The sequence below is a fragment of the Ovis aries genome, chromosome 1, assembly GCF_016772045.2.
Source record: "Ovis aries strain OAR_USU_Benz2616 breed Rambouillet chromosome 1, ARS-UI_Ramb_v3.0, whole genome shotgun sequence".
Lineage (NCBI taxonomy): Eukaryota > Metazoa > Chordata > Mammalia > Artiodactyla > Bovidae > Ovis > Ovis aries.
The window spans coordinates 275918699-276062877 of NC_056054.1; the positions used below are offsets into that span (position 1 = coordinate 275918699).

Here is a 144179-nt window from a genome sequence, read left to right on the forward strand (position 1 = left end):
ACCATAATAGTTAATTAACTAACCCAACATGTATTTATTGTGTACCTGGCAGGAACTTTCTACAACTACAGAACAAGAGCAATAAACATTTTTAAGTGTCTATTATGTGTCAGTCTTGCTTCTAAGCACTTTATGTCATTAATTCAGAGAAACAAGATCCCTATATATGAAACCACACGCAGTTATGAGCTTTTAAGATTAAGAACTAAAGTTACATTAACATCACTACTCTCCTAGAAAATTTTTGTCTGGAAAGATGAATTTGAAAATAAACATTGTTTCAGGAACCTGTTTCTGAGGGGAAAAAAATCTACTTTTTTTTCCAGAATAATAGCAAGTAAGCTAGGTCTCATCAGGGATATAAGAACCCTTTCTCAGGATAATATTGGACTATGCTATCGAATAGCTGCCTGCACTTCATATGCTTTCCCCCTGCACCCCAGTGTCCACTGCAGCACTATTTACAACAGCCAGGACATGGAGATGACCCAACTGTCCTCAGACAGACGAGTGGATAAAGAAGATATGGTATCTGTACGTTTATACACAGTGGAGTAGTAGTATTCAGCCATAAAAAGGAATGAAATAATGCCATTGGCAGCGACAAGGATTGACGTAGAGATTATCATACTAAGTAAAGGCAGACAAAGAAAGAAAAATACTGTGCTATTGTTTATATTTGGAATCCAAAAAAAAAAGAGATGCAAATGAATTTATTTACAAAATAGAAACAGACCCACAGACATAGAAGATAAGCTTGTAGTTACTAAGTGGGAAAGGGAGGGGAAGGATGAATTAGGAGGTTGTGATTAGCATATATACACTATTATATATCAAACAGATAACCAGGGGCTACTGTGTAGCACAGGGAACTCTACTCACTATTCTGTAAGGTAAGGCAAGGTGAAGTTGCTTGGTCGCGTCCGATTCTTTGCGACCCCATAGACTTCTCCGTCCATGGGATTCTCCAGGCAAGAATCTGGAGTGGATTGCCATTTCCTTCTCCAGGGGATCTTCCCGACCCAGGTATCGAACCTGGGTCTCCCGCATTGGAGGCAGACACTTTGACCTTAATAACCTATAATGGAAAAGAATCTGGAAAAGAATGTGTGTAACTGAATCACTTCTCTGAATACCTGAAAGGGACATGGCATTGCAGAGCAACTGAACTTCAATTAAAAGAAAGAGGGAAAAATGAAACAAAGCGCTTGCCCACTGGGTGTACCCGTCCCGAACCATTCTGCCACAAATCTCCTCAATTCCAATCAAGATACCTGTATTGAAATACTTGTCTGAAACCAAACCCCCAATTTTAAAATTCCCTGCTCTTCACTCCGCCCTCCTGAGTTGCTTCTAAGACCTTGTCAAGGCCCTGGGTTCCTTTGCCGCAGGAATACATGCTCTGGGCTTTGCTTGATCAGCCGCCGATAACGATGGTCAACAGTTAATGCCAGTCTTCGGGGAAGTGGGAGATAGATCTTAAACAAGCACATAACATAGTTTAGCCTACCGATAAGAGCAATGAAAGAAAATAAGACAAGGGGCGAGGAATACAGGATGGTTAGGAGGCAGGGGCTACTTTAGGTCAGGGGCTCAGGAGGGCTTCTTTGGGGCCATGACATTTGAGCAGAGACCTGTGGGAAGTGAGCAGATTCGGGGAAGAGATGCTTTAGCTGAAAGAAACAGGAGTGCCAGGTCATGGGGTCGTGAGTGGATTGAGGGTGAGCATTAGGAGGAGACTGCGGAAGCCTAAGTGAAAGGGGATGGTTGTGTAACTCGAATGCTTTCAGTGAAAGTGCTGGTTGGGTTTGGGGTATGCTTTGACCTCCGAGCTTGGCTTGGGGGGCTTTCTTTGCTTGAACTCTGGTGGATGGCAGCACTGGAGTGAGACCAGGAGACCACAGGGGCACGGGGGAGAGGGAAGACCAGGGACTCTGGTTTGGACACGTTAACCCTGTGATGAGACAGACAGGAGCAGGAGGGACTAGAGGCTGGGCTGGCGCTGGATGAGCTCATTCCTTGAACTCTTTCGTGGCTTGACTGATGGCAAAGGACCTGCTTCAGGTCCTCCTACCTTCCCTCTTTCTTCGTCCATCCCCCATATCCTCTTTTCCTAATCATTCCTGGTAGGAGGGATGTGGCATTTGCATATGCTCAAGCCAGAATGAATGCGCAAGGTAATCTACATATTCTAGAGTTTCACCGAAGGCAAATGTACGGTGGGGGACAGGATTATCTAATTAGTGGTATATTGTGGAAAGGGCTATCGTTCCACTTTTTAAAACAGGTACAATTTTGGATTCACTAGTGGGTTGTGAAATCAACTTAGTGGGAGGTGAAATCAATTTAGTGGTCACAAACAGCATTTGAAAGAATGAAATAGAACAGAGAATAAAAGAGTGCAGCACACTTAATCAGGGTAAATATTATGTGAATGTTTGCTACATCCACACATGTGTATATCCTGGCAACTGTGTAAAGCGTACTTTTTTTTTTTTACAATGAATTGTAAAAGACTCTGAAAGTCACTGTTTAGGTGAGGGTGTTGCTAGTATTGCTTCTCAGATGGATAGCTGCAACTTCAAGGCCTAATGTTATATTTATAGTTAGGGCCAAGCCACATAACCCATGGTGCTTTATTTTCCCTATTTATAAAATGGGAATAATATTTTTTCCCTGTGTTTAAGCCTGGATTCTTCAGGTGGCAAGCGAGAAGAAGCCCAGCTCACACCAGCTTAAGTTAAAGGAGAGAAGGTTTTATTGAAGAATTCTGGGTCATCTCATAGAGTTTGAAGTGAGAGTTTGAGGAGGAAATGGGCAGCTTTGGAACCTGGAACTAAACTGGGGCTCTATTCTTTAACTTTATTTTGTCGAAGTGTATTTGATTTCCAAAGTTGTGTTAATTTCTGCAGTAAGTGCTGTGATTCACTCATACACACACACACACACATATATTCTTTTTCACAATCATTTATCACAGGATACTGAATAAAGTTCCCCGTGCTACACGGTGGGACCTTGCTTATCCATCCTGTATATGAGTTTGCATCTGCTGACCCCAGGCTCCCCATCCATCTGTCCCCCTCACCTTTGGCCCCTTGGCAACCACAACTCTGTCCTCTGTGTTTGTGCGTCTGTCTCATGCTGCTGCTGCTGCTGAGTCGCTTCAGTCGTGTCCGACTCTGTGCGACCCCATAGACGGCAGCCCACCAGGCTCTGCCGTCCCTGGGATTCTCCAGGCAGGAACACTGGAGTTTGTGTCATAGCTTGGATCCCACGTGTAGGTGATACCATCTGATACTTGTCTCTGTCTGACTTGGGATGATAATCTCCAGGTCACTCCATGTTGCTGCAAATGACCTCGATTCTTTCCATTTCATGGCTAAGCAATGTCCATCGGATGCATGCGCACCGTCCTCTTCATCTATTTCGTCTGGCGATGGGCGTTCAGTTGCTTCTATGTCCTGGCTGCTGTGCATGGCGCTGCTGTGAATGCGTGAGTGCGTGCATCTCTTTGAATCTAGTTTTGTCCCGATTTGCTCAGGAGAAGGGCTTCCCAGGAGGCACTGGTGGTAAAGAACCCGCCTGCCAATGCAGGAGACGTAAGGGGCACGGGTTCCATCCCCAGGTCGGGAAGGTCCCCTGGAGGGGGAAACGGCAGCCTGGGCCGGTCCTGGTGCCTGGAGAATCCTGCGGACAGAGGGGCCTGGTGGGCCTCAGTTCACGGGGTCTCGAGAGTCGGACACGACTGAGAGCGTGCACGCGCGTGTCAGGGGTGGGACTGCTGGATCGCAGTTGCTGCTGCACACGTGTGTACTTGCCCAGTCACTTCGGTTGTGCCCAACTCTTTGTGACCCCCTGGGCTAAAGCACACGGGCTCCTCTGTCCTCGACCGCATCCTGGAGTTCGCTCAGATCCATGTCCATCGAGTCAGTGATGCCATCTAACCATCTCATCCTCTGCTGCCCCCTTCTCCCTTTGCCTTCAATCTTGCCCAGAATCAGGGTCTTTTCCAATGAGTCAGGTCAAGAACACTGGAGTTGGCAGCCAATCCCTTCTCCAGGGGATCTTCTCAACCCAGGGATCAAACCCAGGTATCTTGTCTGAACCACATGGGAAGCCTAAGAATACTGGAGTGGGTAGCCTACCCCTTCTGCAAGGGGTCTTCCTGACCCAGGAATTGAACTGTGGTCTCCTGCACAGCAGGGGCAGTCTTTAGCAGCAGAGCTCCCAGGGAAGCCTCCCAGGGAGCAAGCGTCTTTTAATTTCACGGCTGCAGTCACTGTCTGCAGTGACTTTGGAGCCCCCAAAATTAAACCTGCCACTGTCTCCACTTTCTCCCCTTCTATTTGCCATGAAGCAATGGGGCCAGATGCTGTGATTTAGTGTTTTGAATGTTGAGTTTTAAGCCAGCTTTTTCACTCTCCTCTTTCACATTCATTCTCTTAAATTCCTCTTTACTTTCTGCCATTAGAGTGGTGTCATCTGTATATCTGAGGCTGTTCATATTTATCCCAGCAATCTTGATTCCAGCTTGTGCTTCATCCAGCCTGGCTTTTAGCATGATGTATACTGCGCGTAAGCTAAATAAGCAGGGTGACAATATACAGCCTTGAAATACTCCTTTCCCAGTGTTGAACCAACCAATCGTTCCATGTCTGGTTCTACCTGCTGCTTAGCCTGCACACGGGCCTCTCAGCAGACAGGTAAGGTGGTCTGGCACTCCCATCTCTTCAATAATTTTCCAGTTTATTGTGTCCTACACTGTCAAAGGCTTTAGCGTAATCAGTGAAACAGATGTTTTCCTGGAAGTCCTTTGCTTTCTCCATGAACTAAGGAGTGCTGGCAATTTGATCTCTGGCTTCTCTGCCTTTTCTAAACCCAGCATGTCCATCTGGACATTTTCAGTTCATGTACTGCTGAAGCCTAGTTTGAGGATTTTGAGCAAACCTTGCAAGCATGTGAAATGAGCATAACTGTATGGCAGTTTCAACATTCCTTGGCATTGCCCTTCTTGGGATCTGAATGAAAACTGACCTTTTCCAGTCATTTGGGCACTGTTGATTTTTCTCCAATTTTGCTGACATATTGAGTGCAGCACTTAATTTTTCTTCTTATTTGTTGAATATTTATTGTTGTTAAATCCACATTACACCAGCACAATAACCCAAAGTAGTAAGAGAGTACTCACTGTTTTTATAAAAACAGGAAAGGTGGCAAAACAACGCTGCTTAATCCCAGACCCACAAATCAGCAGAACGTCACACTCGGGAAAATTTGGCGAGTACGAGAAGACATCAGTCGCAATTCTACAAGAGAGGTCGGTCCAGAAGAGCCTTATGTGCCAGTCTGCCCAGGCTGTGGGCACCGGCGCTCACACTGGGCACGCAGAACTTGCTTGGTGTGTCCAGAAGGAAGGGGAGAGCTGTGTATGTGAAGCAGTGAAATGGGCTGCACGGGGGCACACAGGTTCAAAATCATTAAAAAATACGACATATCGAGTAACTGAGCTAAGAGAGTTTGACATCTTCATCATAAATAATGAAAGATAAATGTGTTTTGCAAAAGGAATACAGTGCAGCACTTTAACAGCCTCATATTTTAGGATTTTTTTAAAAAGCTCAACTGGAATTCCGTCACCTCCACTCTCTTTGTAGTAACGCTTCCTAAGGCCCCCTTGACTCCACATTCCTTGACACCACATTGCTCTAGGTGAATAATTACACCGTCATGGTTATCCAGGTCCTTAAGATCTTTATTGTATACTTCTTCTGTGTATTCTTACCACCTCTTCTTAATCTCCTCTGCCTTTTAGTTCCTTACTGCTTCTGTCCTTCATCATGCCCATCCTTGCATGAAACGGTCCCTTCAAATCTCCAGTTTTCTCTGGGAGAATAGGAAGTCAATACATTTACCTGGGTCCCCGAGTTGGAAACACGTGAACATACTTGATGCTGGGAAAGATTGAGGGCTGGAGGAGAAGGGGACAGAGGATGAGACGGTTGGATGGCATCATTGACTCGATGGACATGAGTTTGAGCAAGCTCCGGGAGTTGGTGATGGACAGGGAGGCCTGGCGTGCTGCGGTCCATGGGGTTGCAAAGAGTAGGACACGACTGAGCGGCTGAACTGAGCTGAAACGCTCTCGGTCCCTGCTTTTGCGTGCCACCCGCATGGCGGAAGCGCCACCCGCATGGCGGAAGCGCATCACCCGTCAGTGCCAGTTGTGTCGTGTGCTGTAGGTCTTCCTGGAGCTGCTCAGCTTCGGCTTCTCTGCATGAGTCCTTGGGGCACAGGCTGGATCATATGGCAGCTCTATTTTCAGCTTTTGAGGAACCTCTGTACTGTTTTCCTGCACCAATTTACATTTCCACCAGCAGTGTAGGAGGGCTCTCTGGAGTTCCGTCCTGCTAGGACTCTCTCTGTGTCCAGCTTGTCCTTACTCAGCCTCATTCTTTCCCATCGCAGACAGCTGCCTCCACATGATCACAAATTACGAGGACCACTAACCTTGGGTTCCTGTTCGAGCTCTGAACCGAACAGACAAGAGGACTCCTTTGCTAGCACCAATTAGAAGATCTCAAGGAAAAGCTCTGATTGGTCCATTTTGGGTCACATGTCCACCCTGAACCATTATCCTGATGTGGAGAATGAGGACTTAGACTTGCCAGGTGGGAGTCTGTGGACCACTGCCTGGGCCTGTGCTTATGCTTTTAGAAGAAGTCGAGGAAAGGTATGGGAGGAAGACAGCAAGAACTGCTACGCCTTTTATATGCCCCTGGAATATTCTGAGAATTAATAAAATGTAGATCATGAGAGGTTCTGAACTTGTAATTTACCTTGAGGAATAACTTAAATGTCTTCACAGTAAGCTAGCATCTGTGGAACAAATTCTTGGGCTCATTAAAAGAAGCAAGAAGTGATGGATTCTCCGGGAGGTGCCTTGTGGACCACCCCACCCTCTGCTTGATGAGCAGAGTGCCTTCCCAAGGTCCTGTGCGTGTCATTGCCAGCTCAGTTGGGTCTGTGCCGAGTTTTGTGATTTATTAAGCAAACTGGTTGGAGCAATGCTACACAGGAAAGACCAAGAAACACTCTGGGACACAATAGTTCCTCAAAAGATCGTGAGGACTAGGCTTTGCTCTTTCCAGGATTTCAAATTCTTCACATTTATGAGAAGCTTCATACTTAGGAAATGGTAGTATTGGTAGCAGTGAGGAAATCTATTTGCTAATGAAAATCTAAGTGAGAGATGATGAAGCTAAACAGCATCAGATTCGGTTAGTTTCCCTATGTGATTGACTGAGGGACCACTTATGCAAAAGTTTCTTTACGCAAATCCCATTCTGTTCTTAGAATATCACCTCACTCCCGCCAAATCGTTTAAACATCTTATGCTGCTCCAGAGAACGTCCTGGCTTCCCAAATATTTCCTTGTCAATCTCCTGTAATACATTCTGTCACACTGGGCCCTCCTGGGAACGAAATAGGTTTCCTTTAAAATTTTATGAGATCAACTCCCCTAGATCCAGTGGCCGGTCCGAGAACGGGATTATTAACACAGAATAAGTAACAGGCAACTGAATTAGAGGACTGTAATACCATTGAGAGTCTCTAGATTTTTAAATTAATTTAATGCTTATGAAAGCTATAAGACTGAGCCCAGGAGAATGAAGCGGGCTTCTTTCCTTTGATGAGTAGATACAACTGTATCAGAGGCTCGACTGAAACTTGGCAAGGCCTGACAAGGTGATTTCTGCTTCCGTGGTCTTTGTGGGGTTGGATAGGTTTGTTTTTTACCTCTTTTTTATTTTTCAGAATGGGAGACTTGGGGCTTTGGGGTCAAAGAAACCTGGGTTAGATTCCCAGTTGTCTTTTGCTTGTGATGTGATTTAAGTAGGGTCATCAGATAATGAACGTCAAGTTAAATTTGAGTTTCAGATAAGATTTCAGCATTTCCTAAGTTATGTCCCAAGTAATGTTTTCCTGATATTTTAATGCATTTGGGCAGCCTACGTTTTTTTTTTTTTTGCTGAATGTGTCTCCTCTAGGTTGAAAGCAAGTCAGTCTAACCTCTCTCTGTCACAGTGTCCTCAACTCTAATATGGAACTAGTAACACTCATCCTATAGGGATGCCGAAGGCTGGAAAAACGCAAGGTATTTATTGTATAAATCCTTGTATTTGACAAGTGTTTATGGACCACCTACTACATGGGGAAGGAAAGCCAATAAGAATCCATGCTTGTGAAGTTTATGTGCTTTTGTGGGGGAGATACATGATAATGAATAGAAATATTGTGTCAAACGGGGATGTATGTGCTTCAGAGACAAAAGCAGTGAGACAGGGCAGCAATCAATGGTGGGGATTTGGGATTTTCAGTGGGCTGCTCAGAGGAGAAGGCTTCACAGGGAAAGGAATATTTGACTAAATGCTGGAAGGAAAGAATGGAAACCTGGAGGGGACCCCCTTCCCCCAGGCAGAGGTCAGCAAAGGTACCGGTCCTGAGGCTGCAGGTGTCTGGAGTGTTGGAGGACCAGCAGGGATGCCAGCGGGGCTGCAGAGGAGTGAGGCAGGAAGAGAGGGGAGGTTCACAGGTGCCCGATGCCTGGCGCAGGCTGGTGCTCCTTGCCCCTGCTGTAGGGCTCTCTGGATCCCGTTAGATGCCAGTTGAAGATCAAAGAGCCCTCTGGAGCCTCCTAAGTTTTGCAAAGCTAGATGTTTCTCTGCTTCTTCAATCATAAAGTGGCGTGAGGATAGTAAGGACATCCCTTACAGAGCTGTCAAAGGAGTCGGCAGAGGGAAGACGAGTGAGAGGTGTGGGCGGCAGAAACTGTCGCCCTCGAGGAGTGTTAGTACTCAGAACAGCACCAACCCGTCAGCTCTTCCCGTTTTCCTCCCCATAAGGGGGTAGGCATGACTCGGTAATTTCTATAGCTGGATATACTTTGCCGCCTTTAGCTGGTTGACTCAGAACTCTCAACTGATGAATCTAAGGCTGTGAGTTTTGGTGGCCATTATGGCCAATTAGCGACAGTCTGTGCCCAACGGCAAGGTACAGAGTGAGCCCCACTTTCCAGGAAGGGCCGCCCAGTGGGTGGTGGTCCACCCGGCCTGAGGGAGACTTGCTGGGAGCTTCAGAGGCAAGATTAAGAGCAAGGGGGCAAGGCTGGGGGCAGGGAGGAGGCAGGCCTTGGAGAAGGCCCCAGAGAGGGCGGGCTTTGTAGAATCGAAGGCCAGCAATAATTAGGCGACGGCAGGGGTTAGTGCAGAGTTTGTGGGCAAGTCTCAAAGGAGCAGTTTGGTCCTGACGATGACTTATCGTGAGGAGGTCAGGAGCTCGGGCAAGGACAGTGGGCAAAGGGGTGACAAGCCAAACCTTGGATCCCAGATGCAGTACACAGCTGACAAAGGAAACTGGAGGGCAGCAATCCCTAGTCTAGTTTTTCAATTTGTATGGCTGGAAACCACGTCTTTCAGAATCACTTGGAGAGTTAAAATGCAGATTGCTAGGCCCCTCTGATTCAGAGTCAGTGGGGTGGGGCTTGAGAATCTTGATAGTTTCTAATCTTAGGTTTTCCCAGTAGCACAGGGAGGCATATGGGATCTTGCTTTCCAATCAAGGATCGAATCCATGCAGTGGAGGAGTCTTAGCCACCGGACCACCACAGAAGCTCCCTCTCTCCTGTTTTAACTGATGGTTGTTCAGCAGTTAGTTGTGATTTGGGTGTGTTCTTGAGAGGTGAGCTCTGGGTTCTGCTGTTCTGCCATCCTGCTGCAGAGCACACGAGAATCTTCAGCTAAAAATGACCCTGATGGCGAGCATTTGCAGTCTAATTTGGGACCTGTAGGTGGAGGTGAGTGTGTTCTCCTGGTTTGGTGAGTCATGAAGGAGATTCTAAATCAGACTATCTCTGTTGGATATTTTAATGCCAATTACCTCCTTACATCTCCGTGTAGATCCCTCATTTTTTCCTATGTATTAATCTTGATTTCTCTAAATGAAAATTGTCTGATCAGGAACTACATCTTTCACTTCCTTGTGTCCTGAGTAATACCCAACTTAGTGCTGGGCATGTGGGACTTCAATAACTATCTCTGACTTCAAGAATTAATTATATAGCCCTCCTTACTTTTAACTTACCTGTGAACAACAGTTTTGCAAATGTGCTGATGGTCTTAAAGAACTGATAGGATAGCCTGTAGTTGCATCTGCATAAAGCTTTTCTCATGATTTGTAAAATGCCTTATTGCAATGGCTCTCTACCTTGGATGCATAACAGTATGTTTTCAAACTCTGATTCCAGGCCCTACCCAAGAGCAATTATTAAGAATCTCTGGGGGTAGGACTCAGTCTTTACTGGAGAGGGAAGAGGAAGCATTAACAGAAGCTGGGAGCTTGGAGAAGGAGCTTCTGCAGGGCAAGGACAGAGCTTAGGAGGCAGCACCCAGACCTCTGCTGGAGGAAGGGCAGATTGGCGCTCTGAGATCCAGGAGGGGAAGGGTGAGGAAACCACCATCCATGCACCTGGGAAGGCATGGTTGGTGTCCATGCCTTCAAAGAGCAAGAACCAGCTGGGGCTCAGACCAGGAAGGGGGCTGAGGACCCCCAGCCTGGGTGCAGTTAGTCCTGCTGATAAAAGGGGGCGATTAGGGTGAGGTCACGAAGCCAAGGGAATGAGGAGGCTGGGGCCCCAGCGGTCCTCTGCCACTGGAGTGATGCAGACTGGAGCTGGGAGCAGGAAGGCTGAGCCCCCTTCCTCTTCTCTTCAACCTGTAAAGTGGTGGACTGCTTGGCAAGGGGGATCTAGAAATACGCTTTGTAGACTGCTAGCCCCAGTGAGGAGAAGGCAATGGCACCCCACTCCAGTACTCTTGCCTGGAAAATCCCATGGACGGAGACTGTAGGCTGCAGTCCATGGGGTCGCCGAGAGTTGGACTGGACGGAGCGACTTCCCTTTCACTTTCCACTTTCATGCATTGGAGAAGGAAATGGCAACCCACTCCAGTGTCTTGCCTGGAGAATCCCAGGGATGGGGGAGCCTGGGGGGCTGCCGTCTATGGGGTTGCACAGAGTTGGACACGACTGAAGTGGCTTAGCAGCAGCAGCAGCCCCAGTGAACGGTGCCTCATAGACAGAGGTGAAAGAATGACCTCACTGCTGATAGAAAGTGACGAGGGGCCAGCGCGCCCAGCCAGGGAAGGAGGAAGGGAGGCCTGGAGCCCAGGCGGTCTTGCTTTGGCGGGCATGCTGACCTCGACCCTGCACCAGGGGCTTCACCTTTCCTCCCCTGGGCTGTGTGGACCTGGTCTTTTTTTAGGAGCCAAGAGAGAGGGAAACTAGCGTCTTGTTCTGGGTGGGGTATCTGCCGACTCACTGTCTGGGTGGGAGAAACACACAGGGACAGGCGGTGAGGAGCAAGGAGGAGCAGCCCAGAGCTCCCAGTTCCCTAGAGATGCTGAAGGCGGGCTGTCATGCCGTCAGCTCCAGACTGGGGAATCTGGAGGGTGGGTGAGCCTGGGGACGGCTGGGTTTTCAGTGCGGGGGAGGATGGATGAGATTGTGGGTGGCTGGATTTTCAGGGTGAGGCATGTGTCAGAATGTGCCCACTGGGAGTCGGTCATAAATACAGTTGTATACTTCCAAGGAACCCCCAGAGGAGGGGGCGGAAGCAGTTAGGGCAGATTCCCTCCTTGGTGGGGCAGATGGAGACCCCTAAGTGTCTCCTTGAGTCAGATCAGGCAACTAACCCAGAAACAGCCCAGGCTGGAGGGGTGTTCTTGTAAGAGGGTAGGGCTTCTGGTGGAAAGAGAAGAGAGCAAGTTGCCAGAGCAGTCACCTTCAGAGGAAACCTCCTTCTCTTCCACATTCCCCCGGGAATACCGGAAGCATGAGCAGGGGGGAGGAGGAGGAGTGGCAGAGAGTGAGGCAGTGCTCCTCTCAGTCCTCCTGATGCTCTGTGCTGGGGAGCACTGGCTGCTGACCGTGGGTGGGTGGGGGCCGGGTGGAGAGCCGCTGTAAGCCCCCAGGAACAGCCGGCTTCCGTCCAGGAAGGGTGGTCCTGGGGGCAGTTACAGCTATAACGGGCAGCCTGGGAGTGCGGAACTCGGGAGCTGGGGAGGGGTGCACAGGCCCCATCCAGGGGCGGTGCGGGCCCCTGGGCAGGATTCGACAGGTCATGTGCTTGACCACATTGTCATTGTGCAGGTCACCAAACTGGTTTGACCATTTTCACTGAAAAAGCATTCCCTGGCATTGCTGAGTATGACTGGGCAATGCCATTTTACAGGCGTGCCACCATTTGCTTTTTTCCCTTTTTCACATTGTTTATTTAACCATTATGCTTGTCACTCTTACTATTCTGTGCTTCTCTTGGGTACTTTTTTAAAAAAACTATTTGTATAACGTATATAACATACAACTATTTGTTTCCCTAGTAGCTCAGACGGTAAGGAATGTGCTTGCTATGCAGGAGACCCAGGGTTGATCCCTGGGTCGGGAAGATTCCCTGCAGAAGGGGATGGCAACCTCCTGCAGTATTCTTGGAGAATTCCATGGACAGAGCTGCCTGGCAGGCCGTCGTCCGTGGAGTCACAAAGCTACGACTGAGCAACTGGCACTTATAAGTTTCATGGCTGATTAACACTGCTGCGTCAGCGTTCTTAAAGAGGTCATTATATAGCTTCCTTGTGATAGAAAGAAATAAAAATGCTTTAGTTTTCTTTCCTTCTGAGCAGCACTCCCCTTTGATTATTCTGAAGCCTCAAAAGAAGCAGAGGAAAAATTCTAACTGTGGGACTGAATCAGTGCAGTCCTTTAGTGGACTGCCCCTCCTCAGCTTGCTCCTTTTAGAAACACGTGTAATATTTAAATATGTATTTGCTTCGCTGCACTGGGCCTTCACGGGGGCACTTGCGGCATGTGGGATCCAGTTCCCTGACCAGCGGTCTAGTCCAGGTCCCTTGTTTTGGGCGTGACAAGTCTTAGTCTGGACAACAAGGGAACTCCCAATGTGCTCCTCGTATGTGGCCAGTGGACTCATCCTTAGGTTTGACCTAGAGGTCAGGGAAACCGTCAAGAAGCATGAGGTCCCTCCGTAACCTTTTGTCACTTTTGCCAATTTTATTACATGTGAGACCTGTTTTAAAATCATCCCAGTTTTCGATTGTTGTAGACTATGTGTAGATAATGCATATAATTCCACCTAAAGCAGAGTAGATGTGTTGGCCTCCTGAGGCTGCTCTAGCAAGTTACTACAGCGTGGTGGCTTAAAACAAAAGAGACACATTCGTTCACAGTTCTGGAGACGAGAAGCCTGAAATCAAGCTGCCGGTCAACCACCTTTGGCTCTAGTGGAGAATCCTCCCTTGCATTTCCAGCTCTGGCGGCTCCAGGAGACCCTTGGTGTGGGACTGCTAGGCTCTAATCTCTGGCCGCAACTTCACCTGCCTCCTCCTCCTTCCAGCTGTCTCTTCCTTGTGTGTCCACCTGGATAAAACAGGATGATCACCTTCTCATGATCCTTAACTTCATTATGTCTGCAAAGATCTTTTTCCAAATCAGGTGACATGCCAGGTTCCAGGGCTCAGATTGCGAAGCATCATTTCAGGGGCCGTTACTCCACCTGCTACAACAGGTTTGTTGATCTTCTTACACACCTTAAAGCAGGCGACCTTTGGCGTGTGAAATTTGTCTCAATCATGAGCTCCTTTGTACCGAGCACTGTCTCTGTGCCGTACGCGGTACAAACTCTTTGAACTTATTGCTTTGCAATAATCCTCATAGCAATTCTATGGGATGGCTTCTCATAATTCTGTGAGAGTATTTTCATCACCCAGGTGAGAAAGCTGTGGTTCAGAGACGTTAAGTGATTTGTGCAGGGCCACAGAGCTTCTGCAATGCTGAGAGGTCCAGAAAAGATTGAGTCTATCTGCTTTGAGTTTGGGCTTTAAACAATTATGCTGAGGGGGGTGGATAAACATACTTCAAGGGTCTTAAAAGCTTCAATTTAGAAACACTTTTTTTCCCTCTTCAAGCCCTTAAAAATTGCTGGTCAGCAAGTAATGTTAACCCACAGTCATCTCGTGGTAATCCATGGTTATCTCATGATTATCTGTGTATCTTGACCCAAAATTCAAGGCATGTATTAATAGCACAACCCAGTAAAGGAGTGTCTTTGAAAAGGAAAGAAATATTATGCCTCTAGAAAACAAGCAGTGTTGGCGCCTCCTTTCCAAAAAATTCTAAAATTTAAGGAAGCACTAAAAGCTAAGTTTTGCAAAGCAACAGCGAATTTCCCAAATTTCCCTCAATGTATGTAACGATTTGAGAGTCTGGGTCGTAGTAACATAGAAAACAGCAGCCCTTTAATTGAGCATTTCCTTGAAATTGTCAGTTCTGATTTTATTTTTCTTTCTCAATTTAGAGCAAGATCCAAGGATTTTGAATTAGCTTTGGCAAGTGAGCAGGCAAGGAGAAAAATGCCCTCTATAGCCTGCTATAGTGAATATAGCAGTTGACTGTGATTTGGGAGAACAGTTTGCAGCCTGACTTGAGTCCAAATAACTAGTGTGACTCCTTCCTAAAAGTTTAGTTCATTTATTTATTTATTTTTCCTGAGCCTCAGTTTTCCTGTTAAAAATAGGCCGGAAACGTAGAGATTGTCACCGAGTGAAGTAAGTCAGACAGAATGAGGCGAGTTCTATGCTGTTGCTTCCGTTGCTGTTTAGTCCCCTAAGTCGTGGCTGGCTCTTTGCGACCCTGTGGACTGCAGCCCCCCAGCCTCCTCCGTCCATGGGATTCCCCAGGCAAGAACACTGCAGTGGGTTGCCATTTCCTTCTCCAGGGGATCTTCCCGACCCAGGAATCGAACCCACGTCTCCTGCTTTGGCAAGCAGTTCTTTACTGCTGAGCCGCCACAGAAGCGCAGGGCTTATACGCAGAATCTAAAAAGAAATGATGCCAATCAACTTGCTTACAAAACAGAAACAGACTCACAGGCTTGGAGAAGGAGCTTATGGTTATGACGGCAGGGGTGGGGTTAGTTAAGAAATTTGAAATTGACATGTGCACGCTGCTGTATTTAAAATGGATAACCAACAAGGACCTACTGTATAGCACAAAGATCCCTGCTCAATATTATGTAACAACCTAAATGGGAAAAGAATTTGAAAAAGAACAGACATATGTCGATAAAGAAGGCTGAGCACCGAAGAATGGATGCTTTGAGCTGTGGTGTTGGAGAAGACTCTTGAGAATCCCTTGGATTGCAAGGAGATCCAACTAGCCCATCCTAAAGGAGATCAGTCCTGGGTGCTCCTTGGATGGACTGATGCTGAGGCTGAAAGTTGGATACTTTGGCCACCTCATGCAAAGAGTTGACTCATTGGAAAAGACCTTGATGCTGGGAGGGATTGGGGGCAGGAGGAGAAGGGGACAACAGAGGATGAGATGGTTGAATGGCATCACTGACTCGATGGACATGAGTTGGAGTAAACTCCGGGAGTTGGTGATGGACAGGGAGGTGTCGTGTGCTGCAGTCCCTGGGGTTGCAAGCAGCTGGACACGACTGAGCGACTGAACTGAACTGAGATATATATGTGTAACTGAAACACTTTGCTGTACATCGGAAACTACCACAACATTGTTAATAAACTATAGTCTGATACAAAATAAAAAGTAAAAAAATGGGCTGGAGCTGACCATTTCTTTAGTCTTTGATGATTTACTAAAAGCCTGAACTCTCTTCTCAGAAAAATGCACACACACAACTTTCTATGTGATGAAAGATCCATAAGCTTCTTGTAGCCCATTTAGGAATCTCCTAGGTGTCTGGGCACCCTGAGTTATTCTGGAATAGGACATCCCTAATGTCCCCAGTTGGAGAAGGGCATGGCAACCCACTCCAGAATTCTTGCCTGGAGAATCCCATGGACAGAGGAGCCTGGTGGGCTACAGTCTATGAGGTCACAGTCAGACATGACTGAAGCAGCTTACCAAGGGCACACACGCAATGTTTCCAATAAGCTAGGGTAATTCCTTGCATCACCCTAATCTGTTAGAAAGATAGAACTGTGTGTGTCATTATGAAACAAAGATCCTTCAATAAACAGAGAAAGAGGGGAGGCCATGTAGGAGCTGGTGGAAATGCCTCATTTTAACATAGAGGAAAACAGGAGTTTTGAAAGTGCTCTTGGGTTTTGGAGCCCCTGTGAAAACCTCTCAAGAGAACGGCACAGATTGAAGGGTTTTGACTTTTGAAAGATTCTGAGTTTGGAGCTTTCATCAAATTACATTTTCCATCTGACGCCAGGGAGGCGATGGTGGTTTTGTCACAGCCAGAGCCCAAGTGGAACGGCTGCTGGCGGTTCCAAGGAGTCAGAAAGAGTTCACGCGCTGAGGGATGGTGCCCCGTGCAAAGGAAGCTGTGCGGCTCTCCCGGGATGGTTTGCGCGCGAGCTGGTGCTTGAGGATGCTCAGTGGGTACCAGGGAGACGCCCGGGAGGGAAGCTTTCCGCCACAGACGTGACCAGTTGTTGGAGCTTCTATGTCAGGGAGTTACCGCTTTTCTTTCTAAATCAGTTCTCCTATTAAAGGCCTTCTGCTTTGCAAGTCTGCCTTTCCCCACAACCAAGGAGCTGCAGGAAATAATTTACTTTTGTGGCCTTTTGATTCGCTAGGGTTTGGTGGTTGGCGCTGCAGCCCACACGCAGGGCCCATGCAGCAAGGATGAGCTTCTGCACTGCTTGTCCTCAGTTGCCTGTTGGAGGTAACTGACCTACCAGTGAGGTCAGGTCACCAGCGCGGGTCTGTGGGCCGGCTTTTCCTTGAGGAATCCTGAAGCTTACTGCAATAGTGACTGTCGTCAGCCTGGTTTCAGCACCTGTGGCTGCCGGTGTGTGTGTGCGCATGAGATTCAAGAGGCTAAGACTAGGGGAAACCAAGACCCCAGGCCGCACGGCCAGAGTACAGAGGACTGAGTGTTCTCGTCAGCCCAGATCTCACCCTCCTGCCTTGGTTTGGATGATGGCCTCCAGCAGAACTTTCTGTGGCGATGGCAGTATTCTTTGTTAGCACTGTCCAGTATGGGGGCCCCTAGCCACACGTCGCTATTAAGTCCTTGGCAGTGGCTAATATGACAGAAAGCTGAAAATTTTCAATTCAATTTAATGAATTTAAATTTAAGTGACCTCACATGACCAGTGGCTACTGTAGTGGACAGCGCAACTTCAGATTGTCCCTTCTGATTTCATTTTCAAGGAATATTCTCCAAATGGGAGACACTGTGCCTTGAATCACTGTCATCCTTTTGATAGGCAAACCTAATGATCAGCTTAGAATGAAAAAAGCCTTATTAGCTTGTCGGTATAAATAAAGATGTGCTTCATTACTGCCTGCTTGGTGGCTTGGTTTCTCGGGGATATTTGCCCCTGTTTACATGCACACTTTCCACACACATGTCAAGACGGTCTCCTAATGGGTGGCCCTTGTTCCTTACGTGTCCCTGCAATTTCTGCCTAGGTGGTACCTGCCAAACCGTCCTTTTTCTACCCTTAGAGTTTTTGTTCTTATTCCATTCACTTCAAAATATCATTACCATTGCAAACAAGGAAAATGTGTTTATCAGAAACTGCAAACTCCTTTAGGGCCTCATAGGATTAATCACGGTTATAAAGTTTTATTAAACACAATTTTTGTTTAATGACAAGCTCCACCAGTCCTTCCCATCCCAAACCAATCCTGTCCTAAGGGTGAATTGCGCTCAGCAGATTGTCTTCAACAGACTCTTCAAGACAATCCCGATTACTTTGTCATGCACAGAGAGATTTTTCTTCCTGGATAATTTGAACTTCCTTAAAAATCACATCTGTTTCATACTTTATTTATTTGTAATTTAAATCCTTAAATTGAATCTTTCATTACTAACATCTGGGCTTGAAATGCAGCCCACTTGAAAAAATACAAATTTTATTTTATTTGGAGTTACCCCCCTTCACTCGGTAGCTCTGGTACAAACATTCTCTGGCCAGAGGCAAAACAGCCGGGTATCTTAAAGCTGTGATGCTGTACCACGTGTGACGGGGCTCACTTGATTGTCCCTGAAGTGACTGGCAATTTGCCCAGAATTAGACTGAATGCACGTAATAAGCTGTAGAATTTCCACAATATTGACAATTAGATATCTCTATACAGCAGCAGCTGTGTATTGTTCTCATGGTATGGTCCCCTCAAAGCACCTCCTAAAAAGAAAAAAAAAAAACCTGGCAGAAGGTTGCAGGCAGCAGCAAGGTAATATACATTGTATGAAATATCTCAAATTCAGATTAATCGGGATGTTTCTATTAGTACAGTTTTCTGCAATGGAAATCATGGCTGAAACAGAATGCTTTGGAATAGGAGTTTATAACACCGCATCTGTATCGGGTAATTGCTATATTTTTAGCGTGTTCCTGAGGAAGATACCTTGCTCATTTCCATTCACTGCGAAAGGGAGGGGATTGTGCCACCGGCACTCCGAGAGCATCTCGAGTCCTGGAGAGCAGGTAGTGACCCGATGGCCATGTTGAGATGCTCTTAACCCTTTTCTGAAACGGCTTTGGTCATCTAAAATAACCTTCACTCTCCCCTGAATGGAAATTAGCCCCAAGAAATCATCTTGTTCATGGACAGTTTTGATGAAAAAGAGCGTAACTTGGAATGAGCCATTTTTGCACTCCTAATATGCAGGGAGCCATTTGGAGAAACAGGGAACCTTTTCTCCATGTTTCACCACTTGTCAGGTATCTCTCCGCCAGCCCATTTGTTCCGTGGTTGCAGAGAATAGGGGAGAACGCGAAGGAACTGGACGGACAGCTGCCCCCTGTCTAGCAGCCGCTGCCCGCAGTCCTGGGATTTGAATATTATTTTAAACCTCACGATTGAAGTTTGCATTATGAATGGCTAATCTTTGATATTTTGCCCAGCGGATCTGGGGCAGGCTGTTGTTGTCTGGAGCCAGACTCGGCAAACTTTGGATTTTGTTGTCTCCTTGCAATAGAAATGGACGTTTTCAAAGAAAGCTGCTGTTTTTAGAAAAATACCATAAAATCTTGGGAACAACAAGATACCATGTTTTCTATTGCAGATCTTAATTTATCAAGCTAATCACCAACAAAATGTAGCTAAATTGCTGATAGCCCTAAGACAGATTAATTCAGGAGCAAGGCACTGTTGGGTTCCTTGAAGGTTAGCAGTGGTGTTTTGGTAGCACAGTGAAGAACTCTTTCTTATCTCAGATTACACTGTATCCTTCTTTTCGAAAAGTCTACATTATTTAGAATGCATCGGTGTTCAGTCCAACACATACGTTTACTTCCCCATTAATGCTAGAGGAGAAAAGAGAAATCAAATTTCTTTTTTTTTTTTTTAAGTTAAAGTATAGCTGATTTACAATGTTTTGCTAATTTCTGTTGCACAGCAAAGTGATTCAGCCATACGTATACATGCATTCTTTTTCATATTCTCTTCCACGATGGTTTATCACAAGCTATTCAATACAGTGCCCCATGGTCTACGGTAGCGGCTTGTTGCCGACCCATCCTATATATAAGAGTTTGCATCTGCTAATCCCCAGACTAAATTTCTTATTAGCAAAGGGAACCTATTTTGAAATTTGTAATGTCTGTCTTGTAACCCAGTTTAAAATTCCGGCGCTACACCTCCCCACTCGCCGTCTCTCTTTCAAAAGTCTTTGCTATTTACACTTTTCTTCCTTCCCCTTCCCTGGGTCCAGTCGTAGACGCTCACTCGCTAATGCCTGGCTTTTGTATTCAGAAAGCCTCAGGGAATAGGCTGGGGGCCCCTTCTAGGGCCCGGGGGCTCTGAACACTCCCGTTTTGGCTCTGCCGTCTATGGGGTTGCACAGAGTCGGACACAACTGAAGCGACTTAGCAGCAGCAGCAGCAGCAGCAGCTAACCAGCTGGGTGACTTCAGGCGAGCTGTCCCTGTCTCTCCAGCCTTCAGTCCCTCCCAAGATGAACACAGCATCAGCAGCCCTCGATGATCCAGGAGGTATAGTGGATCAGGTGATCCAGTAAAAGGCACTGTGGACCCCCGTAGGCTTCAGGGCGGGAGCCTTTTTTTTTATCAGGAGTGGGAAAGGTGCTTTCTCGCACCTGCTTGCCCCAGCCTTACCCCTGTGTCCTTCACCACGCAGGAGCTGAATCAGAGCCGAATGAGGTCAGGTCGTGAGGCGTGTTCCCGGGAACTGAGGACAGGGCTGAGATGGCATGAAACGGTACCGCGTGGGCCTTTCTGTTGCCAGCCACAGAACATTCAGTCCCTTTGGTGCCCAGTGTACTCCAATAAAGGAGGTTAAAGGGCCAGTACATTAATTGACTGCAGTCCTAAGTCCCTTTTATAACCTGTGTTATCAGCATAAGTACAAGTGTGGTGTAGTAAGGAATATCATTATGAAACAGATTTCCTGGGAGAGGAATTAGCTGGCTCGGGTGGGCCCCTCTCCTGTAATGAACATACTTCCCTGTTTATGAATACAGTTATAGATGTACTCTTAACAATTCTGCCAGGGGAAAAAAAAAAGGCTGTGTTGGATATCTTGAGCTGCATGGAGCGTTTTCTCCAACTGGTTCTTGAAGGGTTAATTTGCAGTTTACTATTGAATACCATAAAATGAGCTGTAAATAATGTAATGATACGTATTGTTAAGCTACATATACTTTACCAGGTGCTAGGACACCCACTCCTCACTTAGATATAATCTGGGGCAGTCAACAAACACAGATGTATTTTAACAAAGAGAGAGACAGAGATGAAGACAGAAAGAACAAGAACAAAAAATTAAAACATATGTAAGATAATTTAACCAAGATAGAGATCCAGGTAAAACTTGGCCTATTTTTTTTTTCCCTCGGAGTAGCTTCCCTGTACTGGGTGAAATACAACAGCATTTTGGCTTGTTTTTGGAACACAGACGAGCCAAACACGTGGGAAACACCTTGACAGGCCTTTTGTATAACTACAAGGAAACTGATAATCCTAAATAAATTACTCGGGAAAAATATGAATCTTTGAATACTAGTAATTATAATGGTTATTTTTCACTTTTGTAGCACCTGCAAATGATGTATATATAACAAAGCTTCAAAAAGCTCTAATTAACTTTTTATTTTTTTCCATTTACTGGCTTTAACCAGTTTGCATTAATTGGCAATTTATATCTATATATTTTTACCAAATATTTCTATTACTTTTGAGAGGCTGGAAATCACACATGATTGAATTTATTTTCACTGAGTTTGCTTTTCATTTTTGTCAGCCACTTGCTCTAAACCTCTCCCAGCCGGCCGCGCTTGTCAAGAGGGTGTGGAGGGAAGTGGAAATCTCCAGGTTGATCTGGGAGGCGGGAGAAGCCAGCACTTGCTTCTCTGGTGCAGTGACATGGCTTCTAATAGTGCCAGTCAGAATTCCTAACTGCTCCTACCAAATGCGTGAGGGCTCTGCTTGGAAGACCTCCAGGCTCAGCTTTCCGACAGATTACTCTGGGCGATTCCGGGCATGAGATGAGTCTGACCGCCATGAAGATGCCGCTTTGTTCCGCTCTGGGGCTTGGGGCAAGTCAGACCCGGATGAAGCGGAGCTTGGAGAGGGTCTTCACGTGGACATCAGATTAAAAACCTCCCGGTTTGCAATCCTGATTATGCTGAGGTTACCCAGCTGCTGCCTCTTCGGGTGGCGCGACCAGGGGAAGAGATGGTCTGAGACTGTCTGCAGGCTCGACCTGTGCCCGGGAAGGAGAAAATATTCCCAGTGTACCAGGAAATCTGGAGGCAGGAGGGAGCAGCCCCTGCTTCAACTTTTTCTCGCTCTCCCTCCCTTTCTTTTCTCCTTTCGTGCTGACTTTTTTGTTGAAGTATGGCTGATTTACAGCGTTGTGTCAGTCACACATACACAGCAAAGCGATTCAGTTATACATGTGCACACCTGTTTTCAGACTTTTCTCCATGATAGTTTATTACAAGATGTGGGATCTCGCTCCCTGTGCTGTGGAGTAGGTCCTTGTTTATTTCACGGGCAGCTGCATGTCTGCTAGTCCCGGACTCCTAGCTTATCCCTCCGCCTACCCCTCTGCTTTCCCCTTTGGTAACAGAAGCTCATGTTCTGCCTCTGTGAACCGGTTTTCGTTTTTTAAATAAGTTTGTATGGTTGTGCTCTGTTTTAAGGAACCTCTGGTTTCCTCTAGATGCCTGTGCCACCTACATGGAAGTGGATACGGGTGGAAGGCTTTGCTAAATGTCTGAGAAGGCTCTCGGGTACCAGGGAGGAAGGCAGAGGACTGGCTTGGAGTTGGATAGTGAACTGGGAAGAGGTGAAGACGCATGGGTATGTCAGGAAATCTAGAGTGGGAAGAATCAGTGCAGGGATGTGTGTGTGTGTGTTACTCTTTTTTAAAAAATAGCATTTTTAAGCTACTGTCCACGTGGAAGTGGAAGCTGCTGGCACATCTAGGCTGGCGTCCAGTGCCCCGCCGCCCAGGGCCCCGCATCCCTGGCTGACCGCGGGCCGGGCCAGAGTGAACGCTGCCTGAAAGTAAGCCCTGGGCCGGTCGGGACGCAGAGGCGCAGCGGCCGCACGGCCATCTGCAGGACATCAAAGCTGCTGCCTGATGGTGCTCGGCTGCCAAAGCTTCTAAAGGGTTTGGCGCCGGCCTGGAAATCGGAGGCAAACTGTCCATCTGCCGCCTGGCCCTGGCGACAGCTGACTGTTTTGCAGGCTGCAAGATGGGCCGGCCGAAGCCAGTCGGCCCCCGTCCCTGATCGCACAAGGTTTGTCCGGCCCGCTCAGCCAGACGCACACGCTAGTGAGCGCAGTTTCCTTTTGCTTGGGACGTGAGGCAGTGAACGCCAGGGCTGGGGCCGGGCTGAGAACCCAGCCGGGGCGCGCGGCTGCGTCTGCGGAGAAAGCAGATTGGCAATGTTCAAAGCATATTGGGGCATAGCAGTAGCCTCAAAACCCCAATATGGGTGAGGACAGCTGACCAGATGTCTTGACTGACAGTTTTTAACAAGTTTCAAGGGTACCCCTGCAGGACATAAATGTTCAGTCTACATCTGTATGAATCTTTCCTGTCCCACCCCCTCCCCGCTTCAACTAAGTGTGCGGAGCTGTAGCTCCCAGCTCCAGCGACACTGACACGCTTGGTCAAGTTCAGGCGGGGTCTTCCTGCCCAGGAAATGCCTCAACTCCACGCGAAGGGAATGACCGCTGCGGGCAGAGAGGGCCAGTGAAGGCGCAGCCCTGGGGTAGACCTGGGCGCTTCTCTTGCAAGCCGGCCCTTGGAGGGCAGGCAAGGATTTTTGGAACTGGCCACTGATTCCTTCACTGCCTTCTGCAACGAGGTTTTCCAGGCACTCCGGCAGTTCAGGGGCGCCTGGCCAAGTCAGGGTTTGCTTCCGGCTGAGCTGGTGGGAGCTGCTGTAGTCAGAAGGCCAGGCAGCCTGTGGTCATCCCTGAGACGGAGGGTGGGCAGGGCTTAGGCAGAGGGAGAAAACTCTTCATTTGAATCTCTCAAGTTACAGCCTTGTAGGCATGGGAGATAACATTGGATTTTTTTCAAAGTTTGAAAATCACAAGGAAAAAGCTGTGGTTTTAATATTTGGAGTCTCCAGAGTTCTGGCTAAATTCTGGACTGTTTAGGGGTAATGGCATCTGTAACCAGAAATGATTCTTTAGATTTCATTTGTTGCAAAAGACATATTTTATTTTATTTTGTAATTTAAAGTTGGCAAAAGATTGAAAAGCTGAGAAAGGTTGAAGGCAAAAGGAGAAGGGGTCGGCAGAGGATGACATGGACATCACTGACTCAACGATCATGAGTTTGAGCAAACTCTGGGAGATAGTGGAGGACAAAGGAGCCTGGTGTGCTGCAGTCCATTTGGTCACAAAGAGTTGGAGGCAACTTAGTGACTAAATAACAGCAACACATTTAAAGTTGACTCAAGGTTAATTCCAAGCCCTGGGTTGACTTCCAAGAAGCTGTCGTATGGATTAACTGCAGCATCTCCTTTAAGAGCAAATTAGGCACATAGCTTGCTACAGGATGCCTTTGTCAGGCTTAGTTTGAATAGCTAGTTAGCTCTCTGTCTGCATCTGTGTGATCAATGCAGAAGATGATGCTGATCTGCAAATCACCTGGGGCTGATGGCCAGGGTCTGCAGGTTTCTTTGCCCCAAACTTTCTCTTCCTTAATGATCAGCATTCAAATGTGTTGAAATAAAATGCTCACATCCAACTAAAATGCGCAAGATAGTAATGTTAGGCTCCTCCTGGAGCATTGTGGACCTGTGTTACATTCAGAATGGAAGTTCGAGATTATCTGAGCCGAGATTCTTTTTGTATCAATGGCAGAGTTTGATGGAGGAAAAGATGAAGTGATGTATTCAAAGAAACACTGTCCCTGTGTGTTTCCCTCTCAGCCTGAATGAGACTAACTCATCAATTGGATTTGTTCTCTTTAGCAGAGCAGGACATAACCACGCACCTAATTAATACTTTATTTTGATTAAAAAATAGCAAGGATAACGCTTTTGGACTAAGTTAGAGATATTACAATAAAAAAAATCTTGACCAGGGGAGAATGAAAAAATTTTCCCAATTCAGTTTTATCCATTTTCTATTTGCAAGGCTAGTTCAAAGTCCAAGCGCTGAGACAAAACACTGAGCTTTGTCAAAAGCAGTTGGGAGCTGGCACAGACTGTGGAGGGCTCAGCTCAGAGATCCTGGTGGCAGTCTCCTACCTGGAGAAGCTGGGAGGCAGACCAGCCTCCACCAAGCACGCGAGCCCCCCTGCTCTCCTCCAGAGTCCTTCAGTCAGGATGACTTTGCTGATGTGAGCTTGGGGTTCAAAGGTGCATGACAAAGGTTTATGCGTTGGAGGCAGAAACACACTCTTTCCTTGTCAGAGTAGGCACAGCCAGTTCTGTTCCAGAGATAGTTAAAAATAATGCCAGGTGCGGCATAAAGAAAAGTTTCTAACAGATACTGTGCCGTTATACTTGCTTTTGTAAATGAAAGTCTTTCTTTGTTCCCTACATCTTGCTGAAACCACTTTTATGTTGGCCGATGAAAGGAGAAAGCACCCTGGCTCAAACCTCCCGAAAGAACACGTTGTGTGAAGGTGGAGTCTGGTATCCAGGGCCCAGTGCTTTACATCCCTTCTTTCCGCTTGACATGCACTTTGCTTTCTTGTTGTTTTTCAAAGATGGACGGATGTTGTAGAAACTCTTTTTTTTACCAGATGATGCCAAATTACATGATGGTTTTGATTCCATCCCAATGTGGTAGGTTCATAAAAACCATTAGGCGCAGTCACTGCATTTATTTAGTCTGCTTGAGTGATCTGAAAAAAGTAGTCACAAGCATGCTAAAGATATGATTTCAGAAATCACAAATTAAAATTCGGGAATGTGAAAACTGAGGGCAAACTGCTTCAGCGCAGTTTGTAAGGGCAGACTCAGACACTGCAAGTCCTCTTCATACCTCGTGGATAAACGCCAATTCTTTTCCAGCGTCAAAATGAGCAAAACATGCCTTTAAAATCTCTCATTATCTCCTCCTTAATCTGCCGAAGACCTCCAGAGATGCTGTACAAGGGAATAGTAAGTCCTGTTATTTCTTTAGCAAGATTATTTCTTGACCCTTGACTTTATTTATCCAGGATATCCAGGTGGAAACAACGGTTTTGTTGATGGGTTTGTTGGGCAAGACCTGGCTCCTACCTCTAGAACATCTGGTTTGTAGAACGTGGCCAATTAGCTGCCTTAGAAAAGAACATGAAGATAGATTGAGAAGCTACGAGGAGGGAAGCAAAGGTTTAAGTGTACATGTTGTTTCCATCCACGTGCACCTGGGCCCTTCCCCCCATGGATGTGCTCAGGCCTGGCATCTGTCTGTTTTCTGGATTTCTCTGGATCTACATGACGATAAATAGCTGGAAAGAAAGTAGAGAATTTGGCCAACCATCCAGGTGTTCTGACTGAATGTTCCAGAATGTCAACAAATGTTTATGGAGTGGCTCTTACAAATAAGGCTGCATGCTAAAGGCACTGGGAGACACCAAGGTGAGCACAATACATTTTTTTATTCTTAAGAAATCCAGAACAGAGTCAGGTTTTATGCAGAATCCAATAGAGCTCAGTTCATCCCAGGAATGTTTAGTAAATCTGATGGGTGTGAGTAGAGGAAAGTTATGGTTTGATAGGCGATATGCCGATAGGTCATGCCCACGAATCAGACAAGGTAGCTTGTTTAGCCAGTTTCTTTAAAGAACAGGATCTTTGCATGGGAAAAGTGGATGATAAATTCCAGCACGTGTCTGTAACTTTGCAGACTGCCCCATTTCTAGGGCTGGGCAGGACTGGAGTTTGTTCTAATGGAGCAGCGTTTGGAGTGTGTATCATAGATTGTATTATGTTTGGGGACCTGTGTAATTAATCATCCCTTGCCAGGGCTAGGGGAAACTATTCTTTTGGGGAAACTATTAATGATTATGTTGGGATAACAGGAGTAAACTGGGATGTCCTGAGCAAATGAGCTGTGTGATCACTCTAGTTACGGCTGAGATAACCGTAGAACGATGCTTTCTCAGAATACCCGGGAGGAGTGGGGAAGCTCTCCTGATGTCACTAGCGTGCCATCTCCAGACCCATGGTTGCTGAATTGAACCGATGCTGAGATGCGCCTTCAGGGGTCGTGTCCGCAGCGTTAGCTGCTATGCCTTGTTTGGAACGTGGCCCTCCTTAGGTACCTTTCCAGTAACTCTAATTGCCAGTGTGCTCAAAAGCACACACCCAAGCCTTCCGAGGTGGCGCTAGTAGTAAAAAACTCGCCTGCCAATGCAGGAGGCATAAGAGATGTGGGTTTCATCCCTGGGTTGGGAAGCTCCCCTGGAGTAGGAAATGGCAACCTACTCCAGTATTTTGCCTGGAAAATTCCATGGACAGAGGAGCCTGGTGGGCTACAGTCCATGAGGTTGCAGAGTTGGATACAACTGAACACAAATAACCGCAGCAAGATACCCAGCTGAAGATTAAGTCTGACAGTGATTTGAATCACCTATTGTTAATCCAGAGTTACTAGCCTAATTTACTTTCAAAGTTAAATGCAATGGATCATATATTCTGTTTACTACAAAAGGGCACCTGGGATAAAGTTTTGAAATATTTCAAGTTGTAACATAAAAAGACAGCTAAGGAGTACCTCTTTCATTTTTTTTTAAAGTTAGATTTAAGCTATTTTATTAACAATATAATAGCATAGCCATTTTACTTGGTTTGCAAATTTTGCAATGAAAGTGTTTTAGGAATCAGAGTGATTTCTTTTTTGAGCTTTTTATTTCTCTCATGAATTATATTGAACTTAGCAAAACATGCTGTTTGGCACATAGTAAGAACCCAGTAACTTAATAAACAAATAAATGAATTTGTTAAAAGAAAGTAAAAATCAGTCATCTCATTTACTTTCCAACTTATTTGTGGACTTCCACAATTCTATAAGAAATTGTCCCCTAGCAGAAATTTCAGTTTTGTGTTTGAGCCATTTTTAAGTCACTGACATACATCACGATGTTGGTGTGCATTCCTGCGTGTGTGAGAGACAGTGTACGTGAGTGTGTATGTGTGTAATTAACTCTTTGCTGAAGCCTAAAGCATAGATGTTACCAGAGAACAGTGTTTAAAATTCAACACTTTTTACACTTCTCATAGGAATTCTATTTGTGGCTTATAGCTCCAGATCTGTGGGTGAATCCATCTTACTGTCATCTCTCTGCCTTTTATGGGCAGCAGTTATAACTATATAAATGGTTCTACCTGTAGAGCCTAGCACAGCTCAGACAGAAGTCAGCAACACAGTGGTTATTTTTAAACAACAGTGACAATGAAGAAGGACAATCTCCATCTGGGTGTATTTTATAAATAGAAGCTTAAGGAAGGGGACCTAGAATTTTGGACTGTATTTTCATCTAAAACATTGAAAGCAATATAAAAGGCAGATTGCTTAGTCCATGAAAATTTTTATGCTAACTTGATATTTTCTAGGAACTCTCATTTAATAAATCCATCTATCTTTTGCCTTGAATGTAAGATAAAAACAGAGATGCTATACAAAATCTCAGTCAAGTGAGAAAAAAAAAAATCCACAGACTGTGTTTGGAAGAAATCGTGAGGAGTGGCTGAACTGTGGAGGGTGTACACTGTTCGCATTTTATGCTTTAACCCAAACTAAATTAATAGTTCACTTGGGTTTTGGAAAGATTGCTCCTGGACCAGCAGTGTATTTCTGAATGACATAAATATAAGAAAATTAGAAATTAACTTTAAATGGATTTAGGCATCTTACATAAATGAGAGCCACCCTTACACAAATTACGAAATCTATTCAGAGTAATTTATCAAGCAGTTATATGTTGGTTTGCTGTGTTGAAATTTCAGAAAATTTAATAACAACATACTTTCTGGAAATTGCATTAGCATAGACCATTAATAAGCTAGACCTATGGTGCTCTTGTGGGAGTATAACATTGTCATTAGCAATGCACAGTGAAGTGGGAGCTGGTTATCACTTAAGCATATCTATGGCGGTGCAGAAAGACACAGTTTTCTGAGAGCTCTCAGGATCATCTGAAATAAGCACTTAGAAAATTGTTCTCTGGTATTTGTTCTGTGGTATTTAGTGGTTAACACGAGCCAACAGTGGTGAGATAAGTAGTCCCAAATGAAAAGGATATATGGGGAACCAATTGTCGAATTTTACATCCAGAAGAGCTCTTATCATTTAACTAGGCCAAACTCCAGAGATACAGGTTCAGAGAGGTCAAGTGATTTGCTCAAAGCCACACAGCTCATTGCTGGCAGAGCCAGGATGCAAACCCAGGGTCTCCAGACTCTCAGCCAGAATGCTCTGCTCCCTGTATCACATAGAGACTGTAAAAGGCTGGGTTAACACTGCTCGTAAATAAGCAGGGGTCTGGCAGCCGATGGATAAATTTGGCTGGTGCAAACAATGAAGCAGAATAGCTACAAAACTGCAAAAAGTGTGAAAAATGTATTTTATCTTTGATTTGGGTTTTTGGAAAAGAGACTTCTAGACGGTCAAATTCAAATCGCTGCTTTGGAAAAGGTTGCTCTGCTTTTAGAGAACCATGAGACAATGATTCAGAGAGTGAACTGTGTTCAGAACCTATTGTCAGCATCCAACCGGTGGCAGAAGTATTTGCCGCAGCCCTCCTCTTCCTGGCCCCTCAAGATAATTAGGAGTCGTATTACCTAAAGTGCAAGGAGAGAGGTCGCTTGGGCCAAAACCCAAGCCATTTTTATTGTACTTGGGGATTTTCCAATTGTTTTAGAAGCATCAAACTTGGAAAACAAAAACAGCTTATCATTAAAAATTCAACCCAGGTGCACTCGGAAGCCACCTCTTCTTGGCCAAGGGAAGGCGGTGTACGTGGAGACTTCTTGCTGCCTTCCCAGTTAATGAGGGGTTTTCACCCTCTTTGCCCTTTTGACCTTGGTGGCGCCTTTGCTGGTCTCTTTTGTGGTGCTGTTTTAGAAATACAGTCCTCCTTTTTCCTGTATTTGCAATTACAGTGGTCTGGCAGAGCATTAAGGAGGTTGGGTCATCAGATAGCCACCAGCTTAAGGCCTCAACTGCAGCTGTTAACAGTTTTGTTGGAAACCCAAGGATCCTTTCAAGGGTAGGAGAGCCTCCAACATGGCAGCCATAGCCGCAAGAAATTCAGAAAGAGAAGTGACTCGGTTTGGAGTGTTCTGCAGTGGCAAGTGAGAAAACAGACGCCTTCCTTCCTTCCCACAGCTCCCGTGTCACTTTCCACCCTTCTTTCTTTGTTATTATTGCTGCATGGATTTCAGCATTACTCTCTCTGCCACATTTCGTGACGCTGCAAAAACACGGTTCAGAAAAGCTGAACTTCTAATTGTGGCGAGAAAGAAGTTAGCTTAATTATGCTCAGGGAGCAGAAAAGATGGGTTTTGTTTCCCTCCCTAAGTCCTTCCTTCCTAATCACAATTTAGCACCCTCTCCCCAGCATTGCTATGTACGAACTTCATGCTGCTAGACAAATAAATTCTTTGGAAAAACGCACATTTTTATTTGGAAATAATGCCATCCCTTTGTTAGATTTGCAGCAATCCTATTTTGCCTCTACTGTTTTTAAGTTGAAAATGAAAAATTATATAGAAGATGCTTGTGTGTCGTATTGTGCTGAATGGTATGTAGGTCAGCATGCTGCAGCGCCACAGATAAGGGACCGGGAACAAGTGTTCTATGTACTTACAAGCAAATATCAGTCATAATAGAGGAAGACGGATCTACAAGAGCGTTTTGGCTTTGGAAATGTTTCTTGTCATTAGCATTTAAAAAAAGCTATGAGATTCAGGCCTATCAGTGCCGATTCACAGCAAACCCTGGCTCTTCCAGGTTGTTATCTGTTCCGCACAGAGGTACAGCTGGTTAGCAAATGGATTTGCAGATTTTTTTTTTTTTTTTTGCAGGGATGAGTAAAAAGGCAAAGAATCAGGTACTTACAACCCATTCAGAATGTAACAATTTTGTTTGTGTTATAAACCAAACCTTCTGTTTTTTGCAAACTGCATTATTTTTAGAAACAGAACCAAGAAAAAAAAAAACCTAGCTGATTTAAAAAAAAATCTTTATTCATATTCCAATATCCCTAAGGGTTCTAATATCCATGAAGCAATACCAGCAAAGAGAGCAATAAGAACAGCAGACTCCAATGATTCAGTTTACAGTGTGGCTTTATTGTGTTAGCAGTCATGTTGAAAGGCAATACCTAATATTTTTTAATTTTTTATTCCTTTCCCTCTACTCTGGATGTAAAGGGGGAGAAGACGCTGGGTAAAGGGGTGTGTGTGTGTGTGTGTGTGTGTGTGTGTGTGTGTGTGTGTGTGAAGGGGAGAGAGAGAGAGGATGACTATTAATATTACTGAGTCCTCATTTGGAAGGATAAGGATAATGCATTTTAACATTTATGTAAACTGATATCAATGATCAGAAAGGACACCATAATGCAAAAAATAACAGTTTTTTTCTGAAAAGATGTTTTATGGAAGATATAGTTGATTGAGCTCCTTGGGGAAAAGACAGTTACTGGGATGAGAAAGCAGCAGGGTGTTTCTGTCTCCTGGGTCTGGTGATACTCAAGTCCTTGGCTTTTATTAGATGGGTGCTTGGGGAGTTTCTCAATGAAGATTTGGTTCAGGGACCACATTTCATGGCATGTATGCATCTAGATGTTTGCTGAATATTTTCCGTAAAGAGGCTGAGCTGTGATGGGTGTTGGACTTGGCATGCCAAAAACGCATCACCCCCAGATCAAGCCCGGTGGGTGAATGGCCACAAAAGATGAGGTGTGCGATCAGGAAATCTACGAGGGTGCTGATGTCCGAGTCACCGTTCAGGCAGAGACTGCTGCCATTAGACCCCCTTTGGTGTTCTCTCCTATAATGGGAAGGTGCTGGAATCCTGAGCAGTGAGTCAGGATAAGCCAACTCCTTTGTCATCATCTGAGACTTAGATCAAAGACTGGAATAAAGCAGGGGTGGGTGGCGGAGATGATGAACAAATAAAGAGAAATTAAGAAGTGGATTGGATATTCTGGAAACATTTGACAAATGAAGCACTATTGAAGTACAACACGAAGTACTTTTGATTACAGTGCTTTATTAGGAAACAGTCAGCCACTTCACTTTTAAATCAAGCTTTCTTGAGTTGGTTTATTCCTCTGTCGGGCAGGGCAAATATTCAATACGTTTGTCTTCAGTTAAGTCACTGTACCCTCTCTGGTTGGTTCCCTTTGGTGGAGTAGGACTTTTCTGCTTTCCCATTTTATTTTATTATCCTGGGTGCTCCTTTCAGGGAGGTCCAGGAATAGAACTGCATTTCTGTGTAACTCATTTCTTTGCAACCATGTGTAGTTTTATTTTATGCATTTTAAACACATTATTCTGAGAAGAGGCCCATGGGCTTTCTTAGGAGTCTGTGGCCCAAGACAGTTTAAAGAAACAGACTTGAAACAGAGTTCCGTTTCATCCGTTCAGTCGCTCAGTTGTGTCCGACTCTTTGCGACCCCATGAATCGCAGCACACCAGGCCTCCCTGTCCATCACCAACTCCTAGAGTTCACTCAAACTCACATGCATCGAGTCGGTGATGCCATCCAACCATCTCATCCTCTGTCGTCCCCTTCTCCTCCTGTCCCCAATCCCTCCCAGCATCAGGGTTTTTTCCAATGAGTCACCTCTTCCATGAGGTGGCCAAAGTATTCGAGTTTCAGACTCAGCATCAGTCCTTCCAGTGAACACCCAGGACTGGTCTCATTTAGGATGGACTGGTTGAATCTCCTTGCAGTCCAAGGGACTCTCAACAGTCTTCTCCAACACCACAGTTCAAAAGCATCAATTCTTTAGCACTCAGCTTTCTTCACAGTCCAACTCTCACATCCATACATGACCACAGGAAAACCATAGCCTTGACTAGACGGACCTTTGTTGGCAAAGTAATGTCTCTGCTTTTGAATGTGCTATCTAGGTTGGTCATAACTCTCCTTCCAAGGAGTAAGCGTCCTTTAATTTCATGGCTGCAATCACCATCTGCAGTGATTTTGGAGCCCCTCAAAAATAAAGTCTGACACTGTTTCCATTGTTTTCCCATCTATTTGCCATGAAGTGATGGGACCAGATGCCATGATCTTCGTTTTCTGAATGTTGAGCTTTAAGCCAACTTTTTCACTCTCCTCTTTCACTTTCATCAAGAGGCTTTTGAAACAGAGTCAGTTCAGTTCAGTTCAGTTCAGTTGCTCAGTCATGTCCGACTCTTTGTGACCCCATGAATAACAGCATGCCAGGCCTCCCTGTCCATCACCAACTCCTGGAGTTCACCCAAACTCACGTGCATTGAGTCTGTGATGCCATCCAGCCATCTCATCCTCTGTCACCATCTTCTCCTCCTGCCCCTAATCCCTCTCAGCATCAGAGTCTTTTCCAATGAGTCAACTCTTCACATGAGGTGGCCAAAGTTCTGGATTTTCAGCTTTAGCATCACTCCTTCCAAAGAACACCCAGGACTGATCTCTCTTAGAATGGACTGGTTGGATCTCCTTGCAGTCCAAGGGACTCTCAAGAGTCTTGCTGGAAGAAGCACAAGCTGGAATCAAGATTTCCAGGAGAAATATCAATAACCTCAGATATGCAGATGACACCACCCTTATGGCAGAAAGTGAAGAGGAAATAAAAAGCCTCTTGATGAAAGTGAAAGAGGAGAGTGAAAAAGTTGGCTTAAAGCTCAACATTCAGAAAACGAAGATCATGGCATCTGGTCTCATCACTTCATGGCAAATAGATGGGAAAACAATGGAAACAGTGTCAGACTTTATTTTTGGGGGCTCCAAAATCACTGCAGATGGTGTTTGCAGCCATGAAATTAAAGGACGCTTACTCCTTGGAAGGAAAGTTATGACCAACCTAGATAGCACATTCAAAAGCAGAGACATTACTTTGCCAACAAAGGTCCGTCTAGTCAAGGCTATGGTTTTCCAGTGGTCATGTATGGATGTGAGAGTTGGACTGTAAGGAAGGCTGAGCACCGAAGAATTGATGCTTTTGAACTGTGGTGCTGAAACAGAGTAGAGCACTGAACAAAAACACCCAAATCCGAAACATGTGTCAGGTACTCATACAGAGTGAGTACCTGAATCAAGGGTCAGGTGCTAATTTCTTGATGCTTTTCTCACGTCCTCTGAAGATCAGGAAGGTCTCAAAAGCTGAGGGACTGCTTGGCGGCCAGTGTATCAGCAGGGATGTCCTTTGGGAATAAAGAAGTGAAGTGCTTACCCTTCACATCCACGCATCGCCTTTCACGAAGCCTTCCTTCTCTCCCTCTCTTCCTCCCCTCTTTTCTCCCCTTCCTCTGTTCTTTCCTTTGAACCATCCTGACTTCCGCTAAAATTCCCATAGACTCAAGAGAACGAAGACTGCTTTGTGGCCTTCACAATATGTGACACTGGGTGGGAGGGAAATGCACATTTGCTGGATGAACGAGCGAATGAATGAACCTATTTGCATGAAAGGAAATGATCCTTTTGCTGGAGATGTCCGGGGTGGCCAGGCAAAGGCTTAAAAGAGACAATGAGGTGTCAATCAAAGCTAGAGATGAAATGGTAGAGAAAAACATTCCGCCTACAAGATAACACAGATATGAGAGCTTTCTGTCAGAGACTGATCTGATGCATGAACAGCATCCGTACATAGAAGGCTTAGGCAGGAAGAACAGTCTCCCTGGACATTCCCCAGGCCCACCCTCTGGGTCATGATGGGGACTCTCTACGGTGGGTCAGTCAGTACCCTTATCGCCACTAATCTCCTCTTTAAAAACGTTAGAAATTATTCCATGCATAAAAAAATAATGGTAAGATAAACATCCACTGCCAGGAGTGGGATATTGTAAATGCCATTTCGCCCGTTCTAAATCCACACTTCACCTTCCCCGTCGGAAGGAATGCAATCAGTGTTCTGATTTTGGTTTACCATTCCTTTGCCTTTTTGCAATAGCTCTGTTACGAAGATGTTTATCGAGGGTAGAGTCTTTAGATTTTTTTAAGAAAAGGCCTCATGTTATCTATTTTATGTATTTTTTATGTGATTTGATTTTTCTACTAAACTATGTATCTGAAATTCACCCGTGTTGATGTGTGGAGCAGTAGGTTAGCACGTTTTCAGTGTGGTGTAGTAATCTATTATGTGAGTTACCTCAGTTTATCGTATAGTTGCCTGTTGATAGCACCTTGATATGTTTCTGTCTCTTGGTATCCCAATACACGGTGCCATAAGCACTCTTGGGGCCAAACATTAGGCAAATAAAGAAATACATTTGATTTATTAAGATACATATATCTATATATATAAGTTTGAGATTCTTTTTTAAAAAATTTCTTTATTTATTTTTGCTTAATCTTTTATTTTAGAAAATTTCAAACACTCTCAAGAGTAGAAAAGGATGGACAAAATAGTATAAAGAGCCTCTACATATCACTCAACACCAATAGCTATTCCTCACAGGCCTGATCTGTGCCTTCTCTTAATCTGGTTTTAAATCAAGCTATATAGATAGATAGGTATCACGCTATGTAGGTAGATAGATAACCATATATTGAGATATACTAGTCTTCCCTGGTGGCTCAGATGGTAAAGCGCCTGCCTGCAATGCAAGAGACCTGGTTCGATCCCTGGGTCGGGAAGATCTCCTGGAGAAGGCAATGGCACCCCACTCCAGTACTCTTGCCTGGAAAATCCCACGGACGGAGGAGCCTGGCAGGCTGCAGTCCATGGGGTTGCAAAGAGTCGGACACGACTGAGCGACTTCACTTTCACTTTCACTTTGAGATATACTATTGAAAGCCCTTTCACTGCTTTCACCGTATGGCCACTAGGCATGATTATAACTCAGGGACACTTTGATGAATACTTAAAATGACCTCCAGAAAAAAGTCGCGTTTATACGTCTTACAAATTCTTGTTGAGGAAGTAACCCACACCTTACCACTACACCCCTCCCCAGGGCTCAATACTAGGATAATTTTCACTTTTTAAAAACTACTTCTTTGGGATTATTTTCTCAGTACTAAAAAAGCACAATTATTTTATCAATACTGTGAACAATACGAAGTTCTTTGGTGGATACTTTAAATACTGGTTGCAATTGTAAGTGATGCTTCCTTTTTATTTTATTAAAATTCACTTCAATTTATTTATTTTTTATTTGAAGGGTAATTGCTTTACAGAACCTTGCTCTTTGCTGTCAAACCTCAACATGAATCAGCCACAGGCAGACACATATCCCCTCCCTCTTGACCCTGCCTCCCACCTCCCTCCCCACCCACCCCTCTAGGTTGACACAGGGCCCCTGTTTGAGTTTCCTGAGACCTACAGCAAATTCCCATTGGCTATCTATTTACATATGGTAATGTAAGTTTCCACGTTGCTCTTTCCATACATCTCACCCTCTCCTCCCCTCTCTCCGTGTCCGTAAGTCTATTCTCTAGGTCTGTTTCTCAAATTGTTGCCCTGTAAATAAGTTCTTCAGTATCATTTTTCTAGATTCCGTTCATATGCATTGGAATACGGTATTTATCTTTCTCTTTCTGACTTACTTCACTATAGATTCACATATGTTCTAGGTTCATCGACTTCATTAGAGCTGATTCAAACGTGTTCTTTTTATGGCTGAGTAATATGTACCACAACTTCCCTATCCGTTCATCTGCCAGTGGACATCTAGATTGCTTTCATGTTCTAGCTACTCTGAATAGTGCTGCAGTGAACAGTGGGATACATGTGTCTTTTTCAATTTTGGTTTCCTCAGGATATATGCCTCGGAGTGGGATTGCTGGGTCATATGGTGATTTTATTCCTAGTTTTTTTAGCATGAGTGTGGTGGTTGTGATGGCGAATGAGTGCGGCCGAGAGGAGCTACCCCACGTCCAAGGTAAAGAGCAGTGGCTACACTTTGCTGGAACAGCCGTGAAGAGATAACCGAGTAAGATGGTAGGCCCTGAGAGAGGGCTTGAGGGCAGACAGACTGAAACGACAATCACAGACAACTAGCCAATCTGATCACATGGACCACAGCTTGTCTAACTCAATGAAACTAAGACATGCTGTGTGGGGCCACCCAAGACAGACAGGTCACGGTGGAGAGGTCTGACAGAATGTGGTCCACTGGAGAAGGGGATGGCAAACCACTTCAGTATTCTTGCCTCGAAAACCCCATGAACAGTATGAAAAGGCAAAAAGATAGGGCACTGAAAGAGGAACTCTCCAGGTCAGTAGGTGCCCAATATGCTACTGGAGATCAGTGGAGAAATAACTCTAGAAAGAATGAAGGGATGGAGCCAAAGCAAAAACAACACCCAGTTGTGGATGTGACTGCTGATAGAAGCAAGGTCCAATGCTGTAAAGAGCAATATTGCATAGGAACCTGGAATGTTAGGTCCATGAATCAAGGCCAATTGGAAGTGGTCAAACAGGAGATGGCAAGAGTGAACATCGACATTCTAGGAATCAGCGAACTAAGATGGACTGGAATGGGTGAATTTAACCCAGATGACCATTATATCTACTACTGCGGGCAGGAATCCCTTAGAAGAAATGGAGTAGCCATCATGGTCAACAAAAGAGTCCGAAATGCAGTACTTGGATGCAATCTCAAAAATGACAGAATGATCTCTGTTCGTTTCCAAGGCAAACCATTCAATATCACGGTGAGTGAGTGAGTGAGTGAAGTCACTCAGTCGTGTCCGACTCTTTGCGACTCCATGGACTCTAGCCTACCAGGTTCCTTGGTCCATAAAATTCTCCAGGCAAGAATACTGAAGTGGGTTGCCATTTCCTTATCCGGGGGATCTTCCCGACCCAGGGATTGAACCCAGGTCTCCTGCATTGTAGGCAGACACTTTACTATCTGAGCTACCAGGGAAGCCCCAATATCACGGGAATCCAAGTCTATGCCCCGACCAGTAATGCTGAAGAAGCTGAAGTTGAACGGCTCTATGAAGACCAACAAGACCTTCTAGAACTAACATCCAAAAAAGATGTCCTTTTCATTATAGGGGACTGGAATGCAAAAGTAGGAAGTCAAGAAACACCTGGAGTAACAGGCAAATTTGGCCTTGGAATGCAGAATGAAGCAGGGCAAAGGCTAACAGAGTTCTGCCAAGAGAATGCACTGGTCATAGCAAACACCCTCTTCCAACAACACAAGAGAAGACTCTACACATGGACATCACCAGATGGTCAACACTGAAATCAGATTGATTATAGCCTTTGCAGCCAAAGATGGAGAAGCTCTATACAGTCAGCAAAAACAAGACTGGGAGCGGACTGTGGCTCAGATCATGAACTCCTTATGCCAAATTCAGACTGAAATTGAAGAAAGTGGGGAAAACCACTAGACCATGCAGGTATGACCTAAATCAAATCCCTTATGACTATACAGTGGAAGTGAGAAATAGACTTAAGGGACTAGATCTGATAGACAGATTGCCTGATGAACTATAGGTGGAGGTTCGTAACATTGTACAGGAGACAGGGAGAAAGACTATCCCCAAGAAAAAGGAATTTCCATACCATCTTCCATAGTGGTTGTATCAATTTACATTCCCACCGAGAGTGTAAGAGCACTCCCTTTCCCCCACGCCCTCTCCAGCACTTATTATTTGTAGACTTGTTGATGATGGCCATGCCAACCGGTGTGAGGTGAGATCTCATTGTGGTTTTGATTTGCATTCCTCAAATAAAGAGTGATGTTGAGCATCTTTGCATGTGTTTGTTGTCATCTGTATGTCTTTGGAGAAATGTCTGTTTAGGTCTTTTTCCAACTTTTTGGTTGGGTTGTTTGTTTTTCTGGTATGAGTTGTATGAGCTGCTTGCATATTTTGGAAATTAATCCTCTGTCAGTTGTTTCATTTGCTATTATTTTCTCCCATTCTGAGGGTTGCCTTTTTACCTTCCTTGTAGTTTCCTTTGCTATGCAAAAGCTTTTAAGGTTAATCAGGTTCCACTTGTTTACTTTTGTTTTTATTTCCCTAACTCCAGGAGTGGACCACAGAAGATCTTGCTTTGATTTACGTCATCAAGTGTTCTGCCTGTTTTCCTCTAAGAGTTTTATAGTTTCTGGTCTTACATTTAGGTCTTTAATCCAATTTGAGTTTATTTGAGTATGATGTTAGGAAGTGTTCTAATTTTGATCTTTTACATGAAGCTGTTCAGTTTTCCCAGCACCATTTATTGAAGAGGCTGTCTTTGCCCCATTGTATGTTCTTGCCTCCTTTGTCAAAAATAAGGACACATTGGTCTATATTTCCTCTTTTGAGCCAGTACCATACTTTCTTGACGACTGTAGTTTGTAGCATAATCTGAAGTCAGGAAGGTTGATTCCTCCAGCTCCATTTTTCTTTCTCAAGACTGCTTTGGCTATTCTGGGTCTTTTATGTTTCCATATGAATGTGATTTTTTTTGCTTTATTTCTGTGAAAGGAGAAGGAAATGGCAACCTACTCCAGTACTCTTGCCTGGAAAATTCCATGGATGGAGGAGCCTGGTAGGCTACAGTCCATGGGGTTGTGAAGAGTCAGACACGACTGAGTGGCTTCACTTTCACTTTTCACTTTCATGCATTGGAGAAGGAAATGGCAACCCACTCCAGTATTCTTGCCTGGAGAATCCCAGGGACAGAGAGCCTGGTGGGCTGCCATCTATGGGGCTGCACAGAGTCGGTCACATACAGAGTTGGACACAGCAGCAGCAGCAGCAGTTTTGTGGATAATGCCATTGTTAATCTGATAGGGATCACACTGAATCTGTAGACTGCATTTGGTAGTATAGTCATTTTCACAATATTGATTCTTCCTACCCAGGAACATGGGATATCTCTCCATCTGTTTATGTCATCCTTGATTTCTTTCATCAGTGTCTTATAATTTTCTGTGTACAGTTCTCTTGTCTCCATAGGTAAGTTTATTCCTAGATGTTTAATTCTTTTTGTTGCAGTGGTGAATGGGATTGATTCCTTAATTTCTCTTTCTGAGATTTCATTGTTAGTATATAGACATGCAAGTCATTTCTGTGTATTGATATTGTACCCTGTGACTTTGTTAAATTCACTGATTAGCTCTAGTAATTTTCTGATACTATCTTTAGGGTTTTCTATGTACAGTATCATGTCATCTGCAAACAGTGAGAGTTTTACTTCTTCTTTTCCCATCTGGATTTCTTTTATTTCCTTTTCTTCTCTGATTACTGCAGTTAGGACTTCCAGAACTATGTGGAATAATGGTGAAAGTGGACACCCTTGTCTTGTTCCTGATCTTAGGGGGGACGTTTTCAATTTTTCACCGTTGAGAATAATGCTTGCTGTAGGCTTGTCATATATGGCCTTTACTATGTTGAGGTAAGTTCCTTCTGTGCTCATTTTTTGAAGAGTTTTAATCATAAATGGGTGCTGAATTTTGTCAACAGTTTTTTCTGCATCTACTGAGTTTATCATATGGTTTTATCTTTCAAATTGTTGATATGGTATATGACATTGATTGATTTGTGTATATTGAAGAATCCTTGCATCCTTTGAATAAATCCAGCTTGATCAGGGTGTATGAGCTTTTTGATGTGTTGCTGAATTCTGTTTGCTAAGATTTTGTTGAGGATTTTTGCATCTATTTTCATCAGTGATACTGGCCTGAAGTTTTCTTTTTTTTGTGTTTTCCTTGTCAGGTTTTGGGATTGGGTGATGGTGGCCTCGTAGAATGAGTTTGGAAGTGTTCCTTCCTCTGCAATTTTATGAAAGAATTTTAGAAAGATAGGGATTAGCTCCTCTCTAAATGTTTGATAGAATTCTCCTGTGAAGGCATCTGGTCCTTGGGCTTTTGTGTTTTTTTGGAGATTTTTAAAGATGGAGAAGCTCTATACAGTCAGCAAAACAAGACCAGGAGCTGACTGTGGCTCAGATCATGAACTCCTTATGGTAAAATTCAGACTTAAATTGAAGAAAGTAGGGAAAACCACTAGACCATTCAGGTATGACCTAAATCAAAGCCTTTACAATTATATAGTGGAAGTGAGAAATAGATTTAAGGGACTAGATCTGATAGAGTGCCTGATGAACTATGGATTGAGGTTTGTGACTTTGTCCAGAAGACAGGGATCAAGACCATCCCCAAGAAAAAGAAATGCAAAAAGTCAAAACGGCTGAGTGAGCAGGCCTTAAAAATAGCTGTGAAAAGAAGAGAAGATAAAAGCAAAGGAGAAAAGGAAAGATATATCCATCTGAATGCAGAATTCCAAAGAATAGCAAGGAAAGATAAGAAAGCCTTCCTCAGTGATCAGTGCAAAGAAATAGAGGGAAACAACAGAATGGGAAAGACTAGAGATCTTCAAAAAAATTAGAGATACCAAGGGAACATTCCATGCAAAGATGGACTCAATAAAGGACAGAAGTGGTATGGACCTAACAGAAGCAGAAGATAATAAGAAGAGGCGGCAAGAATACACAGAACCGTACAAAAATGATCTTCACAACCCAGATAATTATGATGGTGTGATCACTCACCTAGAGCCAGACATCCTGGAATGTGAAGTCAGGTGGGCCTTAGAAAGCATCAGTACAAACAAAGCTAGTGGAGGTGATGGAATTCCAGTTGAGCTATTTCAAATCCTAAAAGATGACGTTGTGACAGTATTGGACTCCAGATGCCAGCAAATATGGAAAACTCAGCAGTGGCCACAGGACTGGAAAAGGTCAGTTTTCATTCCAATCCCAAAGAAGGGCAATGCCAAAGAATGCTCAAACTATTGCACAGTTGCACTCATCTCACATGCTAGTAAAGTAAGGCTCAAAATTCTCCAAGTCAAGCTTCAACAATACGTGAACCATGAACTTCCAGATGTTCAATCTGGTTTTAGAAAAGGCAGAGGAACCAGAGATCAAATTGTCAACACCTGTTGGATCATCAAAAAAGCAAGAGAGTTCCAGAAAAACATCTATTTCTGCTTTATTGACTATGCCAAAACCTTTGACTGTGTGGATCACAATAAACTTTGGAAAATTCTGAAAGAGATGGAAATACAGACCACCTGACCTGCCTCTTCAGAAGTCTATATGCAGGTCAGGAAACAACAGTTAGAACTGGACATGGAAGAGCAGAATGGTTCCAAATTGGGAAAGGAGTACATCAAGGCTGTATATTGTCACCCTGCTTATTTAACTTATATGCAGAGTTCAGTTCAGTTCAGTCGCTCAGTCGTGTCCGACTTTTTGTGACCCCATGAACCACAGCCGCCAGGCCTCCCTGTCTATCTCCAACTCCCAGAGTCTACCCAAACCCATGTTCATTGAGTCAGTGATGCCATCCAACCATCTCATCCGCTGTCATCTCCTTCTCCTCCTGCCCTCAATCTTTCCTGGCATCAGGGTCTTTTCAAATGAGTCAGCTCTTTGCATCAGCTCTTTGCAAAGTATTGGGTTTCAGCTTCAGCATCAGTCCTTCCAATGAACACCCAGGACTGATCTCCTTTAGGATGGACTGGTTGGATCTCCTTGCAGAGTACACGATGAGAAATGCTGGAATGGATGAAGTACACGCTTGAATCAAGATTGCTGGGAGAAATATCAATAACCTCAGATATACAGATGACACCACCCTTATGGCAGAAAGTAAAGAAGAACTAAAAAGCCTCTTGATGAAAGTGAAAGAGGAGAGTGAAAAAGTTGCTTAAAGCTCAACATTCAGTAAACTAAGATCATGGCATCCAGTCCCATCACTTCATGGCAAATAAATGTGGAAACAGTGGAAACAGTGTCAGACTTTATTTTTCTGGGCTCCAAAATCACTGCAGATGATGATTGCAGCCATGAGATTAAAAGACGCTTACTCCTTGGAAGAAAAGTTATGACCAGTCTTGACAGCATATTCAAAAGCAGAGACATGACTTTGCCAACAAAGGTCCATCTAGTCAAGGCTATGTTTTTTCCAGTGGTCATGTATGGATGTGAGAGTTGGACTGTGAAGAAAGCTGAGCATCGAAGAATTGATGCTTTTGAACTTTGGAGTGGAGAAGACTCTTGAGAGTCCCTTGGACTGAAAGCAGGTCCAACAAGTCCATCCTAAGGGAGACAAGTCCTGAATGTCCATTGGAAAGACTGATATTGATGCTGAAACTCCAATATTTTGGCCACCTGTTGAGAAGAGCTGACTCATTTGAAAAGACCCTGATGCTGGGAAAGATTGAAGCAGGAGTCGAAGGGGACAACAGGAGATGAGATGGTTGGATGGCATCACCACCTCTATGGACTTGAATCTGGGTAAACTCCAGAAGTTGGTGATGGACAGGGAGGCCTGGCATGGTGTCACAAAGAGTTGGACACACCTGAATGACTGAACTGAATTGACTGATGTTCCTATTGCCATTTCCTTAATTGTTTGGGGTTGATTTTGTAAATCTTTTTCTCCTTTTTTATTTCTTGACTATATAATTCCCTTTAACATTTGTTGTAAAGCTGGTTTGGTGGTACTAAATTCTCTTAACTTTTGTTTGTCTGAAAAGCATTTTATGTCAGCTTTAATTTTGAATGAGATCCTTGTCGGGTAGAGTAATCTTGGTCGTAGATTTTCCCCTTTCATTACTTAAAATATGTCCTGCCATTCCCTTGTGGCCTACAGAGTTTACACTGAAAGATCAGCTGGTAAACGTATGGAGTTTCCCTTGTATGTTCTTTGTTGCTTTTCCCTGCTGCTTTTAATATTCTTTCTTTTTGTTTAGTCTTTGTTAGTTTGATTAGTATGTGTCTTGGTCTGATTCTCCTTGGATTTATCCCGTATGGGACTCTTTGTACCTCTTGGACTTGATTGACTATTTCCTTTTCCATGTTGGGGAAATTTTCAGCTATAATCTCGTCAAAAAAGGGTTTTTTCATAACCCTTTCTTTTTCTCTTCTTCTGGGACCCCTATAACTCGAATGTTGGCGTGTTTGGCATTGTCCCACAGGTCTCTGAGCCTATCCTCAGATCTTTTCATGCTTTTTCCTTGATTCTGCTCTTCAGAAGTCATTTCCACCATTTTATCTTCCAGGTCACTGATCCGTTCTTCTGCTTCAGATATTCTGCTGTTGATCCCTTCCAGAGTATTTTTAATTTCAGTAATTGTGTTGCTTGTCTCTGTATGTTTATTCTTTAATTCTTCTAGGTCTTTGTCAATTGATTCTTACATTTCCTCCATCTGTTTTCAAGGGTTTTGATCATCTTTACTATCACTATTCTGAATTCTTTTTCAGGGGGTTTGCCTATTTCCTCTCCATTTATTTGGACTCTGTGTTTCTAGCTGGTTCCTTCATTTGCGTCATATTTCTCTGCCCTTTCATTTTTTTTTTAAACTTATTGTGTTTGAGGTCTCCTTTTCCCAGGCTTCAAGGTTGAATTCTTTCTTCTGTTTGGTTTCTGCGCTCCTAAGGTTGGTGCAGCGGTTTGTGTAAGCTTCATATAGGGTGAGATTCCCTGGCGGCTCAGATGGTAAAGCGTCTGCCTGAAGTGCAGGAGACCCGGGTTCGATCCCTGGGTTGGGAAGATCCTCTGGAGAAGGAAATGGCAACCCACTCCAGTACTCTTGCCTAGAAAATTCCATGGACTGAGGAGCCTGGTGAGCCACAGACCATGGGGTCACAAAGAGTCGGACACGCCTGAGCGACTTCACTTTCACTTTTTCGCTTTTTAGTTAGTTTGTTTTCCTCTGATGGGCAGCACTGAGTGAGGTGGTGATCCTGTCTGCTGATGACTGGTCTGTGTTTTTGTTTTGTTTGCTGTTTAGATGAGGCATCCTGCACAGGGGGCTGCTGATGGTTGGGGATGCCCGGTCTTGTACTCACGTGGTTTCCTTTGGGTAAGTTCTAACTGTCTGACACTCCCTAGGGTTAGTGCTCTGGGAGTCCAGGGTCTTGGAGTTAGTGCTCCCACTCCAAAAGCTCAGGACTTGACATCCAGTTCAGTGGGTTTTGTAAGACATCAGAAACTTGTATTCTAGGGTACTTGTTAGATTCCTTTCCTTGAAGTTCTCTGAAGATTAAATGCATTTGCAAGAAGCCTTTCTAAAAACATATGAATAAAACCATAACTGTCTCCTTTCAGAGAGAATGGGCCTCCTTTCTGGGTGCTGGTATCCTCTGCCAGCGTTCAGAAGTTGTTTTGCGGAAGTTGCTCAACATTCAAATGATATTTTGATGAATTTGTGGGGGAGAAAATGGTCTCCCTGTCCTGTTCCTCCTCCATCTTCAAGTTTGAGATTCTTTTTCTAAAAAATGTTTATTTTTTGAGTATGTCGGATCTTAGTTGCTGCGTTCTTTCACTGAGGCGCATAGACCCTCTAGTGTGGCTCGCAGCCTCGTTAGTTGCAGTGTGCAGGCTTAGTTGCTCCACGGCACAAGTGATCTTTGTTCCCTTCCTAGGGAGTGAACCTGAATCTCCTGCATTACCAGGCAAATTCTTAATCTCTGGACCACCAGTGAAGTCTCAAGGTATATTCTTATTGCAGAAAAATAACAATGAGAGTGATCAATAAAATCCTTTCAAACAGATCAGGAATTAAATGAGGAACAATGCAAAATTTCTGACTTTGAAAGAGAGTTTGTACATGTATTTTAAATGGATGATGGCAATTATTATGATTTATCAAATTATTATGGTTTTTAGATACCTTTGGATACATTTACAAGCGATGTAAAAATCTCAGTGTTTCTAATATGTCAGAAACTACATCTTCTGGGACTTTTCAAGTTGATTAGAAAAGTTTATAGATGACTTAAAACTGCAAGAAAGGACTCAATCAAAAAAAAAAAAAATTGACCTTAGAAGAGCAAATACTTTTAAAGAGCTCTTAGAAATGGGATTGCTGGGTATGGTTTATGTTCATGTTCAGCTTTTCAAGGTAAAGTCAGTTGTCTCCCCAGATGGTTGTCCTGATTTGCACTTCCATTGGCGAATGAAGTTTTGTTGGTTTGTTGCTCCCGACTCTTGTCAGCAACATTTGATGTCGTCAGACTTTAGAATTTTTGCCCATGCGTGTGTAAAATGGTCTCTGACAGGGATTCTGGCACGTGGCTCCCTCATTACACTGGAGCGTTTCCTCATATGGTCCTTTGGCCAATTGTGTCTCCTTTTCTGTGAAATGGGCTTCCCTGGTAAAGAATATGCCTGCAATGCAGGAGACCCGGGCTTGATCCTGGAGTTTGGAAGATCCTCTGGAGAAGGAGATGGCCACCCATGCCAGTGTTCTTTCCTGGGGAATTCCGTGGACAGAGGAACATGGTGGGCTACAGTCCATGGGGTCACAAAGTCGAACATGACCGTGAAACTAACACATGCTTTATGACATATCCGTCTACGCCCATCCCAGAGAACTTTCTCCTCACTGTTCCCTGTAGTCCCCCAGCTTCCCATCCTCCTTCTTACTAGTTGGGGTCTAATAGCAATAGTTCTGGAGAAGGCAGTGGCACCGCACTCCAGTAGTCTTGCCTGGAGAATCCCAGGGACAGAGGGGAGCCTGGTGGGCTGCCGCTCTCGCCCAGAGTTGAGTGACTTCACTTTCAGCATTGGCATGCCTAGTTCTGCCCAGTGTGCCACGAGAGGAGCATTGACGAGTCAGCACGTGTCTCTCGAGCTGTCCCCTCCCGAGGCAGTGATCACAGGGATGCATTGAGTGAAAACCACTTGCATGACTGACTCACTACATGGCGGACAGCAGTCCCAGAGAGTCGTTTGACCTTCAGTAGACCATCTGTCAGCAGGAAGTAAACTTCCGCAGGGTTCATTCCCCTATTTGTTGGCTTCTTTGTTGTTTCAGCATATCTAACATATTCTGACTAATATCATTTGTTTGGTTTAACATTTGTACTCTTTAGTCATTGATAAGAATTCTTTATGTGTTCTCAACACTGACGCTTTTCTATGTCATAGATAATACAACTATCCCCTTCCAGCTTGTGGGTTATATTTTTATTCTCCTTATGGTATCAATTGATGAACAGGAATCCTTTTTTTAAAAGAAGATAGAATCAAACTTACTAAATTTTTACCTTATCGTTTGTGATTTTTATGTTAAAAAAATCCTACCCAACACTAAATTCATTTAGAAGGCATATTTCTCCTCAAAAGCTTTTCGTTTTTTACTTTTAACTTTTATTCATCTTTGATTTTTTTTTTTTTTGGTCTAAATCAAAAGTACGGATCTTATTTTATTTCGTTTTCCTTTATGGTTGCACGCTCAGTTGCTTTAGTCATGTCCTACTTTTTGTCACTAAGGACTGTAGCCCGCCAGGCTCCTCTGTCCATGGGAGTCTCCAGGCAGGAATACTGGAGTGGGTTGCCATGCCCTCCTCCAGGGGAGCTTCCCAACCCAGGGACTGAACCAACATCTTGTGCATCTCCTGACTTGCAGGCATATTCTTTACCACTGAGCCACCGAGGGAGGCTTCATTATGAATAGCCGAAATTTATTGTGTATTTCTTCTTTGATACGCAGTGCCACCTCTTCATAAATCAATTTACCACTTACACTGGGGTTTGATTAGGGCTCTCTAACTGCTCATTTGGCTTAATATGTCTATCTCTGTGCCTAAGCTCTACTAAAATGTTGCTGTTCAGTCACTAAGTTGTGTCTGACTCTTTGGGACCCCACAGATTGCAGCGTACCAAGCTCCTCTGTCCTCCGCTATCTCCTGGAGTTTGCTCAAATTCTTGTTCATTGAGTTGGTGAAGCTATCTAACCATCTCATCCTCTGCACTCCCTTCTTTTGCCTTCAATCTTTCCCAGCATCAGGGTCTTTTCTAATGAGTTGGCTCAGTGCACCATGTGGCCAAAGTATTGGAGCTTCAGCTTCAGCATCGCGTCCTTCTAATGAATATTCAGGGTTGATTTTCTTTAGGCTGGACTGGTTGGATCTCCTTGCCGCCCAAGGGACTCTCAGCACCACATGGCGAGAGCATCAGTTCTTCAGCACTCAGCCTTCCTTATGGTCCAGCTCTCAGTTCCATGCATGGCTACTGGGAAAACCATAGCTTTGACCATACGGACCTTTGTCAGCAAAGCGGTGCCTCTGCTCTTCAGAATGCTGTCCAGGTTTATCGTATCTTTCCTTCCAAGCACAAGCATCGTTTAATGTCGTGGCTGCAGTCATGCTCTGCAGTAATTTTGGAGCCCAAGAAAATAAAATCTGTCACTGCTTCCACTTTTCCCCCTTCTTTCTTGTGTGATGTGATGGGACCAGATGCCAAGATCTTCATTTTTTGAATGTTGAGGTTCAAGCTAGCTTTTTCACTCTTCTCTTTGGTTCCTCTTCACTTCCTGCTGTGAGGGTGGTGAGATTGTTGATATCTCTCATGGCGTCTTGATTCCAGCTTGTAATTTATCCAGCCTGGCATGTACCATGATGCCCTCTGCACATAAGTTAAATTAAGCAGGTGACGACATAAAGCCTTGTTGTACTCCTTTCCCAATTTTGAACCAGTCCTTGTTCCATGGCTGGTTCTAACTGTTGGTTCTTGTCCCACATACAGATTTCTCAGGAGGCAGGTAAGGTGGTCTGGAATGCCCATCTCTTGAAGAATTTTCCACAGTTTCTTGTGATCCACACAGTCAAAGGCTTTAGCATAATCAATGAAGCAGAAGTAGGTATTTTTCCAGAACTCCCTTGCTTTCTCTATGATCCAGTGAATGCTGGCAATTTGATCTCAGGTTCCTCTTCCTTTTCTCATTACTTCTTATTTGTTTTTTTTAAACTAATGTGTATTGAAAGGGTGGAAGATGGGCCCCCTGAAGAAAGCTGTGGCCAAAGGGAAAAGCAAGCGCTGTCAGACATGAAGCCTGAGCTGCAGTGGGGGGAATCGCCCTCGTCTCTCTCCCTGGCCCCCACCCCCTGCCGGCGCTATTCATGGAGAAGCAGCTCCTTGCAGTCAGGTACCTGGGTGACAGGGCGGCGCAGCGAAGGACAGAGAACTGGGGATGGACAGAGATTAACCAGCCCGGGGCTCTCGATGATTATTACCTCATCTATTATTTCGCTAAGTAGTGTGAGAATGGTTACCATCTAATTCTCCCCTTCCTCCTGTATTCATTACCCGGAACTTTTCTGTAAGGAAGGCTGTCCTTTTATTTTATTTTTTTTGTTTGATGACTCTGGAAATATGTGTCTGTAAATGCAGAATAAATGTTTGACTTTCAGTGGATTTATTGCTGTTCAGATAATTAGTCAATGTCTTACCAACTTTCAATGGTGATATGAAATTTTATCAATATCAATATTATCTATGGAGTTTTATATGTTCGATATATTTTAGCAATGTTTGTGTCATCATTCTTTATAATGCTCAAATTGTTGCATCTTAGCCCAGTGGGAATTCTCTTAAGTTGTTTCCTGTGTCCTTTTAAGATGGCTCCATTATTCTTTTACAACTTTCTTCCTTTTTGGCACAAAAGCTATTCTAACCTTATCTTGTACATACCCTACCCCAGAGCTATCAAGAGTAGTTTCTCCAAAAGCCTTTATTCCTTCTTTGCCAAATAAGGCCTTTTTAAAAGCCTTAGTTTTGAGTGCTATGTTGGGTCACCATCGCTTCCAGGGCTTTAAAGTGGACAGAACTAGGAAACGTGAAATTTTGTAAGAGAAAGAATATTATGAGGATTTTCTAACTCAGACTTCAGTTTATAAAGTTTGAACTCAACTTTGATTGTTTACTTTTTCTTTTACTTCCCAAAGTTTGGTTCATAAGGGCACAACTATTTGCTTTATCCTATAATATAATATTAATGCTTCCAAAATAATAATACTAATTCTTCAGTTCAGTTCATTTCAGTCGCTCAGTTGTGTCTGACTCTTTGTGACCTCATGAATCGCAGCATGCCAGGCCTCCCTGTCCATCACCATCTCCTGGAGTTCACTCAGACTCACATCCATCGAGTCAGTGATGCCATCCAGCCATCTCATCCTCGGTCGTCCCCTTCTCCTCCTGCCCCCAACCCCTCCCAGCATCAGGGTCTTTTCCGACGAGTCAACTCTTTGCATGAGGTGGTCAAAGTACTGGAGCTTCAGCTTTAGCATCATTCCCTCCAAAGAAATCCCAGGGCTGATCTCCTTCAGAATGGGCTGGTTGGATCTCCTTGCAGTCCAAGGGACTCTCAAGAGTCTTCTCCAACACCACAGTTCAAAAGCATCAATTCTTCGGCGCTCAGCCTTCTTCACAGTCCAACTCTCACATCCATACATGACCACTGGAAAAACCATAGCCTTGGCTAGACAGACCTTTGTTGGCAAAATAATGTCTCTGCTTTTGAATATACTATCTAAGTTGGTCATATCTTTTCTTCCAACGAGTAAGCGTCTTTTAATTTCATGGCTGCAATCACCATCTACAGTGATTTTGGAGCCCCAAAAAATAAAGTCTGACACTGTTTCCACTGTTTCCCCATCTATTTCCTATGAAGTGATGGGACCAGATGCCATGATCTTCGTTTTCTGAATGTTGAGCTTTAAGCCAACTTTTTCACTCTTCTCTTTTACTTTCATCAAGAGGCTTTTTAGTTCCTCTTCACTTTCTGCCATAAGGGTGGTGTCATCTGCATATCTGTTATTGATATCTCTCCCAGCAATCTTGATTCCAGCTTGCACTTCTTCCAGCCCAGCATTTCTCATGATATACTCTGCATAGAAGTTAAATAAACAGGGTGACAATGTACAGCCTTGATGTACTCCTTTTCCTATTTGGAACCAGTCTGTTGTTCCATGTCCATTTCTAACTGTTGTTTCCTGACCTGCATATAGATTTCTGAAGAGGCAGGTCAGGTGGTCTGTATTTCCATCTCTTTCAGAATTTTCCACAGTTTATTGTGATCCACATAGTCAAAGGCTTTGGCATAGTCAATAAAGCAGAAATAGATGTTTCTCTGGAACTCTCTTGCTTTTTTGATGATCCAGCAAGTGTTGGCAATTTGATCTCTGGTTCCTCTGCCTTTTCTAAAACCAGATTGAACATCTGGAAGTTCATGGTTCACGTATTGCTGAAGCCTGGCTTGGAGAATTTTGAGTCTTATTTTACTCAAGTGTGAGACGAGTGCAATTGTGCGGTAGTTTGAGCATTCTTTGGCATTGCCTTTCTTTGGGATTGGAATGAAAACTGACCTTTTCCAGTCCTGTGGCCACTGCTGAGTTTTCCAAATTTGCTGGCATATTGAGTGCAGCACTTTCACAGCATCATCTTCCAGAATTTGAAATAGCTCAACTGGAATTCCATCATCTCCACTAGCTTTGCTTGTAATGATGGTTTTTAAGGCCCACTTGACTTCACATTCCAGGATGTCTGGCTCTAGGTGAGTGATCACACCATCGTGATTATCTTGGTCTTGAAGATACTAATTCTAATGATACTAATTCTTCCAGTGCAAGAATTTAGGATATCTTTCCATTTCTTTTTATCATTTTCAAATTCTTTCACTGATATTTTATTGTTTTACGAGTAACAAATATTGGGTTGGTCAAAAGGTTCATTTGGATTTTTCTGTAAGATGACTCTGGTAGCCCTTAGTTGCCTTTAATTTCATTCAAAATAATTTTATCAGATTGGATTGTGACAGCTGTCATATCAGCATGCATTTTAAAAAAGGTTACCAAATTGGTGAATTTTTGTATAGCCGCTTTAATATTGAAGATGGAAGAAAAAAGCATTATTGGGATATTATGCTTTATTATTTTAAGAAAGGTAAAAATGCAACTAAAACACAAAAAAGATTTGTACAGTGTATGGAGAAGGTGCTGTGACTGATCAAATGCATCAAAAGTGGCTGCAAAGTTTCCTGCTGCAGATTTCTCACTGGACAGTGCCCCACAGTCAGGTAGGCCAGCTGAAGTTGACAGCAATCAAACTGAGCACAATCAACATTACATCATGTGGGAGATGGCTGAAATACTCAAAATATCCAAATCAAACGTTGAAATTCAATTGTATCTGCTGGTTATGTTAATCAGTTTTATGTTTGGGCTCCACATAAATGGAAAATACCTTCTTGACTGTATTTTTGCACATGATTCTCTACTTAAACATAAGGAAAATGTTCATTTTAAAAACAAATTGTGACAAGTGATGAAAAGTGGATACTGTCCAATAATGTGGAGTGGAAGACGTTGCAGGGAAGTGACTCGAACCACCACCAACCATGCAAATGCCAGTCTTCATCCAAAGAAGGGGATGTGGTGTTTGCGGTAGGATTGGAAGGGAGTCCTCTATTAAAAGCTCCTTCTGGAAAATCAAATGATTAATTCCAAAAGTACTGCTCCCAATTAGACCAACTGAAAGCAGTACTCGATGAAAAGTGTCTGAAATTAGTCAACAGAAAATACTTAATCTTCTATCAGGATAAAGCAAGACTGCACATTTCTTTGATAACCAAGCAAAAACTGTTATTGGTTAGCTGAGAAGTTCTCATTAACCCGCCATATTCACCAGACATTGTACCTTCAGAGTTCCACTTATATTGGTCTTCATAAAATTCTCTTAGTGGAAAACAAAACAAAACAAAACAAAACACCTCAGTTCCCTGGAAGACTGTAAAAGTCACCTGGAACAGTTATTTGCTCAAAAGAGATAAAAAGTTTTGGGAAGATGGAATTATGAAGCTGCCTGAAAAATGGCAGAGGTAGTGGGACAAAAAGGTGAACACGGTGTTCAGTAAAGTTCTTGATGAAAATTAAAAAATGTCTTTTATTTTTGCTTAATGAATTGAAGGAAATTTTTGGTGAACCCAATAGTATCAAGTCCTGCAAATAATGACAGTTTTACTTCTTTTCTCCCAATTTTGCTACTTTTATTTCTTTTTCTTATCTGATTTCTGTGACTAGGATGTCCAAGACTGTATAAAATAGAAATAGTGAGAGTAGGTATCCTTCTCCTGTTTCTGATTTTAAAATAAAAGACTTCAGCTTTTCATCATTGAGTGTGATGTTACCTATGGGTTTGTTGTAAAGGGTCCTTATTATGTTGAGATATGTTCCCTTTATACCAACTTTGATGAGAGCTTTTAACATGAATGCATGTTGGTTTTTGTGAAATGCTTTTTCTGCATCTGTTGAGATGACCATGTGATTTTTATCCTTTATTTGCTGTGTTTCGGCTGTGCTGGACCTTCATCGCGGTGTGCGGTTTTCTCTACCTGCGGTGAGCAGAGGCTGGTCTCTGGAGCGGGGCACCGGCTCCTCCCTGTGGGTCCTCTCTTGCTGTGGCCTGTGGGCTCTGGGTGCACAGGCTTCAGTAGCTGTGGTGCACGGGGCTTACTGCCCCCTGGCACGTGGAGTCTTCCTGGGCCAGGGATGGAACCTGCGTCCCCTGCGTCGGCAGGAAGATTCTTGACCACTGGACCACTAGAGGAGTCCCTATCCTTTCTTTCATTAATGCGGTTTATCATGTTCTTGGTTTGTGAGTAGTGAACTATTCTTGCATTCCTGAAATTAATCTCACTTGATCACAGTGTATGATCTTTTCTATATATCATTTGATTCATTTTGTGTGTGTGTGTGCATCTTTATCATCAGAGATACTGGCCTGTAATTTTCTTTTTGGGGGGCCCTTGGCTTTGGTGTCATAGAACGGTGGCCTCAGAATAAAATTGGGAGTGTTTCAGCTTTTTCAGCTTTTTGGACTGGTTTGATGACAGGTATTAGCTCTTCTTTGTATATTTGGTGTAATTCTCCTGTGAAGCTGTCTGGTCTTGGAAATTTGCTTGCTGGGAGGCTGTTTTTTTTTTTTTTTTAAACTATAAATTCAATTTCACTGCTAGTGTCCATCCCACCCAAAGCAATCTATATCTTTAATGTAATCTTTAATAAAATACCATGACATTTTTCACAGAATTAGAACAAATAGTCCTAAAATTTATCAAGCAGCACAAAAGACCCTGAATTGCCAAAGCAATCTTGAGAGAAAAAGAATAAAGCTGACTCCCTGACTTCAGACAATACTGCAAAGCTATAGGATGTGAGAGTTGGACTGTGAAGAAGGCTGAGCGCTGAAGAATTGATGCTTGTGAATTGTGGTGTGGAGAAGACTCTTGAGAGTCCCTTGGACTGCAGGGAGATCCAACCAGTCCATCCTAAAGGAGATCAGCCCTGGAATTTCTTTGGAAGGAATGATGCTAAAGCTGAAACTCCAGTACTTTGGCCACCTCATGCAGAGTTGACTCACTTGAAAAGACTCTGATGCTGGGAGGGATTGGGGGCAGGAGGAGAAGGGGACAACCCAGGATGAGATGGCTGGATGGCATCACTGACTCGATGGATGTGAGTCTGGGTGAACTCCAGGAGATGGTGATGGACAGGGAGGCCTGGCGTGCTGCAATTCATGGGGTCGCAGAGTCGGATATGACTGAGCGACTGAACTGAACTGATAGTAATCAAAAATAGCCTAGTGCTGGCATAAAAACAGACTCACAAATCAACAGAACAGAAAAGAGAACCCAGAAATAAATGAACACACCTATGATCAATTAATCTATGACAAAGGAGCTGAGAATATCAATGGAGAAGAAGCAATCTTTTCAATAAGTTGTTCTGGGGAAACTGGATACCTACAAGTAAAAGAATGAAATTAGGGCATTTTCTCACTTTTCCTTATTTTTAAACAAAATATTTTGTTTAAATTCATTCCCTCCTTATTTTTAAACAAAAATAAGCCTAACATGGATTAAAGACACAAATGTAAGGCAAAAGCCATAAAACTCCTAAAAGAGAGCCTCAGTTTCCTTTCCTCCACATTCTCTCCCACATTTGTTATTTGTAGCTATCTTGATGATGGACATTCTAATAAGTGATGTCTCATTAGACACCGTTGGTAGGAGTGTAAATTGGTGCAACCACTATGGAAAACAGTAAGAAGTTTCCTCGAAAAGTCTGAAAAGAGAACTACCATGTAATCCAGCAATTCTACTCCTGGGTATATATTGGAATAAGTAAAAACATTAATTCTAAAAGATACATACATCCCCTGTTTACAATAGCTAGGATATGGAAGCAACCTAGATGCCCATCAGCAGATGAATGGATAAGGAAGCTGTGGTACATGTACACGATGGAACATTCAGTTCAGTTCAGTTGCTCAGTCGTGTCCGACTCTGTGACCCCACGAACTGCAGCACGCCAGGCCTCCCTGTCCATCACCAACTCCCAGAGTTCACTCAGACTCACATCCATCGAGTCAGTGATGCCATCCAGCCATCTCATCCTCGGTCGTCCCCTTCTCCTCCTGCCCCCAACCCCTCCCAGCATCAGAGTCTTTTCTGATGAGTCAACTCTTCACATGAGGTGGCCAAAGTACTGGAGTTTCAGCTTTAGCATCATTCCTTCCAAAGAAATCCCAGGGCTGATCTCCTTCAGAATGGACTGGTTGGATCTCCTTGCAGTGCAATGGAATATTACTCAGCTATAAAAAAAAGAATGCATTTGAATCAGTTCAATGAGGTGGATGAAACTGGAGCCTATTATACAGAGTGAAGTAAGTTAGAAAAAGAAAAACCAATACAGTGTATTAGCTTATATATATGAAATTTATGAAGATGATAATGATGACCCTATATGCAAAACAGCAAAAGAGACCCAGAGGTAAGGAACAGACTTTTGTACTATGTTGGAGAAGGCGAGGGTGGGATGATTTGAGAGGCTAGCCTTGAAACACGTATGTTGCCGTATGTAAAGTAGAGGGCCAGGGCAAATTTGATGCATGAAGCAGGGCACCCAAAGCTGGCGCTCTGGGAGAACCCAGAGGGATGGGATGGGAGGGGGGTGGGAGGGCGGTGGGAGGGGGGTCAGGATGGGGGACACAGTGCACCCATGGCTGACTCATGTCCATATGTGGCAAGAACCACCATAGTATTAGAAAGTAATTAGCCTCCAATTAAAATGAATGATAATAAAAAGATACATGCATGCTAGTGCTCACAGCAGCATTATTTACATTAGCCAAGACCTGGGAGCAACCCAGCTGCCCATCAACCGACGAATGGGGAGGGAAGGTGCAGTGTTTGTTAATACACACGGTGGAATACTACTTAGCCGTGAAAAGAACCAAGTTCTGCCATTTGCAATAATCCAGATGGTCCTGGAGAGTGTTATGCCTGTGAAGCAAGTCAGAGAAAGGCAAAGACTGTATGGAATCACTTTTATGTGAAATCTAAAAAAAATCAAGCTGACGTATATAACAAAACAGGAACAGACTCACACATACAGAGGACAAACGCATGGCTTCCAGTGGCGAGAGGGAAAAGAGGGGGGGCAAGATAGGGGTAGGGGATTGAGAGACACAAATTGCAATGTGTGCAGCAAGTCAACAACAGAGTTTATTGTGCAGCTCAAGGAAATACACAGCTATTATTGCGTAACAAATGTAAATGGTATAATCTATAAAAAATTGGATCACTGTGCTGTACACTTGGAAATGACATAGTATTGGAAGTCAATTGTGCGTCAGTAAAAATAGCAATAGTAGCATTTTGATTAGCAAGAAGAGTACTGAAAGAAAATTGATTTCTTTTGACTGTTTTTAGAATAGATCTGCTAGGGAGGTATACACTCGAGATAGAATGTTTTGGAGTCAATTAAAGTAGTTTTCTGTAAGTTTTTATGCCGCCAATTGGATATCTGCGTGCGTGTGTGCTTGGTCGTGTCTGACTCTTTGTGACCCTGTGGACTGCAGGCTCCTTGTCCATGGGATTTCCCAGAATACTGAAGTGGGTTGCCATTTCCTTATCCAGGGGATCTTCCCGTCCCAGGGATCAAAGCTGCATTGCAGGCAGGTTCTTTATCTCTCAGCCAGCGGGGAAATCTTAATTCATTTCTTTCAGTCTATTTTCAATTTTGAAGCACTAATGATTTGATTTTGATTTAATTTTTTTTAAATGTATATAGTTCCAAAATCAACGCTATACTAACAAGAAGATATGTTTGCTGAGGTCTGACCTCTATCACATCCCTTCCTCCATCCTCTTCCCTATTTCCCTCAGAGGTAACCTTTTAAAAAAAGTTTCCAATTTGCTTTTTTATTGTTTCTTTTCAAAGATAAGAATAGCTACATAAAATTTTTATTTCCCCCCTTCTGTACAGTAATGTGTTTGTAGTTAGCATACAGTGACAATAAAAATGTAAAAGGACTATAATAAACAATAAATTATTTTTTTGCACATTGCTTTTCTTGTTTACCAGTATATATCTGGAGATAATTCTACATCAACATTCAGAGTTTTGCTTTTTAACAACGTATTCATTGCTATAAATGCATTATCTCACATTGCGTGGATGTACCATAGTTTATACAAGCAGTCCCCAATAATGGACTTTTGGGTTATTTCCAGTCTTTGGTATTGAAAATAACACCCCGATGAATAGCTTGTGTTTAGTCTCTCAGTTGTGTCTGCCTCTTTGTGACCCTGTGGACTGTATAGCCAGCCAGTCTGTCCATGGGATTCTCCAGGCAAGAACACTGGAGTGGGTGGCCATGCCCTCCTCCAGGGGGTCTTCCTAACCCAGGGATCGATCTCAGGCCTCTTGCATTGCAGGCAGATTCTTTACCAGATGAGCCATCAAGGAAGCCTAGGAATACTGGAGTGGGTAGCCTAACCCTTCTCCAGGGGAACTTCCTGACCCAGGAATCAAACCGGGGTCTTCTGCATTGCAGGCAGATTCTTTACCAGCTGAGACACCAGGGAAGCCCAATGGATAGGTTATTACCACGTTATTTTATTTGCATTTGGCCATGCATCTTTAAGACGAGTCCTAGAAGCAGCGTTGCTGGATCAAGTGTTCTTACGAAATTGTGCTAAGTGATGATAAATCGGTCTCCATGGGTGATGTTATCTGTGCATCCCAGGGCCAGTATAGGAGACTGCTTGTTTCCCCATAGACTTCTGAGCAGACTGTGCTGTTATGATCTGGACTTTTTTCTGATCTGAGAGGTAGTTCTGATCTGAAGGCCCTTCAGTGCAGTTTTGATTTGTTTCTTTGTTTATGAGCAAGGTTGAGCATCGTTTCATTTCTGTGAGCAGCCTGTTTATATATATGTATATATATATATATACACACACGTTTTTTTCTACTGGATATTGGTTTTAACTTTTAGGAGCTCTTTGTACATTGGGGAATTTGCCCTATGTCTGTGATTTGTTACAGATTCTTTTTTCCAGTTTGACATTAATATTTTGTCTTTTCTTTGGTGCTTTTTTTTCTTGCTCTGCTTCTGCCATGAAGCTTTCCTATTTTACCTGGACAATAAGAAAGCTCTCCTGATTTTCCAGGAAAAGGATACTGGAATGGGCTGCTGTCTCCCACTCCAGGGGACCTTTCTCACCCAGGAGTCGCGCCTGCATCGCCTGCGTTGCAGGCAGACTCTGTACCACTGAGTCACCTGGGAACCCTTCTAGTACATTCTGCCAGTAATAGTCTCTTAAATTTTTTCTTATTACAAAAAATAATTAGTTGAGCATACAAATACATACAGAATAGTTTTATACTGTTTATTCATCGACCAACTTTAACAATTGTCATCACATGACCTGTCTCATTTCTTCTGTATTTCCATCCGCTGTTTTACCCCATATTTACTATTATTTCTTCCCTATTATTTTGAAGCAAATCTTAGATATCATATTATGTCATCACTAAATATTTCAGCATGCAAATGGTCTTTTAAAAATTTCATGTTTGTTGCTGGCTTATGTAATATAATTCATTTTGTTTATTGTTTAATTTTATTGACATAATTTTTGTATATTAAACAAATATCTTATTTAAATTTGGCTTTAAGAATAATTTGTGGCTTTATTTGTATTTTGTTTTTGCTTCTGGTTTGATGTTTTATTATCTCTTTTTCCACTGTTTCTAGTTGGAAAGTTACCATGCTTGATTGATGTGTCCATTGACGCATGACATTGACTCTATCTCTGTTTCACAATTTCCCTTTCCCTTGACACTTCCAAGTAGCAGAACTTGTATTTTTGCATCTTTATAAAAGTTTCATTTTAATTAATTTTCATTTTAAAATTTTAATTATTAATTGAGGTAAAGTTGCTGTACCTATTACATGTTACAGGTGTACAATGTAGTGAGTGATTCATAATTTTTAAAGGTTATAATCCATTTATAGTTATTTTAAAATATTAGTTATATTACCCATGTTGTACAATAGATCCTTGCAATGGCACCCCACTCCAGTACTCTTGCCTGGAAAATCCCATGGTCGGAGGAGCCTGGTGGGCTGCAGTCCAAGGGGTCGCTAAGAGTTGGACACGACTGAGCGACTTCACTTTGACTTTTCACTTTCATGCATTGGAGAAGGAAATGGCAACCCACTCCAGTGTTCCTGCCTGGAGAATCCCAGGGATGGGGGAGACTGGTGGGCTGCCGTCTGTGGGGTCACACAGAGTCGGACACGACTGAAGCAACTTAGCTGCAGCAGCAGCAGCAGCTTCTTTTATACCTAACAGTCTGTGCCTCCAAATCCCTATCCTTATATTACCTCTGCCCCTTCCCTCTCATCACCGGTAACCACTAGTTTGTTCTCTGTATCTGTATCTGCTTCTTTTTTGTTAAATTCACTATTTTTTTGTATTTTTCAGATTTCATACATAGTGGTATCACGCAGCATTTGTTTTCGTCTGACTTGTTTAAGTTTCCTATGTAAAAACTTATATGTTAATTACTATAGCTTTTCTCCTTGCTTTCTAAACTTGTGGTAGTGTGATAGTTTAGTTGCTAAGTCATGTCCAACTTTTGCAACCTCATGGACTGTAGCCCGCCAGGCTCCTCTGTCCATGGGATTTTCCAGGCAAGAATACAGGAGTGGGTTCCCATTCCTTCTCCAGAGGATTGTCCCAACTCAGGGATCGAACTCACATCTCCTGCACTGCAGGTGGATTATTTACTGCTGAGCCACCAGGGACACCCTTTTCTAAACTTCTGTTCTTCAATAAACTGAAAGATATGATCTTGTTTTCTTTCTCATTTAAAGACAGTTCAGTTCAGTCACTCAGTGGTGTCCGACTCTTTGCGACCCCATGGACTGCAGCGCACCAGGCTTCCCTGTCCATCACCAACTCCCGGAGCTTGCTCAAACTCATGCCCATCGAGTGGGTGATGCCATCCATCTGATTTAAAGACAATGATCCCAATATTTTATAAGTTTCATGACTCTAGAATCTGTAGACCCCTTTTTCTGTTTAAGGAAGTTACCTTTGTTTTCTAATTTGCCAATAATTTTTGTCAAGAATGGTTGTTTATTTTTTGGCATGCATTGAGACTATCACTTGGTTTTATGAATTAAAAAAATGGTGAATTATAAAACTTTATATAATTAAACTGAAAGAGATGGGAATACCAGACCACCTAACCTGCCTCTTGAGAAATCTGTATGCAGGTCAGGAAGCAACAGTTAGAACTGCACATGGAACAACAGACTGGTTCCAAATAGGAAAAGGAGTACGTCAAGGCTGTATATTGTCACCCTGCTTATTTAACTTCTATGCAGAGTACATCATGAGAAACGCTGGGCTGGAAGAAACACAAGCTGGAATCAAGATTTCCGGGAGAAATATCAATAACCTCAGATATGCAGATGACACCACCCTTATGGCAGAAAGTGAAGAGGAGCTAAAAGCCTCTTGATGAGAGTGAAAGAGGAGAGCGAAAAAGTTGGCTTAAAGCTCAACATTCAGAAAATGAAGATCATGCCATCTGGTCCCATCACTTCATGGGACATAGATGGGGAAACAGTAGAAACAGTGTCAGACTATTTTTTGGGCTCCAAAATCACTGCAGATGGTGACTGCACTCATGAAATTAAAAGACGCTTACTCGTTGGAAGAAAAGGTATGACCAACCTAGATAGTATATTCAAAAGCAGAGACATTACTTTGCCGACTAAGGTCAGTCTAGTCAAGGCTATGGTTTTTCCAGTGGTCATGTATGGATGTGAGAGTTGGACTGTGAAGAAAGGTGAGCACCAAAGAATTGATGCTTTTGAACTGTGGTGTTGGAGAAGATTCGTGAGAGTCCCTTGGACTGCAAGGAGATCCAACCAGTCCATTCTGAAGGAAATCAACCCTGGGATTTCTTTGGAAGGAATGTTGCTAAAGCTGAAGCTCCAGTACTTTGGACACCTCATGCGAAGAGTTGACTCATTAGAAAAGACTCTGATGCTGAGAGAGATTGGGGGCAGGAGGAGAAGGGGACGACCGAGGATGAGATGGCTGGATGGCATCACGGACTCAATGGACGTGAGTCTGAGTGAACTCCGGGAGTTTGTGATGGACAGGGAGGCCTGGCGTGCTGCGATTCATGGGGTCGCAAAGAGTCGGACACGACTGAGTGACTGAACTGAACTGATATAATTAAACTAGATTTGCATTCCTGGGGTAAATTCATCTGGATTAAGATGCATTTCATTCAAAAAATTATAATGCTGAATTTAATTTGTTAATATTTTGTTCAGAATTTTGCACCTGTATGAATGAGATTGACTTATATTTTCCTTGCATAAATTAAATTTAAATATTATACAAGTTGCATAAAATGAGTTAGTAGTTGTTTCCTCTTTGTATTCTCCATATAAATTAAAAATATTTTGTTCCCTGAAAGATTAAGATCATTCACCTATAAAGTTATCTCAGCCTGGCAGTATTTTGAGGGAATATTTTTACAGATACAGATACAATGTTTGAAAAGATTTACAGTCCTATAGGTATTCTCTATCTCTTCTTGAATCAGTTTTATTAAGTTGTATACTTTTAGTGGAATTTGTCCATTTCATTTAAGTTTTAAATTATTAACCTAATGTTCACAGTGTTCTGATCATGTTTTTATTTTCTGCATCTAAATTTCTGTAACTCCATTTTTATTTACAACATTGCTTATTTGTGTTCTTCTTTCTTAACTAATATATTTGTCTGGCATTGTTGTTTATTATTATGTCCATTTAATATTAATGAATTATTAATGAGTATAGCATTTAATAATTTTTATTCCTTCTGTTTTATTGGTATTGATTCTCTTTACTTTTCTAACTTTTACTTTGGACATTTTGTTCACTAAATTTCATCCTTTCTGTAGCAAACTTTTAAAAAATACTATGTATCCCATTTATTTTGGCTTGTAGTATTTAAAATTTTTCTTTGATTGCTAAGTAATTTATTTAGATGAATACTTTAAATGTCAAGACATAGATTTTTTAAAGTGAGCCATTTGTTATTTTTTGAACTAAATTGCATTATGGTGGGGGAATATGAAATGTAGGATAATATCTTTTGAAATTAATTAATACCCTGATACTTGATCATTTTTTTGTAAATGCTCCGTGTATGTTTGAGACAATGTTACTCTCTGGTTGTTTGGAGCAGGGATCTTTATAGGTCCATTAAAACAGAGGTCCATCTAGTCAAGGCTACGGTTTTTCCAGTGGTCATGTATGGATGTGAAAGTTGGACTGTGAAGAAAGCTGAGCACCGAAGAACTGATGCTTTTGAACTGTGGTGCTGGAGAAGACTCTTGCAAGTCCCTTGGACTGCAAGGAGATCCAACCAGTCCATCCTAAAGGAGACCAGGTCTGGGTGTTCATTGGAAGGACTGATGATGAGGCTGAAATTCCAATACTTTGGCCACCTCATGCGAGCAGCTGACTCATTTGAAAAGACCCTGATGCTGGGAGGGATTGGGGGCAGGAGGAGAAGGGGATGACAGAGGATGAGATGGCTGGATGGCATCACCAACTTGATGCACATGAGTTTGGGTGAACTCTGGGAGTTGGTGATGGACAGGGAGGCCTGGCGTGCTGCGGTTCATGGGGTTGCAAAGAGTCGGACATGACTGAGCGGCTGAACTGAAACTGAACTGAAGACAAGAGTGCTGATTTTGCTGTCCAAATCTATATCCTTACTGATTTTGAGCTTTTAATTACTAAGATGAATTTTTCACTTTCCCACTAGAATGGTTAATTTATTAACTTCCTTGTAATTTCATGTAATTCAGACTATTTCATTTGATGCAATAAACTTTAGAATTGTGTTCCCTCTCTTAGATACACTATGCTGCTGCTGCTGCTAAGTCGCTTCCGTCGTGTTCGACTCTTGTGACCCCATAGATGGCAGCCCACCAGTCTCCTCTGTCCCTGGGATTCTCGAGGCAGGAATACTGGAGTGAGTTGCCATTTCCTTCTTAATGCATGCATGTATGCTAAATTGCTTCAGTCATGTCCAACTCTGTGCGACCCATGGACCGCAGCCCACCAGGCTCCTCTGTCCATGGAATTCTCTAGGCAAGAATACTGGAGTGGGTTGCCATTTCCTTCTCCTAAAAACATCTTTATCTGTGACTATATCTATATTTGTATCCATATATTTGCATCTATGTTTGTATACCTATCATCTCAGTTATGCTGCTGATATACAGGCCCGTTTGAAGGCAGGGTTTTAACAAGTTAGAGAGACTATTATTTCTGTTGCAATTATTCTTATATTCAGAGTCAGGAATGGACCAGTTTTTCTGATGACTCCTTTTGTGACAGGCAGGTGAGTCTTTTTTTCTTGCTCATTCTCCCTTGAGAAAGTGGCATCTCTGAGAGCCCATCACTGTGCAAGGGTCTGACTTCCGGCCCTCTACAGTCTGTGCGCTCAAGGCCTGTCTTCCGTTTGGTGACTGGCTGTGACTTCTCACATCTCTAGGTTTGCATGTGGACTTTTACCTTCAAGAAACTTGACTCCCAATTTTCTTAGCATTTTGGTTTTTATTACCTGTTAAAATACTGTTTACCCTAGTGGTTTTTCCTTATTTTCTTGTGAGCTCAACAATGTATTCCAAGCATGTTTGCTATAAACTATCCAGCAGAAGTTAGTTTGTACTGGACTGTTTTCCCCCAGTTTATCTATTTACCGATTGCCAGAAGAACAAACCTCCCACCTTTATCATTCTTCTTAACCCTTCTTCCTCCTCAATCTGTTCTCCACAAAGTAACCAGAATAAAATTTTTATAATGTTAAACAGATTAAGTTATGCATAGACTAAAATTCAAACGCTTTACCATGGCATACAACACCTGCGTAGCCTGGCCTCTGATCTCTTTTCAGGTTTGTCCTCTCCATCTTTCAGACTCTGATCAACTACATTCCTTTCTCTCCATGGCTTGATAAGCTGATATTGTCCTTGTCGTGGGTCTTTTCTCAATGTGGCCCCTTGGCCGAAAATGCTTTCTCCAAAAGCCTTTGTGGTTTGGTCCCTTCTTTTTATTCAGATTTCAACCGAAATGGCATTTCGTCAGAGAAGACTTCTTTGATCATCCCATTTAAAGATGCCTCTCCATAACTCAGCTTCCCTGCTGGTGCAGAGGTTAAAGCGTCTGCCTGCAATGTGGGAGACCTGGGTTCGATCCCTGGGTCAGGAAGATACCCTGGAGAAGGAAATGGCAACCCACTCCAGTATTCTTGCCTGGAGAATCCCATGGACAGAGGAGCTTGGTGGGCTACTGTGCACGGGTGGCAAAGAGTCAGACACGACTGAGCAACTTCACGTTCACTTTCACTTTCTCCATAACTCTCATTTTACCCTGGTTGTTTTTCATGGCTTTATTGTCATTTGAAATTATCTTCTTTACTTGTTAATTTTCTCCTTCCCCTCACTGGGGAAGTTCCATGAAGACAGGGATGTTATTCACTGATATTTGCCCAATGCCTAGAGAAGTTTGTGTGTGTGCTAAGTCACTTCAGTCGTGTCTGACTCTTTATGGCCCCATGGACTGCAGCCCACCAAGCTCCTCTGTCCATGGGATTCCAAGCAAGAATACTGGAGTCGGTTGCCATGCGCTTCTTCAAGGGGCCTCCTGACGCAGGGACTGAACCGCGTATCTGACATCTCCTGCACTGGCAGGCGGGTTTTTTTTTTATCAGCAGCACCACCTGGGAAACCCCTAGCTAAGTGTGGGTACCCAATAAATTCAACACATTCAGTATACATTTATCGAATGAAATTCACTTAAAATATTTGTTCAATACCTGCTATGAGTCAGACACTGTTTTGGGTGCTTAGGACACAAAAATGAAATGAAAAAATGAAGATTCCTGCCTTGTAGAGCTTATATTCTGAAGGGGTGGATTGACAGTAAGCAAGAAACAAGGCGCATAAGTCAATTATAGGGCCTATTAGAAAGCCGTATCTGCAATGGGAAAAAGAGAAGGAAAGCAGAACAGCGGGAGAAGCGGTTTGCAATGTCAAATAAGACAGGTTAGGCCTTAGTGAAATGAGGGGCCTAACGGCGGAATTCCAGGGAAAAGGCAGGAACAGCAGGTGCTGGGATCCAGAGGAGAACGCGGTGGGAGCGGAGTGAGGCGGCGGGAGAGAGGCGTCTGGGGAGGTGGCCGGAAGCCGGATTCCTCGGGGGCCTCTGTAAGGGGTTCGGTTTCTCCTCGGCATGGAATGGGAGCTGCTGGAGGGTTCTGAGCTGAGGAATGACTCAGCCTGACCTGCGTTCCAGAAGGATCGCTGCTGCTGCTGCGGTGAGAACAGATACGGCCCAGGCGACCAGGCGAGAAGCAGAGAGACTCCGGAAGAGCCGGTTCGAGTCGTCCAGGCAGGAGGGGGCGAAGAGCGGTTGTATCCCAGAGCATATTCTAAAGGTTCAGCGGACAGGACTCGCCCGCGCGTCGTCATGGGTTGGGGGAGAAAGACAGGCGTCGAGGATGACGCTGACAATCAGAAATAGCCAGTGGCCGCCAGCTGACAGGAAATGGCAGCCCACTCCAGTGTTCCTGCCTGGAGAATCCCAGGGACGGCGGAGCCTGGGGGGCTGCCGTCCATGGGTCGCACAGAGTCAGACATAACTGAGCGACTTCCCTTTCACTTTTCACTTTCATGCATTGGAGAAGGAAATGGCAACCACTCCAGTGTTCCTGCCTGGAGAATCCCAGGAACCGCGGAGCCTGGGGGGCTGCCGTCTATGGCGTTGCACAGAGTCGGACACGACTGAAGCGACTCAGCAGCAGCAGCAGCAGCAGCAGCAGCAGCAGCAGCAGCAGCAGCAGCAGCAGCAGCAGCAGGAGCTGACAGGAAGGCCACGGCGACGTAAGCGTTGGGAAGGAAGAGCACGAGCTTTGGGGGTGTTGACCTTCGGCTGCCAGGATGATCCTGAGTAGGCATTTAAAGCTCGGAACAGAGGTCTGGGGAAGATGACAAACTGGGGAATAATCAGCAGGGAGGTGGCACTTAGAAGCCAGAGAGCGTGTAGGTAGACAAGAGGAGGACTGGGACGCTGAGGATGAGACAGAGCGGGAGGACCCCGCAGGGCACTGGGGGAGAAGCCTCCACCGGTGAACCCGGAGGGAGCAGGAGGAGGAGGCCGGACCGCGGACGCCACGCGACTTGTGGAAATGCGCACCCACAGAAGTCTCTACAAGTGTAGATTGAAAAGGTGACGCGCGAATTTGTTTCCTAGGATATACATTTTGTGATAATAACAACTCTGTTTGGAAGAGAGCTCTCTGACAGTTCCCCCCCAGATAGTTTGCAAATGGAGATGTGATAGGAGTTAATGGGAATCTTGGAGCCCTGTTTCGGAGTCAGCCTCCCTTCCGCCTTCTCGCGCTCCCTGGGAGAGCGTCGGTTGCCTCCCTATTTTGCCTTTGCTGGGTCTCTCCTTACCAGGGCGCTGGCTGTGACTTAAGGGCCTTCCTATCCCCCGTCCGAGATCTTTTTGTTATCTTTGTTGCCACAGAAAAGATTCCCTAGAGAAAGAACATATAGGAAGTTGATGAAACGGCTCTATTCTCATTGGCAACTCAGCTTGGGTTTGGACTTTATTAGATTTCAGGATAGGTTCTAGCTGCCCTGTACCTCTCTGATGGCTCCATGGCAAAGAATCCAACTGCAACAGAGAAGCCTCAGGAGACGTGGGTTTGATCCCTGGGTCAGAAAGATCCCCTGGAGGAGGCAAAGGCAACCCACCCTAGCATTCTTGCCTGGGAAATCCCATGGACAGAAAAGCCTGGCGGGCTGCAGTCCCTGGGGTCGCAAAGCGCTGGACACCACTGAGCCCACACACACTCTGTAGTTTCTTTTGTGTGTCTAGATCTGGGCTGGGTGGCATCTTTCTAGGTTCTCTGTGGAATTTTATCAAACAGACCTCATCATTTTTGCAATTCCCTGGCATCTTCCCACTCTCCCTCTCCTACAAACCCCCCCAAACCTGGCACATCGTGGGTATTCAGTAAATATTTGTTCAGTTGCGTTGGAAGATTCAGTCTCTAACATGGCAGACACAGTGCTTTCAAAACAACAGAAGATTTTATTTTAAAAATTATCCATTTTTGGAAGCGGGTTGTGGCTTTAAAATTACACATACATATACATATAAACATTATGGTAAAGCTTACCTAAATTACCACCTCAAAAAATTTGAAGTAGTTTATCCCTGTTGGTTTTTCTTCCCACTCAAGTCATCATCTGTTCACAGAGCACCATTAGCAGCTGAAAAGACATGGCAGGGAATTGAACAAATTGAACATTCATAGCAGACAGATTTTCTCCTTCTGTGTGTGTGGATTGGACATGACTGTGAACAGTTGGAGGTCAGACCATCACTAATGCGAATAAAACTTTTGATGTTAATTTACCATTAAAAAATATATTAATTTTTGGCAGAGGTGCGAATATCTTTGTCTTGCCTAAAGCTTTATTTCCCGCGATACACAGAAAGCTAAAAGCCACTCTGGGCCAATTTAAAAAGCAAGTAAACTTTTTCTTTATTAAAGCCCCATTTTTGTTTCTTCTTGAAAGTACATAGATGGATTTCATTTTCACTCTTCTACAAAGGCCCTTGCAAAAGACTGGAATGATCCATTGAAGAAAAGAGGGATCCTATGAATAAGATACAAGTGTCCTGATTCTGTTGCATTCAATGGGTAGAAACCCTGCCCTGGTTCCTTCAGTGGTCATTTTGCTGACGTCCACTCAGTGTGGATCAAAACTCTTGTCAAGGAGCATGAGGATGCATTAAATTACAAGCGGCAATGTTTTATATGTTAGTAGACCACACTTCTAGAAAGAATCATCTTTCCTTCAACTGTTGTAAAACAGATGTCTCTACTATGAAGTGGTAAGGTACAGCTAATGTTAAGGTTAGAGTTAAGGTTCGGAGGCTGTTGGAATAAGGAAAGAAGAGAAAAATACTCAGCTAATAGTCTCTTCACAGCTTAGCAACTGGCTACTGAACAGTCTTAACATCTTTTCTATCACCAGGTACCCATATTACACTCAGAGACTACTTTTTGTTCCTAGCTGGAAAGACATATTAATTAATATTTTGGAAGTGCTTGCTTTTTGTGGTATATCCATTTGTGAAGAAAGAAAATAAGGAATTTTATTTTATTATTGCAACAAAACACAATTATTTTGACATGTTGACATCTGACATGAAATGACATTGATACTTCAGCTCTGAATAAACCTCCTTTCTGCTGGCATTGCTGGAAGTGTTTAAACCAATTGCCCTGGTTTCTCTTCTGTTCTTTATTTCCATTGATAGCCAGTAATTTTGTAGACTGGTGTTGGCTTTTCATATGATGTTACTATTAAAATAAAATAAAATAAGGTAAAATAAAACCTTTTTAGACATTTAAGAGAGATGGTCCTGAGATAAACATCAAATTAAATTAGCATTTACTGTTGACTTTCGTGATTTTTTTTTTTCTTGATAGTAGAGTAACAGTTTCAGATGAATTAGAGCTCTGGAAACTCCTCAAGAAAAACATCTTGAAGCACCTTTCCTCAAGGATGCTGTTGAAGTGAATTTAGGTATCATTAAACAATTTTTAAAAATCCTGTAAAAGAACTGTGCAGTAATATTTGGCAGGATTCCGGAGGTTGTGGTCACTGTGGCCCCAGTGAGATGCTTGTGTCTTTTTTCCGCAGTAAGTACATAGGACCAGACTCAAGTGTTTTGTTATTGCACCCGTGGGTGTTAAACATAAGCTCCTTTGAGCTCAGATTCCTCTTCTTTGAACCCCAGCCTTTTGTTTACATAGCCAGCACCCCATAAATGATATTAACTCACCATTCAAATATTGATTTTTGACAGATCTATAAAGCTTGTCTTGTCCAAAGCTTTATATTTCATGATCCACCTAGACATAAATTCCTTATAGTGATAAATTTCAGTTTGAAAAGCAAGTAATTTTTTCTGAAATATTGTCATCAAGGGCCCAGCCCTGGGCCAGACGTTGTGGAAAGTAAAAGAAAGCTGGAAGCCATGACCTCTCCCCTCCAAGGAGACCACCACTGCATGACTCACACTTAGGGGGAACTGCTGAGAGATGAGGCAATGTGACCAGATACGGAGCTCCGAGGCAGCGCCCGGAAATGGTGGGAGATCTGCAGGAGAAAGGTCTCTGAAAAGGCTTGTAACTTCCTTAGACTGAGCTTTGCAAAGAATGTCAGTGAGGAAGCGGGCTAACACAAGCAAAAGCACGGCATGGGAAGGGAGCAGTGAAGGGTCTTGGGTCCTGGGGGTCTTGGGTGGTGTGTGCTGTGTAGCTCACAGTTGGGAGCAGGGGGGATACCATGGCTACCTGGGGAAGCTTTGTTTCTTTTTCCTCAAGAACTATGTAAGAATGGCATCGCAGGGTGTTGAGGGGTCTGTCCCTCTGCTTCACTGATCAATCATTCAGATGTTCCACCAAAGAAACATTGATCTTTGTAAGAGGTCATATAAGCAGAGTTAAGACGCTCTTAACATGTGACCTTAGTGTCTACTAATCAAGACTTTGAAAAGGAAAATGAGAGCCCATCTGTAAATAAAATGTCTTTGATTCTCATATCAAAAGCCTCGTATAAGATGCTCTCAGATTCACTCATCTTCTCTGAGACCTGGAATGAAGTGACACGGTCAAGATCTTCCCCAGGACGACAAGAGATTTTGCATTCTCTTACCGAAAGGATGCCATGCTTGAGCTCTTCTGGTGGGCAAGTCTTAGCATTCCTCTGAGAGAGACAAAGCAGGCTCTGTCTCCGTGCCCCCCACTGTATTTTTGTTGGTCCATTCTCTTCCTGTATCTAATGTGAATTGACAGAGGGCTCCTACCCCGCTTCCCTGACCTTTTTAAAAATTTTTTCCTGATTTGTGGTATTTCAAGAAATCATAGAATTTAGTTTATTTCACTTCTGGCCTTTTACTGTTCCAGTTTCCTTACAGTTTTCCAGGTTGAATAACCACAGAAAAACCTTCTTACAAATAGAGTACTGGATCCTTGAAAGCCTCCTACTAATATCCAGGGTCCCAATGGCTTGCTCAACTCGTAACCAAGATGGCGCCTTAGGCGGTCCCCACCCCCAAGGTTCTGCCTCCTCCCTGCCGCTGGGTGCACGCTATTGGTAATTTCATCTGGAAACCGGATAAAGGCAAATAATAATACAGAGGTCAACAATGCAAGCTTAGTCACGTGTGTGAAACCAGGTGTCAGCTCGGCTTTGACGTGAGGCTGCAGGCTATAGGAGCAGAGCAGAAGCGGGGCTGGCCACATGAGCCTCGTGAAAAAAGAAATGGACTGTGGGTAGGAATAGCTTTTCTTTTTCTTTTGTAAAAGGAAAATGGGAGAAATGGTTCTGCGTGTTGGATCTGGCCTCTCCTTTTTGCAGGAATTCTGTTGTCCCTTCAGAAAATGTAAAAGCTGTGTTCCAAGGCACACTGGCACCCGCTTGGCACTGCAGCCCCCTCTTGGCATTGCCTCGTCCTGTTGCTGGCAGGACAGAGCCTGGACCTCTGCAGCCTCGTTCTCTGCTGTTTTCTGCATGGGAGCCAAGCACTGTGGCCACTCGCGAGGCAGGGTTGGCAGTGGAAGGGCCCAGATGCCAAGCTCTGGACTGGGCTTCTGCTGGGCTTGAGGCTGGCCCCTTCCCCGGCGTCTGCCCTGGCTTTGTGGCAGCCTGCGTGCCCGTCTGCAGCGCTGGGCTGGGGATTAGGCTTCTGTTGGCTCCGGCGGATGTGCGGTCACTGTTTCCCTTTTGAATTATCCTTGATTATGAGGAATGTGTCTTTAGGACACATTCCTCCCCAGGCGCCTGCCTTAGCCCATGTGCCTCCACCACTAAAAAGGGGCTTTTCTCTCAGATTCCGGGCCATTGTCAGCCAGAAAGCTCATAGAATGGGAATGCTCTTCTTCGGGAAGGAAGATGTAAAGCAAAATACAAAGACTTGTATTTCAGACACAGACTCTGGTTCTCCTCTAAGTGATAAAACAGGGGCTGAATGAAGCTGAACAAAGAGGAAACAAAAACAAAACACAACAGCTGTCCTCCCCAGGAAGGTGAGAAATTGCAGAAAGCGTCTTTCCTTTTCTGCTCCTTTGACGTTTTGTCCCCACGCAACGCCACGGACTTTGACTGAGGACCGTTTCAGTTCCTTATCCAGAGACTTCTTAGTTGACCAAGGGGAGACTGTGTTCTCCACCTTAGAGGAGGTTGTGGATTTCTGGAATTTTTCAGCAAATGCACGTTGGGTTGACTTCCCAGTGGGTGAGGAATATTGGATTCCATTCTGCTGGTGAAGGGGCAGGGGAAGAGTTCAGGTAATAAGTCTGACTGCCCTTGACAGAACAAGAAATGAAAAGCAACTTAAGAAGTTCACCAACTGCAAATTTCTGTGGTGGTCCAGGGACTAAGAATCCATGCTCCCAGTGCAGGGGGCCTGGGTTTGATCCCTGGTCAGGGAACTAGATCCCACACGTTGCAACTAAAGAGCCTCTGTGCTGCAGCTAAGGCCTGGTGCAGCCAAATAAATAAATATTAAAAAAAAAAAGTTCACCAACTAGAAGGGATGCTAAATATACACAGACACAGCTCAGAAACACTCCCCTCTGGGATAACTTTGTTCCTTGAGATTTGTTCATATTCTCAAATCTTTAGGTATTTGCCCTCCCTGTTCATCAGAATTACAGCTACAGTTCAAATGGAAGGGTCAATTATAGCTAAACAGAAGGTGCTTCGCTTTCCACAGCACAGTGTCTACATGACCTTTTTCCTAAAAGCAGCTTTGAGCAACTTTGGACCCAAGTCCTAAGGCTGTAATCCCAGCCAGCTGGAATGGTGGTCCACGTTCAACTTCTGCAGGTGAGAAAGTGGTGTGTCCCAGTGGCGATCTGTCCAGCTTCACAACTCTGCAGTCAGACAGACCTGAATTCTAGTCTTTTCTGCTTCATGACTTGAGTAAATTCCTGAAGCTCTATAAACTAAGCCTCAGTTTACTCCTCTATAAAATGGGAGGATCACAGTGCCTACCTCCTGGGGTTCCTGTGAGTGCGAGATGGTAAATTGCTGGTGCAACGTAGGGCCAAAGGAAACCCTATAGAGATGCTGGTGAGTGTTCAGATTTCCTGATGGTTTTGGTGGAAGGACATCGTCTGTCCATTTGCTTTCAGTGAGGGTGGCTTCTCTATGTCCGTGGGACCCCCAGGGCCCCATGTGACATGGAACCAGACGGGGCATGCGCTAACTAAATGTCTGCTCTGTGAAGCAGAGGGCAAGACAGCCTGCGGGTTCACCCCCGCCAAATGTATTATTTTAGAAAGTCAGTTATAAATTACTATTAACAGGATATAGACAGTTCATAAATGACTGTTAGAATAGACATTTCCCAATGTGGCTAACAAAGGAAATTTCAAGCCTTCGAGTCTAGATACTGAGGAAACATTTTATTAAAGGAATTCTTTCCAAATTTGGAACCATGGCCAATCCCACCCCCAAGACCATTGTTGACTCTAACAGGTGATCTTAGCAGATGTAAAAGCGCATTGGGAAGGGGCAGTAGTGACGGAGTGAGATTTCACTGTCATTTGTGGGCCCTAGACATGGGAGCCCATCTCTAAATCTAGAGGATGAGGGTTTGGCTCACTTTTCCTGTAAAGGGCCAGATAGTAAACATTTAGGCTTTGCAAGTCTCTCAGAGTTGTACTGTGAGGCAGCCATAGAACATGTAAGCAAATGAATGGGCTGTGTTCCAATAAAACTTTATTTACAAAACCAGATGGTGGCAGGATTTGTGCTATCCATGGGCAATAGTTTGCTGATCTCTGGTATAAGAGGCTGAAAATGTGAAAAGTCAATATTCAGAACTTTATTTTGTAATCAATTTTTAGGTAGGTCACATAGTTCCTAAATAAGGCATCTCTCATTTCTTCTTTCTTTCGGGTTAACAGTTCATCCAACTAAGATGTGTGAGACTCTTAAGGGACACGAAGAACAGGATCAGAGATGGTGAGTCTGGGGACCAAACTCAAGGGCCACACATATGTGAGGAGTGGGCAGTGATAAGGTAATGAGTGATAATGAGTCTGGGATGCATGGGTTCGGAGCTAAAGAAAGACCACACGCCATGTTCCAGCTGACCATTGCTGTAGAGAGTCTGGGTCAAGTGATCCAGACATTCCAGGTTTTCAAAAGAAGCCAGAAACCTGAGACAATACCACATTTTAAAACATACATTGGCTTGCTAGTTTTAAAAACACTGTACCGCCTTACCAAAACATGTGAGTGGCTGAAACGTACTGTGCAGAATGGTGGTCTGTGAGCTCAGCTTTCAGCCCACAGATCACCTCTGGAATATTGTTAGTTGTTTTAAAATGAGGCTGGAAGATTTCTGAATTTTGTAAAAACTGATCAGATTTATGTCCTTTTCCTTAAAGCCCCCCCCTCTATTTCAAAACCGTCTACCCCAAAGCAGCGCCACAAAGCTCTGTCTGACCGTATGTACAAGATATGCCAAACATATCCAGTGAAATTCTAACTATAGAATGTCGTTAGAGTCTGAACAGCCTAAAGGAAAGGGTGAACTTGGCAGCTTGTTCATTACACTGAAGATTTATGGGCAACTAACCTAGAAAATTCAGAGAGAAATCAGGCCACTTTGGGTCTGAAATTGTCCAGCTCTGTTTGAATATGCTAAATCCACCCTTATCTTGTCTCTGCTCTGTTGGCAGATTTAGTTCTGTGATTCAATAGAAACTGTTCTCTTCTCCCGATATTGAAATCTCATTTTGCTCTAAACTCTAATAATTTGAGATCTTTTTTTTTCTGAGTTGGTTATCCACAGAAATTAACTTTTCATCGCTTGCAAGTTTAATTCCTTAGATTTAATCAACTCCTTAAAAATAAATTGAACACATTAGATAAAACTTCTATTGTTTTGATCTGACAATCTAGAACTGCATAATTGTGGAAATATTTGGGGCGCAAGTTGTACTTTTAATGTCCTTGTGCTAATCCTGTGGGCATTAATCTACTTGGAATTCATCTGTCCTCAGGTATCTGAAAATTCTTTTGTGGAATAAAACGTGCTGGAAATCTTTGGAGGCTTTTAAACCCAACCTCCCCACCCTCCTTTTCTCTTTTTTTGGCAGCCGTTCTCCCAGAAACAGTCTATTGCACCTGACAGAATGTATCCGGTCCTGAACTTGAAAAGGTTCCACTCCTATTTGTAACTCAGTGACCCTGAGGCCCAAATTGGTATTGAACTTTCTGAAAAAGCACTCTTGATTCTTTAATAAGAACTTACTGGTAATTAGCGCCCTAGCCTGGGCCTACATTTTGGATTGTCAAAATAAAAATAAAAATACAGTGGCATCTGTCGATCTGGAAAAAACAAAACTGGTTATGCACACAACTTCACGTTTTAGAAATTCTTCAGTGAATCCTGTGTTAGCATTGAGGTGCAATGGAAGGAAATGATCCCATGAAATCTTTGTGTTCCATAAGGTGTCTTGAAGTTTGATTGGATATTAACTAAAAGATCATTTTGTTTCTCTTTTATAGCAGGAGATGCAATGTGTTCATTTCATAACATCTCCGCTGTTTGGAATAAATCACCAAGGACAGATGCTCATCACATTTCAGTTCAATAAAATTCTTTGCAGAGTCTGAACAGATACATGGCTAGTTGCTTTAGGTCTCTGTCCAGGCCGTTATTTATTTGGAAAATCAAATTCACTGAACAAAATAGAGTGACACTATGAACACAGAAATTAATATTTTGTTTGCTGTCTTATGGATTTGTTGTAATTTTTGCTCAAGGATGCACCTATAGGACTTTACCTGCAATTTCATAAATTTCACCTTCATAAATACCATTGACTACCTCCTCATCTTTTCTTCTAAAATAGCACGGTTAGTCTGACTTCCTGCTGTTAGATCTGCTAGTAATACTATTTTAAAGGTTCTCAGCAGGAAGGATTTGCCGGTGCTCTTGAAGAAGTGCTAAAATTCTGTCCTCAGTCTTTTCTGTGGTAGCAAATAGGTTTTAAGTAAGAAAAACGGAAGCGCTGATTTTGAATGAATATGTGTGTGCTGTAACGCTGTTGGTGAGTTTTGGATATCTTTCATGTGCTGCTGTATGGCACGTCTCTTGAATTAAAAAAAAAAAAAAGATTAAGAAGACATCCTCTCTTGACTTGCCAATATTGCATTTTTTATTTTTGGAAGAGAGAGTTGAGCTTCAAGAATTGTCACTGTACATTTTCTTGAAGAAATTTCATTTGGTTATAAGTTATTTATTCAAGAGGGATGTGATCAAGAGTTGAGGCTGTCCATGATGGTGAGTAAGGTAAAAAAAAAAAATGTGCATTTAACCAAACATTCATAACTGCATGTCCCTGCATTTGACAAGGCTTCAGCAATCTCCTGAGAAAACATTGAGTGTGCGTGTGTGTGTGTGTGTGTGTGTGTGTGTGTGTGTGTGTATGAAGAGTAAAGGAAATGCTTAATTGGTGAGCAAAGAGATCAGTGCACGGTTAGAACGATGTGGGGCGATCATCACTCCCAAAGGGCTGCAGAGCATGCTTGCTCACCTGTCACGGTGATTTTCCTTGAAAACGAGTGAAGGAATCCAGGGTGTATAACAAACCATTTGGTAGGGCTGGTGTTCCGATACCATCTGATGGGACAGGAAGAGGGGGAGGTCAGGCGTGCGTGGGTCTCTAACCACCGCCTGTGAATTTTGCTTGCTGTTTGTTTATTAACAACCACGTCAGTGTTACATTTACTTCCGGGCTTCCTCTCTTTCAAGAATCTTTTCTCACCCTGGAATTAAAAGAGCATTTTTTTTTAAGGGTGTATACTTTTGTTTTGAGGAAGGATTCAGTGGCTGTAGGGCACTTTAGGGTTAGCTGTGCTTTCCCTTGCCCACCCTGAATTAGATTCCCAAACTGCACCGAATCCTGAAGTTTATAGAGAGTAGATGATAGGAAAGAAAAATGATACCCTTTCTTTTATTTAAAGATTGCCTTCATGTTGAACCAGCTTTTTTTTACTGCCATTAAATATTTGTTTTTCTGGGAGCATTTGTGTATATTTTCTTAGCTCTTAACTACCATTTCTGTGTGGTTTTGTATCTGCTAGCCCCAGCATTTACAACCTACGAAAACCTCATAAATCCACTTCATTTTTCTAATAAGACATGAAAGTCCTTAATTGGCCTTAATGAAATGCACTTAAAGGGCAATAAACGTGTTTAAGCCCCTCTTTCAGGGTGAGCCTCACTACTCTCACTCTACTCTGTTTTAGCCTTTCTGGTAATTAATCATTTATTCATATGTGACGAATCAGTAACAAGATCAAGCAACTACTGCACAATTGCATGATAATAAGCTGCTCATATATGTGTCAAGATTTAGCAATCCTTTTTAAAGCCTAATTTAAAGTCATTTTACAACTAACCAGACTGCTTCTCTGAAGCATTTTCTCCCCCAGTATTTTTTTCTCCATATTTTCATTTGGATGCCATCTTTTTATTTTGTTTATAGAGCCCAGTCTGCCTTAAATCTACTTATGGCACCAGCGTGAATTTCAGCAATGCAAACATTTACCATTGTTTTTCAGTCTGCTTGGAATTCTCTCTTTGATCCAAATGGGCGGGGAGTGGGGGAGAAGCAAAAGAAAAAGAAAGACCGCATTTATAAATAGAAGACCCGGGAGCCCCTGCCATTTTTAGTGTGTATTTAAATCTTAAATCTGCGGTGATTTATGGAGACGTGTTAATCATTTGCCTGCACCCCAGCACTCTGAGAATTCCAGCAATATCCATGCCACAAATATGCCAACAGACGGGAGCCTGTTCTGCAAAGGAATTCTTCCTTTCCTTCTTTTCTTAAACCAAATTATATAATCGATATATCCCTCGCCACAAAAGAGGAGTTCTTGATTTTTCTGCACAAGCTGACAGGTTGAATATCTGAATGCCTGTGTGTGGGTCCCCAGAAAGGGGGTTGGATTCTCCTAGCTGTGAGTGTGCAGCGGGTGCTGTCATGCGTAAGCCTAGCTGAAGGTCTGTGAGGAAAGATTTGAACCTGCCCACCTATGGCAGAGTTGCTTTGCACCCAGGAAGTACATCTTGAATTGATCCTAATGTTATGATTGAACAGTTGGCGTCAGCTGTAGTCCAGGCAAGTTTGTTCAATCCACAGAAACCAAAGTCATTGAAGACAACAGTCAAAAGCCCTTCTCCAGCATGTGCTAGCATGTGTAGGTCACTTGAGATTTAATCATTCAGAAGTTTTAGATATTGGCCTATAAATAGCAGGTGACAAGACCAGATATATATTTTTATGTTTATATAGACTTATATGTGTATATTTTAAAGTAAGAAGAGACCCTGACAAACTCAGTAGAAATCGCTCTGTAGGTAAAAACTTGCCATCTAAATTGCTTTGACATCTGAATTTTTACTTTCTTTTATTAATATTAGAATGAAGCTTTAAATATGTGAGTCTCTTCCCCAGATGCACTTAAACATTATTAATTAAAATGTGAGGTTAAAAAAAAGGTGAATCCTAATTGATGACAAAGCTGCATAGTATAATTTTTTGGAAAAAAAAAAAGTCAATTTATTACCTTTAAGTACAAAGAAAAGGCTACTCCAGTATCACTGAACAGCAGGAACTCTGACCAGAGTCACTTTTAAGTCTGGAAAGTGACCATGTGTGACAGCACGTTAATTGTCTCTTGGTAGTGAACGTTCCAAGGTGTTGCACAATTGCTCTCTTGTACACCTTAAGAATCCATTCAAGTCTAAGTGTAGACAGGCCCCTCTAATGTAGAAATTTTGTTTTCTTCTTGGGTGGCCAACACAATTCAGTGGCTTTAATACATATCTGTTTACCTTGACTCAGCAATACTTTTTATCTCAGGCCCTAAACAAGTAAATTCTGTCTGAACTTTTTCACAGTCATATGTTCCTAAACAGAAGGCACAACATTAATGAGGCCTAGTCAAGGCACCATCTACACGAATAGCTCCCCCTGGAGTTGTGCAGTGCACAGTTCGTGCATCCGTACACGGCTGCTCTGCTCTTCTGCTTTCTCTGTATATGCTTGGACTTGATCAAGGCATCTCTGATACTGGTGGAAACCTTATGTAGCCTTCGTTTTCAGATGGTGTATATTCCTTATCCCGTGTTAATTTGTATATCCCAAACTCGATTGCACTAACATTTTCTGCACTTGCACACATGTGCCATAACCCATGTGTCTAGCTCTAAATCCCTCTATGGGTGAGACGTGAATTATATCCCATTCTATTTTGTCTTTTATATTGTTTTGTGACAAGATAATGTTGCTTGCCTTCAAATTATGATAAAGTTCCTTAAGCCAAATAGCTTTTACAGAAAAAAGTCATGATGAAACTTGAATAAAATAAAAACCAATTTTTTTTTAAAGACCTGATTACTCAAGCTCTACTAATCAGCTGATGTAAATAATTTTAGGGAGAAAAATGACATACTTTTAGAATATAAAAGCTGAATTCTGTACTGGGCTTGATATTTGAAGACGGAGTGCTACAACCTAAGCCCTCTGACTGACGTCTCCTCTGAATTTTGCAGAAATAATCGCAATGTATAAAAAGAATCACAGTGTGTAAAAATAATTGCAATAAGGTGATAATTCAGCAGTAAAAGGAAAATTCCAGATCCAGTTTAATCAGTTAAAGTGTCTCTCTGGTTCTTCTGATTTGTTGTTCATTTATGCTGGGCAGCTGGACAATAGGTTTTTGCACGGGCCACAAACAATGAAATAAAACAGCAAGATGTACTGTATTTTACTGAAACATACAATAAAGGGCAGCAGGGGACTAGTCAAAGCCCAATATTCAAAGACTGTAATTTTTTATCACTACTTTATTTCCTAAACCAAAAATGTTTCGGGGGTATAAATATTGGATGGCAACGAAACTGCATCACATTTGCTACCACAGAGGCAAGACCTAGGCTGCTTTTTATTAGAATGAAATTAATAATGTGTAAGTAGTGTTAGAGTTTCAGCATTTTATTATTATTTATGTTCTAAGTGCTCTGCATAAATAGAATTGTTCCTTGCTTCTTTTTGTTTTTACTACTAATAAAAAGTAATGGGTATCGTAATTCAGGGACTGTTTGCATTGCCAGGCAATGCAATGGTGGCCTGTGGAAGGAGACAGACCCTAACCCCAAGTGGAAGAAGCTTTAATGACAAACATAGAAAGCCCTTCTACGGAGCAGTAAATGTTTAGGCAAGAGTGGTCAAAACAAAGAAGGGCAATTAAGAATTTAGCCTTGTCGAACAGAAAGCCAATCTAACCGGTGACCACACTGTGTGAGCAGAAATGTGTATGTTCGTTCATGTACGTCTGGTAATTGCAGCGTATACATATGTTTGTTAATAAATATCTTCCCTTAATTACCTGGTGATTTCTCAGAACACTCAAGAGAAGAGAATAGCTTTATTTGTGATGGGCAGGAAGGCAGGTTTTAACCACAACAACCATGCTTTCTTATATTTCCTAAAAAAAAAGATTTTTCAGGATTATAAAACGACAGAAAATACTTACGTGAAAAATCAGAAAATTGAAAGCATTCCTTTGTGAGAGTCCCAGGTTTGTAACATTCTCGAGAGGATTAGGCAAGAATTCACGCTTTAAAATCTGGAAAACCAGTCTAGGGGCTAAGACCACGTTCCTTAAGGGGGCAGGCTGATCTAGGGCTATACTGTAACAAGGCTTTTCTGCCTGAAAACCTGTGCTACTGTGGCTGTCTGAAGCCTATAGCCCGCACACGCAGCCCCTGCAATGCAGGTGACTCTCAGCCTCTCGACTCCCAAGGAAAAGGATGGAAGCTTTTTTGTCGTTCTAGCGAAATCTTTGTTTTATAGTGAAGAGTCTGATGGCTGTACAGTGGAAGCCTACACAACCGTTCAAAGGGACATTCAGGGAGGATTTCTAGTTAAGTGGAAAATATTGATTCTATGATGAGAAGGAAAATACAGCCTGAAAAATTATACCCCCAGTGAGATCTCAGGGAGAGTAAACGCATTACAGGAAAACAAAATGAAATATATTTGACATGTTGACACAAATTGCTTCTGGGTGGCGGGATTATGGGTGACTCTTGTTTTTCCGTGTATGTTTCTCTAATATTCAAATTTTTCTATAATGTGCATATATTATCTTTACAAAATGAAGCTAATAGGACCTATAAGAAGATAAAAACAAACTTAGACTTAAGGATGCATTTTTAATGAATTATGCTGTATTAAATTTTTACATACATTGTCAGCAACCCACGAGAGAGCTAACATCATTTTCACCCACCATCCGAGCGAGGATACCAAAACTTAGGGGAGACAAGGTCACACAGCTAGCCAGTAATCAGAATTCAGATCCAGATGGATCTATTCTAGTGCCCACATCTCTGCCCAGCACCTTGTGCTGCCTCTCAGAGTCACTGGTCTGCACGCACACTTTAGGGATACATAAAGTACTGAAAGGCATCACGGGCTCATCGTTGTTAAAAGAGGCAGCTGTGGGGTGAGCTCCCCCAGCGCTGGAGCCCAGAAATACCTCTTTTCTTTTCACAGGTGCTGCCACCCTTGATGATTCTGCTTGTTGCTCTAAGTCAAAGGCTTTATTTTCGATCAAACCAAAGTGTCAGGGCTTCCCACACCACCATTCCAATGCCTTCAGTTGCTTGAGCTCAGCTTTTGGGGCTGATCTGCTCCTTGTGGGCAGAGTTTTCCCCAAGCTCTTATGTTAGCTCTTTAGGATATCTTTGCATCCTAACACATCCCATGTGACGCTACAATGAATATCAAGCCAGAACCCTTCTAATTCAGACCAGCCTTGCCATTCTTTCTGTAAAACTTGAAAAGTCTCAATCCTCATACCTGCAGGAACAGGCCTGGTTTTACTTATGTTACTTATTGTACAAACACTTTTACTCACCTTGACTTTTTCTGGAGTAGCCCCTGAAGACCAGAAATTCTACTACAGCATATTGCCTGTTAAAATTTTCTGAGATTTTCATTTTGCTTCAGGAAAAATCAGTTTCTTTTCTTTCTTTCTTTCTTTCTTTCTTTTTTTGGTGTCTTAGCATCATTTGAATGAAGCTTGGAGGGCAAATCGGCAATTGGTTCCATCTTGTTCATTGTTCTGTAGGAAGCTTTGAATGCTATACTTCTGACAAGGCAGGCCTGATTTCCATGGTTGTTACTACACTGAACTTGGCAGTCCTCAGTGACAATGCAAAGTGATTAATATAAGCGATGATCCAGATAGTCAGGAAGGATGGACTATTGGAGAAGAGGTTTTATTGGGCTAGATTGGTCTAGGGAAAGATGGCGCCATTGACCATCATTTGTCCTGGGAACTTGCATGAACCTTAACATTACTTTTGTTGTGCAGAATTTGGATAGCAAGTTTGGCACTTTAAAAACTTGGCCCCAAGTATTTTGCTATTTCTCCTTGTGAGAGGGAGTCTGTGTGCCCTCCCATTGAGCCTGCATGGCTGTGTGAGGGCTTCTGCCAATACTGGACTGAAAAGACTGAGTAAGGAGGGGCACACCTTTCACGGGCTTCTCCCACGACATTCCCTCTCTGGACGCGCCTTTTTGCAGTCCAGACCTCATGTGCTAAGCCCAAGCCCATGCTCTGGACAGTGGTCTCAGTGGAGCCCAGTGTTTGAGTAATCACTGTTCAGGTGTAGGCGTGGGAGAGAAGCAGCTTTCAGATGATTCCAGCCCACAGCAGCTCCAGCCCACTCAGACAGGCCCTCCGTACTGAGCACAGTCCAATCCCAACAGAATCAGGGAGCATAATAAAACAGCTGTTTTATGCCATGAGGTTTGGAGTGGTTTGTTGCACTACATGGAGAACCAGGATAGGAAGCTCTATTTTTCTCCTATTCTTAGTTAGTTGTTCAAATAATGCTTCCTTTCTCCTCTCAACTACGAACCAAGAAGCCTTAGTGCCGAAATATGGGAGGCAAAAGGAGAAGGGGACAACAGAGGATGAGATGGTTGGATGGCATCACCGACTCAGTGGACATGGATCTGAGCAAACTCTGGGGGATATTGGAGGACAAACCTGGCGTGCTGCAGTCCATGGGGTCGCAGAGAGTTGGACATGAACGGAACACTTAGCCCTGAACACTAAAAGCTTCCCTGCTGATTCAGATGGTAAAGAATCTGCCTGTAATGTGGGAGACCCGGGTTTGATCCCTGGGTCTGGAAGATCCCCTGGAGAAGGAAATGGCTACCAACTGCAGTGTTCTTGCCTGGAGAATCCCCTGGATGGAATAGCCTGGTGGCCTACAGTTCATAGGGTTGCAAAGAGTCAGACGTGACTGAGCGACTTTCACTTAGTGACTGAACAGCAACAAGACAAAGAAGACTCGAGGAAAGTCCGAGGCACGACAGTTAAACAATGAAGACGGTGAAGAGACTCCCAAGCCTGGGGCGGGGGTTGAGGGAGGTGTGTGGCATCCCCACAGATGCTGGTACATATCTGCTGGGTTTTGTGGTGTGTGAAAATAATCACAAATATGGGGGCTTGGCAAAGAACTTTTAGATGCATCAAATGCCACTGAATTGTTACAACAATCTTACAAAGTAAGGTTTATTAACACTGTTATCATCATTATTTTGCAGATTAAGAAACTGTGGTTCCAAAGGCTTAGATTGCCCGAAGACACATAGCAACTTGAGGGCAGAAGGGACCAGAGCTCATGTCCCCTCGCCGCTCATCCCTTGTCCTGCCTGGAGCCAGCTGCTGGACAAGAAGGGCTCTGGTGCCCCATTGTGGTAGCTGGTCTTGCTTCATACAACTTGGAGCTCCAAGCTTTGTAGGAAGCTAGAGGGGCCGCCTTTGCTGAACAGGTGAAAATAGCAGCCCTACAGGTCTCTCCTCACGGCGGGTGGAGGAGGATGAAGGAGAGAAATGCTGGCTGAGCTTTCGTTTCTCCGGGAAGAGCACACAAAGACTTCTGAAGATCCTGAGTGCAAACCTCATTCTTTGCTCCACTGTGTTTTATTTCTAGAAGTTTGACTTTTTAGATATCTTCTGTGTCTCTGCTTCTCACACGCGATCTTTCCTCTGGCTTTTGAAACACCTGGAATGCATTTACACTATCTGCTCCAATGTCCTCGTCTACTAATTCTATCATCTGTGTCATTCTGAGTCAGTTTCAATTGACCCAGATGAGTTGCATTTTCTGTTTCGCTCTGTGTTTGGTAATTTTTGATTTGATGCCAGCCATTGTGAATATTGTTGCGTGCCGGAGAGTTTTGTAACTTCTGTATTTCTGAAATTTTTGTAATTTCTGTATTTCTGAGACCTGGTTAGGGTCCTTCGAGCCAGTTTCATCCTTTGAGTATGGCCCTTAAGCTTTGTTAGTGGGACCAGAGCTGTGCTCCACGTAGGATGCATTTCTGGCTGCTCCTGGGCACTGTTTTCTCTAGACTCTTGACGCACATACACTGGTTAATCCTCGACTGAATACTTGTGAGGGACCCTCTGCAGGCCTGTGGAGCTTTCCCTGGGCAGAGTGCCCCTCTCTGACCATCTGTCCTGTAAGTTCTATCACCCCTGGTGTCCCATACTCCCAGCTCTGACTCCTCCACTTGGGCACTGCCCAGAGTTACCCTTCCTGTGCCACAGCTTCCAAACTTTCTGCAGGTAGTACCTAGGGCAACTGTAGCGCTCACCTCACTTGTGTTTCGTCTCTCAGGCTCACTCAGTTCAGTTGCTCAGTCGTGTCCAACTCTTCGAGACCCCGTGGACCACAGCCCACCAGGCCTCCCTGTCCATCACCAACTCAACTCATCTCCATTGAGTCAGTGATGCCATCCAACCATCTCATCCTCTGTTGTCCCCTTCTCCTCCTGCCCTCAATCTTTCCCAGCATAAGGGTCTTTTCCAATGAGTCAGCTCTTTGCATCAGGTGGCCAAAGTATTGGAGTTTCAGTTTCAACATCAGTCCTTCCAATGAACACCCAAGACTGATTTCTTTTAGGATGGACTGGTTGGATCTCCTTGCAGTCCAAGGGGCTCTCAAAAGTCTTCTCTAGCACCACAGTTCAAAAGCACCAATTCTTTGACACTCAGCCTTCTTGTGGTCCAACTCTCACATCCATACATGACTACTGGAAAAACCATAGATTTGACTAGAAGGACCTTTCTCAGCAAAGTAAAGTCTCTGCTTTTTAACACACAGTCTAGGTTTGTCACAGCTTTCCTTCAAGGAGCAAGTGTATTTTAATTTCCTGGCTGCAGTCACTGTCTGCAGTGATTTAAGAGCCCAAGAAAATAAAGCCTGTCACTGGTTTTATTTTTTCCCCTTCTATTTGCCATGAAGTGTTGGGACCGGATGCCATGATCTTAATTTTTTGAATATTGAGTATCAAGCCAACTTTTTCACTCTCATCTTTCACCCCCATCAAGAGGCTCTTTGGTTCCTCTCCAATTTCTGCCAAATGAGTGGTATCATCCCCATATCTGAGGCTGTTGATATTTCTCCCAGAAATCTTGATTCCAGCTTGTGAGTCATTCAGCCTGGCATTTTGCATGATGTACTCTGCGTAGAAGTTAAACAGTGTGACAATGTACAGCCTTGAGATACTCCTTTCCCAGTTTGAACCAGTCAGCTGTTCCATGTTTTATTTTAACTGTTGCTTTTTGACCTGCATACAGGTTCTCAGGAGACAAGTAAGGTGACCTGGCATTCCCTTCTCTTTAAGAATTTTCCACAGTTTGTTGTAATCCACATGGTCAAAGGCTTTAGCATAGTCCATGAAGCAGAAGTAGATCTTTTTCTGGAATTCCCTTGCTTTCTCTATGTTCCAATGAATGGTTGGCAATTTGATCTCTGGTTCCTCTGCCTTTTCTAAACCCAGATTATACATCTGGAAGTTCTTGGTTCATGTACTGCTGAAATCTGGCTTGAGGATTTTGAGGATTATCTTACTATCATGTGAAATGAGCACAATTGTATGGTAGTTTGAACATCCTTTGGCATTGCCCTTCTTTGGGATTGGAATAAAAACTAACCCTTTCCAGTCCTGTGGTCACTGATGAGTTTTCCAAATTTGCTGGCATATTGAATGCAGCACTTCAATAGCATCCTTTTTAAGGATTTTCAATAGCTCAACTGGAATTCCATCACCTCCACTTGCTTTGTTCATAGTGATTTTTCCCAAGGTTCACTTGACTTCACATTTCAGGATGTTTGGCTCTAAGTGAGTGACCATACCGTTGTGGTTATCCAGATCATTAAGACGTTTTTGTATAGTTCTTCTGTGTATTCTTGCACCTGATCTTAATCTCCTCTACTTCTATTAGGTCCTTACTATATCTGTCCTTTACTGTGCCCATCCTTGCATGAAATTTTACCTAGATGTCACCAATTTTGGGGACGAGATCTCTAATCTTACCCGCTCATTGTTTCCTCTATTTCTTTGCACTGTTCGCTTAAGAAAGCTTTCTTTTCTCTCCTTGCTGTTCTCTGGAACTCTGCGTTCGGTTGGGTATATCTTTCTCTTTCTGTGTTACCTTTCCATGCTCTCCTCAGCTCTTTGTAAAGCCTCCTCAGACACCACTTTGCCTTCTTGCGTTTCTTTTTATTTGGGTAACTTGGTCACTGCCTCCTATACAGTGTCGTGAGCCTCCATCCACAGTCGTCAGGCACTCTGTCTACCAGACCTTATCCCTTGAATCTAGTCATCACCTTCGCTGTATAATCCTAAGGGATTTGAGTCATACCTGAATGACCTAGTGGTTTTCTGTACTTTCTTCAGTTTGAGTCTGAATTTGGCAATAAGGAGTTCATGATCTGAGCCACAGTCAGCTCCAGCTTGTTTTTGCTGACTGTATAGAACTTTTCCATCTTCGGCTGCAAAGAATATAATCAATCTGATTTCGGTGTTGACCATCTGGTGATGCCCATGTGTAGAGCTGCCTGTCTCTTGTTGGATGGTGGTGTTGGCTGTTACCAGTGTTTTCTCTTTGCCCTGCTTCATTTTTGTACTCCAAGGCCAAACTTGTCTGTTACTCCAGGCATCCCTTGACTTCCTACTTTTGCATTCTAATCCCCTGTGATGAAAAGGACATCTTTTCTTGGTGTTAGTTCTAGAAGGTCTTCTAGGTTTTAGTAGAACCAGTCAACTTCAGCTTCTTCAGCTTAGTGATTGGGGCATAGATTTGGATTACTGTGATATTGAGTGGTTTGCCTTGGAAATGAACAGAGATCATTCTGTTGGTTTTGAAATTGCAGCCAAGTACTGCATTTCACACTCTTTTGTTGGCTATGATGGCTACTCCATTTCTTCTAAGGGATCTTGCCCACAGTAGTAGATATAAAGGTCATTTGAGTTAAATTCACCCATTCCCATCCATTTAAACTCACTGATTCCTAAGACGTCAGTGTTCATTCTTGCCATCTCCTGCTTGACCACTTCCAGTTTACCTTGATTCATGGACCTAACATTCCAGGTTCCTATGCAATATTGCTCTTTACAGCATTGGGTTTTACTCTGACCACCAGACACATCGAGAACTGAGCATTATTTCTGCTTTGGCCCAGCCTCTCCATTCTTTCTGGAGCTATTTCTACACTCTTCCTCAGTAGCATACTGGACCTGGTGGGGCGGGAGGCGGGGGGGGGGGGGGCACTCATCTTCCAGTGTTATATCTTTTTGCCTTTTCATACTTTTCATGGCATTCTCGAGGCAGGAATACTGGAGTGGTTTGCCATTCCCTCTAAGAATACTGGGGTTATTCGCCATTCGCTCCTCCAGTGGACCACGTTTTGTCAGAACTCTCCACTGTGCTCCGTCCATCTTGGGTGGTCCTGTGTGGCATGGCTCATAGCTTCATGGAGTTATGCATGCCCCTTTGCTACAAGGCTATAATCCATGAACTATAATTCATGAACTATAGCTATAATTATAAGGCTATAATCCACTCAGCTATAAAGTGGGGAGAAAACAGCCAATTCTGGCATGTAGTAGCTACTCAATGAACATGAACTATTACTGGAGGCCTTGCTGGCTCACCCAGGCCCATCGGGACTGTCCTGCCTCCAGCTCATTACCGTCCAGCTTTTACTCTTGCTGATCTCTACCATGTTCTCACCATGGTTTCTATTTTAAATTCCCAAGAATAGGGATTGGATTGGTTCGATTTTGTGTGGGCTGAGTGCTTTGGGACCAGCCGCTTCCTACGCTTCTGATTGGCCTGCCTGCTCATTGGCCAACCTTCTTATTGGCCATCTTTGGCTTTATTACCCCTCACTGGCCAATCAGCTACAACCGGAGGACAGTAATGTCAGATAGTATGAATACAGCTCGTAAAGGCTGCTTCATTAGGAGAGACCCCGGGGAAGGCTTAGAGCCGCTGTTTAGTATGTACATCCCATAAGGGGCCTGGTCACATGTTAGGAGGGCTTAGCTGTGTGGGCAGTGATTTCTTCTAATGGATTTTGAGTTCTTTGAAGATGGGCACCTGTTTCATGGACTCCTGACAGAATGTTAAGACAACAGGCACTTAACAATATTATGGGGGTGAATTTAACAGTATTATGGAGGTGCCATGGAGGCTGACACGTTCTGAGGAAGGTTTGGAGGAGAAGGCAGGCAGGCAGAGAAAGGATTCAAATGACGACGGGAATTTCAAAAGATGGAGAGAAGCAGAATGCTTCACAGACAGGGGCACTCGCATAAGCAAAATTTGGATGGACGAAAAGACCAACATTTTAGGGAAAGACACAAATAATGTCTTGCCTGGGCAAAGGCTAACCTGAATTTGAGCTACATTTTTCGCTGATACAGTTATGAATTGGCATTTTATTTAGTCTTCCTATGTAAATCCTGGGTCCCTTAATTTTTTACACACACACACACACACACACACTTACAACATAATAAAAATAAAACATTCCATAAAAACATATTCCACTCATGCATTTACTTTGCTAGCTGCTGAGATGTAGAAGTAATAAAACATACAAAGAATAATAAAAACACACTCAGAGGCAGGTTGCACAGAGGATGGTTGTTTTGCAAGCGCTCACAGATCTTATTTTAAGATTGAAGCCCCCAGGTGTCTTTCCTCATTTTTCAACCGACGGTTGTGGTTGTGCAAGAGGCACGGCCAGCCCTGGGGAACTGCCCCCCAGGCTCACACAAACAGCACTTGTGGCAGCGGACTTCCTCTTGGCTCTGCCTGGAGGCAGCGGTTAGTGGTGGGGAGTTTGGGGGCTGCAGGCTGGGGTCAGACTTGGAATGGTGCTAATTCTGACTCCAGTCCCCTCATTTTCATGTCTGTTTGACAATTTTAGTTTCCCACTGGGAGATGAATACTGTCCTGAAAGAATTCTGGAGGGGGCAGCCCTTCCAAATGTGATATTCCTGGACTTTTCAAGGAATAAGACTCCTGATTGGTGGGAATGCTGCTGTTTCAGTCCTTGGGGTATGGTGATTTCCTTCTTCACTGTGCGGCGCACAGCCACTCAGGAGTATCCGACTCTCTACCACCCCATGGACTGTAGCCCATCAGGCTCCCCTGTCCGTGGGATTCTCCAGGCAAGAATGCTGGCGTGGGTTGCCATGCCCTCCTCCAGGGAATCTTCCCAACCCAGGGATTGAACCCAGGTCTCCCACATTGCGGGTGGATTCTTTACCGTCTGAGCCACCAGGGATGCCCTGGTGGAGGTTTCCTCCTCCCCTCAGTTCCGTTCAGTTCAGTCGCTCAGTGGTGCCTGACTTTCTGTGACATGGAAAGAATCCCCCTCCTGCTAATCTTCACCCTAAAATCCTTACTGCATGTAACAGCCAGATTGATCCCAATGCTTTCAACTTGTGCTTACCCAACTCTGTGGTTCTTTTTACCTCTAGGATCAAGTCCTTTCCCTTTGCTCGAATTTAATTTTGCCTGGCCCAATCTTGTCCCACACTCTTTCCACCTTTGCACATTATTTTCTGGACACAAAAGCTAAAATCCAGCAGTGAACTCACTGTTCCTCTGCCCTACAGTCCCTCTCTCTAGGTCTTTGCCTACAGAGTTCTGACGTTGGGCATGAATTCTCATTTCCTCTCTCGAAATTCACCAGTTCGGTTCTCCACATCTAGCCCCACCTCTGGCATCCTCCAAAGCGAGCCTGCTTCCAGAGCATCTTCCTGGACCCTTCATCAGTGGATGTCAGTCTTGCCTCTATTATTGGTTGTCTTTTGATGTGCGCACGCTTGTTCCCTCAACTAAAACTATACCCTCCTAGAGGGCAGGGTAGTTCACCTCCAACACGAGGCTCTGGAGTTTAATGACTTGCTAGCAACTTGGATACTGTTATTTACAAATCAATTTCATTGCAAGCAGAGCTTGAAGATCAAGCAGTTGAACATTCTGATAATATCAGTGCCGCGTGTACTTGAAATGAACAAGCCAGCTTACCAGGAGACATTTCTCCTTGGTGGATTTTTCCTGTGTAGTCAGCACAGTGTAGGGGGAAGGCCTCTCAGGGAGAGCCAAGAGACTGGGTGCTAATCTCGTTTCTGCTGAAAACTAGCTAAGCTTCCTCTCATGAGTGAGCCTGCTTCCCAGGGACTCAGTTTGGTTAAGACGTGCATTTCGGAGGATAGTATAATCCCAAGGCTGCGGTGGGGGCACGCTTCTGAGACCGTGGTCCACGTTTGCTCATCTGCCCTGTTCTGTTCTATTTCTCTTCTCTCGTTAGGGTAGCCTCCAGCCTTTCTCTCTCTCTTGCTCCCCCTTCAGTGTTGGTGATGTGATAACGGCCTCACTTTCCCTGTATCCCTTCCTTTGTTCTAACCACACTTTGGCGTGTTCTCCTTAGATAAACATTTCTCATGCCGTGAGTGCTGAGTGCTGTACACACAAGCTCTGGCTTACTCTGCTCTCAGAATATTTTGGTGGGGAAAAAAGAGGAAGGAGAAAGAAATGAACTCTCAGCCCTGATACATTTTTCTTGTATTTGAGCGTTGCATTTTCACTCAAGAGTGCCAAGTCTTCAAGAAGTACGACCTCATTCTCTCGTGCGCTCCTGGGACTCCTGGAGGTGGGGTACAGCGGCACTGCCCTTGTGCAGCCCCATTTTACAGAGAGAGAAATCAAGACCCAGAGCCCAGGCACTTTGCCTGAGGGGCTCATCGAGTCCCCGGCCAGCAAGAGAGCACAACATGGGGTTCCTGGTTTCCAGCCAGTTCTCTAGCCGCAGGCAAGGGGACAAGTTTGAACAGAATCTTTCAGAGGCAAATTGATTGCAGAGCAGCCAAGAAAGGGTGCTGCCTTGGGGTTTCGGGGGTGATGCGTGAGAGCAAGGACTCTGACTGCAGACAGATGAAGGGAAAGGAATTCACTCAGAAACTGTGCTAGAAAGAAAAGGGGGAACTCCACTGAGGCAAGAACAAGGGGGAGAGGAAATCTTGAACTGTATTTATTGGTGTTCAGTCCTACACACCAAGTTGTATTTCCTGCCCTTTCAGATCTCTGCCCCGAGACCTGACCAGGGAGATTTACCGTGAAATGAGGAAAGCTCAAGGGCCTTTCACCTGCCTTCCAAGACCCTGGGAGGGTCCTAGTGATGCTTTCTTGTGGCTCTATCTTTTGGTAAAATTTGCAAAAGCAAGATAGTCTCTTTCTGTAATGAGTCCCCCAGGTTGTACGAGCTCTAGGACTCACAAAATCTGAACCTGCTGCTAGGTCCGGCCCCCCTGCCCCCACCGACAAAATATCCATAGCTTTGTGCCCCGAGAAACCACTCCTTCCTAAATGGATTTTAGGCCTTAAACTACCGGCTATGGTTGTGCCTGCTCTGTGATTATTGGGCAATTGGAATTCTTGGCCTTAGGGAAGGAAGCTAGCCTTTTTGAGCACTTCTTATGTGAACAGTGTTGTCAAAAACTCCATCAAAGTCCAGGCTCACGACATCTTACTTTTTCAAGGGAGGAAAACAGGTTTGCTTGGTCTGGTAGCTTGGTGGAAACTGCATGGCTCCAGCATGGCGCAGTCCCACCTGGAACTCATCATTTTGCATAAGCGGGGGAATTGGGAAGGAAGAAAGAGGATTCTGGGGCGAAGGGAAAGGCCTTTCCTTTCTGCATGAGTCACTTTTCCTTGTCTTCCTTTCGCTCTCCTTTTCTCTCCTCTTTCTGTGAAGGTGACCAACGTGTGTTTGTGAGGTCTGTGGTCTCTACAAGGCCTCAGGATAGGCACCCAAAATGCAAAAGGCAGTTCCTTGCAATTTAAAAGAGGGAGCAACAATGTTGGGTGGCAGCCTTGATGGGAGGGGGTTTGGGGGAGAATGAGCACATGCATATGTATGGCTGAGTCCCTTTGCCATTAACCTGAAACCGTCACAACATTGATAACCGGCTGTGTGTGTGTGTGTGTGTGTGTGTTAGTCGCTCAGTCGTGTCCGACTTTTTGCCATCCCACGGACTGTAGCCCGCCAGGCTCCTTTGTCCATGGAATTCTCCAGGCAAGAACACTGGAGTCGATTGCCATACCCTTCTCCAGAGGATCTTCCCGACCCAGGGACTAGACCCTAGTCTCCTGCATTGCAGGCAGATTCTTTACCATTTGAGCAAAGGGAAGTCCTCTTAACTGGCTCTACCCAAATACAAAATAAAAACTTTATACTCCAATACAAAATTAAAAGTTTGATAAAAAGAAATGAAGAAGCAAAATAGCTATGCAAATTAAACCCTGGACAGTAGAGAGATACACAAGGCTTATGGGGTTGGGGCACAGCTGGAGGTGAGATAAAAAAGGTAAGAAAAGCCTTAGGTGAGATTTCAGTAGGATGCAGGCAGCTGGGAAAGATGTACATGGAACCTGTGGCAAGAACCCACAGGAGAGTCAGAAGGAAACACTCAGGCAGCATCGTCCTTGCACTGGCCAGGGCTGAGGTGGTACCCGCCCGGAGCCCTGTGCGTTTTCAGAGCTGTGCGTCTGGACTCGGGCACGAGTTAAAAGCAAGGAGGCTGGTTCCAGCTCGGGGTCGTGGGCTCCACCCTGGGTTCCTGACTCAGTAGTCTGTGATGCGCCTGAGAGTCTGCGTGTTCCCAGTGCCCACCCCCTCACGATGCCAGAGCTCCTGGTCCAGGACCAAACTTTGAGTAGCACTGCTTCAGAAGACCCCACTCCGGGCTGCCTTGGGTCATGCCCCTCCTTACAGTGTCAAGGAAGTATTGCCCGCAGGCAACTCCACTCAGTATTCTGTGATAACCAAAGCGGGGAGAGAATCTGAAAAAGAATAGGTATATGTGCATGTATATGTGTGTATATGCATGTGTGTACATGCATGTATATGTGCATGTATATGTGCATGTATATGTGCATATGTACATGTGTATGTATATGTACATGTGTGTATATGTGTGTGTACATGTATATGTGTATGCATATGTGTGTGTATATGTGTGTATATGTACATGTGCATGTGCAGGTACATGTGTGTATGTGCGTGTATACGTGTATGTGTATGTACATGTGTATGCATATGTATATGTGCATGTGTGTATATGTATATGTACATGTATGTGTGTAGGTATATATGTGTATATGTACATGTGTATGTATATGTACATGTGTGTATATGTGTATGTGTATGTATATGTGTATGTATATGTGTATGTATATGTATATGTATGAGGCTTCCCCCATGGCCCAGCGGTAAAGAATCTACCTGCAATGCAGGAGACGTGGGCTCGATGCCTGGGTCGGGAAGGTCCCCTGGAGGAGGGCATGGCATCTCACTCCAGTGTTCTTGCCTGGAGAGTCCCGTGGACGGGGGTGCCCGGCGGGCTGCAGCCCGTAGGACCCCAGTGAGTCGGACTAAAGCTCCTGAGCACACACACGCACGCGTGTGCAGCTGAGCCACTCTGCTGTCCGCCTGAAACTGGCAGAACACTATAGATCGACTGTGCTCCAGCGTCAAATGAGCATTTAAAAGAGGGGATTCTCGTCACCCATACTTTCTAGACCACCTTTGGATGTTCGGATTTGGGAGTCTTGGCCTTTTCTGCCCATTTCCGGGACTCAGTGGGCGTATTTCCCCAAAGATGGGCTGCCTCAGTGACGGATGCACCCTCAGTCTTTGGGAGTGGCCAGGAATGGCTGTTTGCAGTGTGGACAGCACTCGGGCCTACAGACTTCTCTGTCCACACTTGTACGTGTGGGCCTCTCAGGGCTGAGATGAATCTGGAGTGGGGTCAGGTGAGAGCAAGCCATGAGTCAGAATTCAAGGCCAGGTTCCCCCCACCTCCAGGGCCCACACTGACCTCGGGTGTCCCGGGGATGTAATCCAAGAGCGGCCTTGAGTTCGTTACAAAAATGATTTGTCCAGGCAAGAAAATAAACATACTTGATGTAATGGTTTGTTCTTTGATTCATGACTTTTAAATATTTGGACATTTGGTCCCTGGGGCTCTATGTGTACTCCTGTTCCAGGTGCTCCAAATGTTAGATGTGGGCCCGCAGATAAGAATAGGCCACACCGCGTTCCTTTTCTAAAAGAAGAAAGGCGCTTGTTCCCCCGCCCTCTCTGCCTTGTTATAAGCATGAGAAGTTTCTCCTGGAGTGGGTGGCTCCCTGAGAGGCAGGGCCGCTTCTGCTCCCGCCAGCCTGCCCGGGGAGCCTGGCCGAGCGCCAGCGGCGGGGAGCCGGCTCCGCCTGCTCTTCGTCTGTGTCTCTCCTCTCCCCGCGGAGCCCGTGACTCTGCGCAAACTGCTGACACCAGCTCAGTGTGGCCACGGCCCCTCGCAGGCGCGCTCAGAGCGGGCACTGAGGTCTCAAGGCCTGGCCTTCCGCACGCTGAGGGAAGGGGGGTCAGGACAGTGTCTGAAGTCTATTTTAAATGCTGTCTCAAGGGGGCTTCCAACAGGTGCGTGTAGGCTTGTCCAATGAAGAGGCTTCAGACGGAAGAAGTTTTATTTTTTAGTATCTTATTATTGAAGTATAGTTGATTTACAATGCAGTTAATTACTACTGTGCGGCAAACTGGTGTATGTGTATATGTGCTGCTGCTAAGTCGCTTCAGTCGTGTCCAACTCTGCTCGACCCCAGAGATGGCAGCCCACTGGGCTCCCCCATCCCTGGGATTCTCCAGGCAAGAACACTGGAGTGGGCTGCCATTTCCTTCTCCAATGCATGAAGGTGAAACGTGAAAGGGAAGTCGCTCAGTCGTGTCCGACTCTTAGTGACCCCATGGACTGCAGCCCACCAGGCTCCTCCAGTCATTGGATTTTCCAGGCAAGAGTGCTGCCTTCTCCATATATATATATATGTACATATGTATGTACATATAGTGGTGGCTGGGAAGGTCCCCTGGAGAAGGAAATGGCACCCCACTCCAGTACTCTTGCCTAGAAAATTCCATGGATGGAGGAGCCTGGTGGCCTACGGTCTGTGGGGTTGCAAGAGTCAGACAGGACTAAAACCCTACTCTAAAGGGTTGTGGGCAGCAGCTTGCCTTGAAGCTCGTTCATCCCGCAGACCCTTTGGGCCCACCCTGGAGTTCTCAGTGAAGACCTGGAGACGGAACCAATGTTTGACATGTTTAACAGATGCTTCAGATCCTGTTGCGAGTGGTTCATGGACCCGGGGGAGAGCTGGCTACTATGTTCATCATTGTATTGATCGCTCAGTCCTCTCTGATGCTTTGTAACTGTAGTCTGCTAGGCTCCTCTGTCCTTGGGATTCTCCAGGCAAGAATCCTGGAGTGGGCTGCCATTTCCTTCTCCAGGGGGTCTTACCAACCGAGGGACTGAACCCGGGTCTCCCACATTGCAGGCAGATTCTTTACTTTCTGAGCTACAGGGAAGCCATATTTAGGGGGAGGTTGTTACTTTCAGTCACAGAGCAGCTTTCCCCGGAGAGGACAGAGGTGTCTCTTGGAGGCCCCAGAGCCCCCTGCGGTTACCAGCATGAACTCCGGACCCTGACCAGTTTCAAATCCCAGTTCCACTATTTCCTAACTGTGCAATCTTGGATAAATTATCTAGGCCTCATTTTCTCATCTGCCAACTGGGGATGCTACAAGGCTGTTCTGAGGATCATGTCATTAACAGTGCCTGGCACTATTTACTATTATTAGTACTCTCTGCTGGTATTATTCCTCAAATAGGAGGAAGTTTGGCAGCAGTGGAGTTTTTGCAGGAATACTGATTTTAGTGGATTTCTGAAGAAAATGGTGCTGGAGGAGTGAGTAACCATAGAAAGTAGAAGCTGCTGGGGACATGGGAGTGATTAGCGGTGCTGGACGCTCTGCTCCCCTAGCTGATGTGGGTGAACACGGAGCAAATCCCACTCAGCCCTGCTCTGCTCCCCTAGCCGATGTGGGTGAGCACGGAACAAATCCCACTCAGCCCCTGAAAGGGTCCTTCCCAGACCAGGGTTACCTACACTAATTACCCAAACACAATGCTTCCCGGAGAATCTTCCAGAAAGCGCCACATTCAACTTCAGCATACCTGCTTCATACAGCCTGGGCTCCAAATGGAGAAAAGAAGCACACACACACAAATTGATTTAAATTATGCAGGTGGAGGGTAATTAAATATTGATATAACAATTATTAAATTATGCAGGTGTCAGGGAGGTTTATGGGAAACTTCTGGAATCACCGCAGGAGAGGTGTAGACAGTGAAAAACTCTGCATGGGGCTCGAAGCTGGAAGACAATGCTGGGAAGTTATGGTGGAACTGGGCAGCTGGTGAAGCTCACGTTCACCGGGAGGTAGACGTCTCTCTGGATGAGCTCATCCAAACCAAGAGCAAGGCTTCCCCCCAAAGGCGTGAGTACTCAGAAGAGGGGCCACTTTCCTCAGGCAGGAATTACTTCTTAATTCCCAAAGAAAGTAGTCGAAATGGAAAATGTGGGGAATCTCCCTAAGAATCACCTTTTCATTTAAAACTACAATATTCAGCAACAACAATGTTTTCATCTCTGAAGTCACATTGATGATTTCAGAGCCGGAAAGAAATAGCCCTGCAATGAACAAATGATTCAGAGAGGAGTGTGGGGCAAGGTCTGAGGGATCGTGATGGGGGCCCTCCCAGATCTGGACCAGAAATGCGTCCGTGAACCGTGGTGGCTGGGATAGGCAGACTCACCACAGCTAGTCTGTTGGAGGAAAATTCTAGTTCCAAGGCAGTGAATTTTTATGTCTGACCATTTTGTCACGTGCGCCACTAAAAAAGAATGGTCCAGATGGTGGTCTCTAGTATGGTTTTCACGGTGTGGCGTCTGCAGAGGGGTTTACCCTCGTTGGCCATTAACAAGCAGTGCGCACAGCTTAAATGGGAGTCCAATGTGGAAAGGCAAGAAAGCCAAATGCTGCAATGACCTTTAATTTCAAATCTCAGATGAACTTAAATGTTCAGCTTTAAAAGCTGCAGTTGACAGTCAGAGCCAATGGAGAAGATGACAACTTCAAGTATCAGTTCAAACAAGCCACTTTTCCCTCTTTCTTTCTGCAAAATGCAAAAATAGAAAGTTATGGTTAAACCCCAGAGTTCTGATGCGTTGGCACTCAGTGTTTTGACTTTGGTTTTGACTTTGAGTTCACGGATGTATAGTTGATGTACAATGTTATATTAGTTTCAGGTTTATAACACAGTGACTGGACATTTAAGTACATTGCAAAATGCTCACTCCGATAATTCTGGTAACCATCTGTCACCATATGAAATCGTTTTGGTTTTTTAAGGTTAGATAGTTGAGGTTCTTAAACTTGAAAGAACTTCAGAACCACCTGGGGGCTTGTTAAAGCACGTGTTGTTGGGCCCCACCCCCAGGATTTCTGATTTAGTAAAAATTTGCATTTCTAATAGGTTCCCAGGGGGAAGTTCCCAACTTCCCAGCAAGTTCTTTGCTGTGGGTGTGGGGACCACACACAGTCTGAAGATCACTGTTCTAATAATGCCTCCAGTTCAGTTGGGCTCTTGATTAATCTTTAAGTCCTAAATTCTTTTGAGAATCTGACGAAAGCCATAGACTTTTTTCCTCAGAAAAAGCACCCAGCTAAGCATAGACACTTACAATTTTAGAGAATTAATTTCTAGGGGATTCCAAGAGTCTTTGCATAAAAGCTCTTGTCCCATCTAGAGCAGAGGTCAACAAACTTTTTCTGTAAATGTCCAGATAGTAAATAGTTTAGGTTTTATGAGCCATACAGACCCTGTGGCAGCTACTCATGTCTGCCCTTGTAGAGGGAAGACAGCCATAGACAATACGTAAATGAATGGCCAAGGCTGTGTCCCAAGAAACCTCTTTCTATGGAAACAGGTGATGGGCAGTGTTAGGCACAAGGACTGTAGTTTGCCAACCCTTAGTCTAGAATATGGATTTTAGAATCAGATATACCTGGATCATTAACTGTGCAACATTTGGGTCAGCTCTTAACTTGTGACAGCTTTGTTTTCCTCATCTGTAAAATGGTATGTAGTGACTCTAGCTATAAAGTATTGCACTGAGAATTAACTGAGATAATCCAATCAAAGTTCCAAGCGTTGCCCTTAAATGTTATCTTTTATTTTCTAAGTTAGCTATCATTTATTTTTATTTTTAATCTTTTGGCCATGCATATGGGAACTAAAAAGCCTCTTGATGAAAGTAAAAGAGGAGAGTGAAAAAGTTGGCTTAAAGCTCAACATTCAGAAAACGATCATGGCATCCGGTCCCATCACTTCATGGGAAATAGATGGGGAAACAGTGTCAGACTTTATTTTTTGGGGGCTCCAAAATCACTGCAGATGGTGACTGCAGCCATGAAATTAAAAGACGCTGACTCCTTGGAAGGAATGTTATGACCAACCTAGATAGCATATTCAAAAGCAGACACATTACTTTGCCGACTAAGGTCCATCTAGTCAAGGCTATGGTTTTTCCAGTGGTCATGTATGGATGTGAGAGTTGGACTGTGAAGAAGGCTGAGCACCGAAGAATTGATGCTTTTGAACTGTGGTGTTGGAGAAGACTCTGGAGAGTCCCTTGGACTGCAAGGAGATCCAACCAGTCCGTTCTGAAGGAGATCAGCCCTGGGATTTCTTTGGAAGGAATGATGCTAAAGCTGGAGCTCCAGTACTTTGGCCACCTCATGAGAAGAGTTGACTCATTGGAAAAGACTCTGATACTGGGAGGGATTGGGGGCAGGAGGAGAAGGGGACGACCGAGGATGAGATGGCTGGATGGCATCACAGACTCAATGGACGTGAGTCTGAGTGAACTCCAGGAGTTGGTGATGGACAGGGAGGCCTGGCATGCTGCGATTCATGGGGTTGCAAAGAGTCAGACACGACTGAGCGACTGAACTGAACTGAACTGATGGGATTTTAGTTCCTTGACCAGGGAATGAACTCACATCCCCTGTGTTGCAAGCGCAGAGTCTTAATCACTGAACAGCCAGGGAAATCCCTTAAATCTTATAATTTTGATATTTAATAATATCAGTAACAGTAAATGGATAACTGTTAGTCTGAAGGCCTCTATGAGCCATGCAGGCATTGGGCAATATTCAGTTAGTTCAGTTGCTCAGTTGTGTCTGACTCTTTGCGATCCCATAAACCGCAGCACGCCAGGCCTCCCTGTCCATTACCAACTCCCGGAATTCACCCAAACCCACGTCCATCGAGTCGGTGATGCCATCCATCTCATCCTCTGTCGTCCCCTTCTCCTCCTGCCCTCAATCTTTTCCAGCATCAGGATCTTTTCAAATGAGTCAGCTCTTCGCATCAGGTGGCCAAAGTATTGGAGTTTCAGCCCAGCATCTGTCCTTCCAATGAACACCCAGGACTGATCTCCTTTAGAATGGACTGGTTGGATCTCCTTGCAGTCCAAGGGACTCTCAAGAGTCTTCTCCAACACCACAGTTCAAAAGCATCAATTCTTCTGCGCTCAGCTTTCTTTATAGTCCAACTCTCACATCCATACATGACTACCGGAATAACCATAGCTTTGACTACATGGATCTTTATTGCCAAAGTAATATCTCTGTTTTTTAATATGCTGTCTAGGTTAGTCATACCTTTCCCTCCAAGGAGTAAGCAACTTTTAATTTCATGGCTGCAGTCACCATCCACAGTGATTTTGGAGGCCCCCCAAAATAAAGTCAGCCACTGTTTCCACTGTTTCCCTATCTATTTGCCATGAAGTGATGGGACTGGATGCCATGATTTTCGTTTTCTGAATGTTGAGCTTTAAGCCAACTTTTTCACTCTCCTCTTTCACTTTCATCAAGAGCCTCTTTAGTTCTTTACTTTCTTCCATTAAAATGGTGTCATCTGCGTATCTGAGGTTACTGATATTTCTCCCAGCAATCTTGATTCCAGCTTGTGCTTCCTCCAGCCCAGCATTTCTCATGATGTACTCTGCATATAAGTTAAATAAGCAGAGTGACAATATACAGCCTTGAAGTACTCCTTTTCCTATTTGGAACCAGTGTGTTGTTCCATGTCCAGTTCTAACTGTTGCTTCCTGACCAGCATACAGGTTTCTCAAGAGGCAGATCAGGTGGTCTGGTAGTCCCATCTCTTTCAGAATTTTCCACAGTTTATTGTGATCCACACAGTCAAAGGCTTTGGCATAGTCAATAAAGCAGAAGTAGATGTTTTTCTGGAACTCTCTTGCTTTTTCCATGATCCAGCAGATGTTGGCAATTTGATCTCTGGTTCATCTGCCTTTTCTAAAACCAGCTTGAACATCTGGAATTTCACAGTTCACGTATTGCTGAAGCCTGGCTTGGAGAATTTTAAGCATCACTTTACTAGCGTTTGAGATGAGTGCAATTGTGCAGTAGTTTGAGCCTTCTTTGGCATTGCCTTTCTTTGGGATTGGAATAAATTAGTTAATATTATTATTCGAGCAGAGGCACATGAGAATTACGCAAGTACAGATGAAGAACTGGGAGTGTGGCATTTTGTTCTAGAATTGTGAGATGTGAAGGATGGATGTCTCGAAGGCCTTATGTGTTCTAGCCCCTGCCTTTGTCTCCAGACTCCTCTGGTCGCTCTGCTACTGATGCCCTTGTCTCCTATCCAGGTGGTCTTCAGGTAGGCTCCCTTTTCCCTGGAATGTTCTTTTTCCTTCCTACCCACCCTCAGGCTTCTGTTCATGTCGCTTCCTCCAGAGGCCTGGTCCCGTGGGGTTTGTTCTTTCCCTTGGGACGCTCGGTAGACTTTGTACTTCTTTGTTTGTAAGTGTACCTGACGTTTGAATGTCTTCTGCGTTAGAACTGTCGGCTTCTTGAGGTCAGGACCGTGTCTGTTTTGGTCATCATCATACAGCTGGAGTGGAGTACCAGGCTCGGCCCTTAGTGGCTGCTCGAGAAATGTTTAAGTGAAGGAGCCAGTTTTACCCAAGGTTATTCTTGGTTCAAAATGAAATAATGCCCTGTATCTTTGGAGCTCTCTACCACTGTTGTCATCTCTAGGCTGCTGCTGCTGCTGCTGCTGCTGAGTCTCTTCAGTCGTGTCCGACTCTGGGCGACCCCGTAGACGGCAGCCCACCAGGCTCCCCCGTCCCTGGGATTCTCCAGGAAAGAACACTGGAGTGGGTGGCCATTTCCTTCTCCAATGCATGCAAGTGAAAAGTGAAAGTGAAGTCGCTCAGTCGTGTCCGACTCTTAGCGACCCCATGGACTGCAGCCCACCAGGCTCCTCATCCATGGGGTTTTCCAGGCAAGAGTGCTGGAGTGGGTGCCGTCGCCTTCTCCATATCTCTAGGCAGAGGTGGGAAAAATGAGGCTGCAGGAGAGGTCGCTTATGCAGCAGTTTTGGGCTTACATTGCCTTCTGTGGATTAAGTTCCCCCATCCCCATATTGCAGATCCTCAATGCCCTCTCCAAGTGTCTTAGAAAGCCAGTCACAAACAAATGCTACTCAGTGGTGACACACCTTTTTTTAATTGAAGTTTAGTTGATGTACAATGTGGTATTAGTTCAGGTGTACAGCAAAGTGATATATATATATATATATATACACATACATATATATACATACATATATATACATACATATATACACATACACATATATATACACATATACATACATATATACATACATATATACATACATACATACACATACATATACACACATACATATAGATACATACATATATACACATACACATATATATACACATATACATACATAGATACATACATATATACATACATATATACACATACATATATATACATATACATATATACATACATATACACATACATATATACATATATACATACATATATACACATACATATATACACATACATATATATACATACACATTTATATTCTTTTCATATTCTGTTCTATTATAGGTTATTACAAGATATTGACTGTCTTATAAAAACTGCTGTGCAGTAGGACCTTGTTATGTATTCATTTTATATGTAAATATCAGTTATATATCAGTTTATATCTGATAATCTCAAATTCCTAATTTATGCCTTCCCCCCTCCCCTTTGGTCACCATAAGTCTGTTTTCTGAATCTGTGAGTCTGTTTCCATTTTGTCAATAAATGAACTCATATCATATTTTAGATTTCACGTATAAGTGGTATCGTATGTTCTTTGTCTTTCTGTTTGACTAACTTAATACGATAAGCTCTAGGCCCATCCATGTTGCTGTAAATGGCCACATTTGCTCTTTTTGTGGTTGAGTAATGTTTCATTGTGTGTGCGTATATACACCACATCATCTTTACTGGTGAGGGGGCATCTTTCCAGGAGTGGCTGGTTTTAGCAGAGAACCCTGGGTGTGTAAACCTTGGCCCCAGAGCGGAGCTTTCCAGCGTGGCCCTCCAGGACAAGGAGGGAGGGGGTGGGTGTGTGGAAGGGGAGCCATGGCTGAACTCCTCCGAAGCCCAGCCAGTGCTGGCTGGATGCTCCGAAGCAACACTGGACTTTGGATCTGAGAGAGGCGTCTGATACCCCTGCAGGAAAACCTGACTGAATCCCCCAGCCACACTGATAAAGAGTATTTGTGAGAGACACTAACTCAGATCTGCGGCTTCTTCTCGTCCTTCTCTTTCCCCTGCTCCTTCCTGCTTTCCCTTCCTCCTCTTTCTTCCTCTTTCACTGTCTAATGATTCCAGCTCTTATTCCTAGGTATGGTGCGGGAAGAGAAAAGTCCAGAGGGTAACCGTGGTTAGCAATAGCATCGTGTCTATTTGTGAACTCGACTCAATGGATAAGAGTTTGGGTAAACTCCAGGAGTTGGTGATGGACAGGGAGGCCTGGCGTGCTGCAGTCCATGGGTGGCAAAGGGTCAGACACGACTGAGCGACTGAGCTCCTCAAACTGCCTGATTGACTGTGGCCAAAATTCTTTACAAAGATGTGCATGCGTGCTAAGTCACTTCAGTCATGTCACTCAATGGACTGCAGCCCACCAGGCTCCTCTGCCCATGGGATTCTCCAGACAAGGATGCTGGAGTGGGTTGCCATGCCCTCCTTCAGGGGACCTTGCCGACCCAGGAATCAAACCTACGTCTCTTGCATCTCCTACATTGGCACGTGGGTCCTTTACCAGCAGCACCACCTGGGGAGCCCTTGACAAAGATACATAAGCTTACGATGTAGCCCCAGCATTGAAGGCGGAGTGGCGCAGCAGGAGGTCTCGGGGCACCGTGCCCCGTCCCTGGACTCCTCTCTGACACCAGCCGCAGCTTTGGCAGATGGTGCTCCCTTTCCGGACTCTCCTTGCACTCCAGGCGGGCATCCATGCACGTTTCCGCCTGACCTCTTTCCTCAGAACTGCGGGAGCCTATTGAGTTGGTACATAGAGTCAGCCAGGGGCAGAGCCACCAACAGGCGCATCGATAACCAGGCTGTGGGAACCAGTGCCCCAGCCCCCTGGACTTTGTGCAGAGGACTCGGGGTGGGGGCGTGGATATGTTTCGCCAAGGTTGCCCAGCAGTTGCTTCCTACTGTCCACAGCTCCAGCCTCAATAGCACACCTTTATGGAGCTTTCCTTTCACAGCTTTATCCCTTCATTCTGTCACTCAGGCTGTTGCCTGGTGATATTTTCGGTTTTGTCTTGTTTTGACGATAGTAGGGCACCTCCCAAGTAAACCCCCTCCATCCAAGGCTTTTCCAAGCCTCAGCTTTTGGAGGAAACTAAATTAAGACAAGGGATGGTCTAGGGGTAATACAATGATCTTAAAATGGTGACTTTTTTTTTTTTTTCAAAGACAAAGGTGAAGAAAATGACCTTGAATGGAAACATAATGGAAGTAAGCTCTGGACTAGTATTTCTGGTACGGTAGCCACTAGCCACATGTCACTCTCGAGCCCTTAAATGTGACCGAAGAACTGAACTTTAAATTTAATTTAACTGAAATAACTACGCATGCCTAGTAGCTACTGTACTGGACCATGTGGCTTTAGATATTTTATGTTTATGTATAGTCACTCATTCTGGAGGTTTAGGTAAGTTTTTTGGCTTACTCTACTGATTCTTTTCCATATAGTGTATTACAGAATATTGAGTGGAGTTCCCTGTGTTAAACAATAGGTCCTTATTACTTACCCATTTTATGTATAGCAGTGTGTTTATGTTAATCCCAACTCCTAATTTATCCCCCCCCACTATCCCCTTTGGTAACCGTAGGTTTGCTTTCTCTGTGGGTCTACTTCTGTTTTGTAAGTAAGCTCATTTGTATGACTCTGCGTTCTTGACATGGGCCTCGGTCAGGAAATATCCAAGGTAGGGAATCCCATACCTCCCTCACCTCCAACTGTGACAGACCGTTGTGCTGAAAAGTTGCAAAACTCCCCTATAGTGCATTTTTCAAGCCTTTGGTGAATATTTTGGGGTTTCAAGTCTATTTTTCCCTACCACGTAGATCATCAACTCACCACAATACCCACACTTCTGCTGCCGGAAAAGATATTTCACTCTTTCAGGCTTTCATTGAATAAAGAGATTTTTGAACTGAGCTCCTTAAAATATCAATGCTCCATATTACTCCCCAGATACAGATATAAATCTTTATAACGGTACACTTTACAAGCCCCACTCTGGAGTCTTTTCTGATTGGTAATCACAGTGTTTCCTTATTAATACTGTAAAAAATGTAAAAGACATAAACATTTTGCAATCTATCTGTTCTTTCTGTGCAGGCATACATCAGGGGCTGCCTTAAGCATTCCTAATGGTTCACCCATCACATTTTTTATGAGTTTATATGGGAAGAAAATTGTACCAGAAAACTGAATTCAATGACTGCCATTCTATGAATAAATTCTGTTATCTTTGATACTCTGGGTATAATAAAAACATACAAAAGTTAAATTTCAGCATCCTTGCAGAGTTATGTCAACTGTTTTTAATGTCAATAAGACACTGCTGTTCACCCACTGTCTTTTCCCTCCAAAAAATACTGCTTGATTTTCAGGTTATGTTTTCATTAAAACAACTTGTTTTTAACAGTGAAATGCTGTGTATGTTTGCTAATTTATGTATGCTACAAAGTCTGATCAAAATGAAGAGTTATAATTTTAAGACATAGAACTCAGTAAAAGTCTATCTGTACTTTGGATGAAAGATTAAAATAAAACTCAGGCATCCATAAAATCTGTTTTATATAAGTTAGATCAGAAAATGTCTTGGTGGAGTAACTTTGATCAAGCAGATTCTTTATATATATTTTTTTGTGTTTGCACACAGCCTCCTATGATAAAAGGGCATATTTCACATCCTACATATCCTATAGGTATATTCTGTAAATAAGGTTTTGATCATTGTGATCAGCTATGAGATTCCTTTTAGAAAAAATCCAATGGTCTAAATAAAACCAAGAGCAGATTTCCTGAACTGTCCAACTTCAATATTTGCAAGTTGATTCCCTGTGCTTCCTTGACAGGATAAACACTCTAACTACTTCTCTAAGATATGGAAAATCCAAAGCGCAGGCGGTTACCCATAGGATTGGCCCATGGACGATCAGCTGCCCATCTGAGGGCCCATGATTTTCCTTAGGGGAGGGGGTGGGATGTTGAAGGTTTTCCTCCAAAAGATCCAAACTTTCTAAGGGGCCATTTTGAAAACGGCTTATTGCGAAGGCACAAGAAAACTCAAATTGAAATCTCCAAGATGCTCAGAAATGTCAGAGCCCTGAAATCCCCTGTTGCCCTCACCCCCACATACCCTAGTGAGTTCATACATAGACGCTACAGGCCAGAGAAGGCACTGTAGGCCTTTGCCAGTGAAAGGGGCCCGCCTTGGGCTTGTGAGGCTCTCCAGACTTAGTTACTGACATTCGGGACCTCTGGGTCCCTACATCTGCACAAGCTTTGCCTCAAAGGAGGTTCTGCCTCATTTTATAGTCTTAAGCTAACCCTTAGTCCCCCTGCCTGTGGGAAAGGCAGGAAAGAATTTGGGATCACAACGAGTCAGACATGGCTGTGTGACTGCGCAACAACATTTTGAGGCATGCAAAGAAAAGTTATTCCCAAGCCTAGTAGAGTTTTTAAAAATTCTCTGATTTGGTGAAATAAGTAGGTAATTGAAATAAAAGTGCCTCCCTGGCCTAAGTATATGTCAGATGATGCAAATTCTCTATTGACTTTAGAGACAGCTTTTGATCTTGACCATAAGCAAGATTTCCTGGATAAATTAAAGTCATGGAGAGAGAAGGTGGACTCAGAACAGGTCCACTAGGTGGGCAGTGGAAGTTTCATTGGACCCATCCTGACTTCTTTCTGGGCATCCATCCTGTTTGTTTTCACGACAGGGCAAAAGCATCTTTTCTGGACCAGGTGACTGCATCTGAGCAAGCGAGTGTTTTGTTTTCTTTTAAAAGTGTGCACAAAGATGCTTATTTGTGAAGAAGATTCCAGAGCTGGCATCCTTGGGAGTTAATCCTGATTAATAGGTGCTTGGCTGTATAATTTTGGCTCTTGCTTGACACTGAGGTTCTGGCCTCCAGCCACCCTACAATTACCACCGAGTCTCAGGGCGCACCTTGTAGACACCCTCGTGTGGGGGAGATGGCACAACTGAATGGCGTAAACAATACCTTACAACCAGGAACCACTCATTAAGCACCTCAGCCCCAGGATGTCACAGCGCTCTCTCATTTTCCCCGTTCATTGGCACCACAAAGAGGTGTTGTGTTTTGCTTTGTTTTGCTCTAATGTGACATTTACTAAAGTTTCCCCTTGCTCTGGGTGGTTGTCAGCATTAAGAAGAAAGTAGAGTCAACATTGCTTGAGTGTTTTCACTCTGGAGAGGTTAAGCCAACATGTCAGGGTGGGGCTCACACTTAGACACACATCGGATCAACTGAGACTGGGTCATGGATAGCTAATGTTTTCTGAGCTATGTTTTTATTATTTTGTTTTAATAAGCAGGGAAATCTCCATGCCACTTCTCCACCAGCTTCTGGGAAATATCTCTACTGTGCATTCTCCTTAGATGCAATGACGTGAGGGTTTAAGGTTGAAGGACAAGAACTATGATGAGGGTTTTCAACACGGCAGTCCCATCAGTTATTTCAAACTTCGCTTGAAACACCTGGCATGCAGATTTGCACAAATGGCGCTTCTTGTGTGGACTAGAATCAAATAATGCCTGAAGGTTGGGGGATGCAGGGCACCTGGGGCTTCACCTGACTCTTCTGATTCGCAAAGTGATGTGGGAGCAACTTTGAGGACATGACCGTATTTTGAACAAACTAGGGAAGCTAAGTTTTTATCAAGAACTTTCTGTGTGTAAAGCACAGAGCCAGATGTTGTGAGGGAAAAGAACCTTCAAGAGCCAGGTCTTGTTGTTACAGACATTCATAATCTATTTGGAGAGTTAGCATCAGGTCTGTTGTAAATGTCTGTGGGCTAGCGTCCAAAGTGTGATTGTAATTTTCAAGACCAGGAAAAGATTCAAAATATTTCCCAACTACCAAGATTAAAGCCAATTTCAACCTCAACTCAACCTGAGCCCTCAAACCTAGCCTTTCTGAAAACAATTGGTCTTTTATATTGAGTACCTTGAACATGCTTGGCTTTGTGATATGTTCTTAACATATGTGATGTTATTTAGTTCTGAACTGTATTCAGCTTTGAGCTTGCCTTATCTTTTCTGCCAGTTCATGCGCCAGGAAATCTCTTACACAGGCTTGGGTTGAGCTGGATGGCCACTTAAGGCACTAAGCTGCTCCCCAGATGTGGAACTACCTGTTCCCAAAGCCACCCAGAGACCTGTCACCCGAGGTAGTCTACCTGATTTGGAAATTCAAAAGGCTGGGACTGAAAAGAATTGGAAGCAACATCCTAGGATATTAGGGATCCCATTGCTTCAGTCCCCAAATGGCTCTCATTATCTTGATGAACTTCAAAGAGTAGACAAGTTCTCTAAGAATAGTCTCAGCCTGTTTCTTCTACAGATGCAGCTTATTTGCCAGAAGGGCTTCAGGATCCCATTGTCTTTAAGGTCGCATAGATTGTGGGCTCTGTGTGACTGAGAAAGAGATGGAATTAGCTCAAGAATTGAGTTGGATTTTGAATTCTGAAGTTCTATCTGTACAGCTACAAAGAAATACCTGACTATTCCCAATCTCTAAAGTGTTAGCACAAATTTAGAGAATTAATTCTCCAGACACTGTTAAGTCAAAACTACTGCTATGTTCATTGAACTTGGCTTTTCCCAAATAACAGATTGTTTCAGGAATAGAATTTGTGAAGTGTGTGCAGAATTATTTTTTATTGGCGGTAGTAAAGCTCCACACATTTGTGGGAAAGTAGATCATACATCTCAGGAAATTCTTTCTTTTGTTCTTGTTCTCACTAAAATATGGGAAGATATTCCAAGTATTCATCTGTGTGATGTGGAAGAAGCATTTACTAAGGTATACTTTTAAAAGTCATAATAGATTCCAAAGATTCGTTGGATGCTATAATTTTCATTGGCTATGCTAAAGCCTTTGACTGTGTGGATCACAACAAACTGTGGAAAATTCTTAAAGAGATGGGAATAGCATAACAGACCACCTTTTCTGCCTCCTGAGAAACCTGTATGCAGGTCAAGAAGCAACAGTTAGAACCAGACATGAAACAACTGGCTGGTTCCAAATGGGGAAAGGAGAACATCAAGGCTTATTGTCGCCCTGCTTACTTAACTTATATGCGGGGTACGCCTTGCAAATTGATGGGCTGGGTGAAGCACAAGCTGGAATCAGGATTGCCGGGAGAAATATCAATAACCTCAGACATGCAGATGACACCACCCTTATGGCAGAAAGTGAAGAGGAAATAAAAACCTCTTGATGAAAGTGAAAGAGGAGAGTGAAAAAGTTGGCTTAAAGCTCAACATTCAGAAAACAAAGCTCATGGCATCCGGTCCCATCACTTCATGGCAAGTAGATGGGGAAACAATAGAAATAGTGACAGACTTTATTTTCTTGGGCTCCAAAATCACTGCAGACGGTGACTGCTGCCATGAAATTAAAAGACACTTGCTCCTTGGAAGAAAAGCTATGGCAAATCTAGATAGGGTTTTAAAAAGCAGAGACATTACTTTGCTGACAAAGGTCCATCTAGTCAAAGCTTTGGTTTCTCCTGTGGTCATGTATGGATGTGAGAGTTGGACAGTCAAGAAGGCTGAGCATCAAAGAATTGATGCTTTTGAACTGCAGTGCTGGAGAAGACTCCTGAGAGTCCCTTGGACTGCAAGGAGTTCAAACCAGTCAATCCTAAAGTAAATCAACCCTGAATATTCATTGGAAGGATAGTTGCTGAAGCTGAGACTACAATAGTTTTGCCACCTGATGTGAAGAGCTGACTCATTGGAAAAGGCCCTGATGCTGTGAAAGATTGAAGGTAGGAGGAGAGGGGATGACAGAGGATCAGATGGTTGGACGGCATCACTGACTCAGTGGACATGAGTCTGAGCTGCTCCGGGAGTTGGTGAAGGCCTGGGAAACCTGGTGTGCTGCAGTCCACGGGGTCGCAAAGAGTCAGACATGCCTGAGGGACTGAACAACAACAAATACTTACCTTACAGTTCTTTGCTTTCTTAGCCCTGAAAGACCAGTGTTAGTAATTCCACTTCCATAGAGTGAGTCTCAAATGAATTGAATAACATGGCCAACTTTATACATCAGCCTCTCGCGCCCTTTCCTTTTAAAGTTGTTTTCAAGAAATCTCAGAAATCCTAGACACTGTGAAAATATATGAAAAGAAAAATTATTTTATTTGAGAAAAGTTCCAGCTTTATTGAGATAAAACTGTGTAAATTTAAGGTGTATAATGTCTTGATTTGGTCCACACGGATACTGCAATATTATCACCATAACCATACATCTCCATCACTTCACATAACTACCGTTTCTTTTTTGCAGCGAGGACATTCAAGACCTACTGTTTTAGCAGCTTTAACGCATATAGTATAGCAGTGTCTGTTAGCTATCACTGTAGTGCTGTGCATTAGATCCCCAGGACTTTCATCTTCTAACTGGAAGTTTGTTCCCTTTACTGATGTCTCTCCATTTCCCCACCATTCTCCTCTCTGTTTCCATGAGTTTGGCTTTTTCAGATTCCACAGATAAGGGCTACTTTACAGTATTTGTCTCTGTCTGGTTTATTTCATTTAGCACAATGCCCTTAAGATCCATCCATGTTGTCACAAAAAGCAGGATGTCATTCTTATAGCTGAATAATATTCCATATATATATATATATATATATATATATATATATATAAAACATCTGCTTTATCCATATGAAGCAACTGACGAAGGGTTAATATCCGTTCATCTATTGAGGGACACAGGTTGGTTCCTTATCTTGGCCATTATACAGAATGTTGCTGTGAATGTTGGAGTATGCATATTTTTTCAAATTTGTCTTTTTGCTTTCTTTGATAAATACCCAGAAGGGGAATTGCTGGATTGTATGGTAGTTCTAGCTTCAGTTTTTTGGTGGCCCTGCAGTTGGCTGAGCCAATTTACTTTCCTATCAGCAGTGCACAAGGATCCAAAAGAAAAATCATGATAAAATAGCCTTAAAATAGGTGGGGCTTTTCCTTACGTCCTGTTTCTCATCAACACCACCCAGGGGCGTGACGTGACAGCCCTGGAAAGACCCTGGATGAGGTGCTCAGGACAGCTGGGGCACACTGCTCCCTACGCGTGTCCACTGTAACGTGTCCGTAGAAATGCAGAAACAACCGCATATGGGTGTTGCTGTGAGCATTGCTGGAAGAAGCCTCTTGGCTCCTTGGTGGAACCACGAGAAGAGTCAAATAGTTTAGCTAAGAATTGGTGCCAGTATCAGTCCCGTCATTTGGCAAAGAGTCCGTGACTAGAGTTGATTAGTTGCAGCTAGCCAGTGGAATGCGGATAAATTAGGGGTTGAGAGTCTGTGAATCCTGATTTGTGGCATTTGTCAAAAAAAAAAGTGAAAAAGGTCGGGTGTATGTGCTCACATACATTCTGATTCACTTTGCTGTACAGCAGAAACCGACACAGCTTGCAGACCAGCTGTGCTCCAATAAACCCCCTCCAAAAAAAAAAAAAAGAGACCTGTGGTTTGACCACGGGCTCACAAACTCCTGACAACTTAGCAACTGGCTGTTATAAGCCTGTACGATCTGGCTCCGACACGCTGCCACAGTTCTTCTCTGGGAACTGACAGCTCCAGGCAGCCTCTGGTGAAAGACATGTAAGGTACCCTTGCTTTCGATACCTGCCCAGGACTTCCCAGGTGGACTGTCCTCATGGGAGTGATGCTGGTTCCATTCATCACATTTCCCTCCACAGTGACTGGTGATTAAGGAAATCCCCTTTCACAGTAATCTCTCAAGCAGGTAGAACATTGTTTTGAGGAAAACAAGGTGGTGAAAAGTGTTGGTAAACCCCAAAGATGCCAATTTAGCAGGAAGATCACAGATGAAAAGCAGATTGGAAATATGCTCAAATTCGTGCCACTCAATAGCAAACTGCCGCCCCCCCAAACCCAACCCAATTATAAAAGGGACCAAGGGCCTGAATAGACATTTTTCTCAAAAATAAGGGGTACAAAAGACCAATAAGTATTCAATATCGCTAATCAGGGAAATACAAAGCAAAACTACAAGGAGATATCTCCTCACACCTGTTAGGATGGCTGTTATCTAAAAGACAAGAAATATGAAGTATTCACCAACATGGAGAGAAAAGGGAATGCTTGTGTACTGTTGCTGGGAATATAAATTGGTGCAGCTACTGAGGAGAACAGTCTGGAAGTTCTCACTGCAGAGACCCAGGGCTGCATGGAACTCAAGGCAGACAGCTTTCAGGGACTAGATTCCTACTCCAGGAAGAACGGGATGCCCAGTGCAGCCTGGGCTCAGGACCTGGCTTCCTACCCGCTGTCCCTCAGCAGCTGCTTGAACCTCCAGATAGCTTAGCGACCTCTGTCATCTCTGGTTCTCATCTGGAAAACGTGGGCAACCTTCCCAGCCTCGTGACAATATCATGGGACTTACATGTAAATAGATTTGAAAGTACACGTGTAGCATATCCAAATATATACTCATCTATAAATAGCTCTAGGTGTCCGGAATGTACTATGCCCTCTGCAGTGTGGTCCCGGGGCTGTGCTTCCTGGGAGGGTCTCCCCATCTCCCCCAGCCCTCCTGGGCCCCCAGTGCTGCCTCTGAGTAAGAGGAAGGGAGAGTTTCAGCACAGGGTTCTGCTCGGGCAGAGGTCCAGCAGCCAGCAGGCTGAGCAGAGCCCTCTAGCCAGGTGCGTCCGGCTTGAGTCACCGTGCCGGGCCAGGTGAGGCTCTGAGGTGGCACCTGCCTGGGGTTGGCAAGACTTCTGAGAGTGCTGCGTAATCCCCAGTAATCATAATGGCAACAACAGGGGCATTAATGGAGGGCTTAAAGCCTGCAAAATGCGGTTCAATCCCCAAAGGTCCAGGAACTCTACAAAGGTCCCGATAAGTATTATTATCTCTTGGAAGGCAGCAGGTTTCCCTTGTGGGCAAATTCTGTGTGGGGAGGTAGGGAGCCTGAGACACCTGGAGAGCAGGTAATCAGGATGGTGCGAACACTTGTTATCAGGAGAAAGGACAGGCAGAGAGCCCCAGAGGAGGACCAGGGATGCTTCAAGGAGAGCGTGCCTTCTCTGTTTCTACTGGGTTGTGAATCAGCAGCAGCAAATGGCAGAACGCAAGCTCAGGTTCTAAGGTCAAGAGGGGACCCTGGACAGGGGGCCGCTTGCCCTGCATGTGTGGTCTGCTAACGGCACACTGGAGGGTCTTTGGGGCTCACGGGTACTGGTAGTGAATGAAAGTGGTCCGGTGGAAGGCGAGCACAGTTCAGGCGGCACGAGGTCAAGACAGCCGTGGTCACTGATGCTTGGCGTCAGTGCTGGGGGTGGTGAGGAGGTTTGGGGGCTCACCTGCCTGGAGGGAAACTGAAGGGGAAACGTATGTGCCCACTGAAACGGGCCCCTCTGTTCAGCTCCAACCTAAGCTGGCCCCGTGTTATCAGACCTTCCAGTGTTGGAGAGAAGCTGGAAATCTAATGCTTTTTTCTTTTTAAAAATTATTTTATTGATGTATAGTTGATTCACAATGCTGTGCTAATTTCAGTGTATAGCAAAGTTACTCAGTTTATAGATACAGACGTGTTAGTCATTCAGTCATGCCTGACTCTGCGGTCCCATGGCCCGTAGCTCGCCAGGCTCCTCCGTCCATGGAATTATCCAGGCAGAAATACTGGAGTGGGTTGCCATTTCCTTCTCCATACATGCATACCTACATATGTGTGTGTGTGTGTGTGTGTGTGTGTGTGTGTGTGTGTGTGTGTGTGTGTATTCTTTCATACCCTTTTCCATTCTGGTTTCCTGCAGGATACTGAATGTAGTTCCCTGCACTCTACAGTAGGTCCTTGTTTATTCACGCTGCGTATGACCTTTTGCATCTTCTCATCTCAAACTCGCCATTCCTTCTTCCCTCAGCCCTCCTCCCCCTTGATAACCATAAGTCTATTCTGTACGTCTGTGGGTACTTCTGTTTCATGGATAAGTTGATTTGTGTCATATTTTAGATTCCACATGAAAGTGATCCCCTTGGAGAAGGAAATGGCCACCCAGGTGACACCCTTTGAATGTCCTTCTCTAATTCAGTTCCCTTCATATGATCGCCTCTAGGCCACTGGCACTGCTGCTAGCGGCATCACCACACTCTTTTTATGGCCAGCAGCATTCCACTCACACGCGGTGTCCCTGGGGGCTCAGCTGGTAAAGAATCCGCCTGCAGTGCGGGAGACCTGGGCTCCATCCCTGGGTTAGGAAGATCCCCTGGAGAAGGGCGAGACTGCCCACTCCAGTGTTCTTGGCCTTCCCTTGTGGCTCAGCAAGAATCCGCCCGCAATGCGGGAGACCTGGGTTCGACCCCTGGGTTGGGAAGATCCCCTGGAGAAGGGCGAGGCTGCCCACTCCGGTGTTCTGGCCTGGAGAGTATCTATGAAACAGAAGTAGACTCACAGACATAGAGAGCAGACTTACGGTTGTCAATGGGGAGGAGGCTTGTAGTGTTCCCTTGTGTGTATATACCACACCTTTTTTTCCTTTTTTAATTAATTTTTTAATTGGGAAATAATTACTTTACAATATTGCGGTGGTTTTGGTCATACATCAACATGAATCAGCCACGGTGTATGTGGGCCCCAAGTCCTGAACCCTCCTCCCACCTCCTTCCCCATCCCATCCATCCCTCTGGGTCACCCCAGGGCACCGGCTTTGAGTACCCTGCTTCATGCATCAAACTTGCACTGGTCATCTATTTTACATACGGCAATATATACGTTTCAGTGCTATTCTCTCAAATCATTCTACCCTCCCCTTCTCCCACAGAGTCCGTAAGGCTGCTCTTCACGTCTGTGTCTCTTCTGCTGCCTCGCATACAGGATTGTCATTAGCATCTTTCTAAATTCCATATATATGCATTAATATATTGTATTGATGATTCTCTTTCTGCTTACTTCACTCTTTATAATATGCTTCAGCTTCATCCACCTCAATAGAACTGACTCAATGTGTTCTTTTTAATGGCTGAGTAATATTCCATTATGGATGTAAGAGTTGGACTGTGAAGAAGGCTGAGCGCCAAAAATTGATGCTTTTGAAGTGTGTTGTTGGAGAAGACTCTTGAGAGTCCCTTGGACTGCAAGGAGATCCAACCAGTCCATTCTGAAGGAGATCAGCCCTGGGATTTCTTTGGAAGGACTGATGCTAAAGCTGAAACTCCAGGACTTTGGCCACCTCATGCGAAGAGTTGACTCATTGGAAAAGACTCTGATGCTGGGAGGGATTAGGGGGCAGGAGGAGAAGGGGACGACAGAGGATGAGATGGCTGGATGGCATCACTGACTCCATGGACATGAGTTTGAGTGAACTCTGGGAGTTGGTGATGGACAGGGAGGCCTAGCGTGCTGCGATTCATGGGGTCACAAAGAGTCGGACACGACTGAGAGACTGAACTGAACTCAACTGAATACTCCATTGTGTATATGTACCACAGCTTTCTTATCCATTCATCTGCTGATGGGCATCTAGGTTGCTTCCATGTCCTGGCTATTGTAAACAGTGCTGAGATGAACACTGGGGTACACGTGTCTCTTTCATTTCTGGTTTCCTCAGTGTGTATGTCCAGCAGCGGGATTGCTGGGTTGTATAGCAGTTCTAGTCCCAGGTTTTTAGGAAATCACCCTGTTCTCCATCCTGGCTACACCAGTTTGCATTCCCACCAACAGTGTAAGATGTTCCCTTTTCTCCACGTGCACTCTGGCACTTGTTGTCTGTAGACTTTTGGATCGCAGCCATTCTGACCAATGTGAGATGATACCTCACTGTGGTCTTGATTTGCATTTCTCTGATAATGACTGATGTTGAGCATCTTTTCATGTGTTTGTTGGCCATCTGTATGTCTTCTTTGGAGAAAAGTCTGTTTAGTTCTTTGGCTCACTGCTTTATTGGGTTGTTTATTTTTCTGGAATTGAGCTGCATGAGCTGCTTGTATATTTTGGACATTAATTCTTTGTCAGTTGTTTCATTCGCTGTTATTTTCTCAAATTCTGAAGGCCGCCTTTTCGCCTTGCTTATAGTTTGCGTCACTGTACAAAAGCCTTTAAGTTTAATTAGGTCCCATTTGTTTATTTTTGCTTTTATTTCCAATATTCTAGAAGGTGTGTCATAGAAGATCTTGCTGTGGTTTATGTCAGAGAGTGTTCTGCCTATGTTTTCCTCTAAGCGTTTTATAGTTTCTGGTTTTACATTTAGATCTTTAATCCATTTTGTGTTTATTTTTTGTGGATGGTGTTAGAAAGTATTCTAGTTTTACAAGTGGTTGACCAGTTTTCCCAGCACCACTTGTTCAAGAGATTGACTTTTCTCCATTGTACATTCTTGCCTCCTTTGTCAAAGATAAGGTATCCACAGGTGCGTGGATTTCTCTCTGGGCTTTCTATTTTGTCCCAGTGACCTATATTTCTGTCTTTGTGCCAGCACCATACTGTCTTGATGACTGCGGCTTTGTAGTAGAGCCTGAAGTCAGGCGGTTGATTCCTCCAGTTCCATTCTTCTTTCTCAAGACTGCTTTGGCTATTCCAGGTTTCCGCATCTTCTTTATCCGTTCATCTGTTGATGGACATTTAGGTGGTGGAAATCTAAATTTTGGTGAAACATATCTTGAATTTGAAATACTGGTAACTGACTGAACATTTTCAAATGCCATTGGGCTAAGGCCTGCCTGACTGGGGAGTCTCTCTTGAAAGATGATTCTTCAATCATTTCAAATTTTCAAGAAGTTGAGCCTCATTATGCTCATGGAGTTGGATGAGTCAGAGCTGGCCCACTGTGCCTCCCTCTCCCAGTCTGCATCCCCAAGGCTATAGAGGAAGCCAGTGGAAGGAGTAGGGGGGATTCTACACTTAGTTGAAGTGGGGTTGGATGGGGCTCCCCAACTGGGGTCAGATGAAAACCATCAAAAAACAGATGGTAGGAGGAGGTCAACCGAGGGTGAGATACAGCGACAAGCACACAGTGCTCTGGTTAGCTTCCCCGTCTTTTCCTCTTTAGAGCCCGGCCCCCCATTCTCCCCCACCCCCAACCGCACCCTTTCTTCCTTCCTTCCTTCCCTTTTACCAAATTTGGAGTTAGGCCTGACAAGGATGGGCATTGCACAAGCTGGCTGAATAAACTGCTCCTTGAGGGAATCACCTGAGCAAGGCGCAGCTTCTCTGATCTCCAGAGCTGCAGGCCCTGAGGCATAAAGAGAGGCCTGATATGGCACAAGACCCGCAGACGCCTGTGATGCCGTGGGCAGAGGCTGCAAACCAGAGATTCGGATCTGAGCCTGGAACTGGTAAATCACCAGGGAAACACCTGTTTCCGACAAGGTCAAATTCAGCGGTGCTACTGGGTGAGTATAAACAACAGGTGTGCATTCAATGATGCTGCTAACTTCCAGCAACGCTGCGGAGGCTGTGAGTGGTGGAGGGCCAGCTCTTCGCAGACTCCACTCCGAGTGTGGACCGCTGGCCTGCAGCGCCAGCATCACCTGGGAGCCTCTTAGAAACGCAGCCTTTTGACTCTACCATGAATCTACTGCCTTTTATCAGTATCTCTGCAGGTGCACATTAGAATTGGAGAAGCATTCGCTAAAGCAGTTCTTAAAACTTGATTTATCAGGGAAGTGAAAGAAAAGTGAAAGCGAAAGTTTCTCAGTCTTGTCCGACTCTTTGCGAGTCCCACGGACTCTATAGTCCATGGAATTCTCCAGGCCAGAACACTGGAGTGGGTAGCCTTTCCCTTCTCCAGGGGATCTTCCCAACCCAGGGGTCGAACCCAGGTCTCCTGCATTGCAGGCGGATTCTTTACCACCTGAGCCACAAGGGAAGCTCCATCTGGGAAAGTAAATAATAATAATAATAATAATAATAAAAGGAAAGTAATCTGGGAAAGTAAATAATAACAAAAAAACCCCAATATGCTTAGGCCAGCACAACCTCAGCTCCCGCCCCCTACCACCAAGAGCCTCTGATTTCAGTCAGCCTGGGTGGGTCTGGGCAGTAGGAGATTTTCAGCCTTCCTCCCGTGTTTCTGATAATCAGCCGTTTTTGAGAACTAGTGCTTGTTAGAAATGCAAATTCTTGGGCCCTACCTCAGATCTAATGAATCAGAATCTGTCTCAGAAACTTGAACTGTTGCACAGTTAGAGATCCACACTCCATGCTGGAGACAGACAGGAAATCAGACCTGTAGGTGTTCATCTAGGCAGAGGCGAGGGCCCAGACAGGGACTCTCCTGGGGGACTCGTAGGCTGGTGTGGAGGGGGACAGAAAGGCCTTCTATAGGGGCACCATTTAGGTGGAGAGACAGACCCAGCCAAGTAAAGAGACGGAAAAGTAAAGCGCATTCCAGCCAAAGAAACTGTGGGTGCGATGGCCCTGAGGTGAGAGAGCACGCAGCTCGTCTGAGCTCTTGAAACGGGTCGGTTGGACTGGAGGAAGGGCCGCTGTGGGGTGAGACTAAGACAGGCAGGAGACAGATAGTGAGGACCTGTGTGCCGTGCGAAGGAAGTTTTTCTGTATGCTCAGGCGGGGCTTTGGCAGAAGGATGTTAGAATGATCACTTTGGTTGCCATGTGGAGACAGGATGTGGGGAGGCAGGGGACACCGGTGGACTCAGGGGACCAGTTGGAAGATGGTCACAGCTGTTCAGACAATGCAGAGGCACCCATCGTCAATCAGCCTGTCTCTAAACTGGGACGTCACTAAGCTAACAATTGTATGGGATATGGTAGACGATTTTCCACCTCAAGGGCCTCTGTTAGATTGTCAAGATGAATAGACTATCCTATTCAATCAGTTGATTCAACATAGCTCAAAATATTCACAACCCCACGTTACAGAGGGTCAGTGTTCACAGCGGCACTGCTTACAGTAGGCTAAGCCCCGACGCGGCCTGCGCCCCCCGACAGATGAATGCATAAACAAGGCGTGACACCTCTGCACAGTGGAATACCACTCGGCCTTAAAAAGAATGACGTGACGCCATTTGCAGCAGCATCGATGGACCTAGAGATTATCACACGGGGCAAAGGAAGTCAGAGAAAGATGAACATCATATATTACTTGATGTGGAATATTAAAAAAAAAGATACAGATGAACTTATTACAAAACAGAAGGAGACTCACAGACAAAGAAAACAAAGGTATGGTTTCCAAAGAGGAAAGGGGGGGAGGGAAACTAAGCATTTGGGATTAGCATACACACACTACTGTATATGAAAGAGATAAACGGTAAGGACCTGCTGTAATGCACAGGGAACTGTATGCAATATCTTGTAATAAACTATAATGGGAAAGAATCTGAAAAAAGTATCCATAAATCCTGCACTACGGAGAGACAGGATCCCAAGGGACAAGGACATGAGATGACCAGTAAGATACGGTCACTGCCATCAAGGAGCATAGTCTTCTGGGGGGGTGGGCAGGCATGGCCAGACACTGCGCGTGCGGCAGAGTTCAGGCACTGCGGTGGACACGGAGGCCAGGTAGGTTAGCTGGCCTGCGCTGGCCACGCCCTCTCACTGTGACGCTCAGCAGGCCCTTGATGCATTCAGCCTCACTTCCCATCGTGGCTCATCGGGGCCAGCTGCAGTCTTGTGGGCAGGATTATCGTCGTTCCCATTTCGTAGATAAGAAAACAGGTGCGAATAGAAGTTAGTGGATTTGCAACGTTGTAAGTCAGGCGTTGTTGTTGTTTAGTCTCTCAGGCATGTCTGACTCTTTGCGACACCGTGGACTGTAGCCTACCAGGCTCCCCAGTCTATGGGGTTTTCTGGGCAAGAATAGTGGAGTGGGTTGATATATATATATATATGTGTGTGTGTATATATATGTGTATACACATATGTGTATATATATGTATATTCTTTGTCAGATTCTTTTCCATTATAGGTGATGAATCTGACAAAGAATATATATATAGATAGATTATAGATATAAATTTTTCCATACCATAAGATGTTAACATACAAAGCATATTCTTCTTCAGATGTATCCTATCTGAATCGCTTTGCCATTCACTTGAAATGAATATACCATTGTAACTCAACTCTACTTCGAAAAAGGAGGTCCAGCATTAGTATTTTGAAAAGAGAAAATGTTAAAAAAAAAAAAGAAAGAAAAATGAGGCATAGAGAGATTACGCCCTTTGCTCTTGATCTCAGGAACAGCACAGGAGCAGAGGTGAGACTTGTTACCCCAGGTCCTCTGGCTACATCATCCCATATTCTGACAATTATGATGACGTTTCCCAAGCTTCAATCATCCTTCCTGATTTTTACCACAATTTTGCAGCCATGGACAATTATTTACTTTGTATTTTACATTAAACTTGCTTGTTTTTACATGTTAAATAATTTATTCTAAAAAGAAGGCCATATGAATACAGTGAATAGAAAATTGGCATCACTTGCCACAAATAGGAGATGACTGTAATGTTAAATAAGTCAGACAAACCAATGGTATTTTTAAAAGGTTTTTTGATGTGTACTATTTTCTTCCTTTTTAAAAAAATTAATATATTTTTTATTGAAAGATAACTGCTTTACAGAATTTTGCTGTTTTCCGTCAAACTTCAACATGAGTCAGCCACAGGTAGACACATATCCCCTCCCTTTTGAACCTCCCTCCCATCTCCCTCCCCATCCCACCCCTCTAGGTTGATACAGAGCCCCTGTTTGAGTTCCCTGAGCCAAACAGCAAATTCCTGTTGACTATCTATATTACATATGGTAATATAAGTTTCCATGTTACTCTTTCCATGCATCTCACCCTCTCCTCCCCTCGCCCCATGTCCGTAAGACTATTCTCTACGTCTGCTTCTCCATTGCTGCCCTGTAAATAAATTGTTCAGTACCATTTTTCTAGATTCCATATATATGTATTAGAATATGATATTTATCTTTCTCTTTCTGACTTCACTGTGCATAATAGGTTCTAGGTTCATCCACCTCATTAGAACTGACTCAAACGTGTTCTTTTTACGGCTGAGTAATACTCTGTTGCGCATTTTCACGGCTGAGTAATACTCCATTGTGTATAGGTACCGAAACTTCTTTATCCGTTCATCTGCCAGTGGACACCTAGGCTGCTCCCATGTCCTGGCTATCGTAAATAGCGCTGCACTGAACAGTGGGATACATGTGTCTTTTTCAATTTTGGTTTCCTCAGAGTATATGCCTAGGAGTGGGACTGCTGGGTCGTATGGTGGCTTTATTTCTGTTTTTCTAAGGAATCGCCATACCATCTTCTATAATGGCTGTATCAACTTACATTCCCACCAACAGTGCAAGAGCAGTCGTTCCCTTTTCTGCACACCCTCTCCAGCATTTATTGTTTGTAGACTTTTTGATGATGGCCATTCTGACTGGTGTGAGGGGGAAAAAATGGGCATAGAAGGAACCTACCTCTACATAGTAAAGGCCATATATGACAAGCCTACAGCAAGCATTATTCTCAATGGTGAAAAACTGAAAGCACCCCCCCTAAGATCAGGAACAAGGCAAGGGTGTCCACTTTCTCCACTATTATTCAACACAGTTCTGGAAGTCCTAGCTATAGCAATCAGAGAAGAAAAAGAAATAAAAGGAATCCAGATTGGAAAAGAAAAAGTAAAGCTCTCACTCTTTGCAGATGACATGATACGGTACATAGAAAACCCTAAAGATAGTATCAGAAAATTACTAGAGCTTATCAGTGAATTTAGCAAAGTTGCAGGACACAAAATCAATACACATAAGTCACTTGCATTTCTATATACTAACAATGAAAAATCAGAAAGATAAATTAAGGAATCAATCCCATTCACCACTGCAACAAAAAGAATTAAATATATAGGAATAAACTTACCTATGGAGACAAATGAAATCTATACAGAAAATTATGAGACACTGATGAAAGAAGTCAAGGATGACATAAACAGATGGAGAGATATCCCATGTTCCTGGGTAGGAAGAATCAATATTGTGAAAATGACTATACTACCAAATGCAATCTACAGATCCAGTGTGATCCCTATCAGATTACTAACGCCATTTTTCACAGAACTAGAACAAAACATTTCACAATTCATATGGAAGCACAAAAGACCCGGAATAGCCAAAGCAGTCTTGAGAAAGGAGAATGGAGCTGGAGGAATTAACCTTCCTGACTTCAGATTATACTACAAAGCTATAGTTATCAAGACAGTATGGTACTGGCACAAATACAGAAATATAGACCAATGGAGCAAGACAGAAAACCCAGACATAAACCCATGCCCTTATAGGTACCTTATTTTTGACAAAGGAGGCAAGAATATACCATGGGGCAAAGTCACCTCTTCAATAAATGATGCTGGGAAAACTGGACAGCTGCATGTAAAAGAATGAAATTAGAACACTTCCTAACACAATACAAAAAGATGAACTCAAAATGGATTAAAGACCTAAATGTAAGACCAGAAACTGTAAAACTCCTAGAGGAAAACATAGGCAGAACACTCGAAGGCATAAATCAAAGCAAGATCCTCTATGACCCACCTCCTAGTGTAACGGAAATAAAAACAAAAGGAAACAAGTGGGACCCGATTAAACTTGAAAGCTTTTGCACAGCAAAGGCAACTGCAAGCAAGATGTGCACTGTCTCTAAATTCTCTGTTGAATCTGCTGCAGTATTGCTTCCTTTTTTAGAATCCGATTGATTTACTGTTGGCTGTGCTGGGTCTCGTTGCTGTGCGGGCTCTTTCTACTTGTGGGGGCATGGGCTATGCTCTAGCTGCAGTGTGTGGCTTCTGTGCAGTGGAGCACAGGCTCCAGGGTGCTCAGTGCAGGGCAGGGACTCTGGTTGAGGCTCCCAGGCTCTAGAACACAGACTGTCGTTGTGGCCTGAGGGCTTAGTGAGCTTGTAAAGATAATCGAGGCTTCTGGGAATAACTTTCCACTGCTGCTGCTGCTGCTAAGTCACTTCAGTTGTGTCCGACTCTGTGTGACCCCATAGATGGCAGCCCACCAGGCTCCCCTGTCCCTGGGATTCTCCAGGCAAGAATACTGGAGTGGGCTGCCATTTCTTTCTCCAATGCATGAAAGTGAAAAGTGAAAGTGAATTCACTCAGTCGTGTCCGACTCTTAGCAACCCCATGGACTGCAGACCACCAGGCTCCTCCGTCCCTGAGATTTTCTAGGCAAAAGTACTGGAGTGGAAGAATACTGGAGTAGGTTGCTATTTCCTTCTCCAGGAGATCTTCCCAACCCAGGAACTGAACCCAGGTCTTCAACATTGTAGGCAGATGCTTTACTGTCTGAGCCACCAGGACCCCTGGGTTGGAACACATTTAATAGTATCCATGCCCCAAGTCATTGCACATCCTCCTGGGGCAGACACTGTGAAGTGTCCCAGTCTCCCCTTTTTCCTTTTTATAAGACACCTGTCTTCCACTGCCACAAGGCCCCACCCCACGAGATCACCAGGGACAATTCTTCTAGGAGGAAAGAGGGGAGTGAAGGTTTGATATAGTATCATAAGTTATAGAGGCAGCCGCTGGGGCCTCAGTCTGGGGGAATGTGATTGTGATGTAGTGATAGTCCTCATGTGATAAATGGCAAAGATTATGTCTTGCTTTGCTCTCAGCTCCTGTTTTTCTTCTCTCTCTTTTTTTTTTCCTCCTTTTTGGGATCACTTTAGCTTTGATCTTACATTTTTGTCTCTCAATGTTCACGAATCTTCCTTTGCTTTGTTAATGTTGTTTAGTGATTTTTTTTAAATATTATTACTCAATGTGATAACTTTAAGGTTGTAGAGAGAAAGAAAGAGACTTTGGAGATGCTTCAAAATCTGGGAGGCTGGGGGACTGAAAATACAGGGCAGAAGCTGGGTGAGAGGAGAGGTTATCATCAACTTTGTTTGCCTGTCCTCGGGGACATCTGGTTGCTGGAGCACTGGCTAGTCATTGGGGAGGACCCAAGGATGAGGCTGGAGGGTGGTCCCGAAGCAGGACTTAGAGCTGCGTGGAAAGCCTGTGAATAAACTCCCACCCTAAATGAGGGCTTGAGGTGGCGTCCACACTGCATTTAGAGCCCACAAGTGTGTGTGGGGGTGATTCCCAGCCCTTTAGAATAATCCTCCAGTCTGACCATTCTCCCTGACTTGAGAAGGTACAAGAGCAGACACTTGTCTCAAGAAAAATACCTCCCGAGTGATGTATTTGTTGACCCAGCTCTGTGTATACCTAATCTGTACGTCAGCTGGGACATTGCTTTTATTTGAGTTAGACAATTTATATGTTAACAACTCTACTTTAATGATCGCGATTCTCATGATTTATCATACACTTTTTAGCATCCCGGTAAAAGAAACCCTTTCAAAATTCAGGAGATCATCACCGGAGTCTGCTTGGCAAATGATTTGTTTCTATCAATATTCCAGTGAGAGGGGAACATTTTGCTTATGTGACACACACTTGAGATTTACAAAGAGCCCAAAGACCCACCATTAAGCATATCTGAACACATGCAACTCCATATGAAAAATTAGAAGAAGGATTAAAAAAATGGCTGTGAAGACCAAGTCTCCAATTTCTCTTAATTTTAGTATGTGACTTTCCATGAGGTCTGCTTTTCAGAAGCTGAATTTAGAACAAAATAAAAAGACACCTAGAAACTTTTCAAAAATAGTCTTCAAAATTTCATTTAAAAATAGCCCGAAACCCTGATTTCTTATCTGGAATATCCAGGTACTAAAGACACTACGCATATAAGGTGTAATCCTGACTCTCAGGATTGGCAGCCCACTCCAGTATTCTCACCTGCAGAATGCCGTGGACAGAGGATGCTGGCAGGCTACGGTCTATAGGGTCGCAGAGAGTCGGACATGACTGCGCGACTGAGCACCTGTGCAAGGGAAAGAGGCTTAAACGATGATAGAAGTCGGACCACAGGGGTTGAAAAGTGGCAAGCGAATCCAGGGCCTGGGTGACTCCTTTTGCATCAGCTGATAGAAGATAGGGCTATGGAGGAGGTGGCATTTGAGTTAGTCGTTGATGGGTGCCTAGGATTTTACGGGGAGTGGAGACGGAGATGAGAGGGAACCATGGGAACAAAGGGCGTGCAGAACTCGCTTGTAGAATGGGTGTGATGATGGGCGCGTCGTGCCTACTGAGGGAAAGTGGCTGAGCAGGGTGGGAAGGAGAAGGTCTTTGAATGGCGCTTGGATTTTACTGAACTGGTCATGGGTGGCCACTGTGCGTGCTGAAACAGGACAGTAGTGATGATGGGGTGTTTTGATTTAGAAAGCTAGGAATGGAGATTAGGCAAGAGGCTTTTTATGCTGGCTCAGTTAAAATGATCCTTCATATGGGTGTGCATGCTAAGTTGCTTCAGTCGTGTCTGATTCCGTGTGACTCTGTGGACTGCAGCCGGCCAGGCTCCTCTGTCCATGGGATTCTCCAGGCGACAGTACTGGAGTGGGGTTGCCACGCCCTCCCCCAGGGGGTCTTCCTGACCCAGGGATCAAACCCATGTCTCTTACATCCCTTGCAACGGCAGGTAGGTTCTTTACCGCTAGCATCACCCAGGAAGCCCGTCCTTCATATATCTTACACCAATTGTGTCCTCTCTTTCTTCTAATAAATATTCTGAAATAAAGGGTCTTTGTTTTAGAGAGATCAAATAGATTTGACATGCAAACAACTCAGATTGATCCAATGAGTGAAGTCCTGAAACAGAGCTGAGGGGCTGAGACGGGGCTGCCTTTATTTTGGATTTCTGGTCCGTAATTTGTTTTGTTTTTAGTGTATGGGACATGCTGCTCAGGAAGATCCCTGGAGGAGGCAATGGAAATTCACTCCATTATTCTTGCCTGAGAAATTCTGTGGCTAGAAGAGCCTGGAGGGCTATAGTCCGCGGAGTCACAAAGAGCTGGACACAGTTTAGCGGCTGAGAACATACACGTTACTGAGATGGAGGAGGGGGTACGAGAAAGAGGGAGGAAAAACACGCACCATACGTTGCTACTCCTCCAAGAAGGTCTTTTTTCCTTTCTGGGGGGCTCTTCAGATCAAATTAAGCAGTAAAAATGCTCCAGTTGAGTTGGGCTGGACTGGAGATGGGACCTTCTCTTAGTACAATTACATGGTGTAATCTGTGCTTCCAAGTATACCATTCCTCCTTCTGAGAGGGAGACTGAGCCTGTAACAGACTCCCAGGCAGGCTCAGAAAGAAGCACGGCTGCTGTTACTAAAGAGGCGGGAGAGAGGCTGTCATGGATGTGCACCAAAGACACCCCGCGCCTTCAAAGACGTCTTCATGCTGCCCTGGGGAGTGGAGAGAAGGCAGACGGACCAGTGGGGAGACCAACTGAGGGGGAAATTTTACTGCAAAGCGTAAGACTACCATGACGGCTGCTGTTTGAGACCTGACCTTAGCTCGGGTCACTGGTGAATTGCAGACGTGGTGGGGGTGGGGGCAGGGGGTGTGACAGCGGTTCTAAGTCACTGAGAATCCTCACAAGAGTCCACTGCCCAGAGCAAACTCAGCTGCCTTTGGAAGTGATCAGAGCAAGGTGTGGAACCTTCTCGTTCAGTTTCCCTGGCACGTCCACCTCCACCACCCACTTAGAATACTTCTTCCCTCTGAATCAGAAATGAGAATCAGATTGTAGTTTTCAGTCTCAAACTTTTAATTATTTTGGATCTGATTTTGGACCAGTTATCAGAAAAATGGAGTTGTACGGCTTTGCCTTCTCTTCATTTTTATTTTTTCTCTTTTCAAATTCTCTGTAGAAGCTTTCTTTTCGTCCAAGCAGCCTGGGGAGAGGTGTTGACACTGGGAAGCACTCCGTTTTTCCCTTACGTGTCGGGGTTGGTAGGGGATACCCAATTGTCAGTTAAAAAATAATGATCTGTAGCGGATTAAAGAACTAAGAGAGCCTTACACTTTGAATCCTCTAAGTGGGTAATTCCTCTAACTGGGTAATTCTTCTAAGCGGGTAATTTCTTTAAGCAGGACCCTTCACAGCCCTGTAAAACCGAAGACCATCTAGGAACTCTTGAACTGTTTCAAATTGTTTTCAAATGGGCCTGAATGCTGTTGAGAAATGCATAATTTACGACCTTAACACTTGATTAGGTGGTAAACGACTGTCAGGAGAGATGTCCTTGGTAATCCAGTTATCATCCAGACTCTAATTATCACTTCACGGGGGAAGGAAGGCTGGGTAATTGAGAACCAAAACTCTTAAAGGGCTTGAAGTGGCCATTTTCTTATGCAGTTAAACAAATTATTTCTCTACCTAGAAGGTGTTTAATTGGTGCCAGTTGAGGAGAAGGAGGAAATGGTGCTGTGACTTCCCGGAGTGAGAGTCAGGAGGCTTCGGCCAAGGAAGAGGAAAGTTGCATTGACTTCTGAGAGGTCTCTCCCACCTAAAAAATTCACTTTATTTAAAATATGTATTAAGCAAGGGAGAGAAGAGGAAGTGGGAGCCAGCCAGAACATAATTAACAGGATGTCCTACTCCCCTGCCAGTCCTCACTAAGGATTTTTCTCAGATGAGCACCAGTTTCATCTGGTGTTAGTCCCCATTGATCACTATGAATTATTTAAGCCACAAATGCTGGGTCATCCATTAAACCAAGAATGGGGAAAATTGGCCGAAATTTGCCTCTGGGAAGGGTCCTACTCTCCTGAATTCGGTGCAAATAGGAGTGAGAGGTAAGAGGTAAAGAGATTCCCTTCTGTATCTTTTTCTCTGACCATCCTGCTTCATCCTCCCCATCCTCAATCTTCTACGAAGCACTGCTATGCACAGAAGCGCCCACACTAAGCGCTGTGGATACAAAAACGGGAATGTCAGACATGACCCTCACCTTCAGCAGTGTCCACTCTGGAAGGACACTGATGGATAATGTTGGGGTTTAAAAGAGGCTGGGGGTCAACGCGTCTTCTTTCAAATGTGGGATGAAGTGGTGGATACATTCTGGAGGGTGGGAGGTCAGTGTGTCTTGATTACTTACAATGCTGAGTGGAGAAAATGTGGGTTAGACCTGTGGCCAAGCGTGTTTGTCTATTGTGGACAAACGGTGTTGCCTGTCATATCAGCAAACAAAGGATGTTGGGGCCATCAAGCCATCAGCCGCTGCAGCCACACACACCCAACCAACTGTGCACCCTGAGGGGATTCAGGATGGAGCAAAATGGGATACTGGCCCTGAGAGCTGAGGTGTTCATCAGAATGATTCCAATGATAGCAAGCCTCTTGCATCTTCCCCCACAGAAAGTGTGAAAGTGAAATTCACTCAGTCGTATCTGACTCTTTGTGACTCCATAGACTATCCAGTCCCTGGAATTCTCCAGGCCAGGATGCTGGAGTGGGTAGCCTTTCCCTTCTCCAGGGGATCTTCCCAACCCAGGGATCGAACCCAGGTCTCCTGCATTGCAGGTGGATTCTTTACCAGCTGAGCCGCAAAGGGGCTAAATTCATTAACTTGAGTTTTTTTCTCCTTTAATTGACAGTAATCTTTTAATATTCCAACTACCTCATCTTTGTTGCAAAAACTGGCTCCTCCTTTACCTCTTTGGAGCAGTTGCTCAGAGCTATCTGAAAAGCTGTGTCGTGGGCTTAGGTCCTCAGGAAGTCCACCGAATAAAGAATAATTCTCAACTTTTAGGTCATGCTTTTTGTTTTCAGTTGAGTCCATTCACCAGTGAAATCAGTTCTTACCTCTGGTCACTGGCACAACTGGTCAACTGCCGGCATCCCCCACAATGAGGATGTTAGTGGGGCAGTCACCATGGCAGAGAGCAGAGCAGAATGCATGTGGCTTTTGGACCGGCTGGCTCCAAAAGAGCCTCTGCCAAATTCTCTGGTCAGATCATCACTGCTGCCATCAGAGAGTATGCTGGAAGCTGAGCCCAGAGTCACTGTGGCTCATGCCTTTCTACTTGGAAAAACGAGGTCTTGTAAGAGAGAGGACTTGAAGGGATGCTAAGTGGAGACTAACCTGTACCTGGTAAGTTACATGCTTAATTCACTGCCTTCATGGGTTTGAGGTTAGAAGTGCAATTCTATGCAATGTTCTGAAAACTCAAATTGGCCACATCCTGAAAAAGTCAGAAGGCTGAAAATGCACAGAACCACCATAATCCGGAATGGCTATCTTATTATGCCGAGGATGCAGATAATGTGTTGTCTGTCCCTAATGGATAGGTGTCAGTCTGGCACAGAGAACATCTGGTGAGCAGGAAATGAGGGCTGAATGTAAACCGATATCTCCCACGTTCTTCTGAACTTACTTTTTCTTTAATGCATCTTTTTCATATGGACACAAATGCAATACATATTCATCAAAGAATATTCAGAAAATAGACAAAAATAAAAAGAAAAGAAAAGGCAACTTAATTCCACCATTGAAAGACATCATTGCTACTATTCAGTTTTTTTTTTTTTAATTCTATGGATAAGGTGATGGATATTAACGAAACAGATTGTGATAGCCACTGTGTAATATACATATATATCGAGTCATTATGTTGTATACCTAAAATGTATACAATACCATCTGTCAATTAGATCTCAGTAAAACTGGAAAAAACAAAATTCTGACCAACCTAGACAGTTTATTAAAAAGCAGAGACATATTTTGTCAACAAAGGTCCATCTAGTCAAAGCTATGGTTTTTCCAGTAGTCATGTATGGATGTGAGAGTTGGACCATAGCAAAAGCTGAGCACTGAAAAATTGATGCTTTAGAACTGTGGTGTTGGAGAAGACTCTTGAGAGTCCCTTGGACTGCAAGGAGATCCAACTAGTCCACCCTAAAGGAAATCAGTTCTGAATATTCATTTGAAGGACTGATGCTGAAGCTGAAACTCCAATACTTTGGCCACCTCATGCAAAGAGTTGACTCATTGGAAAAGACTCTGATGCTGGGAGGGATTGGGGGCAGGAGGAGAAGGGGACGACAGAGGATGAGATGGCTGGATGGCATCACCGACTCAATGGACATGAGTTTGAGTAAGCTCCGGGAGTTGGTGATGGACAGGGAGGCCTGGCGTGCTGCGGTTCATGGGGTCACAGAGTCAGACACAACTGAGTGACTGAACTGAACTAGCTGAGAGTTGTTAGGAGAGTTTGAACATCTTAAAGCAGTGCTGTGCTGTTAAATGCTTAATAACCCGCTTGCAAAGGGAAGAAAGGCTTGATCTGTAGTATTTGCTCATTTCTGGGGTATAAATACTTCCAAGTTAGTTTATTTCAAGCTACCAGTGATTTAAGCCCTCCATTAAAATTATCTGAAAAAGTAGCAATTGATTGTGAGCAAGGTTTTAAATACGTAGTTAACTGTTTCTCTCCAGAGAGTTTATACCCAGGAACATTCCTACCAGGAGCATGAGAGAAGGCCTGTTTAGACCCAGGTGCGCCAGAAGCTGAGGTGGGTGGAAGCTAAGGAAACTCAGAGGGGTCTCATGCCTCTGATGACACGTAGGAAAAATAATGTTTTTCCCTAGACAATGATTCCACATATATAAACGTTGTAAAAGGGGAAAAACTAAACTCTGAATTTGTTTCAGAGTTTTATTTAAAACCAAGTCCAAATATTTACTAACCAAAATAATCTCTCTTTTCTTTCTCTATCTCTCATATTGATGCAAGGCTATTAAATAAGACATCTCATCTTGTTGTATATGCAGAGAAATATGGCTTCATGGACTAAAAAGAGACCTTGTCATATTGCTGGAGCATGGTAGTTCTCAGAGAGCTGGAGTCCTGGCCCAGACGGCAGCTAACTCTGTGAACTAAAGTGGAGCCCCTGCATTCTCTGTTGATCCTCTGTATGAGAATCAGAGAGAGCTGTAAAATACAGACGGAGTTCTGCCACCCCTCCGTGCAAAACATTCTTTGATTGAGTTCCCTTTATTAGCATCAGGATGAAGTATTTTATCCTGATAAAATAGGATTTGCAATGTTACCTGGACAGACTTTAAGGTAACCTTCCTTGGATTAGTCCATGGCTCGCTGTTACCCAGGAGACTACGGCAAAGAAGATGGAACGTCGCTCCAGCGTTTGCATTGGTGTGCTCAGCTGCTTCAGTCGTGATCGACTCTGTGCGACCCTATGGACTCCAGCCCACCAGGTTCCCCTGTCCAAGGGATTCTTCACGCAAGAACACTGGAGTGGGTAGCCATGCCCTCCTCCAGGGAATCCTCCCAACCCAGGGATCGAACCCGCGTCTCTTACGTCTCCTGCATTGGCAGGCGAGTCCCTCACCACTAGTGCCATGTGGGGAGTCCACGCCAGGGTTTACATCATGCTGTTTAGGACTCCATCTCTTCAGAGTCAGTCTTGTTTTCCTGCTGGCCTTGAAGGAATAAGCAGCCATGTTGAGCACATCAGTAGAAAGATTCACATGCCAGGAAAATGCAGGGAACCTGTAGCAATTGACAGCCTCAGTCCGATAACCCCAAGGAACTGGATTCTGCCAACAACGTGAATGAGCTTGGGAGCAGAACCTTCCCCAGTCAAGTCTTCAGATGAGAATGCAGCCTGGCCAATACCTGGGTTACAGCCTGGTGAGACCCTGAAGCACAGAACCAGCTCAGCAGGCTTCGCCGACTGACCCACAGAAATGTAAAATGATAAGCGTGTGTCATTTTAAGATGCGAAGTTTGTGGTGCTTCATTGCACAATGATACAAAACAGGTCGTGGTCTTCCGTGCCCTCTTGACCACCAGCCTCCTCTAGTCCAAGGCTAGCACCCTCCACCTGCCCCTTCAGATCCGCTCTTCATGCTGGCTCTTCTTTCTCGGGGCTTGGGGATGCTGACATCTAGGGCTGCACCTCCCGAGCTTTCTTGCCCTCTGGGTTTTGACTGGCTCTGAAATGCGGCGAGGATGCTGGAGAAGGCAGGAGAGGGTGAATCGAGGCTTACTCCCTGCCAGGTGGTAGGCTGGAAATAGTCACATTTCTCTACGAAGACCTCAGCCCTTGTTAAGAGGTTTTTCCCTTCTGGTTCCAGCGCTGTCTGATTTCTTCCTTCCTTCCTTCCTTTCCTTCCTGGGAGCACTGCATGGCATGTGGGATCTGAGTTCCCTGCAGACCAGGGACTGAATCCTTGCCCTCTGCCGTGGAAGTGTGGAGGGTTAACCTCTAGACTGCCAGGGAAGTCCTCTGCCTGGTCCCTTTACTGCTCCATTCCTGTGCCCCTGAGTGATGGGGCTGGTGCAAGCTCCTCCCTGTGGCTAGACCTTCATTTTCAGCATCCTTTCCCTTGTTCACTTCCCTCAGCCCCACCTAAACTTTTGTTAGAGGGCACTTCATTAGACTCCCCTAAGTGACCCTGTTTAACTATATCACTATTTCTGCTGGGACCCTGATCGATACAAAGCATTATTTCAGCTCCCTGTCCTGCTCTTTTATACACAGGGCTTCTTCCCCTACACACTAGAGGATGGTTTCCCCAGCCCCTGGTCCCCATCTTTACCTAGCAAAATGTGGTCCCCAGAAGGGTAGCATCAGCCTCAACCTGGGGAGCACTAGAAATGCATGTTCTCAGGCCCTGTCCCAGATCTACTGAGTCAGAAATGTTGAGGTGGGGCCCAGCGATCGGCATGTTAACAAGCCCTCCAGGTGATTCTGAGGCATGCTGGAGCTCGGGAACCACTGGCCTAGTTTGCTCTGTTCTCTTCTACTTAAAGTTGCAAATTAGACTCTTAAACTTTACTTGTCCCCTCTGTGACATTTTCCACAGCACTGTCTCTTCTTTTTTTTTTTTTTTTTGGCCACACTATGTGGCAGGTGGGATTAGCGTGTGGGATCTTTGTTCCCCAATCAGAGTTTGAACTTGCATTTTCTGCATTCGGACTGAGGAGTCAACCTGGATCGATCGGGGAAGTCCTAGCACTACCTGTTTCTGTATTTCTAGCATACCTATAGCTTATACATGTTCAAAGGTGGTCTCTCCCAGCATCTTATGAGCCCAACATCTATGCTTTGTTCATATTGGAATTATTCTTGTCATATCTGGTGCTGGACCTTTAATGAACGTGCAATAATTATTTCTTAAAAAATTCACTCCTTGAACCATCTGTGCCTCAGTGTACTCATTCACAGAAAGAAGACTGACTGACTCATTCAATCAACAGTCAGCTTTGCTCAAGTGGCTCCTTTAAGTCATAGAGTTTGGCTCTGGGCAGAAGTTTTCGAACTTCTGGTTTGGAAAGATCTAGATTGTATGGGTTAATTCTTATTCTTCTCAACCATTTCTATCTAAGCTCATATGGTTGCTGATTTGCAAAAATATCTTCTTAACATATTAACATACTTTTTAAACAGCTTAGCTCATAGTTCAGATAAACTGCTTCCCAACCCTATCTGAATAATCTGACCAAAGAACTTGTGCTCTATACTTCAGCTCAAACTACTTCGTCAGCTTTATATTAACCTAATAATTTTTTGATAGATTGAGGATCCATCCACTCAAAATTTACACCTTGCAATAACTGTTTACTCTTCATCAGGACAAGTGTTTTGAACTTGGAATTGGACAGGGAAAAACAGACTGGTTCCAAATAGGAAAAGAAGTGTGTCAAGGCTGTATATTGTCACCCTGCTTATTTAACTTCTATGTAGAGTACATCATGAGAAACGCTGGGCTGGAAGAAACACAAGCTGGAATCAAGATTGCCGGGAGAAATATCAATAACTTCAGATATGCAGATGACACCACCCTTATGGCAGAAAGTAAAGAGGAACTAAAAAGCCTCTTGATGAAAGTGAAAGAGGAGAGTGAAAAAGTTGGCCTAAAGCTCAACATTCAGAAAACAAAGATCACGGCATCCAGTCCCATCACTTCATGGGAAATAGATGGGAAAACAGTGGAAACAGTGTCAGACTTTATTTTTGGGGGGCTCCAAAATCACTGCAGATGGTGACTGCAGCCATGAAATTAAAAGATGCTTACTCCTTGGAAGAAAAGTTATAATCAACCTAGACAGCATATTGAAAAGCAGAGACATTACTTTGCCGACTAAGGTCCGTCTAGTCAAGGCTATGGTTTTTCCAGTGGTCATGTATGGATGTGAGAGTTGGACTGTGAAGAAGGCTGAACACCGAAAAACTGATGCTTTTGAACTGTGGTGTTGGAGAAGACTCTTGAGAGTCCCTTGGACTGCAAGGAGATCCAATCAGTCCATTCTGAAGGAGACCAGTCCTGGGTATTCACTGGAGGGAATGATGCTACAGCTGAAACTCCAGTACTTTGGCCACCTCATGCGAAGAGTTGACTCAGTGGAAAAGACTCTAGTGAAAAGACACTAGTAAAAGACTTTGATGCTGGGAGGGATTGGGGGCAGGAGGAGAAGGGGACGACAGAGGGTGAGATGGCTGGATGGCATCACTGACTCGATGGACGTGAGTCTCAGTGAACTCTGGGAGTTGGTGATGGACAGGGAGGCCTGGCGTGCTGCGATTCATGGTGTTGCAAAGTCGGACGTGACTGAGCGACTGAACTGAACTGAACTGAACTGAAGTCTCATACATGTGAACCCTTAAGGTGCAAATTTTCAAAAATGCAAACGTGTTCCCACCCAGACATCACTGGATTGTTTTTCAAGAGGGTAGAGAGAACTGAATCCAACTAGGAACCGAGCCCTGTGCCATCAGCGTCAGGGGTGAGTGACTGCAGCTTGGCCTCTGTCTCCCACTGCTGGTGATCCTTCAGCTCTACTGACTCTGCCTCCTCTCCCATCAGGAACTCTTCTTGCCTGTTCCCTGGATGCCAGCATCTGTGTGCCAGCTGTTATACTGGAGTCCTGTGCTTTTTCAAGGTACTGCACTGTATAACTAAAAAGGTTTTCTTTATTTTTACGCTTGATTTTTATGTCTTATTTGTATAAAAAGTACTATGAACCTGTGAAGGACAGTACTGTAGAGTCGATTGTGTTCATTGCACATGTAGGCTAACTTTGTTGGACTTACCAGTGAGCTCTTGAAATGGAACTCTGTATAGGCTGTGGCAAGGAGAGTTGCTTAGAACTACTTTTTTTTTTTTTTTTTTTTTAAGCCACAAGCTGTAGCCTGATCTTATGTTTTTGATGACAGTGGGGTCATAGTCTAAGATGAATTTTCTAGACTCGAAGTGGTCTTGTCCCTGAAGGAGCTTCCTGAACTTATGACAAAGAGGAGGAGATGGGAGCCATCGGAGGTTTGAATGGAGGTAAGACAGGAACAAACTTACATTTTAAAAGGCTCACCCTGGCTACTCCATGGTGTAGCAGAACAAGAGCAGAGGCAAAGGGATGTGTTATGAGGTGGTTGCATTGATCCGGGTAGAGAGGGGGTTGGCTGGGATGACTGGACATCATTGCAAACAGAGGCATATTCGGCGTCTGGGTGTATTGAGAAGGTAGAGCTGTTTGGCTTTGCTGACAGATGTGATCTGGGCGAGACAGACAGAAGTCAAGATTTCTGGCTTGTGTAGCTGTTAGGATGGGGCTGCTCTTTAGTGAGTTGGGGAGAACTGCCAGAGATGCAGGCTCTGTGCTGGAAGATCAGGAGTACAGAAGGCGTCTACTGTAAATTATCAAGTTACAATTAAATAAACAGCATTGGGTTTAATAAATATCTTGGGAGTTTTATACACACTGTCTCAAATGTTGGCTTCAATATGACTGTGGATGGAGACAAAGAACATCCCATGATTTCATTCCCCATCGGTCTGTGCTAACTAAGGTAGATGTGCTTCAAGAAAGGAGGAGACCATGGCCCCGTGCAGATTCGATGCGGAGCTGGTCCTTGGCTCAGATCTCTTCCTCATCCTTCTCCTGCTCTGCTCTGCACCACAGAGGGTCTGATCATTGCTGGCTGTGTTTCCTGGAGTCTGCGGACAGGGGGGTTTGGCTGTGTTGGTACCGGGAGGTCGTCATGAGAGGTGAGTGAGTGGCAGGAGGAAGGAGCAGGGCATTTCTCCTTTTCTCCGTCTGACTCATGCAGCGTCTCTGCCAGCAGCTCAGCATCCTTCATGTACCTGCTCCACCTGGACAGGCCCTCAGGACCTGATAACACTACCTTCCTGCTCTGGCTCCCAGCCCAGGGGAGCCCCAGCTTCCTGTGCTGGAGTCTCTGGGTTGTCATCCTGTCCCTCTTTGGCTTCTCAGTTTAATGTCTAGACAGTGACGTTGCTAAGTTGTGTCCGACTCTTTGCGACCCCATGAACTGTAGCCCACCAGGCTCCTCCATCCATGGGGTTTTCTAGGCAAGAACTGGAGTGGGTTGCTGTTTCCTTCACCAGGAGATCTTCCTGACCCAGGGATCGAACCTGGGTTTCCTGCATTGTGGGTAGATGCTTTATCCTCTGAGCCCCCAGGGAAGCCCAATGTCTAGAGGGGTTTCTATTTTCCTGGATGATTCCCTCAGACTAAAATTCCCATAGGGAAAAGGGGAACTTGGGGTAACTACTTGGTACGTCACTTATTTCAAGGGTATTTGAGTGTTTGACTTGTGTTTATCTTCTCTGCTTGGTTTCTCCATGACCTGACTATCCATCTGGGTGAGATGGGCTGTGGGTTAGCACTGATTTGACCCTCATGGATTTTCATTCACTACTCGGGACTAAAGTGTCAACAGCAATCTTAAGACAAAATCACCCCTCTGATGCCTGAATTTCTTCTCTGGTATCACAATCAAGCTTGGATACTCTTCAGGAGAAACTCATTAATTTTTAAGGTTTGCCATTTTATCTGAAATTTAAATTTTTTTTTACTACAACAACACCTCCCCCCCCAAAAAAAGAAAAAAAAACCCAACTCAAACTGGCTTAAAGAAAAAATTGAATTTATTCAATTCAGTTCAGTTCAGTTGCTCAGTCATGTCTGACTCTTTGCAACCCCATAAACTGCAGCATGCCAGGCCTCCCTGTCCATCACCAACTCCCGGAGTTCATCCAAACCCATGTCCATCAAGTTGGTGATGCCATCCATTAGGTGGCCAAAGTATTGGAGCTTCAGGTTCAGCATCAGTCCTTCCAATGAATATTCAGGACTGATTTGCTTTAGGATGGACTGGTTGGATCTCCTTGCAGTCCAAGGGACTCTTAAGAGTCTTCTCCAACACCACAGTTCAAAAGCATCAATTCTTCAGTGCTCAGCTTTCTTTATAGTCCAACTCTCACATCCATACATGGCCACTGAAAAAACCATAGCCTTGACTAGACGGACCTTTGTTGACAAAATAATGTCTCTGCTTTTTAATATGCTATCTAGGTTGGTCATAACTTTTCTTCCAAGGAGTAAGCGACTTTTAATTTCATGTCTGCAATCACCATCTACAGTGATTTTGGAGTCCAGAAAAATAAAGTTTGTCACTGTTTCCACTCTTTCCCATCTATTTCCCATGAAGTGATGGGACCAGATGCCATGATCTTAGTTTTCTGATTGTTGAGCTTTAAGCCAACTTTTTCACTCTCCTCTTTCAACTTTCATCAAGAGGCTCTTTAATTCTTCACTTTCTGCCATAAGCGTGGTGTCATCTGCATATCTGAGGTTACTGATACTACTCCCAGCAATCTTGATTCCAGCTTGTGCTTCCTCTAGCCCAGCATTTCTCATGATGTACTCTGCATATAAGTTAAATAAGCAGAGTGACAATATATAGCCTTGATGTACTCCTTTTTTAATTTGGAACCAGTCTGTTGTTCCATGTCCAGTTCTAACTGTTGCTTCCTGACCTGCATACACATTTCTCAAGAGGCAAGTCAGGTGGTCTGGTATGCCCGTCTCTTCCAGAATTTTCCACAGTTTATTGTGATCCACACAGTCAAAGTCTTTTGCATAGTCAATAAAGCAGAAATAGATGTTTTTCTGGAACTCTCTTGCTTTTTCAATGATCCAGCAGATGTTGACAATTTGATCTCTGGTTCCTCTGCCTTTTCTAAAACTAGCTTGACATCTGGAAGTTCATGGTTCATGTATTGCTGAAGCCTGGCTTGGAGAATTTTGAGCATTATTTTGCTAGCATGTGAGATGAGTGCAATTGTGTGGTAATTTGAACAGTCTTTGGCATTGCCTTTCTTTGGGATTGGAATGAAAACTGACCTTTTCCAGTCCTGTGGCCACTGCTGAGTTTTCCAAATTTGCTGGCATATTGAGTGCAGCACTTTCACAGCATCATCTTCCAGGATTTGAAACAGCTCAAGTGGAATTCCATCACCTCCACTAGCTTTTTTCTTAGTGATGCTTCCTATAGGTCCACTTGACTTTATACTCCAGGATGTCTGACTCTAGGTGAGTGATCACACCATCATGGTTATCTGGGTCATTAAGACTTTATTTCTTTAGTTCTGTGTATTCTTGCCACCTCTTCATATCTTCTGCTTCTGTTAAGTCCATACCATTTCTGTCCTTTATTGAGCCCATCTTTGTATGAAATGAATAGAATTTTTTGGTTCTTCTAATTGATTAATCAAGCGGGAATGTTTCAGATGAGGCTTTATTCTGGGCTCAAAGAATGTCCATGACCCAGTTTTGTTTTCGTTCCTCCCCCCTCCCTTTCTTACATCTTCTTTAAGATCATTTCCTCCTGAAACCAGGTCGGCTCCCCTTGTGGTCTGAAGTTGGTTCTTAGGAGGTCACAAAAGCTCAGACAGATCCTAGACTCTCCCTGGCCCTGACTGGCTCATATGTTCCAGCACCCATTGGTCTGCTTTAGGTCACATTCCTATCCCTGGTTGGCCTGCCTTTGGTCATATGCTGTCAACCCTGAGCTAATCCTGTGGCTGGGTCAACGGAATGCCGTTTTTTAAAGACTATTAATTGTTTATGCATGCGTTTTGGCCGTGCCGGATCTCTGTTGCGGTGTGTCCGTGTTCTCTCGCAGCAGCGAGCAGGGTCCGTTCTTCACTGTGGTGTTGAGCTTTTCACGGTTGTGGCTTCTCTTATCGCAGAGCACAGGGTCTAGCCTCTCAGGCTTCAGGAGCTGTGGTTCCCAGGCTTCCTTGCCTCTCGGCAAGTGGAGTCTCCCCAGACTAGGCGTTGAACTCATGTCCCCTGCATTGGCAGACAGATTGCTCTCCTTTGGTCCACCAGGAAATCCCAGCGGGATGCACTCATAGGCCTAGGAAAGTGGGACACGCTGCTCAGCTTAACCAAATGCATGACTGAATGGGACTGGGAGTGGGGTCAACCCCACCCAAACTGCAGATCTCAAAAATCCAGGATGACGTTAATAAGGAAAAGGGAGGAAATGGGTTCTAGAGATGCCTGGGGAAAAACCCTCCCCTATAGAAGGCGAGGACAAAGAGCCATTTGAGCGTCTGCTATTGCTTCACCTCTGTAGGTAGAGGATTCTACCTACATTGGACAAATTCAGGTCTCCAAGGTGCATTAACAAATCATAGATGCCACAAGTCCAAAATCTGGTAAATAAAACAAAAGTTTCTCTATTCTATGAGGAGGTAAACTCTGAATTTCCAAAGCTCCTTGAGCAGGGATAAAACTATTCTTTATTTAATTATAAATCCATAAGCAATACATGTATAGGCATATGTATTTGGAAGGAGATGACAAAACACAAAAACAAAAAGAAAGATGATTTTTTAAGTCTCAGCTTTTGACACAGTACAAATACATGAGAAAGTGAGCTCACGCCTCAAACAATGCACAATTAGAATGGAAACTCTCACAGCCAATGTGGAGGGAGGACTGTCAGTATCAAACCAATGTATTGAACCCCCGTGAGAAATGGAGCCAAAATTTCATTGGATAATTCCATCGTTTCATTTTGAAAAATGGTAACTGTGGCAACTGAGGTATGCTTTAAAGACCCGCACCTCCATGGACACCTCGATGTGGCAGGCTGTTAGTTAATTCGTTATTCTTTATCATGTAGGCCAGTGAGTAGTTAGATTGAACAAAGCTTCCCTTCCCCCTGCCCCCTCTCCCGATTTCTTTTCTCTTCTTCTGGTTTGGCAGATGCCTAGATTCTTACCTCTGCACAGGACAATAAAACAGCAGATGATCTGATAACAGTGACAAGAACGAAATCCCACCCACAACTTAAAAAAATGAAGTGAATGGTGGTGAGTCACTTAATCCTCCGCTTACCATTAAGTCATATCTAATAATTTATAAATTAAGAAGAGAGTGCGTAAATTTTAGTGAACATGGTTCAGTGCTATAATAGAGGAGCTTAATGGGATTCTCTTTTTATTTACACATTTTTTTTTGAGGTAGGGAGGTATTTTTTTGTCTTTTTTGCCAAAATGAACTCTAACTCCTTAAGCCTCAGACCATTAGGTATTTGAAGGAGCTATTGTTTAACAGAACTTACCTGTTGAGGTTGTTTTTCTGTTGATCACTCACACTACATAATTCTGAGATGGCTTCTTTTTAAAAATTTTTTAAAATTAGAGTTGATTTATAATGTTGTCAGCTTCAGATATACGGCAGTGATCCAGGTTTACACATGTATATATCTTCTCTTTCAGATTCTTTCCCATTATGTGTATTATGAGATATTAAACACAGTTCCCTGTGCTATAAGGTAGGAACTCGGATGGCTTTTTTCGGACACCGACTTGAAAAGCATCCCTGTAGCGACAACAATCAGAGCCGTTGTAAGATTCGGGTTCCACTGGCGGTCCAGCGCAATGATTGGGGAAGTTTCAGCTAGCTGTGGTGGTGGAATGGCCGCCTCAAAACTAAGCGGCTAAAAAAAACAACTGTTGACTATTACTGACAAGACAATGCATCCGCCGGATGGACCCACTGATCTGGGCTGAGCTCCGCCCACCTCCGCCGGGCTTACTGGCATCCCTTTGGTCAGCGGGAGGGCTGGCTGCTCTAAACGGCCGTGGCTGGGACACATCAGCTTCACTCCACGTGGTCTTTGATCCTTCCCGCAGGTCAGTCTGGACTTATCGCCATGGCAGCGGCAAGGTTCCAACAGAGTGGAAGCATGGAAGATCTCTTAAGCTCTAGAGTCAAGTGGATCTTGCCGCACTGACCTCATTACACCGGCAAAATCAAGCCCAGATTCCAGAAGAAGGGAAATAGACGGTGCCTCCTGGTGGGAGGAGCTACCAGCTCGTCTTGGATGCAGGAGGGAAAGAATGGAAGCCAGATTTGCATCCATGTACCAAAGGGAACTTGAGTATTCTCAGCTCACATGGTAAACACCTTATTTTTAGGGGGGAGAGTGGGATAAAAATAAACGTTGTGTGTGAAAGAAGTTCCCATACCCAATTTAGAGACAATCTGGTTTATGAAAATAGAAGCATCTCCCCCAATTTTCTTTTTTAGTTCTCTCATTTCTACCATTTGTTGACTGTTCCACCCAATGAAGAGAGAAGCTTTCGTATTTAATTTGTTTTTTGTTTTCTTTTGTTTTTATTATACTTGAATTATTTTTGGCTTTGTCTGTTAATATATTATTGTGGAATTTAGGTTTCTTAAAACCATGAGAATATTTTCTATTCTTCTGAGTTTTATTTTTAGGTATCTTAAAATGAATTGCTATCCATAGTGGAATACTTGAAATCATTGTGTGAAAAGGTGTGATTCAGTTTTCACTTCTTCAAGAAACATTGTTGAGTGAGTGCTTCTTGGGTACTTCAGAAGCTGGGCTAATTGTTCAAGATACAGTAAAGAGCAAGACACGTAAAATCCCTGGGCTCGGTAAAGTAAAAACTTTACTGGGGTGGGGTCAGGGTACAGATAGGAAGCCAGCAAACAAGCAAACAAAAGAGTCAGCAAACCATGACTGATTATAGGAAGTGCTGAGAAGGATAAAGCTGGACACTGGGGAACTTCATTTAATCAGAGACCTCCACCTCCACTTACAGGAGACTGGAGGAGGTAAAAGTGACGCAGAGGCTCTCTTTGGGAAAAGAAGACAGCAGTGCAAAGGGCCAGGGGCAGAGCGGTCCAGAGTGGGCAGACCTGGGTGAAGCCTCAAGACGCCCTCACGGAGAGTTTCAGGGACAGAATGCAGGGTCACGGCGCCGTCGGCACTCTGCTTCTGTCCACTCGGGGTCACCAGTCTTTGGGGTGCTTGCCCTCCCAGGGGCAGCAGTTGCCTTTCTATCAGACGGCTGCCTTCAGACCTCCAGAATTCACTTTTCCTGAAAGTCCCAAGAGCGAGGAGTCCTGGGAGTGGACATTCTGGAGCAGCCCTCTAGGAACGCTGATGAGAGTGGGGGCATCAATTCGCCAACTCCCTGGCCAGTGGGGCACCTCCCACACCTGCCCTGCAGAAATAAGCCAAAGCTGTGCTGAGTGGGACTTTTCTCGATTTCTCACCCTTGCTGGATTTTCTTTTTCTGTCCCACCTCCAATACTCTTCTACTGGCTTTTCCTGGAACGGTTTCTAATAAGTGACATTCTCAGGAATTCTTGTCCTTGGAGGTGATTCCAAGGTATACCAACCCTGGGCAGCCAGTGGCATTGGAGCAAAATGAATGAAGAAGGAGGTATGAGATAGGGCTCCAGAGACAGGTCAGGCACTGTGCAGCAAGTACACGGTACTTATACAAGCAAGTACTTGTACCCCTGTACAAGCGAGCAGGAAATGACATTACCTAACATACTTATGCAGAAGCTTCACTCTGTGGGCAATGGCCGGAGAGAGAATTGGTTGGGTGAGGGAAAAAGTAAAACCTCAAACCAAATTCAAGGCCAGGAATCCTCCCTGTGCTGACATCTCTGCCAATTTCTTTTTATCTTTTCAATTGGGATAAAATGATCTACCCTTTGGCTATGCCTCAAAGATGGTGTGAGGATGAAAAGATGATTTGCATAAACTTATCGCTCGCTGCAAAAGATTTGCCCAATAAAATCTGCTATTATTATTGGTAAAAATAAAAATAGCAATGCAAGCTCGTAGCCACTCTCTGGAGAATTTTCATACATTAATGGGAAAATTAAGTGTTATGCTGAAGACGAAAGCAACTGTTGCTACGTTTCTCTGTTATTTGTACCATTGTTGCTCCTTTGAATGTGTGCAGAAACAAAAGAGCTGATGCAAATATTTATGATCCAACCTGGTTCAGCCTGAATTAGAGTTAGGATCTTTTGAAAAATGGCAGCAATGCAACCAGCATTCCAGGTTTTCCTTTCAGAAGAAAGGGATAGCTTAGTTAAAAATTTTAAAAAAAGAAGTATAAATGGAGGTTTAAAAATATTGGTTTATGTTCTAGATACAGATACGCATAAATAATCTCCATACAAATGAGTTTGTGTGTGTGTGTGTGGTGATATGTGATGTGTATACGCAAGCATGCTTGGTAGACCCTGCTCATGACAGCTTTTTCCAAACCAATGTACAGAAAGTGACAGATGGGTCGGCAGTGGCTGAGAAGCAGTTGCACATATCCGGCCAGCATGGTTTTGATTGCGTGTTGGGTCGTCAGCCAGCCACACACCAGAACTATTATTTTAGGAGGCTGCAAGAGAATTAGCCAATGTCAAAGGAAAGAGAGATGCAGGGAACGAAACAGACTCTCAAGTGCGGAAGGGGAGGAAGTGATGAAGGCAAAATGGGAGATGCAGTATCAGTTCTCCTAAGAAGTTACCCAGGTCCCTGGGACCTCCAGTTCCTCTCCATAGAAAGCCCATCTTTCTGTCTTCAGTAAAAATGCTTTTGATAAGGCGTCAGTGTAGCTGAGCTACATCCAGCTGTCGGAATTGACACAAGAGCTCACTGAGAGCCGTTCGTTCTGGTATTCAGGTCCAATCGTTATTGTTCCTGTTTTCATAATAAAAATCTCATAGTTGAAATAAACATGTGAAATGCAGGATACATCAGATAGGATTGGAGGTCCACATCTTCCAATAAGCTTGTAAATGCTTCTTTTTTCTGGGGTTTTCTGAACTACACAGCAGGTGTAAGCTCAAGTGCAGTAGAAAATGACAGGCATACTTCAGTGTCAGAAGAACAAATATTTGCGCGCAGCATCTGAAAAGGTCACACACCTCAGTAAGACCAACAACCAGGGAAGTCTGTAGAAAGTCATGGCCATGATTACTTTTCTATTTCTCCATCGACACCATTGTGGGGCTTTGCTGTGTATGCTTTAAAACACAGTCCATGGCACAAGATGTCAAAATCAGCCCAAACCAGGGAAGTCTGGACTCTTCGATGGTGAGGGATCTCTGTTAAGTCACCCATTGGTTTTCCTTTTTGGGAAGATTCTCACAATGAATAAATAAAACAAATAAATCTTTCTTTCTCAGAAGAAATTAGCATTACAGGTCTGTGTGTTATTAGGCTAGACTTTGCCATGTCTTACCGTCTCATCTGCTGCTGCTGCTGCTAAGTCGCTCAGTCATGTCTGACTCTGTGCGACCCCATAGATGGCAGCCCACCAGGCTCCCCCGTCCCTGGGATTCTCCAGGCAAAAACACTGGAGTGCATTGCCATTTCCTTCTCCAATGCATGAATGTGAAAAGTGAAAGTGAAGTCGCTCAGTCATGTCCAACTCTTAGCAACCTCTTGGACTGCAGCCCACGAGGCTCCTCCATCCATGGGGTTCTCCAGGCAAGAGTGTTGGAGTGGGTGCCTCTGCCTTCTCCGGGGTCTCATCTACTGCACCGTAACTAAGCCTAGGGCATGCTTACAAGGGTCAGTTTTGGAAAACGGTGGGAAGAGTGACAGAGCTCCACACAGTGTTGCTAACAAGTGCTACCCATGTGGCTTCACCTACATCAGAGACCCTCGCAGCCTCCGCCTCAATCTGTCTGGCACTCACCCTCCCTGGGGGCTCTTCTGTGACGTGGCTTCCCACGTGGTTCATCCCAACTGCTGTGGGTATTCTTACACTCCATTTTCAGGACCACTGCTTAAAAATTTTTTTCTTAGTTACAAAATATAAAATTGCACCTGTAGAAAATCAGGTTTCAGAACCTGATAGTCGTGGGTGCGTGATAAGTAGCTTCAGTCACGTCCAACTCTGTGATTCTATGGACCATAGCCCACTAGACTCCTCTGTCCATGGAACTCTCCAGGCAAAAATACTGAAGTGGGTTGCCATTTCTTTCTCCAGAGGATCTGCAGTGCTGAATAAATATGCAATGAATGGGTAAATTAAAAATATTTTATAAATATAACACAGAAGAAAAAAATTAAGAATCAATCATAAACCCACCCTCCAGAGATGAACAGTCAACACCA

At 44.1% G+C, this 144179-nt stretch overlaps 2 long non-coding RNA genes across 8 annotated transcripts; both read left to right on the forward strand.

The window, feature by feature from the left end:
• Positions 1-25128: 25128 nt before the first annotated feature.
• LOC121817628 (uncharacterized) lies at positions 25129-93354 on the forward strand. Its single transcript, XR_006057647.2, has 3 exons — positions 25129-26118; positions 72872-72929; positions 82619-93354. It is a non-coding gene; the product is annotated as an uncharacterized LOC121817628 (long non-coding RNA).
• Positions 93355-117353: 23999 nt separating this feature from the next.
• On the forward strand, positions 117354-141892 carry LOC121817629 (uncharacterized). Of its 7 annotated transcripts, XR_009598535.1 has the most exons (7): positions 117354-128028; positions 129671-133687; positions 133768-133843; positions 134080-134232; positions 134748-134946; positions 138983-139089; positions 139498-141892. It is a non-coding gene; the product is annotated as an uncharacterized LOC121817629 (long non-coding RNA). The 7 variants fall into 7 exon arrangements; XR_006057648.2 differs by having other exon boundaries at positions 117354-133687; XR_006057652.2 differs by having other exon boundaries at positions 117354-133687; positions 134861-134946.
• The last annotated feature ends 2287 nt before the right edge of the window (positions 141893-144179 follow it).